Source organism: Cottoperca gobio, chromosome 12, assembly GCF_900634415.1.
Source record: "Cottoperca gobio chromosome 12, fCotGob3.1, whole genome shotgun sequence".
Lineage (NCBI taxonomy): Eukaryota > Metazoa > Chordata > Actinopteri > Perciformes > Bovichtidae > Cottoperca > Cottoperca gobio.
This window is the reverse complement of record NC_041366.1, coordinates 18,614,566-18,758,744: the sequence shown is the minus strand read 5'-3', so window position 1 is coordinate 18,758,744 and position 144,179 is coordinate 18,614,566. Positions and strand designations below refer to the sequence as shown.

The window sequence follows — 144,179 nt, the reverse complement described above, 5'->3', positions numbered from 1 at the left end:
GCGTAAGCCTGAGGGTAAGCGTGAGCATCAGCGTAAGCCTGAGGGTAAGCGTGAGCATCAGCGTAAGCCTGAGGGTAAGCGTGAGCCTGAGGGTAAGCCTGAGGGTAAGCCTGAGGGTAAGCCTGAGGGTAAGCGTAAGCCTGAGGGTAAGCGTAAGCCTGAGGGTAAGCGTAAGCCTGAGGGTAAGCCTGAGGGTAAGCCTGAGGGTAAGCCTGAGGGTAAGCCTGAGGGTAAGCGTGAGCGTAAGCGTAAGCCTGAGGGTAAGCCTGAGCGTAAGCCTGAGGGTAAGCCTGAGGGTCAGCCTGAGGGTCAGCGTGAGGGTCAGCCTGAGGGTCAGCGTGAGGGTCAGCGTGAGCGTAAGCCTGAGGGTCAGCGTGAGCGTAAGCCTGAGGGTCAGCGTGAGCGTAAGCCTGAGGGTCAGCGTGAGCGTAAGCCTGAGGGTGAGCGTGAGCGTAAGCCTGAGCCTGAGGGTCAGTGTGAGCGTAAGCCTGAGGGTCAGCGTGAGCGTAAGCCTGAGCCTGAGGGTCAGCGTGAGGGTCAGCCTGAGGGTTAACGTAAGCCTGAGGGTCAGCTTGAGCCTGAGGGTCAGCGTGAGGGTCAGCGTGAGGGTCAGCGTGAGGGTCAGCGTGAGGGTCAGCGTGAGCGTAAGCCTGAGCGTAAGCCTGAGGGTAAGCGTAAGCCTGAGGGTTAGCGTAAGCCTGAGGGTCAGCCTGAGTGTAAGCCTGAGGGTCAGCGTGAGCGTAAGCCTGAGCCTGAGGGTCAGCGTGAGCATAAGCCTGAGGGTCAGCGTGAGCGTAAGCCTGAGCCTGAGGGTCAGCGTGAGCCTGAGCCTGAGCCTGAGGGTCAGCGTGAGCCTGAGCCTGAGCCTGAGGGTCAGCGTGAGCGTGAGCCTGAGGGTCAGCGTGAGCCTGAGCCTGAGGGTCAGCGTGAGCCTGAGGGTCAGCGTGAGCGTGAGCCTGAGGGTCAGCGTGAGCGTGAGCGTAAGCCTGAGGGTCAGCGTGAGCGTAAGCCTGAGGGTCAGCCTGAGGGTCAGCCTGGGGGTCAGCCTGAGGGTCAGCCTGAGGGTCAGCCTGGGGGTCAGCCTGAGGGTCAGCCTGAGCTTGAGCGTAAGCCTGAGGGTCAGCGTGAGGGTCAGCGTAAGCGTGAGGGTAAGCGTAAGCCTGAGGGTCAGCTTGAGCTTGAGCGTAAGCCTGAGGGTCAGCATGAGCGTAAGCGTGAGCATGAGCGTAAGCGTGAGCGTAAGCGTGAGCGTAAGCGTGAGCGTAAGCGTGAACATGAGGGAAAGCGTAAGCCTGAGGGTCAGCGTGAGGGTGAGGGTCAGCGTGAGCGTGAGCCTGAGGGTAAGCGTGAGCGTGAGCCTGAGGACGATGTTGTTGCCCATCCATCCCATAGTTTGGGAGGCGCTGCTCACTGTCTCCATTACCTTCACGAGGCTGAGCCTCCTGAAGCTCAACATTATACCTGTACCCGCGAACCATTTCCTCAACAGCAGCAGCAATATCATCATCAATAGCGTGAGCGTCAGCGCAAGCCTGAGGGTCAGCGTAAGCGTGAGCATGAGGGAAAGCGTAAGCCTGAGGGTGAGCGTGAGCCTGAGGGTCAGCGTGAGCATCAGCGTGAGCCTGAGGGTCAGCGTGAGCGTGAGCCTGAGGGTAAGCGTGAGCATCAGCGTGAGCCTGAGGGTCAGCGTAAGCGTGAGCATGAGGGAAAGCGTAAGGAACAGGGTAGTAAACAGGAGAAGGAGCAGCAGGACGATGTTGTTGCCCATCCATCCCATAGTTTGGGAGGCGCTGCTCACTGTCTCCATTACCTTCACGAGGCTGAGCCTCCTCGTCCTCATAGTCAGGCAGGACGGGGTCATCGGGAGGACTCTCAGTGTCGGGTGGTTGTTGTTCAGAGGCCACAAAGATCCACCTGGGGAACAAAAAAAATATTTTAAAAGTCACATTCTGCACTTCCATTAAATAGACTTAAACAGGGGGTTAGGGAATAATCAGTCAATTTAATAACATAATTCTACACAATAATCTTGTTCTGCTTCTAAAAAAGATCTGAGAATATATAATAAGCTTTGAAAAACACTGAGATACAGACAAAAAGATTTAAGCGCACGCTTCAACGTGTTAGAAGTTAACAACATCTCTTGATACATTTTAAGCAGCAACCTCAACTGTCCCCACAGAGGAACGTGCCCTGGTCTGTTTACACCTGCACGTTCTGACGTCGCGACGTTTGCTCCTAGAACGTTCGATTATCTCCATGGTGCACAAAAATAACAATCTTTTGGGCATTTTTCAAAAAATGGCCTGGTCGCCATCTTTTTTCCTAAATTTTCGACGCCAAATTTCGACATTTGAGACCCTCAAACAAAAATAACGGTGTTTTCAAATCCCTACACCATTGTTAACACATTCCACAGCTGTCCCGCGAAAAATATTACATTCTTATCACATAATTATTGTTTTAGACCGAAGAAACGTCTCGTGTCGCCAAAATCAGTTTTTTCCTTCATTCTATTAACTTTTAATCTTAATATTCAACAATTTAACATAATTAAATGCACATTTCTTACTGAAATTCACTTTTAGGCAATTAAGGAACATTAATAAATACATTTATCATGAAATTAAAATATGTCTTACCTGCAAAGGCAAAGAACCACGGAGTGACCCGGGTCAGCAGGCGCTCCTCCGCAGGGGATCCAGCAGAAGCCCTGTTTTCAACCAGAAAGGTTTGATGTAGATGTACTCTAAAGGTTTTTCTTCAGCTCAGTTGTCCAAAAGTTGTTTTCAAGGCGATCAGATATCTAAGATTTCAACTTTCCAAGTTTCACAAGTTAACTCGAGTCAAGTCAAAGCGCAAAAGACAATTCTGCAGACCTGCAGCTTTTATATCACCTCGTGAACGTTCTGTTTCCATGACAAGTACTAATGAACGTGCGTGCGTGCGTGTGCGTAAATTGGACTTTTGTATGTGTACAGGTGTTTCTATAAATAAGAGACGTGTATGATGATCTGTGGTGATGAACACACGCAGCCAGGATCACACTTCACACCATCATGACCCAGAGCACATACCAAGTTAAACCAAGAATAAACCATGTCAACATAGTTGGTGTTGTTTTAATTAAAGATACAAAATAATGAATAGAAATGTCGGCAGACAGTAAATGTGAATCAGTCATGCAAAGACTGCCTAATTAGTTAAGCCATCATGCATTTAGTTGCTGCTAAAGTAAATTAGTAAATGTCTTTCCTGATCCTCCTGTACCCTGTGGCGCTTTTACTTTCCACTGGGATGATACAGAGGAGCCGGGTTCACTGTGTGGCAAGTGTGATTCCTTAAAGCACGTGTCGACTTTGCAGCTCAGAAATTAAATGCTTCATGCCGCTCAGATGCTTTGCATGTTTAGAAGCACACACCTGTGTGAGCAGCTTTTCTCTGTGATGAAGATGAACAAAAACCCGACACAGTGAGTCTAAGGTGATGCATCACGTGAGACTCACTGAGGGTTTCCACAGAAGCCCAAACATTAAACTGTGCAGCTAAGACCTCTGGCTCTGACACATGTGCATACTTGAGGATGTAGCTTACCTACATATGTTCCATATCTTTTTGCACTTTATCCAATATGTCTATCCTGTTCAATAAATGTGAATCATGTTCAACAATTGGAAAGTCACAGTTTTACAATGTATAGCCTATACAAGTAAAATGTCTTTCAACGATCAATTAGGATTATTTCGAGATTTGTTTCCATGTCTGTATTTTATTTGATTATTTACCTTGATTTGAAGGTGTTAAATATTCAAATGTGTCTTACCCATATCTGGCAGTGTGCTACTCTGTTTCCTGAAAGGGTTTTCTCACCCCAGAATGCAACATGGATCAATCTACGGGAGCTCAGACAGTCCCACCAAGAAGAAACTTCAGCGGATTGTCACTCAAACCTCCAACATCTTTGGCTGTGACCTTGCCTCAGTGGACTCACTGTACTCAAAGCACACCTTTAACCTGGCCACTGAAACAACAAGCGACACCTCTCACCCAGCACACTACCTTTTCCAGCTTCTCCTCTCTGGAAGGTGCTACAGGTCCATCTCAACCAATACCAAAAACAGCTTCTTTCCCACAGCAGTCAGAACACTTACCTCCCATCACCACAAGTTCTCATATACGGACACACATTGTTCTCCATGCACTCAATAATCTGTATATATCATATAATGTCACTGAACATATTTTCCTTTTTGTGTGCGTTGTTGTGATGGTTATGGTGCTTTGTATTTGTGCACTGGAACTGAACAATGTTGCATGGCAATAATAAAGTATCTACTTATCTTTATATGCTCTTTTAAGGCCTGATAACATTATCATCAACTTTATTTATTTTTTGTTTTATTTCTTTCTCTATAGGTCAACACAAAAAAATGGCTTTTAATCCAGATTTGGGGCCCTTGGTAGTAATGTACCGTCCAACACTATAGGGGGCGGTAGTGCGCCTCACCGTTTATTATCAACCCGTGTTAAAGAAACAGGAGGAAGCCGGGGAAACCTTTCGATCCGCGCGCCTGGATGTACTGTGTATAGCGCCGAGTGGGGTGACTGAGAAATAAATATTGTATAAATACCACCATTTAAATATTGTCAACGTTTTTATTAGTTTGCACAATGAGCGGGATACCCGGGACTGCAGTCGTCCAGGTCACCAACCTGTCCTCGGCCGTGAGCAGCGAGCAGATGCGCACCCTGTTCGGCTTCCTGGGGGACATCGAGGAGCTGCGGCTCTACCCGCCTGAGTAAGAGCAACCTGCCCCGGCATGGCTAGCAATGCAACACCGAGGATGTGCGGCCTTTCCGTGCTCCACATACACATTCAAAATTAAGATCTCACGGGTGTAATACACAACTAACCACGACTTCTTCCCTCTCTCTTTGTCTTTACTTTCACAGCAATGCCCCTCTGTCTTTCTCCTCCAAAGTGTGCTATATAAAGTACCGAGACCCCTCCAGTGTTGGTGTGGCGCAACATCTCACCAATACTGTTTTTATTGACAGAGCTTTGATAGTAGTGCCATGTGCAGAAGGTGAGTGCAAGGAGTTTAGTTCAAACGAGTAACGATGAAATGTACGAGTTGTGTTGAGATGACTTGAATCCAACCGTTTTGGTGTTTTGGTTGAATTCTGGGTTGTTGTTGTTTTTCTTATTCACACACCGTTGAAAATTGGCAAGTTGTGCCATTGGGTAGTTCTGATTTGGGCCACTTTTGTCACAAGTATTTGACACAGGTGACTCTTACACAATAAAACTCTAGCCAGCCAGCAAATTTCCTATAGTTCCCAGCCAAGGTTTCTTTTTTGCTGTCACAAGGTGGTGTCTAATGTTTTTACCTCACTGTAAACACTGGATTCTGTGGAACAAGTAGCGTGTGTATTTTCTGTAAGAAACTGCCATTACTGTTACTTGTTTCATGGACATGACAACATAAGTCCATGGTATCACAGCTAACTTAATCCTCTCTCTCTCTTTCTCTCTCTTTCATTTTCTTTTATATTTCCCTCCCCTTTTGGTGCCCTTGTGTTATAAATGATATCGCCTCTAACCTGATGCTTTTTGTCCACGTGACTTGGTGCTGGATGGCTACTGAGTTTATTAATTTGGTTTTGTATGTTTTTTTCTGTGTGATTATGTGTGCATATCAGATGACTAGACTGGCCCAGCTGTTACACTACACTAGCCTGAGTCAGGCATTGTTTTCCAAGCCACTATCCCCGATCGGGCCAACGCAGCCTTCAAGGGGGAATGTGACCAGGAGAATAGCCTGCTGAGCCTTCCAAGATGGACACCTTGTCTCTTTTTATTTATTTATTAATTTTTTTCTTTTGGTTTGTTTCCTTTCATACTTTCCCATGTTGTCCACTCTCTACTGTCTCTATCTAGAAACTACAGTATTGCTTATCTCTAGCTTTGTGTTTATATTTGTTATTTTGGTTTGTTGTTTTGATTATTGTCCAACCCCCCACCCCCCTCTCTCTTTCTGCTACAGCTGCAGCTTGTGTGTGATTGAATTCTGTCCAGGTTGCTACGGCATACCGGTGGGATGTGTATCACACATGGGATGCTAGGAGGATCACTAACACTTTACTCTCTTGTCACCTACTCCTGTTGACATAGTGAGGGGCTAGACATTGTGAAAGTGAGACCCAGTAGAATCTTCTAAATTCTATTTGCACTTTTCACCTGTGCTGAAATATGTAGTAAAAGGTTTCCCCTCACATTACTACATTACCGCTCTGGTATGGATGTTTAGTATTTAATAATAACACAAGTCACTCTCCATCCAACATCATTTTCTCTTTTTAACTTGGAAAGTCGTGTTACATGATTTAATACTTTGCGTCGCTATTTGTTTCACATATTTCCACCACTAGAAGAACTTTTCAAATGGTAATCATGCTCCGTGCCTCCAGCTGTAATGAACTGAATTTGTATATGTTGTTGCTTAGTGGTCTTAACGTAGCTCTCTTCTCCAGCTGTAAAAGCAGCAGACCTTAATGGAAGTGGAATCAGCAAAATTCCTAATTGGTTGTTTTTTTTTAGTCTTGGCTAACAATTTCCTACAGTTCTTAAAATTGTTGTTCTTTTCTGTATCTGATGTCCTATGTGCTATTAGTGATGCAGCCATTGGGGTTATCTTGTGTTGCACACCTTTCCAACACTGCGAAACGATCGCCCCACGGAAAAGCGCCCATGCTTGATATCGTATGGTTCATGACCAATATGTTTCCAGTACAGGTGACCCATGCATCAAAGTGTTGACTCATTCTCTGCATTGTGTTTTCTTTTTATTCTTTTTTTTGATCTATGAAAAGAGACCAAGGACAAAATCAGTGTTCTTTTGTTTTTGAAAAAAAATTAAAAAATTAAGATTTTCATTGAAAATGGTAATTCAGATTGACTTAACAAAAGCAAAGTAAGGATGCTCGGTCTCCAGTAGTAGACAGTAGAACACTTGTAGGCTGTATGGGGAAGTGGATGCTCTCTTTCTCTCTAGAATACAGTGGGCTAATTGTGCAGACATAGAGGAGACATAGAGAAGAGTCCCTCTATTGCCTTCACTAATATCTGCTTCTGTCCTGCAGGGAAAATCCCAGAAGAGGCCAAGGCCTTGTCGCTTTTGGCCCCTGCCGCCCCAGTACCTAGTCTGATTCCTGGTGGGGGACTTCTACCAATTCCTACTCCAGCTCCGCTTCAGAATGTGAGTCAGCTTCTTCTTGTGGCGTCTTGTTGTCTGTTTGTCTGTTCATGTAAGTAAAACCTGTGTGTGTGTGTGTGTGTGTGTGTGTGTGTGTGTGTGTGTGTGTGTGTGTGTGTGTGTGTGTGTGTGTGTGTGTGTGTGTGTGTGTGCATGCACCTGCAGCTGAACCTTCCTGTAGTGAGTAGGCTGACAGCGGCTCTGGAACCTGCAGCGTCAGCTTCAGCGTCAACGTCGGCTTCAGCGTCAGCGTCAGCGCTCGCCCAGCCCCCCCTCATGGGAAATGTGGATCCCTCAAAGGTCGATGAGATCCGGAGGACCGTCTATGTTGGCAACTTGAACTCACAGGTAACGAACGGAATGTCAAATCTGTGTAAACACTTACCTAGTGATCATTTACAGCAACAGTGTGGCTCAGTTGTGTGTTTTTAATAGTTTTTGGGACATCAATGGAGCTCTATGGCACAGAGGTTAAAAGATATGAGGCTGTGGTTACACACACACACGCACACACTCTCTACTTTTTAGTCTTTTTGGGTCTTGTCTACAATAAGAAAAAAGCAGAATATCAACGTTCAGGAGGGCATAATTATCCTTCTGCAGCCGCTAACACTTGCTCAGCTTGTTTGTCTGATAACTTAAGATCTTTTTTAATTTCTTCGCAATCATTTCCCTCCTTTATGTTACATTGCAAGTCTCGAGCCGTCGATACGTTTTCATGACAGAGATCTGGATCTCAGGACTAATTGTTTGTTTATAAGCTCTATAAGTTACCGATCAGGGAGCCCCAGAGAATCAGAGCTTTACGTTTTGTAGCTGCAAACCTGTTGTCCTTCAATCTAATCGTCTTTCTCTCCACAGACCACCAACGCAGACCAGCTGTTGGAGTTCTTCAAGCAGGTGGGCGACGTGAAGTTTGTGCGAATGGCTGGAGATGAGACTCAGCCGACACGCTTCGCCTTCGTGGAGTTTGTTGAGCAGGACTCAGTCAACAGAGCCCTGACCTTCAATGGAGTCATGTTCGGAGACCGACCTCTGAAGTAAGAAGGTCGTTCTTTAGAGCTGTACGATCAAGACTTTATGAATCAAGAAATGTCTTATTTATTTATAGTGGTTTGTGTCTTTCAGGGTTAATCATTCCAACAACGCCATAGTGAAACCCCCGGAGATGACGCCACAGGCTGCTGCTAAGGAGCTGGAGAGTGTGATGAAGAGGGTGAGGGAAGCCCAGTTTACCATTGCTGCTGCCATAGATCCAGGTACAACCTCTTGATTTGCTGCACTGCATCACGGTTTTTAGTGCCAGGATAAATGAAGTTGTTCTGATGCGGAGACCGCTGCTCTTCCTCTAGCGGACATTAAGGAGGCTCCTACCACTCGGTCGAGAAGGATACGTCGCTCCCGCTCGAAGTCACGCTCTCGCTCACACTCGAGAATGCACAGGAAAAGGTCCCGTTCGAAACACAGGTGCACAACTAATACTCCGAGCTTTAAGACTTCACTCGCACGATGCTTTGATCATGTGATTGTGATTGTGTGTGCAGTCGGTGACATTTCTTCCCTCCTCTCGTAGCAGACCGGCGCCAAAGTTGTGGCCGAGGAATGACTCCCACAATTCCCGAAGCGGCCACAAGAGGCGCTCTCGCTCCAGAGACAAGAAACACAGTCGCAGTCGCTCAAGGTATGTTGGGAACAAACGACACATCGTTCTCCAGATGAGCAAACACTGTTCAGTGCGGCTCATGCTGCTGCTTTAATGTAATGAATGTATTACAATCCTGGAATATTTAAATCATTCACATAGAATATTATCAAGAATACAAAATCTGACCTACTTTAGTGCCACCGTGTTGTCCCTGCTCTGGACAGTAGGGGGCTCCAGACACTTAGTGAGTCAAGTCCTGCCTGGATTTGGCTCCTGTTGTGCTGCATGTGGAAAACATTTACCTTTTCTGACCCTTAATGTGTGTGTGTGTGTGTGTGTGTGTGTGTGTGTGTGTGTGTCCATGAACTCTCATGCTGCTACCTTTCCTTAAGTTCCTCATATTAGTCTCAAAATCTATTTAATCCAGTTACTGTGGTGTTTTCAGAGGCCATAGGAGGAAGAGTAAGGATCGGTCCAGGAGCCCCCGAAGGAAAGCAAGATCCCCCTCCCCAAAAAGGTAAATCCATCGCACGTCTCTCTATGTTTGACCTTTCTGTTTTTCTCTAGGTGGATTTACTGTATACAAGATCTGTGATTTTATGTCTGCAAGATTGTGATTGGTTTCTTTTGCGTTGTCAGAAGTAAGAAAGACAAGAAGAGGGAGCGCAGCAGGGACAGAAAGGAGCGCTCCACATCCAGGAAGAGAAGCCGCAAGGACGAGGACAGGATGAAGAGCAAGGCCAAGCCAATGAAGGTAATAAAGCTTCCACTTAAAACACTTGCATAAGACTTTCTTCTGTTTCTCCAAGTAAAGCTGTCGATCTACTGATCGTTTAATGAGCCGAGCTTTGTCGCTCTAAAAGACTGTTTAGTTGTGAGGCGGGAAATGAGATCAGTCCCCCCCCCCCCCCAAGTAACCTCTTTGTTTTTTGGTGAACAGTGAGAATCAAACCACCTGAACAGCGACGAACTTACCGTGTTTATATAGGTGACCTTTTTTAACTTATCACACGCCATCTGTGCCGCTGATAACAATCAGAACATTTGTTCAACGAGCGGCAGCTGTTCTCAGAAACCGCTGCAAACCTGCAAAATGTCTGTCTGGGGGGGGGGTTCCACTGCAGTCTGTGCAGTCTTACGAAGTAATCTTAAGAGATGCACATAATAACAAACACACCCTGTAGACTTAACTTTGAGCGTCCATAGAAACACCTTCTCTCGTGTCAGTGGAACATCTGCACCCCCTCGTCTGCTGTTCAGTGTGGCTGACTCGTCGGCTGGCCGCGCTCTCTGCAGCCAGGCAGGATTCTGTATCTGAACTTTGAACTCTTGTCCGACCAGGTTTGATTGTCACTCCTTTGAATTTCAGGTGGAAAGGGACTATGACAGAGAAGAAAAGGAAGACTATGAAAGTGACAGAGAAGACTCGGTCCCACTCAGTGAGGACATGATGTCATCACCCTGCACCCAGCATAACGGCAGCTACAAGACTCACAATGAGGAGTTTGCATCTATGGGTGCGGACGGCACCAAGTGACTATTCCAACACTAAGGAAACGAATCCTTTTCCATGAAATGATCTCAGCGTCCGTCACGTGCGTATAACCTCATGAACGCCAGATAACCACTTACAACAGCATGTCTTTCACTTCATCATCTCCTGGTGTACGACCTCATTTTTACAGCTCATTCACGGAGCCTGTTATTCAGCTAATTTTCCGTATCCCACTTAAAGGGCAAATGAGCACTCGGTACAGCAGAGATACCGCCACCACCTGGTTAGTAGGGAAGCAGAAGGTTATTTAACGTTATAGTGCAACACTAAATACCACGTGCTCAGAAACCGGACATTAGAAGTGTTTGTTGCATATTGAAATGCATAATATTATGCAAGTGATATTGTGTCTCCGCCTCCTGTATGTGTTCGTCACTTGAAGAACTGAATGCTTGTTCTTTTCGCATAGATACTAAAACTGTAGTCGGCTACCACAGCAGACGATGTGCAGCTGTGGAGCAAAGACAACTCCTCGTAGTCTCAACAATATGACGCCAGATTTAAATTGTAGCTTCGTCCCTGCTCACATGGATATTACCTGGTGGATCATCTTGACTCTTTGATTCTTTAATAGTCCAAAAAGCCTTTTATGCCTCTAAGACTATCAGTATTTGTAATAATAATAATACAATCTGCGTTAGCATTTTAATAGTAACACAAATGTATTTTACATTATGCTTAATTTGTGAGATTAGAAAGTCTTTCAGTCGTAGGGAGACTGAAAGGTTTGCCTTTATGGCTACACGTCATGAAGCAAAGGTCGGGTTCCCAAGTGAGTCCGTATTAATGCTCAAGAGTAAAAAAGGAGGGAAGCTGTTTGAGGCAGTTTGTTCACACATGCAGGCTCTTAAAAGCAGAAAAGGTTTGGACTGGCAGCTAAACTGTAGATTGTAACACATTTAAACCTTGTGACACTCATTCAAGCAGCATTTAATCAAACGGTTGTAGAGAAACGACTGCTGTGAATCTGTAGTGATGCTCGCTGTGGAGTAAAGTAACAAGTTAGCAAACAAATAAAGCTACAGAAGTATAAATAAAACAAGGTTTTTACTAGTTAAGCAATAAAACCAGATACTTTTCTCTCTCTGTGACTGAGGTCTCATGGGGTGTAATGGTTTTTCTCTTCTCTGCTGCGCTGGCCTCAGTTTGGCTGCTACAACAAACAAACTTAAAACGTGTTCCTTGATCAAAGAATCGAAGTGTTTCTCACGTGTGGATAAAATAAAAACAGTAAAATGCTCATTTGCCCTTTTTGTGTGGTGTTAAAGGGAGATTTGAACAACCAGGTATTTTTTCTCCGTCATCTGGGAGCCGGGACGTCCTGCAAAATGTACTCTGTGGATTTTAAGACTTGGAAGTGTTGTAATTGTGAGAATGCAGAGAATGGTCTCTGCTAATATGTTGTTATAAAAAGATACACTTCTCATTTGGTCAACATGAAGGCATCGTTTTGTTTTATTGCTGTACATTTACTTGTATTTTTATATTTCGAGTTAGTCGCAACAATGTATCATGTTCCTTTTCCTGTTGTAATGCTGTGAGATAAAAAAAAAAAAAAAATTATTAAATTTACTGGCTTTTTTTTATAGATACAAAACAAGCCTATACTGTAAAAATGATGGTGGTGTGCAAAATGTCTTTTAGGCTCATATTGCTCAAGAAAGCGAGATGCAAACAAAGCCTAGAAATGTCACAGGTCAACTAACTGCACGCACAGAAGGGTCAAAAAGTGCCTAGACTAAGATTGTACAGAATATTCTAATACAAATATGGAGACTTATTGACAGATGCAACCTGAATTTATTGTTTAGGATGTTAAATAGCTCAACCTGAGATGTTATATTTAAGTATTGTCAGCTGTCATTTAGTAATTAATAGAGTAGATTCATTGGACTTTTGTGGATTTGTCTTTTCATTTTTACCGTTTTAGTTTTTCTGTCCTTTTTAAAGTGGGACTTTCAGTTTGCAGTATTGTGATTGTGTCAAAAATGTTTCTGCAAACTGGCCCCAGATTGAGATCAGTGCTTACGTTTCTAGGAAAGTTAGTTATATTTTAAAAGGAGATTTAAATTCCACACATGGTTTTCCCTGCTTTTTAATAATAAAAGAAACGTTCATAACATCGCAACCAATTTAATTTTTTACATCCATGTACGGTAAATACTATAGGAAGGATTCATGGCTGGGGGAGTGGACATGTGATATGTGTTTAGGACTTGATGTGAAGGTTTGGTATCACGGTTTCTGAAGAGCTTGGATGTATGTATGTGTTCCTCCAGTTTGACACTAACGATACATCTGATCTGTTTCCACAAACGCTCAATAAAGACACTTTTCATTCAGTTATTTGGTTTGAGTGTCCGTTGCGTCTTACCACCGAGTGGGATTGCTCAGTCGAGCTTTTGCTTTCTTTGTTTGGTGGTCTAAAGGGAATCTAACCTCCTTATATTACCACAAGAGCAAAAGGTCATTCACTCCACAGGGGCTTATTGCCGATGATATTTGACCTCACCCACCCCCGGTCTCCTCGATGCTTGTCTCTGATGTACAGATATTCATGAAAACTCAACCGTTGGACACATCACCAGCAGATCCTGGCAGACATCCACAACAAACCTATTCATTGACTTCATCCAGAACTCTGCAGCCCGGATTATTACACGTTCAAAGTCCACTGGACATGTCACACCTCCGCTGATTCAATCACACACCGGCTCCCTGTGTCATAACAGATTAACTTCAAAATCGTATTATTAACATTTAAAGCGCTCCCTAATCTTCCCCCTGCTTATCTCTCAGACCTGCTTCAGACACACAGTACACCCCCCCTCTTCCGCTCCATGCGATCTTCATCAGCGGGTCTACTAGCACTACCTAACATCTGCATGCTGGACTCCTTATAGAGTTCAAACTCTCTTATTTACTTCACTTATTCATCTTACAATACCGAGTTTAACTCATTTCTGAGATATAAGGACGTTCATGTCCTCAGGATAATTTGTATTAACGCCGATGATCCCCTGAATTTGCATACAGCGCCACCCTCAGCTCAAACGTTTATGCCTTCTAACAACTAAGGTGTTAAAGTAACACCTTCAAAACTAATGCCGCTCCCATCGGCCCCAGCTGTAGGCTTACTGTGTGTTTACTGCTAAAGTAAGATGGTAAACATTGCGTCTGGCCTAAGAACAGCTCGTAGACTCATGTTCACTCTCCGGCCTTGGTGTCACAAAACAGTAAAGAAGATTATTTCTACATCTCAGGCTCATTAAGTCATGTTTTCATTTGAAGATCGACGTCATTCACAGATGGAAATAAGACACTGTATGTTCAGGGTTGTATATCAAGTAATGTTCATACACAGTGTTACAGAATCGAGCATGGACAGAGGTTAAGTGATGCAGATATACAGTAGAGAGGAACTTAAACTGGACTTCTGTCTTGTTTTTCCTCAAGTAAATGGTAATTGTGACATTTGGCATAAACATAAAGCAAAATTCTGCACTTGCTGCTGATTATTTCCCCCATAGTGCACCTCTGGACCCCGAGGACTACCGCAGATAAGCAGCTTGATTCAGATATTCATGGTCTATGGTTCTCGTGGTCCTGTTCCAAACTGTTTTCTATCACAAAATCGTGGATCTCCTGGCTGTCCAAGATCTGACAGGTACTCAAATGCTCTATATAGTCCAATGATTTCATCACAGTAAAATCTGTGTCCTCTGGTTCTCTGTCTGCGTCTTGAGTAACTGATGTATTTGCCGGCACGCCCTGAAGCATCCCCCGCTGAAACATTGCCATTGTCGTATATTCACTTGGAAAGGCGAAAGGAGAACTCTGGGGGTCTGTCCTTTGGATGTCCGGGAATATTTCTGCAGTGATGTCAGATGGGATGTCTCCAGTTGCATCTTCTGTGTCTCTTTGGTTCCAGTTACAAGTTATTTCTGTTGAGCGTTCCTCGTCGTCTGAGGCGTGGAGAAGCGGGAACATTGATGGTAACATGCCAGCAGGGATCACTTCTTCTCTCTCAACTATCTGAAGGCTGTTCGTGTCCCATTCTTCCACCTTCAGACGGTTGATGGACTCTAGTAGTTGCTGAGTGAAATAATAATGTCACAGTCTGGCTGGTAGCTTCACGATGTGGTACAGTTATTAAAAGGCACACACACACACACACACACACACACACTTACCAGTTCACAGGACTCTTCTATTTTCTGCATCGCGTTGCTGTTTCCAGGGTTAGGTATGCTTGGCCACAGAATGACCTTTGCCCTATAAAGCAAGTATAGATATTCACCCATGTATAAATGTAATGACAGCTTGTTCAACACGCGTGTAAGACAGTGACTGTACCTTTTTATTGTCGGAGATCCAAATATTAGAACAATGGCAACAACGACAGAGATTGTAATGAAACCAATGAGGTTAGAAGATCCTACGGAAAGAAAATACACATTAAGTAAGGCGGATTCTTTGCAAATAGAAGACTCACAAATTACATTTTATGAATGCTTAATGGTCAAAAGGTGTTTGATTGATATAACCTTGATAGTTTGTTGTAAAGAGACTGGCTGTGCTTCGTACTCCAGCTCCTGCCTTGGTGAAGCCTGACATCTGGACTCCGTATGCTGTGGCACCTTTAAGATCCCCTAATTCATAGTTGTTCGACATTGGATCCACTGTAATATCTGCAATAAAAGGTGGACACATCTGCTTTAAAGTTGGGCTGAATTTCTGATGAACGATATGATTATTTACATCTGGCAAAACAGGTGTTTTCTCTAGGGATGGCGACATTAATCAGTGGCTTGGTCCATAACTTTGAACCAGACTGAAACAACTTGTGGGTGTATTCGTACACATTACATTACATTTAATTTAGCTGACGCTTTTGTCCAAAGCAAATTACAATAAGTGAGTACACAGACATCAATCCTCATGACTTTGGCCATCCCTTTTCTTAGTCAGCAGGTCAAAGTTTTCATTCATCTAGTTACTAACTCTTGTATTTATTCATGTAAAATGTGGTCCAAACATCCACGTCCCCCTCAGGATGAAGTATAATCACGTGGTGATCCCCTGGTTTACGACTAAATGGCTGCAAAACTACGGACATTCACATCATCCTCAGCTGAACGTTTAGTTTAGTGCTAACTAGCAAAGTTAGCATGCTAAAAAGCTAAACTAACATTGGAGAACATGTTTAACTTTATATCTGCCAAACATCAGCATGTTAGCATTGTCATTACGAGCATTTTAGCATGCTTGCATTAGCAGTTAGCTCAAAGCATTGCTGTGTATAAGTAAGTACTGCCTTGAAGAGCTGCTAGCATGATAATAATAATAATAATAATAATAATAATAATAATAATAATAATAATAATAAGCTTTATTTGTATAGCACCTTTCATACAAGAATTGCAGTACAATAATCACAATGTTGATGTAAATGTGAAATAGCATTAAAATAGCGGAATACAAAGAGTATTAAATAGCAGAATAAAAATAGTAAAATGATGTACACTTCTGGAGATGTGTTTGGCTGCAAGTAGTACATTGTTGAATTACTAAAATGTTTCAGCATTTGAATTGCAGTCTGCCAATATTGTTCATAGACCTCTAGAGACTGAGACAGTGGTAAACAAATCAGCTGATTTACAAGAATAACAGAGGCTGTGTGTAACCGCAAGTTATTTGCATATTTTTGTCTGGACTTTACAATTGAAGCTATGTTTTGTTAGCGAAAACAACAAGTATAAAAGTTCCTGAGTGAGTGGAGATGTAGTTTAAGGTAATAATACTTACTTCTCTCTGTACTTGACTCTCCGTGGTGGTACTCAGTGTAGTAGATTATGTAACCCAGTAGGAAACCTCTGACGTCGTCCTCCGGGATGGATGACCACTGCAGCACCACTGAACTCAGCGTCACATTGTTGCCGCTGATGTTTGTGGGAGCACTGACAGGAGCTTCGGGAGCACAATATCATGTTTTATTCTTGATAGGATAACGAGAAACTAGCTGTATTGGTCTGTAACATATGAATTTTATCCTTGGTGTATAGCCAATGCTAGCGGTGTAGCTCTAGGGGGGAAGGCAATATTGGTCGGTCAGTCCACCACTTTACTCCCAAATACCCCAACAACTGTTTGATGGATCGCTATGAAGATTTGCACAGAGATTCATAGTCCCCAGAGGATGAATCCTAATGACTTTGTGATATACATCTACCAAACTAATTATTACAGAAAATGTTGTCCAGACATGCATCTTCCCAAGGAGATAAAACCTAAATATTTTGGTGGTCCCTTGACTTTTCCTGTAGCGCCATCAACAGATTGATATGTGTAAAGTCTGTTGGATGGATTGTGTCACACTTCAGGACAGGGGAGGATGCCAGACAAGGTTTTAACAAAAAGAGAGCTTTATTTTATAAAAAGCTAGCAAAACACAAAGTAACAAATAAAACTGAAAACACAGATCAACCAGCAGTATACACGAGGGAGAACACCACATAACATTAATGACAACCCGACAAGGAACACTGGGACAGACAGGGATATATACGCACAGACACTAAACGAGGGAACGAGACACAGCTGGGGGAGAACGGCAAAGACACAAGGGCAGGATGAGTGGACACAGGAGGATCAAATTAGCAATCACAGGAGGAGGGAAAAAACTCAAGGACAGGAAGTAGAACAAGACAAGATACAAGGGGAAGTTTTCAAAATAAAACAGGAAACACAAAAACAGTAGTATTTATTATTATTCCAATAATATTATACAATAGTGGAAAGGTAGTATGTCTGTTACTTACTTCCTTCAATGAAATAGAACTGTGTACTCCCAAAGGTGCTCTCACTGTTGTTCACCCGCTTCATGTTGCAGGTGTCCTTGTCTGGCCGTGTGTGCAGAGTCATGTTGTATCTCCTATAAGGCTCCAAAGGCGCTGGGGATATAAAATAATTAAATAGATTATCTCAGAGGCAGGAAACTATATATATATATATATATATATATATACTTTTTTTTTTTGGTTAACCAAAATATGTGAACATGTCTGCACCTGGTAAAGGAGATAAGGTCCTATAGTTGTTTGCGTTCTGATAAAAGGACATGTACGCTGCTCTCTGACCCTTCCTCTTCCACTCCACAGAATAGCAGACATATTGTTTGATGAGGTTGTCTTTCCAGGAGATAGTGAAAGATGTATTGCTCTCAGCTGTCACGTTCAGCTTCCCAGCTCCCATATCTGTGAGGACAAATATAATAATTGTTTTAATCTTATTATTTTGAAGGCTATTTATAGACCCTAAAAAAGTTAGTTGACAACTCACTGGGCTCGTGTTCTCGCTGTGGTATTGTCGGACTCACAGCTGGGGAGGCGCTGGCGTTGTTCACAGCACTGATGTTGAGATGATATGCTGAATATGAGAGAATCAGTCTGATCTCAGGCTGAGTGGTGTACCTCCGCTCACATGGGGCTTCTCCTGATGCTTTCCCAATGCTCACAGAGTAGCCATCATACAGATCTTTGGCAGGAAACTAACAAACATTGTATTCATTATAATAATGTCAGCCATGGCTACAACAGAAGATATATTCACCACTTTATTTCTAGTGGAAATTTGAAGAGATACATTCATTTTATTAAAAATTACCTTCCAGGTTAAAAGAAGCAGCCGGCGGCCTTTTGTCCCTGCAATGTCAATATCTTCCATGTTGACAATGACAGGCTGTGTAGTCAGTTCTGAAATTAAGAAACAATATTTCAGCTTCAACTTCTTTTTCCTTTTCAAATCATACAGTGAAGTAAAAACACTTTTACAACATTTATCTCATCACAATTACCACAGTAGATAAAAAACTGCTTCTTATTAAAGTTATATTTAGAAACCAATAAGATAGAAAGCAAACTGACCTGATGGGACAGTGTAGGCTTCACTCCGTGCACACTGTGAGCATTTATCATTAGTGACACACTGTATCTGTACAGTGTAGACCAGGGAGGCGTTTACATTCTCCACTGTACATGTCTCCCCATTTTGGGATTGGACGAGTGACTGTGAACAACATAGAAAATATTGAAAGTATTACAGTTTTTTCCTGTGATATATATTTAGTTCATAACCTTAATTTAATCAGCTAACCTCTTGCAGATCAAGATCTCTTCTATAGTTACACTTAAAAGGGAACTCCACTCATTTGACACATAAAGGTCAGTGTGACACATAAAGTTCAGTTTACCACGAAGAGCACTCAGCCGGTGAAAACAGCTGTATGACGTCTTGTGTAGCTTTTTAAAGTACTTTGTGTTTAGCAAATGTTAGCATGCTAGCCCCCTTAACTAAGATGGTGAGCATTATACCTGCTGAAGACATACTTTATTAATCCCTCGAGGGGGAGTTTCGCTCTCTCACTGTTGATTTGTTTTGTGTTAACAAGGGTTTGATACTGACCTTGCTCCATGACAGGCTGCCCAGTGCTTTATATCTCACAGAGTAATACTGAATGGCTCTTATCTCCTCCTTTTGCCAGCTCACATTCACAACTATTCTTCCAGAGTGGCGGCTGAAGGACGCGTTATATGGAGGACCACATCGCACTGAAATATTTTTTTAAAAACACCAATATTCAGTCAGAGATTTATCATCAAATAGAGATATTGCTCATGAAAATACATGTTTGTGGACTTACCCAAGCTCTTGGGTGAACCTTTGAAAACTGCTTTTGTGCAATGTGTTGACTCGCTGTTTTCAAAAACCTCAGCAGTCATGTTGTAATTTTCAAATAATTTGATACTTTTCGAGACTTCAGTGATGTTGTAGTATTCTTTGCAATGTTTACTTCTAGAAGGAGGAAAGCTTTCAAAAATTAGACGTTTATAGTTTAAATTCTTTTTTTAATTTCATGTAAGAAGAAGAAATCTTACTGTTGTTGTATAATGAGTGTGTATGTCTTTGCTGATGTGCGGTTTCCAGGTTTCCACACACAGTCTTTTATTCCAGGTGATTTAAGTTTACCAAAACAATCTAAATCATGGACTCCATCTGAAAGAGAGACGCTGTACTGTAATACAACGTACTGTAATACAACGTACTGTAATACAACGTAATGTAATACAACGTACTGTAATACAACGTACTGTAATACAACGTAATTTAATACAATGTACTGTAATACAACGTACTGTAATACAACGTACTGTAATACAACGTAATGTAATACAATGTACTGTAATACAGTGTAATGTAATACAATGTACTGTAATACAACGTACTGTAATACAGCGTACTGTAATACAACGTAATGTAATACAACGTACTGTAATACAGCGTACTGTAATACAACGTAATGTAATACAATGTACTGTAATACAGTGTACTGTAATACAACGTACTGTAATACAACGTACTGTAATACAACGTAATGTAATACAACGTAATGTAATACAATGTACTGTAATACAGTGTACTGTAATACAACGTACTGTAATACAACGTACTGTAATACAACGTAATGTAATACAATGTACTGTAATACAGTGTAATGTAATACAACGTACTGTAATACAACGTAATGTAATACAATGTACTGTAATACAGTGTACTGTAATACAACGTACTGTAATACAACGTACTGTAATACAACGTAATGTAATACAACGTAATGTAATACAATGTACTGTAATACAGTGTACTGTAATACAGCGTACTGTAATACAACGTAATGTAATACAATGTACTGTAATACAGTGTACTGTAATACAACGTACTGTAATACAACGTAATGTAATACAATGTACTGTAATACAGTGTAATGTAATACAACGTACTGTAATACAACGCACTGTAATACAGTGTAACGTAATACAACGTACTGTAATACAACGTCCTGTAATACAGTGTACTGTAATACAACGTACTGTAATACAACGTACTGTAATACAACGTACTGTAATACAGTGTAATGTAATACAGTGTACTGTAATACAACGTCCTGTAATACAACGTACTGTAATACAGCGTAATGTAATACAACGTACTGTAATACAACGTACTGTAATACAGTGTAATGTAATACAGTGTACTGTAATACAACGTACTGTAATACAACGTAATGTAATACAATGTACTGTAATACAGTGTAATGTAATACAACGTACTGTAATACAGCGTACTGTAATACAACGTACTGTAATACAACGTACTGTAATACAACGTCCTGTAATACAGTGTAATGTAATACAGTGTACTGTAATACAACGTACTGTAATACAACGTAATGTAATACAGTGTAATGTAATACAGGGTACTGTAATACAACGTACTGTAATACAACGTAATGTAATACAATGTACTGTAATACAGTGTAATGTAATACAACGTACTGTAATACAACGTACTGTAATACAGCGTACTGTAATACAACGTACTGTAATACAACGCACTGTAATACAGTGTAATGTAATACAATGTACTGTAATACAGTGTAATGTAATACAGCGTACTGTAATACAGCGTACTGTAATACAACGTACTGTAATACAACGTACTGTAATTCAACATACTGTAATACAACGTACTGTAATACAGCGTACTGTAATACAACGTACTGTAATACAACGCACTGTAATACAGTGTAATGTAATGCAACGTACTGTAATACAGTGTAATGTAATACAACGTACTGTAATACAACGTACTGTAATACAACGCACTGTAATACAGTGTAATGTAATACAGCGTACTGTAATACAGCGTACTGTAATACAATTTACTTTAATACAGCGTACAGTAATCTGATTTCACAGCTGATGATTCAATGTGTGATGACTCAATGTATCTGTACCTCGGTGTATCCCACAGTTCTGATACTTGGAAGAAATGTTCTGTGATCTGCATTTCCCTGCAAGATAATTTATAAGGTGTGAAACTAGATCAGCAGGTCAGATGTTATCTTCATTTTTACAAGAATGCAACTCTAAATTCTATCTATCTCTCAATATTTATGATTCGTCTATAAGTTATCTTTTTGCAGAGAAATACGGCTAGCCATCTCAGAAAACTATTTACTAGCGATACTATGAAGAAAGGACTGATATTTGAGCGGCAGGATGATGCTGAAATATTGTGACAAAAAGTAAAATATCCTACTTGAACTTGAAGCTTGAACATGAGAGGAGAGTGTAGTGAAGAAACCCAGCATCAGACCTTGAATGTGAACAACAGCTTTAGCAAAATCTACGTTCAATATCAAATGCAATAATTTTATAATCAGTTTGGCTGATATATAAGGTATATAAGAGGGCAGTTTATAGAAAAACCCTCCCTCGAAACTGAATTTGATTATGTATTTATTTTATTAGAAATAATAATAATAATAATAATAATAATAATAAGGCCAAAGAAAAACCTAGAAAAACATTGACTTTTTTCTATAAATAGTTTTAAATAATTATTCAACAGAAAATAATGATAGCAAATGTTTAAAGTAAAAACTTTAGACCACTTACCAAGGATGAAGAAATATGAATGGCTTGCACAGGAAAACATTTTGAGTCTAAAAAAGCTAAAAGAAATCTGCGGCCAACCATGTCGCCTGGGACTGACTGAAGTACTGAAACCAAGAAACCAAGAGACTGGGTTAGAAGGAGAAGGGGCGGGGACACATTTTAACACAGTTCATTGGACTCATGGTGACAATAAACTGACATCTTTGTACTTCTTCTTTCCATAAATAGAGCTGATCTGCATGTGAGATTGTACCGTCTCTAAAAACATTTAAGAGATGCTTTACAAACCAAGAGAAGTAACTGTGAAGACCGTGAATTTCTCTTTTCTATGAGAAGTTACTGAAAACAAGCTCACTGAGCTTTGCTGTGACTCAAAGCATGAGGACACATTACTAATTTACTAATTTTGCTTTCAAAGAACTGGATGCATTTTCAAAATCACTAGTCGTGCCACACTACCTGACAGATATGTTTCCCGAAACGTTTCCTTTTGAATCAGAAGTGGACTGATTTGAGTGTTTCAGCGACGTTTAAGAGAACAGACTTCCTATCGGTTTCAATGAATGAAAAGGCTATCTTGATAGTGAGGGCACAAACTACAAATGTTTCCTGTAAATGTGAGTGGAAAACATGATTCACTGCACACACGATAGAAAATAAAGCATCAAGTAGATAGAGTATTTAAATATTGTGTACTTAATATATAATATTATGTTAAAAAAGAAGGAAAATATACAAAAAACAAACATCAAAAAGGCCTAACAACAAATAACAACCGTATACATTTAAACTCAATTTAGTACAGATTGAAAAGAATCTCAATTTTAAGAGAAGATCCAAAAAGGGCAAAGTGTAATGCATATAAAACAAATGTTTTAAATTATATTTTGGTTCCATTACCTTGTTAAAAAGATGTCCTAAAATAACATCTACCTCTTCTCCATAAATGAGTTCAACTCAACTCTCTGTGCTGATCTTAAATCAAAGTTTAACTTGTGTACGTACAAGTTCAGAAGCCAATATTAGTCCAATATGCAACAACAAACATGCAGATGTATTTTGTAAACGTGAAGCACCATTTGCACAAACACTCACAACACTCTTTTCAGGGATGACGGACACCTCGTGTGTGCAGAAGTTAAACTTTTGAAGCGAAAAGTATTTGCATATTCGTAGATTCTGGATTCTTCAATGGTGGAGAATGATGATGAGATGTACTTTTAAGAACTTAAAACTGTTTTTTTTTAATGGTTAAAACAATATAATAGACACATTATTATTTAAAGCTAATCTTTTATTGAGAGTTTGACTTTGGGTGAATTAAATCTGCATTTTTTCATCTCTCAACTGTTTCAGAAAGCTTTCGGACTTCATGGTGACGCTGTTTCCACGACTCCCTTACGCTGTTACGCTCTTGGAGAGCACACCTGTGCACGTTTAGGGAGGTCTTAGGAAAGTGACACGAAACACAGTAACAACAACAAGTATGTACATGTGCATGTATGTGTTGCCATGTGTAAGTTTTAAGTGCTTATTTACTTTTAGCTGCATGTTCCTCTTTAAGTGCTGACCTGTAAACACAGGAAGTTTTCACCTCGCTGCCTTCTCTTAGTCGGCCGAAACACCAATAATGTGTTTAACATCCTCTGGATCTTAATACTGCACTATTTATTTATTTTATTTATTTAACTCGAGCTGTACAGAGGTTAAAAAGGTGTGAAGTGAAGCATGACAAATACCTGAAATAGCAAATTAATGGAATAAAAAAAACATGCCACTTGCCACAGGAAATTCATTTCCGCTAGATGCCTTCCAACTCGTGTTTTTCTCTTACGTACATTTCCCCACTTTTACTCTTATCATCTCTAAGATCAGCGATGTGCTCATTCAACAGCGAGAGTTGAATGAGTGTGTGGGTTCCTCTCATGATGTCTCTCTTTGATCAGAAGCCTTTTGTTTTAGTTTTACTTTGAGGGGCCAACCAGAGAGCTTAGTAATCACTTCTACAGTAACCTGGTGTTCATCCTTTCTTCTGTGTTACATGATGTACATCATCGATGTTTGGAAATACTCCTGCACCATAAAATTATTCTAAAATGTTCAAAGAGAGCTATTTTGAAATATTTCAGAAATAAAGGTTCCATTAAGGTTTCATAAACAATATAATTAAAATGATCATATACATCACATGTGTACACACAATGTTTACTCTACTAAAGGAAATGCACAAATGATCAGGACTAAAATCAACTTGAAGTGTAACTTCCTGATGGTTTGAACAGTGTAAAAGTGATGCCATCATCTGCAACAATGTCTGTATAATCACATGTTATCAAGATTGAGTTAGTAAATTTAATATTTAAAACATCAGATGTAGTCTGGGAGGAAGTTTGTTCCTTATTTGGGACGACTTCCTGTTGAATCCTCACAAACTTTACATTATTTTAGCCATAAAGTCTCGTGATTCTATATCTATCACTGTGTGTAACACGACTGCATATAAAACAAAACAGTCAAATCAAAACAAAAATATTAAAATTGTAAAACAAAAGAAAGCAAAAAGAGGAAGCCTTACATGCCTCTTTAAATTAGTTTCAATATCACTAAGACGAATCCTGAGTCTTTGATAGAAAACTGCAAAGAGTCCCCTTCAGAAGAGTCCAGGATCAGGACTGTGATGAGAACAGTTCAAGGATAGCAGCCATTTTATTTTGTGTATGTCATTATTGGGCTTCTGCACACAAACACATGGTCTGCCTGTTAAAGCTGAGGAGCAAACACCCAGAACACATGATAAGTACATCATGAAGTCAGCTGCTAACCTCAGCAAACAGTACCCTCCTGTGGAGGATCTGTGTGTGAACTAACCAACATGAAACATTATGAGGAGACACACATGCTGCATGTAGGAAGGAAGCAACAGATTGTACTTTTTTATTTCAGGAAAAGCATTTAAATCCACAACGACATGCTTACAATTTAAATAAAGAAGCAAGCACACTTTCATAAATGAACAATCATTCTGAAAACCTTTTCTTGGAAACTAATTTGTGTACCTTGTTCAGCTTCATATATTTGCTCATTTAAAAAATGCAGTTTAAGCTGATGGGAATTGTCTTTTTGCAGCCATTAAATGTGTCTTCAGTTTCATCCTGTTTCTCTTTCTTATGTTTCCTTTCTATTGAGTCATTTAGGATGTGAATAAAACATTTGATTTGTCATTTAAAAGGGGATTTTTGCACGCGAGAGAAGAAAGGGCAGGGGTGAGCGGGGAGGCGAGCCTCGGGCATCACGCTTTAACTTTACACAATCCGCCTGAAGCTTGAAAGCACCGTTTTCCCTGCAAGATTTCCGTCTTGAAAGCATCACAGGGAGAGAAGTGATTCAGGCAGCTGAGACCGAGCTACGGGGAGCGGTTTAGATTATAATGACAACACACACTGCTGTCTCTCAACTGTCAGACCTGACTACAGGTGTGGTAGAGTTTTGAAAGAAAGCGTCGTTCAGCAGCTGGATGGCCTCAAACTTATTCCGAAAATATTTTCAGTGGACAGATGAGATTAAAACATTCGCTTTAAACCTGAATTCAGTGAGTCGTGTGTTTTATTTAAGCGGGTGTGGGGAGGGTCTGTGTTGATGTCAACTATAAAGATATTATGTTCACTGACAACACCTCTAACAGAAGCTAATGCCTGCTGGGACTTGCCGAGCTCAATAAGTAAAGTGACATTTGTAACATGCATGATGTTTAGCACGTGATATTTACCTTAGTCATCATCTGAGAACAGTTGAGTAGTGATTCTGACAGGATCTGTATGAATGTCATCCGTTTCTCAACTGTTGACACGTCAGCTGGTAAACATAGATCAAGAACTGGCTGGTGTGTGATGTCTCAACACCTCAGTGTTTACTCTGTAGAGCTCAGAGCGGTGGATGAGCATTACAGAGGGAGGAAGCTTCTTCAGGTTCACTGCATGTGGAGCTCAGGCAGAACAGCGAGGCTGGAGGGCAGTATGTGCTGCTGACTGTAAACATGTTCTGGACAGATATCTCTTCTCTCTTCTATCTTTCTCTCTTTTTAGGAAGTAAGTGTTTTGAGAGGTTTGTGCGTGTGCAATCTTAGATTTTAAACTCTAATGATTGCTCTTGAATGAGGGTGTAGGTCCGGTTTTCTAAATGCTGCACTACTAATGTATTAACCAACTTCATTTGTTTAGTTTACTTAAAAGAGACTTTGCATCTTTACTACAAAGAGAAGTGTCCTGTTTCAACTTGTATTGTGATTAAAGGACTATTACAGGTCATTTAGCAGACGTGCTCATCCAGAGTGACTTACAGTGAACTAACTACAGGAGTACAATGGTGGCAGCCCTGGTATTGAACACACAACCTTCTGGTCTTGGAAGGCGTACCACCAGACCAATAGGCCATCACCACCCATCTATGTAACATCTGGTCCAGGGGCCACAGATACAAAAAACCTCACATTTACAGCAATATTTAATGTGCACTGTTCATGTTAAATAAACTATTAAATAATCTTTGATTGATGTTCAATGTGTATAACCATTTTAAGATCCTAGAATCACTGCGACACAAGTTGCTTGTTTTGAAACAGAACTGCATACAACACAAAATAATTGTAAATGACTTCCAATATCACTAAAAAGAGTCCCTTTTCCGAAGAGGCCAGGATCCGGTTTTGTATTAAAAAGGGCCAAAGATACACTTTAATTTGAATATGTCATTATCGAGCATCTTATGCCGGCAGTCTTCCTTTGCACGCAGGACCACCAAACCCCACACATAATAATCATAGAGGAAATGATGCTCTTGCTTATGAACACAGATCCATCAACTGCGTGACAGGATTAATGTGGCGGGAAATCTTAGAGCAAACATTGGCAACCAAAAGGATGTTTTCTGGGTGTAGCCACTGACGTCATCCGTGGGTGAGGTACTGTATCAACAACAGTCAGTAATGATACATTCACTGGTGGCCTCGGATCATCCATGATTAAACTCTTGCACATTTGTTTCCAATTAAAGTATGAATGAATGAAGACGGCCGAAGGGATGAAAGCTACGAACAATACTTTTCTTCCTGTGTGTTGCATTTCAATGTGTTTACGACCTGTTTATGGTCAGAGGGGGAAAAGATTTATGCAGTATTCCCTTCGTGGTTGTGGTGTCTTTGCCTGTCTTTATTATAAGGCCATGACTAAATGACCGACTATGTGAACCATTAAGTCCCTGCAGATTGATATGTTTTGAAATAACTGATTCACATCATTCAAGTATAATATAATGTCCTGCTCTTATAAAACTGTGTCGACCCCCAATGAACAATGCTGAAAAGCGTCCCATGGTGGAACCTACTTGCTAAACTCTGGCATGGGATGAACATCTAAAGGTGATTAAACTTCCTCTGTTTGGTTTAAGAGCTGCTGTGATCTGATTGGCTCGCCCCTGCACGTTGTGGGCGGGGTTTATTTTGGGTCTGCAGGCTCTACTTGTGCATAGTGAAGGCAATGACAGCATGGACTCACGCTGCTCACAAAGTAATGCTTCAAAATACAAAGCAACTTTTAACTGAAGTGGAGAATCAGCCTGACGCTCACATGGATACTAAACAGGCTCGATACGTGTTTTAATATCGATATCACAGTCTCTCCGCAACGTCGTGACTTTGTTTTTACTCGGTATAACCTTTTATGGGCTCGCGACTCATAACGAAAATGAACCCACTGGACAGGTGCGTTGACAGGTTAATTAAAAGCTACGCTTTGTTGTGACGTCGCATTTAGATGCGGTTGTTATTGCTTTAAAAAATCGTTGATATTAGTTACAAAATGGAGCAGAAACATTATTTGTCGTGTGGAAGTGAGTCGTCGTCGTCCGGTTCAGACACCTTGTCCGAGGGAGAAGAAATGACGCCTGTGCTGGACATCATGGTTTCTGCAGATGGAGATGGTCACAACTTAGACTTTGAAAGTGTCCACGAAGCAGAGGACGACAAGGAGACACCGAGGGATGAAGAAAGTGAAGACGAAGACGAAAAGGTAAACACACCCCCAAACTACTACACATGTGAGGTGAAGACTCAAATGCATGGTGTGTGTGTGTGTGTGTGTGTGTGTCCTCGTGTTAAATACACACCTAGTTTACTCTGAGAGTACAGAATCAAATGGTTAAAGTGACGTGTGCTGGTAATCTCTTTTAATCCAGTTAACTCCTCTGAAGATGTAATAAACTCCATGAATTTAACTTCCTGCTGTCAAAATATTTGTAAACAACCTTCAAGCATCAGATGCCGAAGTCATGAAGTCATGAAGTCATGAAGTCAGTGCAGCACAGTCTAAGTATAATCCATGATGCTTTTTTTGACTTCATCCACTTAATCTACATTCACAAATCATCCTCATTATGTAGTTCTTTCAATACACTTTGTGAACTGATGCACTGCTCTCTGTTTGGACTGTGATGAGTCCTGACTGAGTCATTGTGGATGTTTGGCATATGGGTGCTGTTTATACATGTTTTTTTATTCCTAACCCTAACCCCAATGTGTAGCCTGTCCTACATTATGTTGCCAGGACTGAATCTGCTGCATGAAAAACAAAGATGATAGCCAGACACACCACTAGGTATCATAATTCAACAGCGCCACACACTACAACCTCTCATAGCTATACACAACCACATTCATAACAAGGGTAAGTGTTGTTTTACAAACTTCTGTGTTTTTTATATCACATATTTAGAGCTGTGTCTGGAATGTAATGGACATGAGAGGTCTAGTCACACTCTGATCTTGTAGATGAGCGTGCAGTAATTGTTATGTTTATTCAGGAAACAGATGGGGGGGGGAAAATGAGGAAGACAAAAGTAATGTCTCAGCTTTTTAATTACACTTGACAAGGATGCTTCTGCAGACTGGTTTGACGAGGTTTGATGCTTGGGAGGGTGTGTTTGAGATCAACCAGGAACTTTACCTGTATACATTTTCTAAATTATAATATCATGCAACATGGCTTCAGGCAATAGGTGTGGCGGAAACATCCAATACAAGCAATAGGGGGATACAGAAGATTTAGCAAGTTTATCCGTGTGTTTCTTCACACTTTTTTCCCCCCTCATAATTTCTCGCATGCAACGTCCCAAAGCGCTAAAGTGAACATATCAGCTACCTATGTAGCTGATATGTTCTTTCTGGCATGCGTCACGAATTAAAACAAACAGACTAATTGCTCTGTTCTGCTCTGTCATGGAAGTTGGAATTGGACAGACCTGCAGAGAAGCCCCAGATTGCATTTCCTGTGAGCATACTATAAGTATAAAACTAAAGCGACTTACCCCCGCGATGGTGTCATGTTTGCTAACACTTGTGCTTAACTGATTTGGGTTGGCTGACAGTTTGACAGTCCATTAGCTTAATAGAGCTGAGCTACCTGACGAAGGGCAAGGACTAATACTGGTTTCTTATTTCAGTCCCTCAAAGTGATTCTACTTCATTAAAACACATACTGTATATTTGTGTTTCCAGCAAAAGGAATATGATTCCTCAAGTAGTTTTACTAAAATGTAACGACATTTAATCAGGCAGCATTTATTGTATGAACCCTGTGCCCTCTTCTCCTGACCCCTTTTGATATGTCAGTTTGAAGTTCATTTAAAACCAGTGACCTCTCTGTCGCTGGCCACCGAAGAGGAGATGTAATTTGACCTGTTGCACTAAATGGACACAGCCACAAAGCAGGTAAGGCGACCTGACGGTGTAGAGCAGCCTTCCAGTGGATTTACTTCAGGAATAATCAGGGAACCCTGACCTTTGACCCTATGGCTTGCTGCTGTGGCGTTAAAGAAGGAAGGTATTCTGAGAAGTCGCGTGACGTCTCTGTTACAGCCTTAGCCTCGCGCAGTGTTTCCTGCACTGGAAGCTTCATGGGGTTTTCCACAATGTTTTATTTGGTGCCTATCTTCACAAAATCTCTTGCTTCTTTGTCCATCCCCGACTTCTAAATCAGTCCGGTGTCGTGGGCAGTGACGGAGAACATTATCTACAGGATGAGATGAGCCCACACATAATCCTTTCTTACATGCACACGATAAATAAAAAGGCAATAGATTAAAAATAAGAAGCATACAGTCCAGATTTATAAACGTATTGTGGCCCAGGAACACTGGATGTGACTGTGCAGGCAATTATGGTGGATTGCAAGTTTGAGATTAGTGGCAGGTATTTACACTATTTTCTGACTAACCCAGTTATTTTCATTATTAATGAATCTGTTACTTAAAAACTATTGATTATCAATCGTCTAATCTATAAATCATTGAAGCTCTATTTTATTTTTATTCTTTAGAATAAACGACAATTAATTTATTATCAAAAGAATAATCAGCAGATTAATTAAACTAGAAGAAAAGTAGTGAATAAAAGCGAAGTGAAGTCACTAAATCACGTGTTCTGTCGGACTCCAAAAACCAAAATATCTTTTATTTACAATAACACATGACGACAACTCGCAGCTAATCCTCATTCTGGAACCAGAGAATATTTCTCATTACAAGCTACATTTAGAGGGATTTAATCTTAAGTAGTTAAATAGGAATTTTGGTATAAAACCACTATAAGCCTCACAAAACAGCACTGTTTTGGTCCTCCCTTCGTACACATGTTGGAACATGACTTAATTCTTATTCTATGCTTTAGCTGGACGCACTATCACATGTAGTTGTAGATGTGAGATAATACAGCGAGTCTGGCACACTGCTTGCCAAAGAACACAATCTGTCAGTGTGTTAATCATTGTATAACTGCTGCTTTTATATCCCCCCCCATAATCATAAATCTTTTCCCATACTGTCTCATCTCTACCTTTTCATGTAATGATATCAAAGTACGGGACTTGCCACTTCTGTTTTGCTTTATCCCACCGTTTCCTATTTGTTCCTAAATGTCCTGCTGCAACGACAAATGCATTTCCCACAGAGGATCAGGCTTAAAGGTGAAACTTCCAGCAATGTTTGATATCACAAACCAGTATTCCCACCATGGTATGATAAGTAATAAAAGTAGTGGGCAGGTTATTTTGGCAATGGATCAGAGAACATCTCGCAACAACGGTGATTATTCCTGTTCTTCCCACATGTCAGGTTTACCCTTTCAGTCTTTTCAGAGGTTTGTGTTGTACAGTAGTTACTTTACAATCACATGGATTATCTTCAGTACACAGAGCGAGCACCAACGTAAACTGAATGGCTTCCTCAGTGGCGGGGTGAAATGGAAACAGCATTGCGTCACGCGCAGCCCATGCCACCCAAGAACACAGTTATAGTTAGTTTGTGTTTAAGCAAGAACGATTTCTTCCATCTTCTTCCCCTGTCCTTTTTTATTTCTGCGATATTTAATTTATGACACTGACTTTACAGTACTTCCATTCATCTTTCAACCCCGTGTTTGCCCATGTGTGTATCTTACACTGAATGAGTCAAATCATTTACTCATCCGGCCAGATAACCCTAAAAGTTTCATTATATAGCACATGTCAACAACACGGCAATTCAAAGTGCTTTACAGAAAATGAAAAGCATTTAGACGTGCAAAAGAGACACATTATAAAATGACATTTAAATACAAATAAAAACAAGCAATGTCAGTAAGGTTAGAGGGCTGTAAAATGGGATATCTTTCACTGTGTAGCAGTTTAATTTGAATAAACGGGCACGGTCCTCCGCAGTGAGTAATAAGTATTTTTTAAATGGGAACTAACCATGTGTGACAATTGGCACCAGAACGCTTTGTTGGAGTGGAGCTGCTCTGTTTAGTTTAGCAGGACACTCGTTTGTCTCCTGAAAGACTTGTTCATTTGGTCTGGAGAAGGCAAGCAAGGATTGTTTCTGGAGGGAGATTTATTTGTTTAAAGATTACTGTATGATGGAGATGAACACATGGTTAGAGGAAGGTATATGGTGACATTGTAAACACATTTAGTGCTCTTTCTTTCTGCATACTGTGTTTCTGTTGATACATTCACTGACTTTTGTTTTATAAATGTAGAATTTTCTGTATTTCAGCCTTTTTATATCATTAAAAGTTAAGTATTTGACTGTTAAACAAGCAATTAGAAGATGTCAGCTAATGGTAATTTGTTACGATCATTTCAGACATGCATTAGACATGTATGTAAGACCAAACGATTGATCAATAGATACAAAAAAATGAAATAACACTGAATTAATTGATAATGAATTGAATTGGTTGCAGTCCTAATGCCTCCGTCTACGTGCAGAAACATCTGCACATAGAAGAGCAGCAGCAGCTTCAGTGCCCCATTTGTGTCTATGCAGGATGCATTCAGGCACAGTATTGAGTGTAGGTCATTAGAGTTTTAGCCCAATACACAATCCCTATAGTAACTTAAGAAAGAAAATAGACTTACTTTATGCGGCGCCATCGAACGGCATGAACGATGCCATCGTCCATCGACCAATGAGCCCAACAGCGATATCATGTTTCGATGTTTCCTTGTGGACATCGTCATATTCCAGTTGGCTAGACATCGCCCAACCCTAATGGCACGAGTGAAACGCAATCTGTTACGAGGCCTGTGCAGACAGCTGGATTTATTAGGGTGTATTGGCACCTCCTGCGTAGAGACGCACTATTTTAGACTGATGTGAGTTCACCACAGATTTGTGTCCGAACATCACAAGATAGACAAACTCCAAATATCTGTTTTGGTTGAAATGAATCTGGCATATGGCTATAAAGGAAGGGACTAGAAATGGTTTCAAGGTAGCAGCTGGCCAATAGATTGTTTCTCATTTGCATGTGGCGTTGGGACTCAGGTATCTCGACCTCTGGTTCTTACAACCCCCCCCACCCCTCCTCCAATGCTGCACATTGTAAACAGTTTTAGAGTCAAACGCGGCCACTGATCTTGACTGTTTATCTTGTGCAATGGAAGCGCAGCAACACTGTAGACACTGCATTGTACATACTGTTTGGGGCTATGCCAGAGTCGAGCCTATTTACACAGAGATTGTTCTATACCGCCGTACAGAAGATCCGCCATTACTCCGGCTTTGCTTTTTTTACAACAACAAAGCAGGCGGTGTAATGCTGCCCCGGTGCGATTTTTTAGATTGCATGCTGGCATTACGGGAGCAAAAGAGGCGTGGGGTGCAACACAACAGCGGCTGCGTCTCGTGTCCCTTTTACTCAGACGTCGTTGTTTTATACTGATACGATTTGAGACAAATGGCTGACTTCGAAGTCAGGAAGTGCACATTCATCAGTTTGAAGTTTGCTCTGGTAAAATGTTTCCATGAGTTGTGTTAATGACGCTTAAAGAGCATCCAAACTTGGGACATTTCAAGTATTTTTTGGGGATGAGAATAGAATTTTTCAACAAAGATTTAAATGATCACATTTCAGTTGGTATTCTTAAACTAATTCCTAATTAGTAGAGACCAGATCATCTGTTGGTTCATCTTTATCTACCGTCTGTCTCCATAGGACATAATGCTTTTTGCCTTATTCTATGACGACCTGCAACTGCCATGCACTGCACCAGTGCTCTGTGTGTATCAATATTTGCTTCAGTTTGACAATGTTTAACTCTCTCTATGCAATGGTTCTGTTCCTGTGCTGTGCCACTAAATAAGCAGCCATTTATTTAAGCGGGCTACCAGTCAGGGTGATTAGAGGGACATCCAGTGTCAGTGCATGCTTTGTGTCAAAGAGGATTAACTCAATCTGGTTAAGACTCCTTTTCACTCCTATTGTGGACTCTTTCCAGCTTCCATCTCTGATTTTTGACCCTTCTCTGCTTGTCCTTTGTATGCGTGCACGTGCAGGTTTAATCCACAGTTTGTGACGTCTGAACATTCGATACAGGAGCTTAAGTTAGTTGGAACCTAAACAAAATGTCTCTAGGTCAGAATTTACCTGCAGGTCTGTATCCATCATCAGAGAGAAGCAAGGTAAGAGACTCCCGCTGACATTTCTGATGAATACATGCATTTCTTCTTATCTTAGTTTGTACGTAAAGGGATTTTTACACTTTTATTTTTGTTTTAATTGCTTGTGAATAATCACACTTACAAATATGTCACTTAAGGTTCTTTTATCTTTTTTAATTAGTTTTCTATAGAAAATATTTTTCATGTTTAACCCTTGAAGTTCTTCAACCCAGACTTAAGTGGTTGATAACACATATATATATATAGTTTTATAATGTAGTTTTACGCATATATAGGTGTTTATTAAAGTGTCACCTATAAGTGAAGGCCGGTGATATCAAATATTTATCCATAGGATTTAATCTGGAGAAGTTTGTCTTGCAAAATTAAGCTGCTGTTTACATTAGTTGGGCTCAAATCGCAGTAAAATAACAAAAAAACAAAAACAGTTTGTATCCTGGTTGAATCAGAGACACAACAACAAACTCTGGTTGTTCCCAGATGCACATGCTGATCAAAATGTAATGCGCTGTCCCCTGGCCTAAAGCCTTTCGGTTCTCCAGCTTTTATGGAATGCATATAATACATGACGTCCTCGGTGGAAGACATTATGCATGGTTTCATTCTGTACATGCTGAAGATTAGAAAACTTGTCCATCGTATGAAATCGGAGAAGGAAAGCTGTATTTTTCCAACTTTAGAGTCAACACAGGAAACTGAAGGAGTATTCCCCTGTGAGAGCACGCACAGTTCAAAGACTAATGAAGGGACAGTGTCTTTGTAAGGAGATTATAAAGTGTCCTTCAGGTGAAATGTGGAGGACCCTGTGAAGTGTTTTCATCTTTACAGAGTTATTTGGATTTTAGCCCGTGAGACTTTTAAGTGTGTGTTTTTCCTCATGAGTAAACACTAAGATCAGAGAGCAAGGGAAGACCGATTCGGACCAGAGTGGAATTCGGGTAGAGTTGAAGTAGACAGATGTTGGGTGACGAGGTCGGCCAGGACATAGTTTGTTCTACTGCAGCTGACCCTGAGAAAAAGAGTGATGCACATGTTCCGTATCTCAAGAGTTCATGGAGTACAGCTCTCAGAGATGTAAGCATTGCATGAAATGACCATGGCATTGTATAATCGCAGCATGTGATGTGCAACAACAACAACTATCCTCCTTTGTCTGCATTTCTTCCACCAACTGACCATTCTTTAAACCCGTCCCCCCAAAACAGTTATTGTCCAATCCTGGCTTCTCTCTGACCGTCTGAATTATCGTGTAGAATCATTAAGCATTGCGCCAAATTCACAACAGGAAGCAGTGACGCTTAATGTGTTTAAAGCGGGAATAAACAGGAGTCACAGGATCTGTTTACTGATTGGCCATTATGCGTTATCATGCAGACTTGTTATAGTTTGCTAGACTCGTAGTCGGTAATATGCAAATGTAATTTGAACACACTTGTTTGTCTGGTTGTTTGATCACATACACACAGCCATGTGGAAGTAAAATGCTTTTAAATGCAACAACATGTAATGCTACATATTTTGGTTTTAAAAGCTGTATTTGTTTATGCCTCAGCGCAGGAGGAAGTCGAGGCCGGTGATATTATGTCTTCGGGTTGTCCGTCCGTCCGTCCGTACCATTCTCGTGAACGCAATATCAGCAACACCTTGAGGGGATTTATTACAATGTGGCACAATCCTTGGACTCAAGGATGAACTAAATAGATTTAGTTGGTCAAATGTCAAGTTGACGGCACTAAACACTTTATTTTGGCCCTAACTCAATAATTCAGCCACTAATTATTCACACAAATGTGTTTATCGGAGAGGATGAAGTGATGACATTTTGGACATGCATGGCTGTAAACTACAACTTGACTGGTTGGAGGATGAAAACAACAGTGAGGGGATTCTAGTGTCAGATCTTTGTTCTTCAGCGTGGGATAGATAAGTGATGGAGGGGGGACTTCTTGAAGCCGTGTCTTTGTACTGAGTTGAGTGTGAAATAAGTGTGATTTGATTCTTACTAATCCGCGTTATTCTCAGTTGTTGGTCAGAAAAGGATATGACGGAGGAACATGGCAGGGGGAACGACGAGTGAAACAAAGGACAGCGATGACTGGAGGTGTAAAAGCCCCTTCATGTCTGGGGTCTCTTTTCCTGTTATGTGTACTCATTGTGTTAAAGCAACCAATGAAAGGCACTAATAACAATGTGTTGCCACTTGGTTCCTTTCATCCATCTCAGTGAAATGATAAATAATACTTCGCCTCTAATCCTTCTGAAGGAATTAATATCCTGTGGTGTGAATACATTTTGCTAATTCTCCCTTAGATGTCTTTTTAAATGACGAAATCATTAACTATTATAATGGACAACCTTTTATAGCATCTTGTAGCTAAAGAGACAGCTACGTCCCTCAGGAGTATTGGGCAGAATACGAATGCTAATGTTGATCTGTCACTGCTGGATGTTCAGTTTTGTGTTCACAACTTGCTTCCGCTGCCCCCAAGCTCCCCAGAAAACATCTGTCATTGCAGGTTTAATGTTTCAGTAGTTTAATATAATGCATTATTTCCATGCACGTTTGAGTGACAGGAAGGGGTTCTAGCGAAACGGTATTGTGGTTGACATGGTATCGTAAACCTCACGCCAGATTGTGCATTTTTATGTACACTCAAAGAGACAGTGTTGTCTTCTAAATATTAGTTTCTCAATAGAAAGTGTGATTGTGGAAATGCAAAACCAAAACATACCAGTATAGAAATAAAGTCTCCGTTTGTCACATTCTGTAAAGGTTTAGGTTGCCTCATCTTTCAGTTGGTAAACACAACCACATCCACCTTCTTTGTTTCTCTTGTTTGGTGTCTGTTCTTTTATTTTGACAACAAAGCGCTTGTTGGTACAGTCCACTGTGTGTGAAGCTGAGGGTGGAGGAGATGATGGAGGAAGGAGGGGCAGGTCAGGTTTGATCTTGCTCTGCGTAGCTCTCTGCTGCAGGGAAAGAGGAATGGTAGGTGAAAGGGCGCTGGCAGCTGCTACCCGCTGTGCACCTGGTGAGCTCACTGTTGTTTGCTTACTGCAGTGCTTTTCACGTAAGCAAGTTGCCATTTAGACTCTCACTTTTAAAAGCAACGCAGATGTTTTGCATCTGCATAACTCTGACTAATGTCCTCTAATAACTTACTGTCAACTGTCTTATTTCAGCTGCTTAAATTCACATGTGCATGGAACAGGACAGGGTTTACCCAGATGATCGTTCATAACTGGCTGATAATGATGGCCGAGCTCCGCCGACCGAAAATATCAGATGAAACTGTGGCCGGCTCTGGCAGCCGTCCACAGTTTACACAGGCTCATATTTCTGTTTTGCTTCAACAACCCGAGTCAGGAGGTCAGAAGGATGAAGGCAAAAGGTTCCAGGGATTCCAAGGCCTCTACAGTTTGTTTGTTGTGCGTCGGCTTTAAAATAGTCGGATTGTACTGTATGTCGCCTTACTAGTTATTTTAAGCAGGCGGCATAAATATACCTAATAGTTGCATGAATGGTAAAAGCATTTTCTGTGTCCCATACTGCTGCTCATGCAGCTCTGTTTTTCTTTTTCTTTTTTTATATTAATGAATTGATATTCCATGTTTGAATAGCAAATGTCAGACCAAAATATATTGCATGACTCTAAACTCCAGACTTTGACCCAGTGCACAGAGAGCAACATGCAATCGCTGATAATCTTACTTCCTTTTATGGGTTGTGAAGTCAACTGTGAGTGATGATATCGTCAGTTCTGCATGGAACAGAAACATGGCATTTATTCTACTGCATTTAAAATACTGCAAACACTTTCTCTCAAACAGTCTGAAGGAAAGAAGATGAAGAAAGGCAGCGAAAACTGAAATATATTAAGAAATACAGGGACTTCCATAACATGCGTCCGACTTCCTTTGTGACGTAGAAACCGTACACATGGAGACCCTGCAGTCACCTGGCAGAGCGTCTGTCCTCTGTCATCGTACATGCAGCATGCATCACTGGGGTGCATGGTGTTCAGGTGTGAAGGTCATAATGACCCGTCCTGAGAACGTCTGGCTCTGAACAATGCGTCTGGATGATGCAGGAGTTTACCACCGATTGTTTCACAGCATAACTGTAAGCTGCTTACAGAGGCACTGCTGGGTTATTATCTGTTTCCTTTAAATTACATAACCGTCTGCAATATCTTATTTTATTGTGATTCATCTGGCGACAGTTGCACAATTTGTTCCTGAATTCCAACTTTCAGTTATTGCGTAAGAGTTTTCTCTTAATGGAGATTCACACCTTACTAAATGAATATGGGTTGCACCACACAAACTATTTCCTACATGGATATAATTTGTTACTACATTTTTAATAGTCAGGTGTAACTGTTGCACAGCTAACTGAACAATCAAATCAAATTTATTTGTATAGCCCAATATCATAAATTCTACATTTGTCTCAGTGTGCTTTACAGACTGTACAGGTTACGACACCCTCTGTCCTTAGACCCTCGCATCGCACAAGGAAAAACTTCCTAAAAGAAACCCCAAAATTAAAGTGGGAAAAATAGAAGAAACCTCAGGGAGAGCAACTGAGGAGGGATCCCTCTCCCAGGACGGACAGACGTGCAATAGATGTCGTGTGTACAGGATAAACAACATAGTACAAATACAACATTTGACAGAAATTATGTTGTGTTGAAAAAGAGAAAGTTTGGATGAATCCAGGAAAATGTCAATAAGGCTTCCCGGTGTCCAGCAGGACCAGGGCAGCAGGCGCAGCCACGATTCATGATCCTGACGTAAACTTTATCAGTGGCAACCTGCCACATGAGACACAGATACCCCGGACGATGAGTTAGTAACATACATTTACATAAATGCATACAGATAGAGAGGGAGAAGAAGAGAGGGAGAAGAAGAGAGGGAGGGGAGGAGAGAGGAAGAGAAGGAGAGAAGGAGGAGAGCAGGGAGGTGTAGCATAACTAGGGGCTGATCCAGGGCAAGCCTGAGCCAGCCCTAACTATAAGCTTTATCAAAAAGGAAAGTCTTTTGCCTGCTCTTAAATGTGGAGAGTGTGTCTGCCTCCCGAACACAAACTGGAAGCTGGTTCCACTGGATCCAGTTGTTGGATAATGTTAACATGCTAATATATCACCTTTTTTAAAGATGATTTTCTTTGTGCTTTTAATGATGCATGAGATTATGAAGGTCAGATTCGAACTCCGGGCCGCTGTGGCAAGGACTCAGCCTTTGCATATGGGTCGGCCCCGCACACCAATAACACAACTATACTTTTAGTAAACTCTGTTGCAGGGACATCTTGCAATGTTGCTTAAATTCCTCTATTCAAAAAAAGCTTCTGCTGAGGAAGCAACTGGTTTCAATTTCAATAGTTCACTTCCTTCACACTTTCTTTACATCACTCGTCTGCACAGAACCTTTTCATTCAGTCTTCTTTTTTATTACCACAGCTTGAGGTTCTATAATATAACGAATGTCTTCGGTGAATACATGCAGTACATTTAAAGCACCTGGAATGTGACCATGTACTGTAATGTGCCATCTCAATATAAATAGAGTCTGTGTTTAGACATAGCTGAGAGGTGTGTGTGTGTGTGTGTGTGTGTGTGTGTGTGTGTGTGTGTGTGTGTCAGTACCACTGCTTCAGACAGATTGTAGATTTAGGCACGGTGATATTACATATGAGAGCTCTGGTATGTCAGGGTCGTAAGATCCTGATGTTAAAGTGTCTATTTGTACTCAAGCAATCGATTGCCTCATGACTATTGGCTCTAAAGTTGCCTTCGAAGTGACGTCAACTTCATTGCATCATTTAAAAACTTTCATTTGTTTGTTCTGAATCTGCACTGTGTGTCACTTTTGCTCTACATTTCGTCAGTCATTCAGAGGTCAAGCCGCCCCACAAAGAGTCTCTCTCAGTTGTCCTTAATTGTACTGGGATCATGAGTCCTCCGATAGAGGAGCAGAGGTAAGCTATTTCCTTCCACAGAATGCTCTGAGCCATGTATATCTTTGTATTCTCAGGGAGGGCCTCTTCCTCACCACCGGGCATTGTTTTGTGGTCTGAGCTTCTTGCAAGGTCATTATCTACTGAGAATACACCAGGCTGCTGCAAGCTGGTCCTGTTGTGACGTGCAACATAGTAACTCTCACTAGCATTGTGTGGAAATATGTCTCGCTACTACTCTCTAAACTCCATTTCTGTTATAATATTCTGAGTTCTGTCATTTGGGAGACTGGTGCATCGTGTTGGATTGAGAAAGTGATTTATAAACTACATGTTGTGCTTTGCTCTGAGCTGATTGTTTAGAGAATACACTCTTGGAGATCATTTGAGAAGTTGAGTCCTTAGGGTGTCCTGTGGTTTATAGATTTGCTTTACTTCTCATAGTTCTGTACATCATGTATGCATCATTTCTTCAGGTTTTAAAAAGATAGACTTTGTCTTTTTCTCAGATCAAATCTCCTCTCTGCTGCATATTGCTTTGAATGAAACAGAAGAATGTGGACTTCAACCGTATTTCCTTATTACTACTTCTTAAATGCAGTTTCTTTTAACCCACTGATTTTTGTTTTCTATTTTTTCCTCTAGTTGGACGACATCCACTACCCTTCCTCGTCATACCTCAGGAAGTCCAGTAACCCGGAGTTGACTCATGTATTGAATTCTTCTCTCAAGTTCAAGCGACATCTCAGTGATGATGGAAAGCACCTTCGAAGGAGGAGCCTCGGGGGCGGTCTCACAGGTAATGACAAGTATTTGAGTTGCTTTGGACAGCCAGACATTTCTAAAGTTACACATGCCACACACATCTGGTGCAGCTTTGAATGAATGCATCGCTCTTTACTAATCAGTCTGCATAAAAACAGGATGAATAAACAAACATTAACGTGTCTTCTTCCATTGACTTGATGGTGCAATTAAAACAAGATGAGCGAGATTGGGTTTTCTTTCTCTCGTTGATTTCAACATCGTGTTATTGTTGTAACAGTATAGCTAGTTTGTGCATGCAGCTATTACAGCAGGGCACATACTTCAGTTGTTAAGACATGCTTTCACGTAGTAAATGCTGAAAGATCAAACTTAAAACAATCAGACAAATGTATATTTCAGTCTAAGTGTTCCTAGAAATTGAATTCACTGACGTCATGTAGCAGGAAAGTGTGACACAAATGTTGTGGTTAAGACATCAAGTGCTAACCCTTTTAATCATGCAGTAGTTTATATAAGACTCGCACAGTTTGAATAAAAATAACTTCTGCTTGTAATAACAATTCTGCATAAAATGCATGTTGGCGCTTGTGTTTAAGCCCCTTGAGGAATGAGGAGTTGTCTCTGTGAGGGCATGATGGTGTGTCGAAATAAAGTTTTAATGGTTCACACTCCTGCGTTTGGTGAAAACTTCTATGTGAAATGTGCAACTGAATGAAAGCCAGCAGAGCAGTGACGCTGTGTGTGTGTACAGACTTGTGATTCATGACGGAGAGGTGTGCTTGAGACGGAGGCATCTGGAACAGAGTGGTCTGACCTTTACAAATACCTGCGTTGAATGTAAAAATAAAAAGTAAGAAACCATATCTTCTGACACCCCCTTTCTAAAAGCGTTGAAGAGAGATTTCCTTTATGCCGGGATGTGATGGGCTTTAGTGAGGAAAGCTTTTGTCAGTAAGGAAGGAAGGAGGGACCATCATTTTCCCTCCTTATCCTGTTTGCTCTCCCTTCAGCTCTCTTGATTTTACTCCAGCGATCACAGTGTAACTGTGAGGATGACTGTATCAAGTCAGGTCCAGCACTGAGGCTTAGAACTGGGTCTGCAGTGTATATACTCGTTATGATTGTTAGAAATATACAAAATAAGAAAATGGTTGAGTCACAGGCTGACTGTATTACCTAAGACGCATGTATTTGCATTAAGTGCATCTCTGAATTCACTTGCATGTCTCTAAAGCAGCGATACTGTTTGAAATCATCATTATATGTTCAAGTTTTACTATTCACAGTGACTTTATAGATCTGCCTTCAGTTTCTAAAAGCTTAACACGTTGGATAATGTGTGGCTTTGGGCCATGTGGACTTGAGATATCCCCTTTATGTTTGCAGCACCGTCTACATCTCTTCCCTTCCTTCACTGTGCCAACATTGTTAATCCTCTGTCTCCTCGAGTGTTTACTTTCACAGGAAATGGAAATATATACATGTGGATAAAGAATGACAACACTTCTACAAATCATTATTAAAACCATGGAGTGCCAGCAGGTTCAATAAGATCTGCTGATTTTAGATGTGCAGGCTGTTTATGTTCTGTTTTAATCTTTGTTTTACCTTCATGCACTGAGGTTTTGGGATTAAAGAGGGCACTTAGAAGAAGCATATAGTGCCATCTAGCTGCCAGCTCTGGGAGCTGAAAGTGGAGATTTATCTTGTGCAGAACTCCTGAAGGTGGATGCATGTACTTATCATCATCAGCAGCCTTGAGTCACAGTGGTGCGCTGCTGCTTTGATTATATAATGTTGGGATTGCCGGTGATCTCTTAATGGGCTTGTTCCCCCTCTGGCCTAATTAACCCTTTGACATCCTGCCTGGCTGCTCGGGGTCAGGGCCTTCAGCTTTGCACTCCTAACGAGAGCAGACAGCTAGGCTTATCTTATGCTACTGGTCGTTTGACCTGCTTACGCTCTGTTGTTGTGGTGCAGGTGTGTGACACCGGCACAGTGCTTCAGATCCTTTAACTGAGTAAAAGTACCAATACATGTAAAAATGCTCCATTTCTTTCTGAAGGACAATTACGCAAATGATGCCAAATATGTGAAACATTAACTGAACCTCGTCCCGTTGTTGCTCTGCAGGAAAATACCTCCTGCTGCCCCCCCCCCTGGCGTCATCTGAGATCTCTAACTTGTTTCGTATGTGTTCCCTGAACCTCGGGAAGTCAGACCCCTCCCTCACCTCCAGCCTGGTGAGTACTTCCTAAATCATTACCCCCACCACGATGTTCTGCATCCTGACCAATGATCCAGCTCCTCTTTTGAACAGTGTGCTCAGAACATTGTTTTGCACGTATGCAACATCACTAAAATACTCTTGAATGTGATGCGTGTCATATAAACTGAAAGGTTCACTTTACCCATGTTTTTGTGTATTGTGGCTGAACTCTGGTTTAATAAATCCATCCGTCTTATCCGTCACCTGCTGCAGGTCTATAAATCACTTTGCTGCATTGTTTTTGCAAATACGTTATCAATGCATTTATTTCTATGGATAAAAACCTGTTGTTCTTATTTATCAAGGATAATTAAATGCATTCAGAAACTATTTAAGATTGCTGCATGCCTGCTTAGGTTAGTGAAGTCACACACATGAAAGTAAGAGGTCCGAGTGCATCCCTGGGTTGAACCAAATGAAGTCATGAAGACAGAGGTGACCTTCAGCGCGGTCTGTTCTCTCAGATGTGATATATCGTGATCTTGTTGTCTCAGGAGTGAGATACAATCAAAAGCCGAGGCTAATCCAATGCTGTTGAGCTATGAGTCATCCCCAGTGTGCAGCGCTCGGGATCAGTCAGAAGATAATAATAATAATAAAAAGCATATGTTTGTGTGTGTGGGTGATTGACCCAGGAAAAGGCTCTGTAACCTGAACTACAACTATTTATCTCAGATGGCTCATGATATCACGGTGACCCTGTTTACACTAATAACACAAAAGAAATGCAAAAACAAACCTAATACCATTCATACAGTGTGATTATAAGATATCTAAACTAAGTCTGTACACTGGGGGGAGCTAGTGCATCTCAGTGTCGTCTAAAAGCCTCAAACGTGGCACGGCCACAACATAATTGTCCTCCAGTGGAGACGTCCTCCATGTGTTGATTCAATTAAAGTTTTATACTATGATGACCTGAAAGAGTTCAACATCTTCGACTTTGCCAGTCTTTCTTATATTAATGCTGATCCCCATATGTATGTTTCTGATACTGATGCACAGCAGCACTCTATTAGCTGTGGGGATCGAGCATCTCGCTCAAGGACACTCCGGCTGGAGAGGTAGAAGGTCCCGAGCCACATGCACAGGATGAATTAAACAAAGACATTACCTAAATCTTTCTGCACAGATTGGCATGTCACTAAGACTTTACATGTAGAAGTTACCAGGTCGTATTGAACACGTGGAGTATTTGCTGTAAGTGGTCTCAGTGTACTCTGAGCTGTGAACCAGTCAGAAGTTAATGGAGAGGAGTCTGTACTCTCCTCTCGGATGAGGCTGTAAGGTCATGGGGACCCAGGAGACACATTCTTTCATCAGACTTTGTTCAGCAAATGGGACCACAGATAGATGGATGAAAATGGGCTTTTTGCACAGCGGGGGCATTGGGGTGCAATGCACGCCCGTGGTGCATCGTGTGCTCCCTCCACAATGTGCCACGCTGCACCACTTTACCTCCCAAAAATGAGACGGATTAGCAATTTGTGCATCCACTGCAATGTGAGAACATGTACTGCACGTCTTTACTGTAGGAGAGTCCACACTGAAACACACCCCGGGCCTTTTAAATGACTTTCTCTTTGGTGAAACTCAGGATTGCCATGTTTCTTTTGTTTCTATTTGTATTCTATATATTATTTCCTGCAGTCATTTGGATGTATACAGTATGCACTCAAATGTCTCCTGTAATATGCAGCTCAAATGTTGTCTTCTCCTTATACACTCTTATTCTGAACACTGTTTGCGTGCCCCTGGTGACTCTGTGGTTGGCACCATGAGAAAATTACATACTGGTGACCGCAGCGCAGAAATTGTCTTGTGTAGACACAAGCTGAATGTCTGATGTGTTGCTACATCTTAACGGTATCTTTTGGAGTCGACTGCTCTGACACCTCAGGGGTTCATCTCCAGCCACTGTATTATCCTGCCTGCAGAACAAGCTTACAAAAGATGCTGAATGGGTCGTCCTTGGGAGAGAACAACTCAGATTCCAGCCTCTAAGTAGAAGGTGCAGATGTGTTTGTTTGTTTTCTTCTTACATTTTCAATTCTCAGTTTGAGAACTTTGGTAAATGTGACTCACCCTTTTGTCTTTTCTTGCAGGGACAAATGCATAATATAAATTCAAACATCATCTTCATTGTATTTAAAGCTAGCAAAGATGATACCCGTCGGTTATACAGGCAGGATGGCATTTTGTCATAATGATGGTTCTATGACTGGGAGGCACACCAGTGTCTGGCCTTAGTGACTATAAATGAATGGACGGCGTCCAGCATGCACACTGTCATGCTGCATCTCGTGCGCGGAGCATCGCTGTCAGTTGTAACCACAGCCAGATTTGGAAGATATATTCACGTCTGAAGAGATTTAATTGGCTGTTTGACTTTGATGATGTTCATTCAGTTTGAAAAGGGCAAATTTGAAATGTGGTTGGTTTAGGATATTGTGTTATAGCTCCGTGCTGGGGACAGCCGAGGCCGGACGCATTATGCTATCAGGCGTCCGTCCGTCCGTCCGTCCGTCCCTCCGTCCCATTCTCGTATCTCGGGCACACCTGGAGTTCATTTCCTGGAGGTAATACTGCAATTCTAGTCTTTTACTAGAAATAATAGAAAGGTGACAATATTGTTAAACTATTTGTTGCAAGGACTTCAAGGAATCATTTAGATATAAAATGACCATTTGCATATGAATTGCTCACACTGCGTTACCTTGTGTTTGTTTTTCTTGCACGGTGCATGAAGTCTTGATGAATTGATGCGAATGGGGCTGCAGCAAAACTATATCAAAACATGAGTTTACAAACTCTCACACGACTCGTGCAGCGTAACCAAAGTCATTTATCCTGTGAGATGCTCACTACTTCCTAAACACGCGCTATAAAACATTACTATTTAAAACACTTGCACAGACCTGCAACTCGTCTGTATTAGATTAAAATTATTTAACTTGAACTTAGGTTTAAGCAAAATGACATACTAAAGTATTTATTTATTAGAATGTACACCTCATGATATTGTTTAGTAGCTATTACTTTATTTACCCCCTTGTCTCCCACTTGTCGCACCTTTTTATTGGAGTGTTGTCAGCCCTTTGCCCCCCCCCCCCACCCCCCACCGTTTGCCACACAGGACTCCTGTTATTGCCTTTTCCCCTCCTTTATGCTCTCCCATCATGCCCCTGGGTGTGCATGACTCTTTGACAAGCGTGGCACATCTCTCTTGACTGTGATGCTCTTTGGCAGAAAATCAATACTTCACTTCTGGTGTGATATGGAGATAAGGTCCTGATGTTGTGCCTTTGAGGACTCTCATTCTCCCCCCATAATGGCAGTCAGTGATGTCCTTCGCTGATAGCATTGTCGTCGGAGAGAGGCTTGCTGCTGCAAACGAAGAAACTGCAGTTTATGTGTTCGAACACAAGGTGTTGTAGTGTCTTGTCAGAAAAACCATAAAGTCTTTAACGAATAGATTTTTCAGTCAACGCTGAACCTTTTTTTTTTTTACATCAGCCCACCTCTAATGAAAAAATACGATTATCCAGTAGCCACCCTGAAAACGAGCGAGTGGAGAATAAGTTCCTCCGATGCACGGTATCGATCTGTTTGTCTATGGTGTGTGTGTCTTTGTTTCGAGGCTGCATGATTTCAGCTTCTTGTTGTTCAAATTTGACCCACAATTTGCAAAACACAGACCTACAAACTAAAGGAAGTCACTTATTTCAGCAACATTAGTATAACAATAAACGTTAGTAATACTACATACAAGCATTTGGATCATTGTTCTTCTCTTGTCCGGTTATTGTCGACGGTATAGCTTTGGAAACACATCCCTCAATTACAAACTGTGCAGTGTGTTACTGTAAACATATGAGCTCGTCAATGAAACGAAGCCCTGTCATCCGCTCTGTTTGAGATGCAAACGTGACGCTGTTATGCACAGTGTGAAGAAAGCCGAGTGCACTCGAGCTGACCTCATTGTCATCTTATGAATGCTTACATTTGCATGGCTATTGCAATTTATTCAAAATGGAAAAACCAGAGTTGAATTGAGTGATTTTGTCGCTGCTGTCGGTTCTTCTTGGTCACTTTCTCTGCTCTTGTTGTTAAGGTTAAAGTCCTGCCGTCTGTTTTATCATGGCTGGATATTGTCACACCTTTGGCTTTGGTCGGATGGATTCTTTGCACTGCTTTGTATGGAAGGAATTGATTCTTTCTTTCCTTGCTGCTCTCTTCACAGGCCCATGTCCCTCCTCTGCCTGCCTTACATCTGCAGGTGGCCTCTTGGTCTGATAAGCTCAGGCAGAGCAGAGGCCGTGGGTCACTCAATCAGCACTCGCTGCATGCTTTCACTTCCTGCTCTCCCTTTTTTCTCCAAAGGCAGAGGAAACAACCTCAGTTGCCCACCTGCCAGGAGGAAATGACTCACGGACAACCCCTGGACTTTTCCCAAAGGCTATTCTGTGGCTGTGCTCCAAGGCCACCGGCACAAACTGTCTGCCTTCATGGCTGCCCTGAAGCACGACTTTGCTTCATTTGATCTGGGTTTACTTCGAAAAGCTTCTATTACTACTATTTATTTTTTATTTAATATCAGTATTTTATTTGCAATGGGACTATAAACACAAATAACTAAATTAATATCGCTATTTCTACTTTTATATTGTTTAGTCTATTAAAAACGTCAATCGCTATATTCTCATAGCTCAAGAAAACCTTTTCAAATGGCTTTGTTTGTGCAAAACCCAAAGATATTCAATATATAATGATATAAAATGGAGAAAAGCAGCAAATTGTCACATTTGCGAAGCTGGAGCCAACAAATATGTAGTGTTTTTAGCTACAGGCCTGGCTCTATGCATCACATTGTCGCCTGTCAATCACTTTGTGATCTCCTGATTTCTCCACTAGCGCCACCAGCAGGTGAAATCTTTGCTGAATCGATGAATTGTTTCAGCACTAGGATTTTGGCTGTTTTGTATGTTGATCTTGAGCTTGTTACAGCCAGAGAAATAACTTCCATCTCCATTGAGTGAGACAGATGCCCCCTCCCCTGTGTTCCTGCAGCTTCTCATCCTCCTTGTTAGTCCAATGTGGACTTTTCTTAATTGTTCCTTCAAGCAGCCACAGACTGAGCAATGACTCGAGACCTGTCTGTTGAACATTACAGGATTCTTTAATTCCCTCAGGTAATCTGGAGGGCATTGTTCACGCTGAAAAAAAGTTGACTATTGTAATCCTCGTTCTCTGAGGGTTTTAAAGGGTTTATTTAAAAAAACACAGCCTGATTACCCGAGCGCAGACCTGAGCTATGTGCTCTCGGCTTTCTTATCAGCACAGCAGCACACATGACTGCCAACACAGAAAGGTTGATGTAGTGGTCACCTGTCTGACAGTCCCGTGCACCTCCTTCACCAGCCTGTAGTCGTGGGTAGCTGTCATTCCAAGCCATGCTCTCCTAAGAGAAATCATTTGAGCTCGGCTGGAGATGAGGAGAATGGAAGGGGCCCACTTAATATTCACAGAGCAGTACCACAGTGAATGGAAATGAGTGAGAGAGGGTGAAAAAAGAGAAAGCAAGAGAGGGGGGGGGGGGGCAAGGCAAAGAAAAACACAGACTGAAACAGAATTGCAGGATAGAAATTGGCAACATGGCATCGGAAACGGCTTATTTTCCAAATCCTAATGCATCAGGAGGGTGTGGGGACATTGAGTTAGTGAGTGTGAAGATCTGTGGTCACTCGCTGACTGCCTCGAAAAACTCATCTCCGTGCAGAGCTGCAAGAGACAGAAGCAGCGCGTGAAATTGTTGGAAATTGACACAGGATATGCAGTTTTGTACACATCAGGCTGTGCAGAGAAGTGCAGTTGATTCCAGCTTGATAATGACTCAGAATTGGGGTGTTTGGATTAAGGAAGTCTTTTCTATGTGCACATTCGCCCACAGCCGTTTCTATGACATTTCCACAGCAGGTTTGAAAGGTCTTGGGGCTGCAATTCTTTTTCTTTTTTTTACTTAAACAGCATGTCAGGCTCTTATTTTCTTCATCTTCCCCACCTTCCCTTCCACACTTAATATTAGCTGTAGTCTCGGCCATCATGTTTCCTTCACCGGACTAATTGTGTAGTCTTCATGTGCAATAAGACCAGAGAGGTTAGCCTGCCTGCTGCAGACAGGATGCCAGATTCATTGTTGAGGTTGGAGCAGAACAATGCTTGGAAGGATATCCTCTCATTTTCATGATCACCTAGGGTGCTCAAAAAGCGTGGCTGCACAGAGAAATGAGTGTTGGGGCTCCCACTTGTCCCCGGTACCCCACCCACTCACCCCCACCCGTTGCTACGCTAAATTAGAACTGCCCATCTTTTCTCCCCCTCTCTCTCTCTCTCCATCTCTCTCTCCATCTCTCTCATTCACTCCTGAAGTTACGGAGGAGAGGTACAAGAGGAGGTGTCAGCTGACTGCCTCCTTCCAATCAGATAAGTTCTGATGGAAGTGTTTAGCAGCCTCTAAGATCAGATTCAGCCTGAAGAGGGAGAGAGCAGGACGCTGGAGCTAAGCTGTGCAGCATGGCTATGACCGGTAGGCAGGGATGATAAATCGGGGCTCTGTACCATGGACGAGTCTAGCATTCTGAGGAGACGTGGGTTACAGGTAGGCAATCAAATGTACCGTGCCTGTGTGTGGAGCTGCGTGAGAGCTGCAGGGTGACTTTGTACTGTACAGTACGTATGCGTGGCTTGTGAAGCTCCCGTATTGCGCTTTTAACAGAACGCAGTTAGTACTTTGAGACCTTTTTTTGTGTGTGTAGGACAGAGTGCACAACATGCTGGCTCTGCTGTTGATGTGTGCTTTTGTCCTGCATTTTTCAGTACGTGTACAAAAGAGCATAATTGGAATATTCAGACAGAAAACAGGCGGCAAATGTTTGTTTCTTTGCACTTGATAGTTTAATGTCCGAGCAGTGTCACTTCCTAAACATCCTGTCACATTTCATGTGTGTTAGCTGTCGGCAGGAGGAATGAGAGGTATACTCATGGAGCTGATTTGATTATGTTTGGGTGACGGACTTTTCTTGTGCTTTATTGACTTTTTAATGATAAGAGAGGAATCCTGATTGAGTTGTTATCTGAGTTCAGGACAACTCGTGTACTTTATCACATTACTGCTGCCACACTAACGTGAGAAAGGTGGAAAGGGAGGACAGAGTGTTCTGAAACACCACATGTTGTATCATTTTTAATCCGAGACCTTTCAGATATTAATTATTTCCTCCAGCTGAGGTGACAAACTCTGCAGTAGGTGTTACAGTAAAGCGTCAATTGGACTCTTCTTTGGGTCACTCTCAGAGTAATTGATGAAGGAAGCCTTTTTTAAATTCAGCTCAAACTACTGCATGTGTCTTGAATCACAAACTCCCTGTGATCCATTGTATGTGTCATTTGTTTGAATTAGGCTGCACGAACTGCTTTAGTTAGTTTAGTTCATTTAATACTAAACAAAGGTGAGTTTTGCTAGTTTCAGAACTCCTTTTTGTTTTATTTATTTTTTGCTGTCGAGCAAATGTTAAGATTGAAGCTGGCAATGTTTTACTTTAATGTTCACACATTTAGTGGCAATGTGTTCCTCTGTGATTAATTTATGCTCTTTGAATTTTATTTTTGGTCTTAATGGATTTCTCTGGAGAAACCAATAATATTTTGTAATTGCGTTCATCAAAAGGTTCCAAACTGTAATTTTGTGCACTGTTGCCCTAATCTCTCTATTCCTTTTGTTGGACACCACCTGTCTGTCTGTCTCTCTGTCTCTCTCTCTGTCTCTCTCTCTCTCACTCTCTGTCTCTCTCTCTCTCTCTCTGTCTCTCTCACTCTCTCTCTCTCTCTCTGTCTCTCTCACTCTCGCACTCTCTCTCTCACTCTCGCACTCTCTCTCTCTCTCTCTCTCTCTCTGTCTCTCTCTCTCTGTCTCTCTCACTCTCGCACTCTCTCTCTCTCTCTCTCTCTCTCTCTCTCTGTCTCTGTCTCTCTCTCTCTCTCTCTCTCTCTCTGTCTCTGTCTCTGTCTCTGTCTCTCTCTCTCTCTCTCTCTCTCTCTCTCTGTCTCTGTCTCTCTCTGTCTCTCTCTCTCTCTCTCTCTCTGTCTCTGTCTCTCTCTGTCTCTCTCTCTGTCTCTCTCTCTCTCTCTCTGTCTCTCTCTCTCTCTCTCTCTCTCTCTCTCTCTCCTCTCTCTCTCCTCTCTCTCTCTCTCTCTCTCTGTCTCTCTCTGTCTGTCTCTCGCTCTCTCTCTCTCTCTCTCTCTCTCTCTCTCTCTCTCTCTCTGTCTCTCTCTCTCTGTCTCTGTCTCTCGCTCTCTCTCTGTCTCTCTCTCTCTCTCTCTCTCTCTCTCTCTTTATATCTACATATATATTTAATTCAAATTCACAAAATGTAAAATAAGTGTGAGACTCAATTTCTTATTTGACGAATCCAAATAATCGTCCAAATATGTTTGTTAGTGATTTTTAAGACTAACTTCATGTCAGTATATCTAAAGCTGTTCTCTGTTCTCCACTTTTATCACATCTCCTCATAAGATGATTCCCTTTAGTTAGTTTTTTGTGGTTGTGTCTCTCGTCTCATAAGGTTTGCCGTCTGGTTTTAAGGGCGTACAGCCGCCATGTTCCCTCATTATATGACATTTGTAGATTTTAATTATGCCTATAGCATGTCCTTCATTTTAATTAGCAGCAGCCTGTCAGAAGATGCTGCATTGCGAGCTTTACTGTACTTCTGACATATATAACACTGCATCCATAATAAAAAGGTGGCGATCCAGACGAGTGCAGTCACATTGTGTTCCTCCAAAGAGCCGTTTGTGTGAAGTGGCGTGAGCCAGCTGGTTCCATGCAGCCTGGCTCACAAAACAAGATGGTGCAGCACCAGAAAGGCCATCGACTTGCACAGCTTTGACCACTTTATTAGGGCTGGACCATAAATCCTGTTCATGTTGACATAACTGTAGGTACAAATAAAAAGATTCCCAAGAGAGAGTCATTGAGATGTTTGGACAGTTGACCTTTCGCACATGTTGCACACAACAGGAGATTTTCTGTGTCAGACGTATTCTCACTTACTGGAAGTACTCTGACGAGAGGTGACGTCTACAGTGTGCAAGATGCAGGACATCTTGTTCTTGTTCTTCTTGTTCTTGTTCTTGTTCTTCTTGTTCTTCTTGTTCTTCTTGTTCTTCTTGTTCTTCTTGTTCTTCTTGTTCTTCTTGTTCTTCTTCTTCTTCTTGTTCTTCTTCTTGTTCTTCTTCTTGTTCTTCTTCTTGTTCTTCTTGTTCTTCTTGTTCTTCTTCTTGTTCTTCTTGTTCTTCTTGTTCTTCTTGTTCTTGTTCTTCTCCCTTTGTTTCAGAAATGAAAGTGGGTAGAGTACAATGCCATGATGCTTACAGCCAAACGTACATGAGTTGCCAATATAAAAAGGTGTAAGTTCTGGAGTGGATCCCTGGAGCGAGTTCGTTCTTCCAGCAGATTAAAGTTGTATAAAGTTAATCTGTGTACACATCTGCTTTTCAGTCTAACATTCTCCATTTCTGTTTCTCAGTTTAAACTCTCGCTGCTATATTCTCAAAATGGTACCGTCAATAGGGACACTGTTCTTCTTTCTGGTACATTTTTATTGTATTCCTAGTAATGGATCAATCCCAATCTGATAAATGTCGGTGAAACTTTTTATAGGTCTGATATTTTCCACCCAAACTGAAGGCTTGGTTGCATCAGGTTCTGTTAGTGTTGTTTTAGGTTTTAACAGCGTCTGTTAATCTTGTTTTTCCTTTTTAGTTTCACATTTCCTTGCTATGATACAACCTGTGGTACGCAGTTAGACCCGTCACTGGAGTTGGCGTCTGTCTGATGTCCTCACAGTACCTTCTGTTCCTACTTTAGTAGTTTCCAGTCCTGTCATCTCCAGCTGTTCGTCCCTTCTGTCGTCTGAGTTTGTTCATCACTTCTGTCATTTGCATTTGCTCCTGTCGAGCATCAACACACACCAGTGAGTGAAGACATCAGCTAGATGCTAATGTAACTATGTAAAGGACTTCATTAACAACCAGTGGCAACTATCAAACAACAAGACGATGTGCAACAGCCATGAAAAGTGCAAACTCAGAAGAACAGTAATATATAACCAAACGTGTGTGTGTTATAAAATCCAACAGTAGTAAACGACACTGTAGTAGCCTGTACCCGATGCATATTTATTATGAATGAACCAGACCTGGACCCATTATCATGACATTGACAGGAACTCCTAACAAACAACAAGTTATCATCAATTTAGCAGAGCATTATGCTTCATGCCAGCCTTGAAATTAATTGTTTCCCTATTGCAACATCGGATGAGGAAGTGGATTAAGCATTTATGACACCTAACATCTTGCTACGAGGAGAAATGTGTAGATGCCAACATATTTAATCAACAAAGCTTTCTAACAGCGTATGTGTGCTTTACTGTTGGATCTCCCCTGTTGGCTGGGAAATCAATATCCTTCAGACGGAGCCGGGCATAATGGTGGAACATATTACTTCAGACGGTAGGTTTGGATTTACTGATGTAGTTGTCATGGTTAATATAAGTCAGCTGCTTACATGTAGCTTCTATCTGATCAAGTCATTGACTGTTTTATACACAGACTGATTGTACTTAAGGACAATCTTCAATCAGTTCTTTAATGTATAGTCTGTGTACTTCCTGTGCTACATGTGTCCGGAGCAGATAAGCAGCTTTATTGATCTATTCGTCTTCTCCTAATCTCCATACCAACAGTTGAAGTCTCTGACTTTGAAGCAGCATTTAGGTTAGAAGAAGCTTAGATTTAAATATGAGTAAAGTCCTTTTTTTTATTCTCATCGTCATAATAAAGACATTTAAAGAATAAAACCACAGAACTGTGGTGAGAAGAGGATGACGAGGACAGAAACCTGCAGAGCAATTGTACAAATCAGATGCTAGTTTTAGTTTTGTGTTGTTAGTTTCAAATTTAAATGTTATTATAGATAACTTCAGTGGTCATGATACAAGTGTAGACTTAAAGAATTAACAGCATGGGGTCTCTCCCTATCCCTCGCTGCAACCTTACACAAACACTGTGTGATGACGTTGCTAATATGCAAATTAACATATGATGTCATCTGGCGATTTTTAGCTAATTCTGGAGCTAGTGCTAGTGCTAGCTGCTTTCACAGGAACAGAGTTGGCTCTGCACATTTTGTTTTCTGTGGCTTTGTAACGTAAATCAAGACATTGTACCCGGTGGAACACAGAATTGCAAAGTGAAAGCGAGGCTTATAGGGAAACTAATCCAAATGCAAATGATGTCATTATTCTATAGCCATTACATTTTGCATTGAGCTTATTAGCAAGCTGACGTTAGCATTCAAGCACCTTTGTGTCAAGGTACACACTCTAAAGAGAGTGCATCCTGCTATTGTCTCTGATAACTGGGCTCCAAATGTTCCTCAAATCAGCAGTTATTACTGGTTTCCTTAAAGATTAAACATTTGTTTTGTGTGCGTCGTCAGCTAATTGTCCATCTCATTGTCAACATTACATGTAGCCCAAAGCACTGAAGGAAGCAATTTGATACTTAATCAGTAGAGCTTCTGATTACAAGGTAATTAAGTAGATCTGGTCAGCGGTCCTCAGTGATCACTCTGGCAAGCTTGATAATTACAGATCAACTGAACTTGCATCCGGATGCAACAGGAAAGACTTTTAACAATGCTGATTTGATGGCATGTCTTCATATAAAATAGGGGTTTTCCTGTCAGTCAGCGGCAAACCAGAGTAAAACCAAGTGCACGTTTGATCTCGAGATATAGGAAAATCCAGAAATAATCAAAGGGAATAATTAATGAAGCATTACACATAGGCCTTTTTACAAGAGCAATACGGCAGCTTTGATGTGGCGTTGTGCAGATGAAATGTTGTTGCTAGAAGTCAGTAATTGACATTTAACCCGTGGAACAATAAACCGTCTCAGGTCCATCGTGTCAGAAGTGTTATCTCTCAAGCAGTGAGATTACCGGATAAACAAATGATTTAAACCTACAAGGTTTAATTTCATCAGCGGTTTGTTTTCATGACGAAGATGAAAGGTTTTCATGCAATTACTATACTATACTATACTATATTACTATATATGCAATATCTATATTTATGCTGGCCATTGCATTTTAAAGTTTGTTTGTTTGTTTGTCATTTGTGATTGGAAGTCTTGCCTTGAAGCTTTTAACTATAACCCTTAAACTAGGGATTTAATGCAAGGTTTGTATTTTATTTTAAATTGTTATTAGGTTTTGGAATCGTTTGAGAATATGCTGAACCAACCTAATTAAATTATTTGGTTGCAAAGAAAAATATGCATCACCCAAAGCTTTAACAGGAGGCGTTTTAAAAATGTGTATACTACAGCATGTATCACTACCTAAAGAGATTAAATGGTAAATTAACATTCATATAGCGCTTTTCTAGTCGTTAGCGCGTCACAACATAATCCAGTAATCACCCATTCATTCGTACACTGAGGGCTACCACACACACACACACACACACACACACACACACACACATATAAAGATAGAACAATGTAAAATTCAAAGATCTTATATGCAAGTAAAAGTAAATGTACACAATAGGAATGCAGGAAGCGTACAGCGCGTATACTTCCCATGACAAGTCTCTCATTGAATTAATTTCTCCTGCCTGGTCTCGGGGCTGTTGATATTGCAGCAGCGTGAGTCAGACGCTGTTTGACCATGACATTGGCGCACAGCTCGGGCTCCACTCGGAGCACATGGAGAGACATGTCTGTAAGGGATGATGAAGCGAGAGGCGAAGTCCACAGAATATATTTATTTCCATCATACTGCTAATGCTACCGAGGTTAGCCACGGTAGGAAATATCAGAGCCCTGAGGAACTAGCAGCAGTAGGAAATGTTCAGTTTGCATCAGCAGTAACTTAACACGGCGTTAAAGAGAGTGAACCGTAAACACTGTTGTCTGTGAATCCCACATGAGAATGGGAATGGGGGACCCCTCCAGTAAAAATGAGAGCGACTATATAGAGAGGTAATTACAAAATGTTAATACAGTGAAAATAAATGGTTTTAATGAGTTAGTGGGCTGTAATGTCGTTAACTGGAGTTACCATCATTCTATTTATGTTTTTCTCATATTGGATTATTTTCTTTAAACTCAGAGTTTCGCTCTGATTACCCAGAAAGATGTCAAAAAAAAGTGCTGAGCATCACAAGCATAAATAAGCAAGGCATGAATTGATTTCACATGAACACATTCGTTATTATTTACTTCACACAGTTGTTTGGGGTGCTGGGCTTGGTGGATATCCCGCTAGTGTAAGTCATTCCCTGCTGGTAATTAGTGTTGTTTGAGCTGCGGTCATGTCTCCCAAGGAAACACTCTGCCCTCGGTCGTCTGTCGGCAACATGGGGAGCCAGACATTAAGCTCTAATTGATAGCAAAGGGAGACTGGGGCTTAGCCCTTTTTCTGCTGACTGGAGCAACCGATGCATATCGACTCAATGTCCTCCCCGGTTGAGACAAAGGACTTCACCTTATCAGGTTATTAGATAATAAAATGTCTAATGATCAAATCAGTGGGATGTGCGGTCAGTAAACAAACCTGTTTATTTATCAGACGGGGAGACGTTTGTATTTGTGGGAAAATGTTGTGAGGCCAATAAAACAACGTGATTCTTCACAAGGAACTATTGTAACAGTTGTGTTAACTCTCGGGGGGGGGGGAACGACGATCTGCACATGTTGTGCTCGTCTGTCACTTTGGTTGATGTTGGTCTTCGCATCAACAGATGCTTCAGCAGCAGCAGCAGCAGCAGCAGCAGCAGCAGCAGCAGCAGCAGCAGCAGCAGCAGTTGTGCTTCGATGAGTTTTACTTATTCGCTCCGGCAGCTTTCTTTAGAAAAATGTGTGAAATGAAATGTGTCTCTTAATTTTCTGTGAAAGAACTGAACACAGTGTTATCCTTTAAGTATCTGAGAGAACACGTAATCCCTCCAAGTAAACAAAGTGGGCATTGTTGGTGCTTTAATGTGCGTCAGTGCACGCAGTAAACCCCGACCTCTGTGTAACTCGGCCTTCTGCAACATAATAAATACATTAAAAGAAGATGAACATACAAACAGGTTTACTTCTTCATGTTCACTCCAGCTGTTGTGGGATTTAACATTTAAAACCAGATGCTTTCTTTAAACTTCTAGCCAAGTTGTGTGGGATGAGATGTAACAGATTCACACCTGCGCTCTGATCTCTTTCCTTATAGAAGATGTTTGTGTATGTTGTGTATTAAAGTTTTTAATGTTTGTACTTATAACTCTTTTCTTTTCCTTTACAGAAAGAGCTGAGTCTTCCCAGAAGAGGCAGTTTGTAAGTACATATATCTCTTTTTAAATTACATTAATTAAACTTTAACCTCCAGTTGTCACGCGTCCTATTACATTACAGCTCAAATAATATTTTCTATAAAGGTTTTAAACATTTTATCTCCGTATTCCAAATCATTATCACGATATTAATTAGATTTTATCACATAAAATAATGAAATTGATGTTCATAGTTGTTTCTCTGGGAACACGTCCCATAAAATAAACTTAATTAATACATTTTTACATCATTTGCAGCGTAAATTCAGACCATGTTGTTGCTGAATCCAAAGTGTTGAAGCTTAAATGACGTTTCATGTTTTACTGCAGATAAAGGAAAATAACATGAAATAATGAACCCGCAGGATATTTCTCTGAAAGAATCTATTATCTGCTTTCCAATGAAATGTATTTGTGACTTTCGGAGAGTGTTTAATATTCTCTCTTATACAACGGTTCAGTGTTGTGGCACAGAATCAGTGGATGCTGGATAAAGACGTACTTTACATTTGAATTAGTAAGTTGCTCTCAGGATGCAAAACGTGGATGGATTTGCTTTTTATTCCACAATCATTTTGTAAAGCGGAGCTCATGTTTTCAGAGTGAAATACATAATTCATTACCATGTGTTATTATTATAATGGTCCGTTTTGTCATGGGAAAGGGACGATGGGTATAATGAATTAAACTGTCCTTCGGCGATTTCTCTTCATTAGGTTATTAAAAATGAAACTTTGACTATTGATTTGCCAGAGAATACATCTTTTAATCCAGGTGAAGGCGTAGTACACTTCCTGCGCATTGATTCTTTGGTCTAGTTTGATAGAAAGATGTACCCATGACACCTTGCTGATCTCGCTCGCACCTACTGTAATAGAGGTGAGCCATTACCAACAGGCAACTGCACCGGTTTATATTTAGAGCGCCGGCGCCTCTGGTGACCTTGGTAACCATAGTAATGGTGTTTGGATACGACAAAGTTGATACAACTGCTTCAAATTCATCCTAATTGCAGTTAATTTAAATAGCTCAGGGGACGTTTTAGATTCATCTGTCACGTTGAAAACACATCTTGTAAGATGGATATATCGGTATTACAGCTGTCATCTCTGACGTGTCGCTCACGTGTTTGGTTTGTATTGTGTTGGACAGAGTGGCTGGGTGAGATGTTAATGTCACAGATGAAGCGGTAGGGAGTAAGTTAGTTAAGACTCTAATCGCAACACAAACGAGTACATGGAGCAGGAAGTTTTCAAACTCTGCATCCACGTCAGTCTAACACAGGGCACTGAAATCTCACCGAGGTTCTTCTGTGCCAGAGAGCCACCTACTGAACATTTAGAGTCATTAAAATGCTGGCTGGTGACAACATGGCACTTAATCACCACGGTTCGCCATTTCCATCTTTACATCTTTGTGGTGGGGGGGGGGGCGGGGGGGTAGTGTCATTTCCTTTCCACAGTGATGCATGTATCTTTTTAAAACGTGGTGTTGTTTTCAACATGAGTCATTCTAGTTGTGCGATGACTGGAAAGTATTTATAGGCTGACCTTAATAACTGGAACTCTTTTGCTGGGTGCAATTAAGTAACTTTAAAATCAATCGTTTGTATGTGTCGGCCATTTCTGTTAGATTCCTAATTCTCCCCTTCAGCACAACAACAACAACAACAACAACAACAGTCTGTTAAAGTTGCAGCTCTGAAGGATTAAAGTTGTTGTGCTGCACAACCACAGTAGCTGCTTGGACACGCAGCAGCGAATCAAAGAGGAATTGTTTACTGTAGATTCTGTTACTTAGTCTTTTTATGGTGAGATGATGTCAGACACACTTCATGAACTTGATCCCTGCAGATAAAGTTGTAGTCAGAGGTTAGTCTGAGAGTTATGAGCGGTGATATTACAGCTGCACTCCTCCTGGAGGTGTTTTATATCCGCAGTGTTTGTGTAATTTCCCTGATTCCCTCTTTGCATTCGATAGTTCCTTGAAGCCGTCCCTCTTGCGAGAGGAGCCTCCCTACTCGCCGAACAAGTTCTCTCTCTAATAAAACGAATCATCTTTTGCCATGTCTTGCGTTGCTCTGCGGTGACCTCCCGCCTATGCCAATTAAATGCGGGTCAATGTTAATTTGTCAAGGTAATACAAAATGAATAAAAGTAAAACGTGTTCTTCATCTTCAGCTTCACAATATATTTAAATGTATCTTTTGAAAACTGGTGCACATTGTGTTTTATGCATTAAGCTCAGTAATGCTCAATTATTAACATTTTGACACCTCTGTCATCCGAAATGTTTTATAAACGTGCATAAAGTTATTAAAGCTGCACTAAGAAATATTTTTATATTAACAATGGAACAAATAAATATTAAAAAAATGTGAAATATGTGAAAAGTGCTGCTTGTAAGAGAATTATCCTTCAACTCTGCAGCTCCACTCGGCTCCAAAGAGCTTTTCAGCATTTCATTGTTTTGCTGTTTTGGTTTTCTCTCGCTGCCGAGCGGCGAAACAGTTTGACAAACATGAGTCTAATAAATAAATACTGACGCTGGTCTGTGTCTGCTACGCTATTTGCTAACTATTTTGTCATGTCTTTTTAATTTGATAAGTAAGTTGTGTTTATAGCTTGTTGCGCTGCCCCCAAGTGGCCAGAATCCAAAGCCAAACAAGGGCAGCTTTTAACTTTAAGTTTGCAGTCGGTTGCACTTGTTAAAACTCAACGCTACAACATGATTATCTTTTGAAAGTATTGATATTTAGACACTTTGTGGAGAAACAACAATATGTCAGAACTTTATAAGTGTTAACAACTGTTAAAGATAATAAATGCTGCATCTCTCCAGGCTGCTCTTGCATTAATTAAGTATTATTCGTCCATATTTTTACATTGTGGATTGCAATAGTTGCCTCGTCATCTCCAACAGTATCTACTTTCATAATGTAAATGTTTCCTCCTGATATACACCAACAGATGATTGTCTTGTGAGTGCACGCTGGTGGTGTTAAAAGAAGTTGTAGCTTTAGACGGCAGCTGTTGCATTAATTAAAAAGTGTAAATACAGGGAATATGACACTAATTGCAAACCAAGAGAGAAGTAAGAGCATGCTGTGTAGGGCTGTGCACATGAAGGGACTTCTGAACTACTTTCTGTCATCCTGCAGCTGCTGAGAGAATGTGGGTCCACTTCACTTGCATCAAGGTAGAAGTGATTTAAAAGCAATTCAAGCTGAACAATAGAAGCTCCTGCACACTGTGCTGTGAATCAGTGAATGTTTTTCACACCCCTGTGTATGGACAGTCATACATTATTATGAGGACCTTGGTGATTCATCTACCTTCACCAAAAGCCACAAATAACCAGCTGAATAAATGAATTCAGTCCAACTATAATACATTTCATACCTTGTTTTGTTTTGTAAATGCTTTACCTGGTTGTTATTCATTACCTCATTCTTGTGTAGGTATGAAGTGATATAAACCTGCACCGCACGAAGCTTAAACATCTCGTGTGCTGGTCTTAGTTATCATTTATTTAACCTTTAAAGCTGAAGCAGATGTTCTTGGATTTATAGATTTTAAAATTTTATATTTCTGCCGGACTGCCATGCAGGCTGTTTGAGAACGCACTGTTCCTCACGCACTGACTTCTTCCTCGTGAGATGAGTTCTCTGTAGTGTTTCCTGGTTCGATGGAGAGATGTTAACTTGATTTCATCAAATTCTAGTTTAATTCAGCAGTAAAACCAGCTGGAAACAGCACGACTGGCTCCGTCCAAACGTAACAGAACTTCAAGGAGGGGACTGTGCCTCGCCACAAAACTGCAATTTACCAATTTGTGGTTGATTTTAAGATGCAAAAACGGCTACATGCAACATAAGAATGTGTTTCTTTATATCTACACTATAGGTCTCTTTGTGAATCCTCTTCACTCTACTGAATTATCCCACACTTAGGGCAGAGAGCTCCAGCACCCTGAAGATGCTGGAGTTATGATTCATTGACTTTCAGAAGAGAGAAAGAAATCCATGTGCTGACAGGAAGTCATGGGTCAGAGTTTTCAGGCTCTGTTAAGTGTTATGATTCCACTTGGCTTGCTTTTGAGAATTTAGTTTTATTGTCCTGCATCAGTTTATTGAACCCACATTGCAACAGCATAATGATGTGCACTCGAAGTGTGCAGCCGACTCCTGACCTGCTTTACTTCAGATATAACTCTGCATCTTCTTACGCTCCAGTTAGTGCCTGTTCCGACTTCTAGTTCTGTGGTTAATTCAGTGTTTAGTGTCGTCTGCAGTGGCTCTTTGCTCCTCAATGCTCGTAGTAATAAAGAATTCATCGGTATACTGAATGAGTGAGAGAGTGAGGCAGCAGCTGAGTGCGCGGTCTGCTTTCTATACTTCTCACATCCTTCCAGGTGAAACAAAAGCATCATCATACAGCAATTACAGTAGCTGTGTCATTATTAGTAGTCTATATATATATATATATATATATATATATATATATATATATATATATATATATATATTATCTTACTAAGCCGCCTCTTTTGTCATACAGCAAGAATAAATGTGGATAAAATGCATCATGGGTGATTTTACTGACGATAAGCAGGAGCCTTCGGGGTGTTTTTAAATCCCTGCAGGGACACTCTGCTGCGTCATCATGCTTTATTACTTCAGTCTTTGACTTCACACTCACAGCCAACACTTGTATGCCTCTCTAAGTTAAGCACAAACACTCAATCAATGCTCCTACTTTCCTGTAAGGTTAGATGTTATAAATACAAATGTAAGTGCAGCATGCATGTTTGAGCTCTTCTCTACGTGTACGTGCATGATCAGTCCTCTAAAAATGACTTGAAGCCATGTGTGAGTGCATTCTGTCTCGCTGTACACTGACTGACGTACACTGGCAGGTAGTGGTGCATTATGTTTTTCTTTCAAAGATGACGTCATCCTCGTGCTTGTGGTGACATTGCATCTGTATGGTGTGTGTGTGTGTGTGTGTGTGAGTGTGTGCGCCTCGTGCCAAGGTGACTGCGTGTTAAGGGGTGCGGACAAAATGTAGATTTAATTTATTGCCTTTTATTTCTGCTACGTAGCAAGTCACCAGCTGGTGGAGGAGTTGTGGGGGACAGATATGTGCATGTGTTTTGTGAAGGAGCAGGGGGGGGGGGCGTGTATTAGGGGAGGAAACAAGGGGCATTGTCCTGCCTCCGTGCCCTCCGCAGGCAACTGAGGATCTTATTTGACAGCTTCAAGGTGGGAAGCGGAAAGACCAAAACAAGAACTGTAACCCCCTTTTTTTTTTTTTTGCCCCCTCCTTTTTTGTTGGGGGAGAGAAAACCAATCCGTCTCATCGCACTGTGCTGGCTGGGTTTGGCTCTTTGTCAGTGCAGGGGGGGGCGGCAGGCAGGCAGTGTGAATGCATATCATGACCACAATAGAGCAAACGAGCACAGTTCAGCCATGAAAGCCCAGCGGGAGAGGCTGAGAATTCCAGGGCTGACGCTAGAGTGAGTATTTTCCTCCGTTATCCTACCAGGGAGGCAGATCCTCTGCAGTGTGTCGCTTCATCTGTCTGTCATATTTGTTGCTTTCCTTCACTGTTACTTGTGCAGTGTTAGCATTAGCAGCAGCAGCAGCATCTGCAGCAGGAAGTCTAATGTCAAATCCTTCACATCTAAGGCAGCAGAGGCTTACATGTGGTTGTGTGTCTGTGCGTACGTGTTCACACATATATATTTTCATGCACGTGTGTGTGTGTGTGTGTGTGTGTGTGTGTGTGTGTGTGTGTGATAGACATATAGATAACGTGTTACGCAAAGGAGTGCCGCAGCTGCACAACATGCTTTCTTTACTGCCGTGACACACTTACATTTACACAGTGCACACGTAAGAAGCACACACCTCACAGCACACCCATGATGAGTGCCAGTGTTTGTTGTATGTGATCAATAAGGTGATTCGCAGTGTGTGTGTACATGGCAGGTTTCCCCTTGTATCAAAGCCAGTCATGTGTTTGACTTGATCATTTATTTTTATTTAGGTCAATAAGGTATTTGTTATGGTTCCCTCCATTTTAGGCTTTAAAACCTGCAACTGAAAGAGCACAATTGGACTGATAAGTGACCATTTTAAATGTGCCATTATATCTATGCACATTCTATATATGCAGATATATTCTATATTTTTCTTATTGTCAACAAATCCCACGAAAAGACCAAAACCAGCCATGTGTTAGTCCTTCTCTCAACACTTACTGACTTCCCAAGCTTGGATGAGAGGAGACCTGAAGAGGAGTCACTTTTAAGAAAGGCTTCCTAAAAACAAATGTTCGTAAACAGGAGGAAATGCTGCATTTAGTCTGGGACTATTTTCACCAGTGGATTAATCCACATGTGGTGTGATGCTACTACTGCAGCAGGATGGTGCATGTGGAATCGACTCAAAATAAACTACAGTGCTTTTAATAGTAAACAATAGAGCTCTATGTCCTATAAGAATACCAAACAGGCTTTAGATTCATACACTATACTTGTTACTAGGATGCCTTCATATTTGGTTTTGGTCTTTTTATGGAACTTCCTTAAAAGTAAGAGGAACACAGAAACATCACCAGGATTGAAAAGTGTATTTTGGCCACTGCAGTAAAAGTTACTCACCTCTGAATGACCTAATGCTCTGCAGTGCCAGAGCTCAATAGTAAAGTAAAAGTCTTTCTGTGTGATTGCACTCACAAGAGATGAGATATTTTTAACCATATCATGAAAAATGTACTAAAGAATGTTAATTAGGTTAATCTGTAGCACGTGTGCATGTTTGTCTTTGACTTTAGCCTGATTTGAAACACCAACGTCAAACAAACATTACATAAATGCGATGGGAACCTGCTCTTTAAACACGTGACAGGAATCATTACACTTCATGATGCTGCTGTCTTCATCTTGGCACGTGTGTGTGTGTGTGTGTGTGTGTGTGTGTGTGTGTGGGGGGCAGGGGTTCTTTCCTGTCCTGTGTGATATAATACAACTATTCACTCCATTTAACTTACAGCCTCACTCCCCGAAGCTTGAGCCCCACTCCCACTAGCCCCTGCAGTCCGTGCAGCCCGCTGCACGCTTTTCACTTTTGGAGGTAAGCGAGCGCTCTTCAGCCTGTGTTGTTTTGAGAGGTCTGTTCGTGCACGTTCGAGTCATCATGCGTCACGAGGCTCGAACTGGAGATTCATTTTGCCCTCCTAAAATCATCTGCCATTGAAATGACATTGAAAGAGGAGGACACAGTGCTTATATAATGTTGATACTGTCCCCCCCCCCCCCTTCCCCCATCTTGCCCCTCTCTGTTCTGAGGTTTATGCTCCTCTTTCATGTGCTAAGTAGGATTTGTGGCTTTTGCAATACATCAAAGTGAAGAATAGTCTCAATCTGTCTGAATCCCGGCTGGATTGATTAATTTAGAAGTAAAGAGTATTGAAAACGGTCAAATCCACTTTTAGTTTTCTCGGTTATGGTCTGCTCTCCAAGCTTACTGCTAATATCTCCACTAGTTTATGATTTAGTATTTTAAAATCTGTGCGCTGGTAGAGCTTCAGATTATTTCATGAACATCAAGACTTTTATCCTTGTGTCACTGAAAAGATTATTTCTTGGGAGGGTTGCATCAGTGATGTCTGAGATGAACTCCTCACTTCACCCGCCAACAAGCTCGGATTCTGTCTTCAGGACAATCCTCGTTGGAGATTTCACCTTGAAGATGGGTCATCAAGGTTGAAGCCATTTTGTTGCGGCTCTATGTTCCTTAACTGGTGTTTATGTAATTACTGGTTGGTCGGACAAGTGGATGGCCCAGTGCCTTTTTTGATGACATGACTGTTTGTAGTCGTGTCTGCTTCGTCGCTGTCTTCTGACACGTGTTGATTACACACACACACACACACACACACACACACACACACACACACACACACACACACACACACACACATATAGTCTGTGAGATCAAAGGAAGTACCAATCGTTCCATGTAAAGGTGGATTTCTTTACAATATTTCTGTCTACGATCAAACTTCATGGTTAGCGTCAGCCTCGTTCAGCAGCAGCTTCTCTTAAATACTTAAGCACAAGAAATATCTGCATGATACACGGTTAAAAAGAGAGTAACGGTCTTTCTGTCGAGTCTTTTTGAACCGTTTCTGATGGAGATTTTGTCAAGAGAAATGTCGAGGGATTCTTTTTTTTTTCCAGCTCATTCAAAACACTCAATATTGAATAATGTTCTGTATCAATGAATAGCATGAAACGCCCACCTATGTCACCTCTGATCCCCTCTTCTTCTGCTCAGCTTTCATGGTGAAGTGGAGCAGGAATGTAAGTGAGTCAGCTCCATACACGACTGTGGAGACGGGGTTTTTTTACTGGCTCTGTTTCTTTTTTTTTATTCTGTTGACAAGTTTTTATTCCAGCCTGTACCGATGTGGTGCCGCAGTGCTCTGTACGATCGGACATGTTCAAGTATTGATGCAGTAAAAATAAAACTCGATTCTGTCCGAGCAGGTGTTCAGATCGGGCGCACGTTGTAAACCCTGACGTTCACAGGTGACGTTGGAACTGCTGAGCGCTTCTGTTTTGATTCATCTCTTTGGTTGCAATGGCTTGTTTTCAGGTTTTGTTTACTTTTGGTACATTAAGGTTATGTATAGATTATCTTCTGCGTAAGTTCAGTAAATCATCTTACAACTAGTGTACCATTGAGGAAGTTGGATCCATGAATGTGAAGACTTATCAGATGTAAAGTTGCACGATCAGCTTCCGTCTTTCTCATCACTTATCAGAGTAGACGGGGATTTCACAAAACATCCTGACAGACTGTTTACTGATACAGTAACACATAGAAAACACTGTATGCATACTATCCTAATATCTTAACCATAACCAGAGACAAGTCACATAATGGTAAGAGGACAGTAACACATTTCTTTCTGCTTGAGATGTGTCGCCGGTGACCTCCGTGTTCATGCTGCTCTGTGCAAGTTTGACTTTGAACCATCTGAACCATCATTTCTTATGTGGAACACAGAAGCAGAGCAGAGCCATAATTAGAGTGAAGGCTGTCATACTGGCCTGTAGGGAGCCGGACTGAGCCACTCTGAGGGAATGCACACACACGCACACGCACACACACATGCAGTGGCTTTGTACTGACAAAATGGCTTCTTTATGGAACTTTATTACACGCAAGTAGAACTGGCAGTTTTGTGCCAGTCATGGTAGTGTTCCTCTTTTGTCCATTTCACTCGCCGTCTCTCTTCCTGAGCTCCTTCCAGGCGATGCACTTGGCTTTGGACTAAACTGCAGCGTCCTGATGGTCCTCAGGTCTTACTGTGCACTTCCTTTGTGAAGCTCTCAGCCAGTCCTTCTACTTCTTCTGCTCTCCGGTGCACTGTTGAGATTATAAAACATGATCATAACAACCTGCAACAGAGGTGGTGCGTGTGGCGGTCACGTGGTCTGCTTGTCTTTATCTCACAACATGTCACATGACCACCCCGAGGTAATTGTGAGGAGGTAAAGCAAACCATAATAAAATAATGAGGCTTTGCAGCTGCGTTTGGTTTAGAGCATTTCTAACTTTAACAAAACATTGTCACACTGGATGTTTTGGTATTTCTTTAAATGACTTAATCCCTTATTCGTGTATCAAAGTTGTTGCCAATGAATTTATTTATTCACTGCTCCATAAATATTAGACTTCTCCCCACCATTTATCTTTGTTTTCACTCGCTCGTATATGGTCGATTTCTATTTCTGCTGAGCTCGATAAGACGAGATGAATGTTTTGAAGCTTGTGAAAGTAACATATATACCTGACTCCATCAATCATGTGATTACAGCAACCTCAGACTCTGCACACACACTGACACAGACGCTCTTATCGCAGCTATTGAGTTCTGTTGTTGCAGCTCAAGTGTCTGTCTGCTGGGCTGAACTTTGCTCTCCTGTGGAGAACACTCATTGGATATAAGAATATAAGTAATCAATGGAGTTGGATTCTTTGTGATCGTAACAGTTCATCTTGTTTAGAAAATGATTTTTGTTCCAAACCCTGACAGCTACTTCAGAGAATGTGTCTGCATACTTTGTGCTCCCCACAGGCTGCTATGATCATCTGACTCTAAACTCTCACACATACACGCCGGACCCGAAAGTCAACTTCATCACTGAACCGACAAAACGGCAGTTTGTATGCGTGTCATGCATGTGCACGTGTCGGTGCAGCTCTTCCAACCTATTTTTCCTTTTCTGAAATGTGCGTAGTATTCCAGTTAAAGAGAAAACTATTTGTTAATCAATATATTTGACATATTTGGTGACTGTAAACAAGGATTAAGTAGTCGTTTTGTGTTTCGCTGCTTTTCTGCCGGCCAAGAAACATGAGTCAAGGATCAAAGGTGATGAAGTTAAGGTGAGGCGCTCATCCAATGAATGAGCAGGACTGTCGATGCAGGGAGCAGCTGAGGGAAGGATTTATGCAGTAGCAGAAGAAATCCATGCAAAAGCAAAGCATTTCCATTTCAAATAGGTCCTGCTTAATACACTGACCCACCAAACTTTTGGAGGGGTGCCAGTTCGTTAAAGCTGCAAGTGCACAGCAGCATCTGCTGATGATGCAGCACCCCGCTGTCTCACAACCCCCCTGCACAGGATCTGAAGTGGTAGATGCCTGTTACATGATATCAAGCATGTTGAGCAAGGGAGCAGGGTGAGTGTTTGGGATATGGAGCAGAGTCGCAGTGAAAGGGAAAACAAAAAGTCAGCTGCTGTTAGGTGTTGTATCCCTGCAACAGTGGAGGCTGTCGACACCTGACCTGGATCACACACACTGTGTGTTTTTCAGGATCCTCCTTGGATTACTTTTGTATTTGAGGACAGAGGAGGACAAGGTGTCCTCTCTGCCAGTGTGTTTATGCCGCAGCTGGCTGCAGATGTGCCTGTGCAGAGGAGGTTTGGTCCTAAGGAGAGCTGTTGTAGGAGTACTTGTCAGGACTGCTGTGGGGGTCGCATCCTGAACTCTGAAAGCCGTCGCTTCTCCTCATCAGGTCATCAAAAGCCTCCTTTGCATCTCCCTCTGTGGCATGACACGGACACAATGTCAGACTCTAGTCTGTGGACGGTACTGTCCAACTTTAACATGCCACATTTCTTCAGTGGAGCCCGTCTGCGCCGGTCCAAGAGGTAACAAGTTTGCCGTATTTTCATGATGCGTTGCTTTACAGACAGACTTCTTTGCAAATGGAAATCAAACACAGACATCCGTCAGATTCATTTCCTACCAAACAAATAACTTGGCGTGCATTTTTTTTAAAACTCTGATTGGCAGGATGGATGTAATGTTAGTCATCGGAGCCGTTTTCTGCGGCCAACATGAATAACAAGCTGGGTGTTGCCTTGCAGCCTATTGTGTATTATTTGCTTTGTGAGTCAAATGGTAATTGAATGTTTGTTGTCTCAGGACGTGTACTTTCCGATATGCTATCCTCTTTAATTAAGAGTTGGAAAGTGGAAATGCTGGTTGATTTTCTTACATCTCCGTTGCTGATTGTTGTCGGTGGCCTTACAGTCTCTGTCCACCCCCCCGAGAAATAGTTATTTGCGTCAACAAAGCTTCTGAGAAACTGTTTGACTTCTAGCATCCCTGATTTAAAAGCGTTTCATTGGTCTGTGTGATCCCGAGTGTGTAGCCACTGGTTTATCACTAAGCCACTTGATCTCAGTTTTCTGTATATGGTTTGGTGAAGCCCATTAAACTGATATTTATCTTTAATCCTCGTCCTGACCCATTTTATTTAAAAAAAACAGCTTAACAAGTATTCAAAAACCTCTGTTATATTTAGTGCATATTGAAAACAGAAGCTTCGTGCTGTAAAAGCGCAGTCTGAGATCACGGCCATGTTTTTCTGCTGTGTGTTGATGGATGACTGATAGTTTATTTCATTTAACATCTGTTTACGACTGGAAAGTTGGATTGGCTGTAACACTTTTTTAAGTGCTAAACTAGAAGTCAAAATAGAAAAGAGGACGCTGTACTTTTAACATTTTAAACATTGCATTTTAAGAACTGCAAGATGTAATAACTTTGCTGCAACTGTTGGCCATATTACCCTTAGGTATTTACCTTTAATATGTAATGCACTTTATGAGAAAGTGTAAGTATAATTAGAAAAAGCATCAAAGCTGAGTCTCTGAACAGCTACACTGCACATCCTCAGATGTAGAGAACCAGTCTTCAGTGGCTAGGAGAAGAAATCTGCCTTGCTTTTACCAAAGCAGCATGTTTTTAAACACTATTAATAGAGCCGTGTGTGTCATGTCTGACTTTGAATTTGGGTTTGTCAGCGAGCAGCAGCAATTTATGTGGCATTGCGCTTTCTCAGCTCACCTGACAGCTCTGACAAGAGAGCAAAACTCGCAGAAGTGAAAGAGATTAATCTTGGCTTTTTGTTGACATGGGTCAGGATCAGACGTTTCTGATTCAAGCGTTGTAAATCAAAGGCTTGTTTTAAATCTATTTTTGCCTCTTCCTGTAACCCAAAATAAGTTTGCACACTGAAATCTAAGAAATAGTTTTTGACAGATTCAGATTACTTTGTAATATTGGAAGAGTTCCTGTAATGTAGGTCAGTGTAGAAGTGAAGGAAATGTAAACTTTTTAAGATAAAATTGTGCACTTTTAAAAATGCTAACGAGGACGTGTGAAGTATCTCTAACTTTGCATAAACACCTCCTTTTTTTTTTGTTTGTTTTTAGTCGTGGAAACAGAGATCTGTAGCTGCGCTTGTGGAGATTTCACATGTATACAACAATGGTGGGATGAGGTTGAGGGTTTTGCATATCAGCGAGACTGGTAAACCCTTCTATGGATCCATTCCAGGAATCTCACACATCTGCAGTACAGCATACAACACTGGCCTACTTTCTCCCTATCATCTTCGCCCAGGGCTTCTTTATCCCTCCTTTAAAGCTTCACTATAGCGACACGTTCCCCCCCCCCCCCCCCCCCCCTTACTCAGCCTTTTTTGCCACAGAGGTACCACGGCTCAGCTGAGCATCACACGTGATAAAGATGGCCTGCGTGCCATCGTAACCTGTGACAGTCTTTTATAAAGTAACGCAGAAGCAGTCATTTAATGTCCCCATGAGTGGCACGGAGTTGATTGGGCAGCAGTGTGGCATTCTCTTGGCTTAATCCACAGTGAGAGGGTATAAATAGATCTCGTTAAATCTGATCCTCTTTGACTGAGCACCTGTGTACCAGATATTATTCACTCCCTCCCTATCGCGATAAATGATTCATGGCATGTGTCCACACTCTTGATTGCGAGGGTTAGCTCTTGAAACCACACGAGTAAACAAGGATGAATGGGAATCAGTCAAAATAGGGTTTCCCCTCTGATTTAGGGAGATGAATTTGGATTTTGGAGTGACAGCAGGGCAGCAACAGGACTGCAGAGAACTACAAGAAAGTATCGATAAATTGTACATGACTTTGTACCGTTATTCTCAACATAAGGCTCAGACTAAGAGACATCAAAGAAATGACTGTCAACTGTGCAACATTACATAATACATGATCACAGATTCAGTTAAATGCTTATTCATCATAATTGAGAGACTAATATCTTTCTCAATCATCTGGTCACATCACATTCAACTCTCAATTCAGAAATGACTGAGCTCAGGCTTGAAGGTCAATGCTTTCTTGAGTATCCAAATACCTGCAATGTTCTCTGCAACTTCAAGCATCATCAGCAGAATGCATCCTGTACTTTATAATCATAAGAGCACTGAGCCTTGGGAACCACTGACTGGTTAATATTTTGTTCCTGCACATTTGTTTGTCGTCTATTCATCATCCTATTAGACATTAGTATTTGGCTAATTGCTCAGCCGTTGAGCAGGAGCAAAGCTTTTCCCTCTGTCCGCTGATACGTCTGCTGTCATCGTAAAAACGAGCGGGAAATTGCCCGACGGTAATCCACACCGACGTGAGCACAGAAATCATCCACAGGCTCCTCGTGTGTCGCTCTTTAGCACTGAACTAAAGGCAACATTGTCTTCTATGCTCTAAAGCTGGCTCTGCATTAATATTAAATAATATCTAGGCCAGGTGTTTTGTGTATTTGACTTGTGAAATGTACACATAATAAAAACTAGCAAGTAAGCATGAGGAAAAACAAACATCTGATTGAGGCAAACCATCATGACTTATCATAACTTTTCGTAACTCTAGGCTTAAGTGTATTCTAAGTCTCAGGGAGTGTCGGGAGCTTTTTGCACATCATTATCAACATGTGGGAGAAGTTGCCGAGCTCTCCACTAGTGCTGAAGCGACATTGACGCTCTGATTATCTGCAGCGGCACATGGAGGAGCTGCTCTTCAGCTGTGTTAAGATATGAAGGGCGCCTGCTGCACGCGTCTGTGCATCATTGCAGAAGCACATGTGCATTTCACTGTGCGTGCGATCAATGCTGCAACACGCAGACCGGCGAGCTGCACCTGCGAAGTACTGACTTACTTACTGACACTCTTTCCCACCCAGTCATTTTACCATCTGACATCCCATCTATAGAGTGCATTGGCATTGGTAAGAATATTCCTACGACCAAACGTCAGATTTAGTTTTGCCATTGTTTGCAACTCAACATGTAGATTTGCTACTAATGTTTGAGAAGCACAAAACATAGTTGAGTCATCTGCACACTTTAACAACATCTGCATTCAAATGATTCATAAGAATGTGTAAACGCAGACGCAGAGTAGGGACTTCACCTGCGTCCCAGGTGCATGGAGAAGGGAGAAGGTCTGAAGAGGTAAAACTCCCACCACATTTGAAGTATACAGAAATACTAAGCAAGAACTTAAAGGGGAAACTTTAACATTTAAGCTTCGCAATACGAATACTATGGTCATTAAACGCTGCAGTGAAATCCAGGAGACACACACACACACACACACACACACACACACACTAGCCTCAATATTCAAAAACTGTTTTTTTTTGTATTATGCAAAGGATGGTAATTATTATTGAATAACATCTTAAAAATTCAGTTGGAAATGGTTCAGTTCTCTGAGGGGGTTATGTAACAGGATGTCATTGAGCCTCTGACCTTGAAGTGAATTCATGTTCTTGCAGGCATTGTGTTGCGTTTCCACTGACGGCCTCTAATTTGAAAACATAAATCCAAGACTAATCGGGGCATTGAACACTAAAGCTGCTTTTTTTTTTTTTTTTTTTACGGTGAAATAGTAAAACATTTCTCTCAAGGTTAAAAATGTATGAGTCACATGTTGATCACAGTGGTCCCTCGTGAGCCACAGTCCTGTATACACATGATCAACAAACATAAAAGCTTTCTGAATGCTGCACAAAGAAGCGGTTTTTAAGTGACTGAAGCAGGATGTTCTGTCTCTTGTTTTCATGGCACTGCATGTATCCAGATTAACTGTCGACACCAGGACTGTGCACACACCCTGGAGTATATTAGAGGCCATGTTTTATTATAGAGTATACAGTCAGAAATACATGTGAGTGTTTGTGATAAGTGAATGTGTACAGTTACATTTCAAAGCCATGCACAATAATGATCCCTTAGCTTTACCGTCAATATTATATATTAAATTAGGTGAGAAGATATTTATGGAGGCAATAAAAATCATAATTAATCAAATCATATTTTACTTTTTTCTACACATTAATGTCAAATCTTCATATTTCCAAAGCTTTTCAAATGTTCTTACAGCTTCACAAATCCAACCCTTGACTGGAACAAAAACAAAACAGAAAATCCAATCATAGAAAGATTTACACACAACAAGGAGAATAAATTATATTGTAGCATATTAAAAACAAACTAATTAAATATAATATGGAAATTTGAGTTGAGATTTTGCATGCTGTCAATAAGAAATATGTGGTTCTTTGTCCAGTCTAATATTTGACTTTGTGGTTTTCCAGCTGCAGAACGAGCAACAGAAAAAGCCTGATAGGAAGCGGTCAGTCGACAGGTTTACCCCGACCTCACTCCCCTCTCTCATCTCTTACAGGTAAGTGTACGGTCCTTATGCATGTACTGTTAATGAATGGGTTTAATCTGTTTCCTCTCCCCAGTGTTAGAAACATACACGTCAGTTCACAGAGACTGCATTTCTCTCTCCATAGCTTTAAACCAAATAGCAGCAGACCCTAACAGAGGCTTGTCTGGCACAGAAAACTCTGAAAAGTTATTAAACTATTCCTGTCTTTTCAGTCTAAGTTGATCTGAGGTCAGTTCTGTGGTGTCTGGCTGAGATTTCAATCGTACAGTGGCAAGTTGAAGGGCAGTGATTGTGCTGTGTGAGGAAGTGGTGGCCTGCAGAAAAGGAAATGCACAGGAGTGGAGGGAGGGCAGGCCTCATTTAACACAGGGCGTTTTATTTCCTGGCATTGGTCAGCAAAGTTGGAGCCGCAACTCAACAGTGTTTGGTCTGTACTTCAACCTGCCGAAGGGGCCCCGTCTCTAAGATGGACTCAGAAAGCCACAATGTTCTTCTTGCTAATGAATGTGTTCAGCGCTGGGACGACCTAACTCTGTGGCTCAGTCGTAATATTGGTGCCAAAGGTAAGAAAAACATCCTTTCAGTTCCATTTTCACCCACGTAAACACTGGTGACGCACAATAATTAAGAGGTTTTCTTTATAGATTGGATGTTTTTCTTCTGAGCTCTGGTCTTGCCGATCAGATCTTTTGTTCAGGATCGTGAATCCTTTTATAAACGACATTCCCTTGAACCATATTTCTTGTTATTCCTCGCAGACAAGGTTCCTAACAGTGAGTGAATAATATGTCTCTTCAGGTGCACGCTAATTCCATTGTGTGTTATTACAGCTCGTATTAAGATTAGAGTGAAATCAAATATGTGGCATTCATCCCTAACCAGATTCAGATGCTGTAATTGTCCTCCAGTATGGAAATTGTCTGATTAATGCTGGACCATAAGGTTTGTTTTTACATTCCAGCGCTGGAAACACAACGGCTAATTGGTGCCTTTTCAGAAAGTCAGGGCAGAGTGTAGATACTTCTCTCTTTATGTGCAAGTGATCCTCTTCAAACATATCATGTTTGTTACAAAAACAGCTTTCTTTCATTTACATAAAAGCCAAAATACGGTTATTTTTCATCCAGTTCAGTCTCCAAAATCCTAGTACTGTACGTGCTTTTATAACATCCAGAATCAACTACTGCAATGCGCTTTTCTCCCGGCCTCCCCATGACAGTCCTATCCAGACTATCCTCACCAGATATTGGAAGTTTGATGCAACACCTGTCCTGATTTGCACCGGCTACCAACACTTCTGCAGACTTATTGCTCTGTGTACTCAGTCACGTCCTTTATGTTCTTTTGACGATGATTATTCAAATGTTCCTAGATTCAACAGAAAGGATTCTGGGGGCAGAGCCTTTGCTTATCTTTGCTATTCTTTGGAATAAACTCTCTATGCAAATGTTGGAAGCAGATTCTGTTGAAATATTCAAAGCTTGGCTTAAAACTCACCTTCTTTTCTCTCCGCTGCTGCTCCTCCTAGTATCTCTGGCTGGGTAAACTTTCACTGATTGTTGCTAAATTAACTTTTTCTGTTGTGATATGAACATCTCCACCTGTATGTTTGAGATTCAGCCTGTATATGTGTGTGTGTGGTGTGCGCGTGTGTGTGTTATTTCTACAGATAATGTTTCTAATGTTGTATTTTAACCTGTAAAGTTTGCAGAGACTCTTTGTGATGTGCACTTTAAATAAACTGAAGTTTAAGCTGACTTGCATTTGAGCAAAACCCACTTAAAAGATCGACCTTTTGTTCTCCAGCACTCGAGTTTTTATAGCAACATCAAGGCCGTTTTGATGAGTTATGTGTCTGTCGCAACGTGTCTCAGAAGTTTAACCGTTTAAGATCAGCGAGAAGAGAGTATTAAACTCTGCTGCACGCCACAAACAAATTGGCCAAAACATACTACTTGACAATTACTGGTAAGTGGAAGGTAGGAGCAGAGGAGAGAGGATCCACGTGTTGATAAAAACGATGCTTTGTAATGAGCTGTGTTTAGTTTGCCGACTTTGTTTCTAACTAAAACTTTGCAGTGTGGCAACTGTTCTCTAAACCTACTACTTAAATATACTCCTGGTTAGTGCTCGCAGCCTTGAGGTCTTCAAGAGACCGTTTTTAGTCTCTAGTTATTGCTAGTAGTTATAGCTGGGGGCATTCAAAGTGTCATCCTATGTTAAATTAGAAATGAAAAGAATATTTCTGTCTGCTGTTTTATAATCAGTTATTCATTTGAAAAGGTTTTTTCAAGCAGAAATTCCAAACATTCCCCATTTCCAGCATCTAAATTGGGGGAATGTTCTGCTTTTCTTTGTCTTTATGTGACGGTAAACTGAATTTATTTGGATTTGGGTCTGTTGGCTGGCAACACAAGATTTGTGAGGCTGTAACTTTGGCCTTTAGGAAACTGTTTTCTGACATTTTAAAGACCAAACGATTAATAAATAATGCAGTAATTATTGTAGTCCTAGCGCTTCTAAATATGTCACTTGGATCACCTGAACTGGAATAAGAAATGTTCCTACTGAGTAAAAATGATCAAACATGCAGCGTTGACTCTGATCCGAGATGAAGCCGTCACCAGTGGTTCGTGCAGTTAATCGGTCTTTGTTTTGGATGCAAATTGAAATTGGAATCCGGTCGTATTGACTTGTTTTGCTTGCAGGTTGTTTACCTTTTTTTAAATTGCATTTGTCTTGTGTTTTTCTTGCAGGAACAAGCCCACAAGACAGTCCTAGAAATTTCTCTCCGAGTGCTTCAGCTCATTTCTCCTTTGCACGAAGGTATATATATATATATAAGCATGGATATTTACTTGATTTGCAGCTGCTCAAATCAGCCAGAGACAGATTATGTATTTAAAAAGAGAGAGAGTATGCTGTGCATCCAGTTGTAGCCTTTCAACTGGATAATAAAGTCTTAATATTCAGCTTAGCAGTATAAATATGTTTTTTATTTTCTACCTTTTTCCTCAACATGATATCATGTAATTGTTTTGTTTTGTTTTTTTATTATAACCCACAGTCATTGCTACAGAGCAGACAGGTAACTTCATGTTATAATTCATGAGTTTGTCTCGTAGTAACTGTGAAGTTTCTCATTCTGGCTTCTAGTTTCAGTTGCACGTTCAGTCATTGTTTCTCCGTGTGCTTTCCTGTGTCGTGTCCGAACAATAGCACAGAAAGGTCACCATTCATCTAGAACCATGTGGTCATCTTTTGAATTCATGATGTGTTTGTGCATGGACTCAGCGTCAGACCTTGAAGTGTTGATGAATCTGTGCTCGTCTCTGCTGCTGTGTGACAGGACTGATGGTCGCCGCTGGTCGTTGGCCTCCCTTCCCTCCTCTGGATATGGAACCAACACGCCCAGCTCCACCGTCTCTGTAAGCATCTCACACATCTCACACATCAGCTTCACAGAATGAAAGATTTTTCTTTCAAAACCCAAATTCATAATGCCAAAACGTGACTTTAATGTGGAGTTCAGCGTTTGTCACGGTGGCTCTGTTTTCTCTTTATGCGTCTGACTCTTTGTGAACAAACGCTCCGTATGAGAAGCAAAAGATTTGTTCTGGAGTCAACATGACTTTGACAAGTATGCAACAAACACACACCCACACATTTCTCTCTCTTATTGTGTCTCGTTCCTCCGTCTACATCTCTCTATTTCTCACCGTGACTGCATTCAAATGTATCCGTGTATAGGAAGCAGACAGAGCATGTGCATACAATACAGTCCATGTAAACAATGACTAACATTTACAGGAATTACAAAGTGTCATGGGGATTAAAATGGTTGTGTTTTTTGTTTTGTGCGGCGTTACATCAGCTGGTACATTTCCTGCTATTCACACAATCTGTCAAAGGAAGCATGTCACGGTTTGCTGGTGAAACATCAGTCATGAGTCAAGTCGTACTGGAAATAATACAAGTTGTTGCCATGTAGTAAGAGTCATACTTGAGTTTATTTTTTATTTTTTATAGTGTTATCTATCAGAGCTGTATCACTGCCCCATGTGTTACTATGAATCCACAGTAACACATGTCTACAGCCAGCAGCTGGCTAACCTAGCTTAGCATAAAGACTGGAAACACGGGGAAACAGCTAGCCTGCCATCGTCAGAAGGTTAATAAAATCTGCGTACCATCACCTCGTACGATCACTAACACTTTCTTCGGGCAGAGCTAGGCTAGCTGTTTCGCCCTGCTTCCAGTCTTTATGCTAAGCTAAGCTAACCATCTCCTGGCTGTAGCTTCATATCTGTTACTGATCTTCTCAACTCGCTGAAAAAACTGTATTTCCCAAAATTAATTCCTTAAAATGTGGCAGGAAGACTGAAACATATGATTTTCTGGTATCATGTTTTTTATTTATTTTTTCATTCACACAAAAAAAAATGCCGTCTTTTTCTTTCTTTTTTTTTTTTTTTGAATATAAATGTGTTTCATTTCCAGTCATCCTGTTCATCACAGGAGAAGCTGCACCAGCTACCCTTCCAGCCTACACCTGATGAGCTGCACTTCCTCTCCAAGCACTTCTGCACAGAGAGCATCTCTGGGGATGAATGCCGCAGAGCAGCGGCTCAGATGCGACCGCGCTCACGCAGTCTCAGGTATTTGTTTACCTCTACAGATATGAACATCATCCTCACGGGGTTATGCATTCTGGTTGGTCATCACTTAATCTGTATTTCTCACTGCCACTTTTACAACAAAAGTATTTCAATATAGGTTGGAAGTTTCCTTTACAAGGGGATTACCCATATTTAGAGGTCTTAATTATTGAAAGTATGTAAATAAATTAAATAAAAAACAAATTAACATAATAATAAAACTTCTAAAAAGGCAAAAAAAACACAAGCATATCAATAATAAAAATAACAACTGGTTATATAGGTTCACCTTACATAATTCCAATTTCCATCCAATATTAATATATATATATATATATAGGAGATATGAGAGAAGAGAGAAGATAGAGAGACGGATAGAGAGAGAGATAGAGAGAGAGGAGAGAGAGAGAGAGAATAGGAGAGACTGAGAAGATTAGAGGAGAAGAAGACTTAGAGAGAGGAGAGAGAAGATAGTAGAGGAGGAGAGAGAGAGAGAGAGAGAGAGAGAGGAGAGAGCGAGAGAGATATAGCGATGAAGCGAGAGAGAGAGAGAGAGAGAGAGAGAAGAAGGGAGAGAGAGAGAGACCTGAGAATAGACGGAGAGAGAGAGAGAGGAGAGAGAGAGAAGGAGATATGAGAGAGATGAGGAAGGACGGAGAGAGTAAGAGAGAGAGAGAGACGGAGAGAGAGAGTAGAAGAGAGAGAGAGACGTAGAGAGTAGAAGAGAGAGAGGACGGAGAGAGAGAGGTGAGAGAGAGGAGAGAAGAGACAGGAGAGAGAGGAGAGGAGAGAGAGGAGAGAGAGAGGAGAGAGAGAGAGAGATAGGAGATAGATATATCGAGGACTGACGTAGTAGAGAGAGAGAGCGAGTAGAGCGAATGAGAGAGAGAGAGTGAGTAGAAGAGAGAGAGAGGAAGAGAGAGAGAGATAGGCGAGAAGAGTGAGAGAGAGGAGAGAGAAGAGAGAGAGACTATCTATATATGATATAATCTAGATATATATATATATACTATAGATATAGATATATATCTATATATATATATATAAAATAACTATGTAATTTAAACTTTACCTGTTTTATTTTGTCTGACTTTAAAGAAGTCCTATTACAGTACTTCATGCGGTTCCGGTTCCTTCCTAAGTATATGATCCTTCAATTGTTATTCATCAGTGGTAATCTGTACCTCTGTAATCTTTGCATGCATGTCTTGTATAAAAACTTCTTACTGATTTTAGTCCTGTTTATTTTTCAGCCCTGGAAGATCTCCTTCATGCTACGGACCATGAGATTATCATGATGAATCAACGTCTACAAGGAGCGATTTCCTAAAGTACGGGCTCACAATATGTTTGCTTACCCCCCCCCCCGTCTGAACATTAATCATCTCATGCGTTACCAACTGACACCTTTCCTTCCTTCCTGCAGGCCACAGCTCAGATGGAGGAAAGGATTCAAGACATCATCCGCAGCAACTCTCCAGAGAGCGTCCTCCCTTTGGCAGATGGTGTGCTCGGCTTGCCCACCACCAGATAATTGAACTGGCCCGTGACTGTTTGGAGAAGAGCCGGCTAGGACTCATCACCTCCAGCTACTTCTGCGAGCTCACTGACAAGCTGGAGAGGCTCGTTCAGGAGGTGAGCGCGTCTTCAGAAATCATACAGAGGTTTTTTTCAAAGACAGTACACCATTAAATCTTGTGAAAATGTCCTTCAAACGGTGTTAAAATGTGCCGAGCCTCATTTTGTACTTTCCATTTATTGTATTATATTTGAGTCACAGAGCTGAGGGTTAGGGTTAGATTGGAAGAAATCTTTTACTATCTCCATGAAGAAAGATTCAGTCTGTTGCACGATAAGAAAGTTTTTCGAACTTGTCTCCTAATCCAGGTAGCCAGAAATGACAAGTGTCCTTGCTATTAATGTCATTTTTTTTATATTTTGTGAAAGAAAAATAAAGATTTAAGGTAAAAACAAATATAGAAGTGATCATTTTGACATATTTGGTCATAGATTAGAGAAATAGTCGCAAATTAGGATGCAGATGGTCAGAAGAGTCAGAACAGTAAGTGTTTGTAAATGTTGTGTCAAAGGTTGTGATCCACGAGAGGCACAAACTGAGATAAAGGAGAACCATGCTGTACCTGACCAGTTTACGTTAACATGGGAACAACTGTGATCTTGTATCTCGCTGTGTAGTCCACAGAGCGATCGGAGAGCGAGGAGGTGAACATCATCAAAGAGCTGGTGAAGAAGATCCTCATCATCATAGCTCGACCTGCTCGACTGCTGGAGTGTCTGGTGCGTTTCATGTCCACAGCCTCTGAGATATATACTGTAATTATTAGTGTGATTTTTGAATATAATTCCTATATTTGTATTGCCGGTTTGATAAAGTTACATTTGTTTCTGTCGTGTCTCTTTTGTGGTTGTTTGTAAACAGGAAGTAGATCCGAAATGTCCCATTTTATCATGTTTTATAATATTTCCCTGCCTTGAGCAGAGCTGCCACTTGTTAAGCATTGTTCATACACTAAAACGTGCTGCTGTGTGTCTCCAGGAGTTTGACCCGGAGGAATTTTACCACCTTTTGGAGGCCGCTGAAGGACACGCTAAAGAGGGCCAGGGCCATCAAAACGGACATCCCTCGTTACATCATCAGCCAGCTGGGACTCACACGAGATCCTCTGGAAGGTACAGGAAGTTTATTATCATCATCAGGGATAATACTACACAAACTATAATACCAGGAAATACCAGATTTAAAAAAAGAGACAGCTTTACGAATAAAGCTTTAAAGATTCAAACTACTCTGTACAGCCCTAATACAAACAAGCTTTGGTTTTTAAGGTTTATAAAGAGGAAGTATCTGTGCATTCATTGCAACTAAAAGACAAAGATACCCTTGACTAATGTCCTGTACTGAACACCATCTTTCTAATGACCCTCTGTCCCTCCTGATTCAGTAACAAACAACATTCATTATGACTAATTAGAAAGGAATGGCCTCCCCACAGACCTGACGCAGATCCACACAGGCTGGCGCATCAGCCAATCGCTCCACTCATTTCCCACGAGTGTCTCCTGTGCTCCGTTTTGCCCCGTGCCTTGTGTGCCTGAAGCAAACCTACACGGAAGGACAGATGTTAAATAGCAGTGGCAATGTGTTTACAGGCTCCCCCGGGGCAGGACAAAACACCCCCCAGTGAAATTACACACATGGACTTTGGCATGATTGCACACAAACGCAGAGAAAAAAACTGTTAAAGATGCAAGGTGGTTTATAATGAGCAGTTGTTCTGGAGTGGTGATTCTCACAATGGGGTGTCAGGCATGTGTTTGTGTTGCCCCGTCTGATTTCCGCCCCATTTATTCTCAATTCAGATTATCTTGGAGTCAGCGCCTCGAAGTTAATAGGTTGATAAAAGCTGCTGTTTTGTTTAAAGATCCTGATTTCTCAGCGTTTAAGTTACCTTTGTTCTAAAAGCTGCACTGCAGAACACGTTACGTGAAGCTACAGATTCAGAATACACTCATTTCTTTCATTTAAACTTGTCTTTATTTGCTCTGTAGAAATAGCTCAGCTGACCAGCTGCGACAGTGGGATTGCAGAAACACCAGAAACGGACGACTCTGTAAGCATTATTATTATTTTGGTATTGATTTACTCCATCCATCTTTATTGCAAGTGTATCAGCGAAGTACAGATTGTATCTTTCTGATTTGTTCTAGTATATGTCTCTCTTCTTGCCTTCAGTCTCAGAGCCTCAGCACGGCCTTGCGGTGCCGACGTAATCCCTGTGAGTTGGACTTTGAGATGACAAAACTCATCAGCAATGGTGCCTACGGGTAAGAACATCTTATTCTTATCTGAATATCTAATCCCTCATGATACATGGTGTGTGCTACAGACAGATTAGGTGATCATCTCTAAATTGGACAACTTGTTTTGTTGCTTTGAGAGTATTTCCCCGCAGCTGACTGGTAAACCGTTTGTTCCACAGCGCCGTTTATCTGGTCCGGCACAAGGAAACGAAGCTGCGCTTTGCCATGAAAAAGATCAACAAGCAGAACCTGATTTTGAGGAATCAGATCCAACAGGCCTTCGTGGAGAGAGACATCCTTACCTTTGCTGAGAACCCTTTCGTGGTGTCCATGTACTGCTCCTTCGAGACGCGGCGGCACCTGTGCATGGTCATGGAATATGTTGAAGGTCAGCAGCCTGGTTTTTTTTAAAGCACTTTCAACAATGTCTCCTGTGTGTTCTCTGGATCACATTACCGCTTTGATGTTTGCAGGTGGAGACTGTGCCACCCTTTTGAAGAACATGGGTCCCCTGCCCGTGGATATGGCCAGGATGTATTTTGCAGAGACAGTGCTGGCTCTGGAGTATCTCCACAACTATGGCATCGTCCACAGAGACCTCAAACCAGACAAGTGAGGCCTCGCAGATGTTACTGATGAACCCGTCTACGAGCGTGTAGCTGCCAAAGAGACAGATATTTACAAAGAAACCATTTTGCATTATTAGTTTCTCTTTTGGTTCTTTTAAGAACATTTTTCTTATTTATTTACTTTTGTGAATTGTTGCAGGAGTTTTACTTTTGCCATGGTTACGGAAGTAAAGGATGTCAGTATTTAATCATACAACAAATACTTTTAATGCTGCTAGAAAGACGAGTAACCATTTTTCATAATGATCGCTGTCTGGAAGCTTAAAAGCCTAAAAGTTTGCTGAATTTTTTCCCCAAATCTGTTTTCCTCACAGTTTGCTGGTTACGTCAATGGGACACATTAAGCTGACAGATTTTGGGTTGTCCAAAGTTGGGCTGATGAACATGACCACTAACCTGTATGAGGGACACATAGAGAAAGATGCCAGGGAGTTCTCTGATAAACAGGTACATTTAACTGACATTAAACTACATTTCCCACAAATCATGTTTAGAATATTTATCGTGTTGTCGCTCCGTACAGGTGTGTGGAACCCCCGAGTATATTGCGCCAGAGGTGATCCTGAGACAAGGCTACGGGAAGCCGGTGGACTGGTGGGCGATGGGCATCATCCTCTACGAGTTCCTCGTGGGCTGTGTGCCTTTTTTTGGAGACACACCAGAAGAGCTGTTCGGACAGGTCATCAGTGGTCAGTGTTGCCTCCCTGTCTTGAAGTTTCTCTTAGATGTGTGATGCTCAATGCTAACAGCTAGCCTTGGATGCAAACCTTCATTTAAGAAAGTCATCTTTTTATTTTCCTCAACACACTGATGTTTATCCAATAGACACATGTTCACATGTTTCAAAGCATCTGGCTTGTACGTTCGTTAAGCACATAAGGAGAAATTCCCAAATCTCATTCAGATTCAGATATGAATTAAACATTTTTATAGTGACCACATGGAATTAGTCGGTTTCTGAATTATTGGAGACGCAGATTTCCCCCCAGGGCCCGTAAGCCAAACAGATGGCAGTAAGTGGATTCATCTTGACTTTAGACCACAAGTGAAGTTTTAATAACTGATGCATGATGGTGTGACTTCGTGCTCGTCTTGTAGTCTCATCGCAGCACAGAGAAAATCTTAAGCTTTTATCTTGTCAGCGACGTGGCTCAGATGAATTGTGTTATTTGGAGTTGTTGGATAACAGCATCTATCTGTGGCATGGAAATGAATGGCATGCCACGACTGATTTGTTATGCTCTCAATCAAAGTGTAGCAAGCCTCTGAGAGGGACTGTTAATTAAAGGGGCCTGAACACACTGAATGCATGGCACCGTGGCCTCAGGCCGCACATACATATTCATAGCTCCCCTCCCAAATTTGATTAAAATGGGGACAAATGGTGCACAGAGCAGACAATCAGCAGGGCACAGGCGAGCTCTGCTCCCCTTTTCATTGCTTATCCATGAGGCTTTTCACTATAAGCTCCAGCACATGTAAATTGTCTTTCAACATTATGCTTACACCTCAGAACTGACTCTGTGTTGTTTGGCTGGTGAAGCTATTTTGAAATGAGCACTTCAGTATAGAGTGTCGCAAATGTCATGAAAGTATCAAATTCAATAGAAGAATAAAGAATTATCTTGCATACCTTTTTTATGCTTGTAGCGATAATCTTATTGTTCTCAAACAGGTTTCACATTTACAGCCAATAAAAGCAGAGAGGAAGAATAAAAAGATACATTTCAGCGTACAGAAATCAACAACTTGCTGCAAACCTGTAAATAAAGTAAATTTATACGTCGCACTCATCCTCGCTTTTTCACATTTTGACATATTTTGTCTCGAGCTAGCTAAAAAAATAAACTACATTTTAGATATGTGTCATTTATCAGCCTCACACTTTGCCATCAGTCTGCATCTCTATCAGCTTGTCACGCTCTGAAGCTTTCATCACCAGACTCGAAACATTCTTTTAACAAGCACAAACAAACATTGACGTGACCTTAAAACACATCTAAGCATTTCCTGATGTTTTCCAACTCGTTTAATAGCGATTGAGCTTCGTAGGCTTCTTGTACGTCGGAGTGTTTTAGGTTCAAACTGATTGGGTGCGTTGTGTGTTTCCAGACGAGATCAACTGGCCGGAGGGAGACGATGCCCCACCTCCTGACTCTCAGGAGCTCATCACCTTGCTCCTCCGACAGAACCCTCTGGAAAGGATGGGCGCAGGTACAAACACAAAGGGCAGCGACACCGTGGCACAGCCAGTCCCTCGGTTAGGATCAGACAGGCACAGCAGGCCATCGTAAATTGTCACGTGACCCCGGGAGCCACCTCAGCGCCGCTCATAATCCCAAATCATCGGGGTAGAAATTGAGGTCATCCGACAGCGGGAGCAGTTCATCCTGTGGCCCCCTCACCTCTTCCCTTTGATCAATTGCAATTGTTTTCTTGCCTGTCCATGAATCTGGTTCCATGCACTAAGAGTGTGTCGGTCTGTGGACTGTAAAAGTGGCCATGACCCGGGACAAAGGCGTTTAATCAGAGGGACGCACGTAGCATGTTAAGTTGGGGGACAGCTGGACTCCTTGTTCGTCTAGATCTCCCCCTCGCCAGGCTGCCATTCACAAAGTCTCCTGCTACTCCACGAAAAGGTCACAGGCAGGAAATTGTGTTGCATAATTTATGGTCATGATATCGGGGTTGGCCTGCAGCCACCAGAGGACAAGAAAACCTAGTGTAAGCGTTTTATTCTCACTGAGCTATTCGAGCCGGAGTTTCCTTCACAAACCATCTTTAACATCTATCCTTGAAATAGTTTTCAGACCAGTTATTGATTTGTATTCATTGCATCTGTAGGTGGAGCTGCCGAAGTGAAGCAGAATCAGTTTTTCAGCAACCTGGATTGGAACAGTCTGCTGAGGCAGAAGGCGGAGTTCATTCCTCAGCTGGAGTCTGAAGACGACACCAGCTACTTCGACAGTGAGTTTTCTAACCAAAGCATCAATTTTACTGAAGTTCTTTCTGTCCATAGCGGATAAACATCCATAGATCCGCTCAGAAATCAGAGAAGATATCATTTGAAGAAAACATTACACAGCAAGATATTCTGAAATAGCAATATATGGCATGCTAGTTACCGAGTGCAACAAAAGAACATCTGAAATCTGAACCTCCCATCCTCCCCAGCTCGCTCTGAGAGATACCATCACCTGGAGACAGAGGAAGAGGATACAAACGATGAAGACTTTAATGTGGAGCTGCGGCAGTTCTCCTCTTGTTCTCACCGATTCTCTAAGGTTTGTCCTTAATCTGCTCCCCTCAAATGTCTCAGACTAACACGTATACATCATCATTACCGCCAAAGATGTTAGTAATGTAAATGAGTCGGTGCCCTCGTCTGTCCCGCTCCTTTTCTCATGGGAAAGAGCGAGCGAGCGGTATTTCATATGGAAATGTGTGTCTAGAAAACACAACGCGCTGTCCCTTTACCCCTACAGTATTAAACGTAGATTTCGGCTTTGCATATATTTTCCGCTTGCAAATCAGATGTTTTTTTTTTCTTCTTTTTTGGTAATGTGGAACACAATACACAATACAGTCTTACAAGCTGGGAGTCATTGTTGTGCTGCATTGCAGTATGCTCCCCTCTCACATCAAAACAAAGCATTACAGTGTCTCAGAAAGCAGCGGGGCGTCTCAGAGGAAGTGTTGAGCTGCACTGAATCTTTTTTCCTCAGCTGCACCTAGAACTCCCTGCTTGTAAGACACGATGAAGTCTGCGCTGACACAGAACGCACAGGGTCTCTGCTCTCCTCCTTATTAGAAATGTTAAAAACCCTGATTTAGTCACCCATACGTATCTGCACAGAATACTACACATTTATTAATCATCTTTGTAGCTTAATCTGAACCTGACGATGTGTGCTTTTGCCTGCATGTACTGACGTGCATCATTGTTTCTGTGTGGGTGTCAGGTTTACAGCAGCCTGGATTTGTCCCGTGGGCTCCTGGAGGAGAAGGGAGAGACGGAGGGGAAGAAGAGTGAGAGCCCCCTGACTGTCGACTCGCTCAGCTGGACGCCAGACTTTGCTGAAATGTAAGTTTGACACTGGAGTTCATTAAACCTCTGCACATAAACGAAATACATCCTGTAGCAGAGATTAAAGAAGCAGTTCAGTGCATAATGCTTACATTCAAATATTATACTAAACACAAGACGGGCAGAAATGTATTCAGATCCTTTACTTAACTCATCTTAAACTTGCAGAGTAACACCAGCAAGTATAAGTCAAATACAATATATTCTATATAGATACAGCTCTATCTCTCATAGAGCAGTTATTAGACTCATGTAAAACGAGTCTTAACACTCAAACATGTGTTCTGTTCTTCCACCAGGCCCTCGCTGTCCCACTCGACAGACACAGACGGTTTGAATCCCGGCCTTCGCCCCAACTTGTTGCCAAAGTTTGCGATTTCAGCAGAGAGTGAAGGAGACGAGACGTCCGGCCTTGACCCCAGCAAGACCTCCCACTCCATAGGAGAGCTCCCGCAGGACGAGCCAGACGCCACCACTCCAGGCAGCACCCACAGTGGAGCCACGCTCTCTGGTACACAAATCTAGAATTTCATAGTGTATAACTTTCTAATACATGTGCTTGGTTTTCATTATATAATCATTTTTCATTATATTCATCTTTTGTCAAGCATTGGTTGCCCAGGAATAATATATATATATATATATATATATATATATATATATATATTTATATTTATATATAATTATATATATATTTATATTTATTTATATATAATTAATATTTATTTATATATATATATATATATATATAATTATATATATATATATATATATATATATATATATATATATAATTTTATATATATATATACTTTTATATATATATATATATCTATATATACTTTTCTATATCTCTCTATATATATATGTATATGTATATCTATATATCTATGTATATGTATATATATATGTATATGTATTTCAGTCACTTAAATTAGACGGCATGGAACCTGCAATTTGGCATTTTTACAGTTTAGTAAAGATGTTTAGAAAGAGGAATTTGTTCATTTCAGAAAGAGCTATGCTATTCATTTATAACAGACAGACGTGAGTGTGATATTAATCGGGAAAACTCTTGACAAGAAAGCGGAAAACCCTATTTCTCAAGATGCCAAACTCTTGTTTTAAGAATGTAAGAATGATATCTTTAATCACTACATTTAAAAAGTCAAACTCGCATGTTTAGGATGCTTCTGTCGCATCAACCACTGCTAAATAATGTCAGCACTTGCTCAGTATAGTTGTGTGCCTCACTCCATGCTTATCTTTTGTAATAATTAGGAAGCTTCTCAGAACATCTGGACCAGCTGACACCCAGAGGGGAGGGGGTGGAGAGCCCCGACGGCGGCAGTCATACCTCCGCAGACCCGGGGCCTCTGACCAACTCTCTGCGGCCTGAAAGCGCTGCAGAGAAGACCAGAGCTGTGGCAAAAGTCCCAAAGTCGGTCTCAACCGGTGCCCTTTCCCTCATGATCCCCGGGGGTAAGACGAAGAACACAAACAGATGTGCATGCATTGACTATGATCTATGATCTCACCCAGATTGTAGAAGGTTAAAGTATATCAGAGCAACAACGTGCACAACTTTGTACAAATAATGTGGGGGAGATGAAAGCACACTATATAGATCTGTGTGAAATTGGCCCGGCATTACACCTGCCATGAGCGGCTGCGGGCAAGAAGCCGAGTACAAGCCTTTAACAAGGAAAGTAAGCAGGCGAGGCAGGAGCAAGAGGTCTCCACTGCTGCGAGAGTGAAAATCCCATTAGTTTCGCTCACAGCAGGAGCAGCATAAACCAGGCTTTATAGGCGCACCTTTCGACTGACTCCATTGAATGAAAGAATCTGCTCAGGTGGTGGTTATCTCTTCTTTTTCCAGATATGTTCGGGCTCTCTCCTCTGGCCAGCCCCCTCTCTCCGTACTCCCTCTCCTCTGACCCTTCCTCAAGAGACTCCTCTCCAAGCCGAGACTCCTCCCACTGCACCGCCAACCCACGGCAGCCCGTCGTCATCCACAGCTCGGGGAAGAAGTTCGGCTTCACGCTGAGGGCGATCCGGGTGTATTCTTGTGACGGCGACATCTACACGGTCTACCACATGGTCTGGGTAAGGACTACATCAGCCCTTGGTACAAAGCTAGTGATCCACTATAAGTCAGTGAACTGTGGGGGGGTGGTTTCACACTCAACATGTTTGGTTTGGCGCAATAGTTCGGTTTATTTAGGCCGGCGTGAAAGCTGTCAATCGAATGAAATGGGGATGTTTGCCTGCGAGGGGTCTGGTGCAGTTTGTTTGTGGTGTGAAAGCAAAGCAGACAAATCCCAGGATGTTCTGCTCGTAGATATGTGATGTTGAATCCACCTGCTCTTTGGGAACTGTCAGAAATGTTTATAAGCGATGTACAACCGATGTTTACACAAGATTACTTTGTATGTATGGAGGTTTTTCCTCGTGCGCCCCTGAGACAAATGTGTATTTTGTGATATAGGGCTGTATGAATACATTGTGCAAAGCGACCTTAAACATCCAAAGGGCTGTAAAGAAATAGATTCTAATACTAAATGTTTCTTTTGTGTTTGCTGCTTCAGAATGTAGAGGACGGTGGGCCTGCGCACAAAGCAGGACTCAAAGCCGGAGACCTCATTACTCATGTGAACGGAGAACCGGTTCACGGCCTTGTGCACACTGAAGTGGTGGAGCTCCTGCTCAAGGTAAATGACGATATATAGTCACGTAGTGTTAGGCTTTTAGTCTTTTAGCAATGCATATAAGCCACAATAAAGTAGGTAAAAACATTATTATTCGTCCTTCCTTTTCAGAGCGGTAGCAAAGTGACCATCTCCACAACCCCCTTTGAAAATACTTCAATAAAAACGGGTCCAGCCCGGAGGAACAGCTACAGGAGCAAGATGGTGAGATGTGCCAAAAAGCCCAAGAAGGAGAAGACACCAGAAAGGTACGAATCAGATGTAAAGGTTTGTTTTCTCAAATGTAACCACATGTTTAGTTGGCCTCTAGGGGGCAGATAGACACTGAGGGAGTATTTGAATATGAGAGTGTTTAGCCTTCAGGGTCAATGTGTTATTTTGCATCTAAAAAACAATTAAAAGAAACTGTGGAAATGTGGAAATGTGCAAGATGATGTGAGGAAAGCAAATAATGTAGAAATGCAACTCTTTTTTGTGCTTTGCCGGTCTGTTTTGTTCCTGCAGCAACATTTTTACGTGCATTTTTGCAAAGTAAGTTACCAGATATCTTTTGTAAAGACCCGTAATGGAACAGTAGTAAGTAAAGTTATATTACACAATACTAACTAATGCACTTTTTAGTGATTTATCATACAGCTGTGTGTTTTATTTATTTCATAAAGGCTTTTAGAAAAAGGTGTCTGGACTGATTTTAATTTTTCTTTGTCTCACTTTGCTTTCTTCCAGGCGCCGCTCCCTCTTCAGACGTTTTGCCATGCAGCCCTCTCCTCTCCTGCACACAAGCCGGAGTTTCACTTCTCTCAACCACTCTCTGTCATCTGGTGAGAGTCTCCCTGGCTCCCCCACTCACAGTCTCTTCCCCCGTTCCCCTACCGCCACCTTCCGCCCCACACCAGACTTCACCCAGTCAGGTGGACATTTTATCTAAGAGATTGTAATGTTTGTTATATTTCATATATTATAATACTGATATCCATTTTCTTTTTTTTTTGTCATTTTAATCTCCAGGTGGGAACTCGTCCCAGAGTAGCTCTCCCAGCTCCAGCGCTCCGAACTCCCCTGCAGGCTCAGGCCACATCCGTCCCAGCACCCTCCACGGCCTCGGCCCCAAACTGCCGGGACAAAGGCTTCGTCAGGGGCGCCGCAAGTCAGCCGGCAGCATTCCCCTTTCTCCTTTGGCTCGCACGCCTTCACCGACCCCCCAGCCAACATCCCCTCAGCGCTCACCCTCTCCCCTTCTCAGTGGACATCCTGTTGCAATTTCCAAGACAAGCCAAGCCTTCCCAGCCAATATACATTCCCCACCCACAATAGTACGCCATATTGTGCGCCCCAAAAGTGCTGAGCCACCTCGCTCTCCCCTGCTAAAACGTGTCCAGTCTGAGGAGAAGCTGTCCCCCTCTTACACAGGAGATAAGAAGCACCTGTGTCCCAGAAAACACAGCCTGGAGGTGACCCAAGAGGAGGTGCCGGATGAGGACCTGAGGCCTGGGGAGCGGGATTACACCATCTTGCAGAGTGTGGAAGAAACAGCCTGCGAGCCGCTGGCAATCAACCGTGTTCGACCTGTGGAGCAGGGCTGCTTAAAAAGGTCCGTCTGTCGCAAGATGGGTCGGCAGGAGTCTGTTGAGGAGCTTGACAAGGAAAAGCTGAAGTCCAAGATGGTTGCAAAGAGACAGGATTGGTCAGAGAGGAGGGAGTCTCTACAGAAGCAAGATGCCCTGCGTGATTCTGACTCATCCCCCTTGTGTGGTGATGACAGGGAGGACAGCTTACTGGTCCGAGGCCACAACAAAATCCAGAGCAGCACAGACTCTGGCCCTCTGGAGGTCAAAGCTGCTAGCACAACCCTCAAAGACGTACTGTATAAGAAACTCACCACACGTGTCTCTGAGGGCATCGCTGACACATGTGGTGGCTGCAGTGAAAGTGACGGAGGACTCAGATCACCTCTCTGCTCTATTCACCCCGAGTGGCAGCACTCCAGACCGGGTAAAGATAACATGAAGCCAGACAGATTGGACTTCAAAGCTCCCAACATCGAGTTCACCAGGAAGAGGCTGTCGTTTGAAGAAAGAGAGGACTGCATGTGTCGGTTGTCCTCCGGCATCCATGAGAACCTGCACTTTGGCTCCACCAGGTCTAAGAGCCTCCAGCTGGACACGGCCATGTCTCATGACCACATGAAGGCGGGACTAGGAAGTGTTCACTCCAGCCCTGAGGGTCTGTCCCCTAAGCTTTTCTCCGGCAGAGGAGAGAGCGCTGTGGAAAAACTCCAGCTTATATCCTCCGCAGAGTCTCCACTTCGAAAGACGTCATCTGAATATAAACTTGAAGGGCGTCACGTCTCCTCTCTCAAACCTCTGGAGGGCACTCTGGATATCGGTCTGCTCTCTGGGCCCAGAGTCTCCAAAACAGAAAGCTGTTTATCCAAGATGGCGGAGAACACAAGCGACACTGTTTCTTTGACTCCTCCAACTTGGCTCCAGACCCCTGCTGAGAGACAAATAACCATACCCCAACTGAAAATCACAGACAAGCTGAAGAGCCCCCTGGCTTGTTCCACAAGTCCTGAAGCTGTTTCTTCTCTTAATTGCATATTTGCCTCCAAAGATCAGTTAAAGAATGCAGCCTCAGAGGTGAAAACCAGTACAAGTGGTGAGAAAACACAGGAAAGACATGAATCACTAAAGGCTCAAGCCAGCAAAGTGGAGGCCTCAAGCTTTGCTGTTAAACAAGAGAGCAGGACAGGTTTGAAGTCCACTTCTTCACTGGCTCATGATCACAGAGGCCCTCGACACAGCTCCCACTTCTCCTCCTGTGGAAAGACGCCCTCCATACGGGAAGTCAGCAATGAAGATCAGGAGGATGAAGCGGAGCAGGAGGAAGTCGCACCCCACACTACATCACAAAATACCGACCGCTCCAAGACACTAGTCTCTTTGACTTCAGCGAAGCTGGAGGTAGACATAAAAACTGTGAAGACTGCGGCTAGTGAACCTGTGTCGCAGAAGCAGAACATAAACTGTGGTTTGGATGCAGGTCAGCGTCAGAGCTGTGCGAAGAAAACAGCTACTGCACAGAGCTCACACATGACCTCTGTTTCTGAGGTGAATGTACAGAACAGCTTTGCATCTGTACGCGTCCCAGAGACCGTGCTTTCACAACGGCAGCCGCTGAACATCTGCTCTTCAAATACAGAACCGCAGGTTTCTATCACAACATCTGGTTCTGTGCGCAAAGATAAAAGCTGCAGTTTCAAATCAGAAGGTCGGGACTGCTGGGAAACATCTGCGACTAAGGACGGCGGACAATCTAACAGATCAGCTGTGAAAGTGGTCGGTGAGACGGGAAGCTCAGGCTGGAAGAAGGAAGTCAACACGTGTGTCGCAGTTGCAAAGGTGGAGCAGAAGAGAGAAGATTCTACAGTCAACACGGTCGCCTCGCTAAATAATGTACTGAGCATAAATAAGAAGGATAACACTGCGGCGGACAGTAGTGTCATGTTGCTGCAGAAAAAAGAGAATCTCATTTCACCGAAGAATAAAGGCAACGTGAAGGATTCAGAGCCGCTATCAAAAAACTATCCGGCTGAAAAAGCACAACACAAACCGTCCGATTCAGAATACTGCACCTCTAAGAGAGAAGACGGCGTGATCAGTGTGAAAGAAAACGCTGCAAAACAGAAATGTTCATCCTCAGCAACTGCAAATGAAAATGTTTTGGTTCCCAACAGTAAGTCAAGGCCTGACCCGCAGCCTGTGCCGCACACCGCTGTGAAGACGGAGACAAAAACAGTTGAAGTGAAACATCACAGCACAGCTCCTCCTGTCCCAGCAGTCAAGGGCGGTCAAAACTCAAAACAGAGAGATCTGTCTAAAGAGTCCGCGCTCTCAGCTTCAAACATTCAAGTAACCCATGACTCCAAACGGAAAGAAGCCTCGTTGACAACCAGGCGGGAAGAATCGGTGCAGCTGACACTTTCTCCCACTCACGTTGACGTGAAGCACAAAGAAACCCAGCCCAAAGGCTCCGCAGCAGCTTCAGTTCCTACAGCAAAAGAAAACACTGACTCAAAGCCCAAATCTCTCGCTCCTAAAACTGTTCCTTCATTGTTAGCTCTGAAGACTTCCGTCGCTCCAACACCGGTTATTAAACAAAGTCTTGATGCCAAACATAAAGACCCCTCACCCAAAAAACAAGCCTCGCTCTTTAGAAACCATCATGGCTCTAAACCAAAAGAAGCACCTCAACACCAGCTGCCGTCAGATGTTCCCTCCCAGCCTGATCCACCACCAGTGCTGCCGAAACCTGCAGTGAAAAAAGAAATACTGAGCAGCAGGATCTCCAGCTGTGCACCCCAGGAGACTGCAGTCAAGGTATCCAAGGAAGGCCCCAAGTCTGAAACGCTCAAACCGGACAGTCACAAGGGCCCGGATACCAGGACCAGCCCTGAGAAACCGCTGTCCTCCAGCAGGAAGGAGCAGGCTGAGAGGAAGAAAAAAGAGACAGTTCAAGAGGTCACGTCTGCACAGAAAAACTCAAAAAGAGACGCATCCCGAGCCGCTGCCTCGGACAAAGACACTGGCAGGAAGCAGCAGAAGGAGTCGCCACGTAGTTCTAGTAACAAAAAGTAAGGAGGAAATAGCAGCCGACATTCAGAGAATCCAGATGTAATAAAACGTTAGAAAAAGGTTTGTGCAAATATCATCATGCCTTCTTTTGTTTCGTTTTTCTTTTGAGGACCGGGCAAGCTGTTACACGCTGATCGAGACGTAGGTGTGTGTGTGTGTGTTTAATAAGATGACACATGACAACATGTGTAGAAGTTTCTAGGTCTGAATGTAGGTCTAATGTCTTTTGCCGTTTTTACTTTATACGTCGAGTTGAAAGTTTTTGTTCCTGCTTCGTGCAATCAGTATGTCGGGGGCGGCAGGGAAGAGCCTTACGAAGGTTGATGTACTGCAGAGTCGGTGCCATAAATGATTTTGAATTGCATTCTTACTTTTGAAATCGGAGGACCTGAAGTCTTTTAATGCAGTAGACCACAGCAAATAAGCAGTTGTATCACGATTGTTTCTGTTCAGTATAGTCTGATTCTTTTCATGTTGGGTTTGTGTGCAGTGGTACACACAGGGAACGCACTATGTCCTGTGCTTTTCACTTAAAACTAAAAAAGAAAAAAAAATACGGAATCATCTCACGGTTCTAGAAATCATTAATTAGTGAAGAAGCCTTAGAATTATGGGAAATTAAAACTTGCTGTTCTTAGCAAGGTGTGGTGTTATTTCACATTCCTCGGACATGTGTACATATATTTTTGATTTTTATGCAATATGGTGTAAATATGATAACACTGTAAAACTGGGATTCATGGGCTTACATGATTGTTGTTTGTATTATATGTATAGATTTTGCTGTGTCATTTGTTTGTATGCTCAATATTAGAGTATCTGCTTGATAACTCTGGGCTCTAAAGTAAGCTACTGTGATGTATCTCATCAAAGGCATCTTTTAACATGTTTTCACATGTTCCAAAATCAACTTGACGAGAGAGAGAGAGAGAGAGAGGAAAAGGCATGAGGGGGTAACTATTTCTAAAAAATGTAGCATTATATAACAACACTGTGAGGGCTGTCAGCTTTTCCCAAGAATGTCTTTATTGTCGATGATGTGTTTGCTGGCGGACTTAAGGTTTAAAAAGTGTAAAAATGGAATATTGTGTTTTGATTAATGACATGAACCAGATATTCTGCAGTAGGTTTCTGAAGGCACGTCTGTGCAGAGTGAAGATGAGGTTACAAGTACACAATGAGATTCACCGTCAGGGTATCAGAGGATTCTTGAATGTTCCGGTTTCGGTCTCGGTGTTGTTTAAAGTCGTGTGAGTGTTTCGATGTTTCAATGAGCAGCGGGCTCAAAGCTTCACCTGGAGAAACATTTTATATGAGGAATCCTGATTATTTGCATCGCATAGTTCATGTCCACAACATACATGTGTTGTTAAATACTTGGTACTATACATATAGGTTCTCGTATATCCGCATTCACTTTCTGCAAGTTACACACACACACACACACACACACACACACACACACGTGTTTCTATACTGTAGACGCCTTTAAATTGCAAACCCTGAATGAGAACATGGAGGTAGCCTAGGACACTAAGTGTGTTATGCATTATTTGCTGTCGTGCTGGCTCTGTAAAAACAATAATCGTGTATACTACATATACTCTTGTGTTGAAAGAGTCATGACGCAGAATATAGTTTATCCAAACGGCATACAGTATCGAAGAGTGAACCCGAAACACACACGTGCGATTGATTGCAGAGATTTTAATGTTAAAAGAATCTGATGTTTACGTGCATTAGATATTGTTAATGTATTGCTAATGTAATGTGAGAGAACAAATGCACCTTAATGTTTGCCAATATTCAGTTCAAAGGTGAGTGGAATTGGAGCTGAACATGATGAATTCCCCTCTCGTCCGGACTTCAGATTTAAATGAATCACTGAATTTTATTTGAACAAATTGGTTTTCTTTCTTTTTTGTTTTTTTCCTGTGACGACTGACATTTAAATCCTCAAAGCACATTCAATGTTTGTTTACAAAGCATCATGGATGTATATTTTGTATATTGTTGATTTGCCAAATCTATGTTCTGTGTCAGAGATAATGTTGTCTATAGTAGTGTGAGACTTTGCTCCCCTGCCACCAGGATGTTTAATAAGAACATTTGTTTGTGCTGTAATCAATGTATTTTCATGTCAGGTTCTTCTTTCCCTGCTTGTCTTTTCAGTTTCCTGTTTTGTTTTTCTTCCTCTGTGCAAAACTAGTATTAGATGAACTTGCTTACGATGGTTTGTCTTTAGAATATGTGCAATAAAAGTGTTTTGAGTTTTGTATTTTGCCCAAGGAAAGCTCTATGGATGTCATAGATGTTGTATATTAAAACAGATATTTATACTTCTAATGTTGCGTAATACTGAAAATAAAATGGAATTATAAGTTAATCTTTTCAGTCCTCTTTTGATACATGGTATGGGCTGCATAGACTAACCTCAGTCCTACAATTTTATCAAACTAAATTGTTTTATACCATTAATTTCTGAATAAAAACACTAATATTCGTGAAAATTAACTAATTATTTGTAAAATTAGAACTAAATTAATTAGGTGGTGTTCAAGTGACACACTAAATAATTGTTGTGCACAGCAAGTCAGCTGAGCATGCAGGAATAGAAAAAGTGTATATGCAATTCAACATATAAGGAAAATAAAGTTTTGAATAATGACTGAATGAACCAGAAACATCTTGCGATGCGCTCGAGCCGCGATGCCAACGTCCTACCGCGCTACTTCCGGCGCACAGTTGCGACGCTATAACGGAGACTCTGTAGTGGCTGGTAAACGTGAAACAAACTTGGATTTAAATGAAGCAGTTCTGTCGTGTAACGTCCTATTATGGTAAATTGTAAAGGGACTGCTTTAATACAGCGCTTTTCCAATCTTTACGATCACTCAATCACTTTACAACACGTCATTCACCCATTCATACAGAGTCAGAGGCTACCATACAAGGTGCACATCAGCGCGTCAGTAGTGATAACCATTCACACACACTCACACACACACACACACTCACACACCATCGGGAGCAATTTGGTGTTCAGTATCTTGCCCAAGGACACTTTGACATGCTGACTGCAGAGGCTGGGGATCGAACCGCTGACCTTCCGATATGCCTATAATAAGTACCATCATACACATTTATTTTCAGGAAACTTCCCAGAACATTATTAGGAAATGACACCTGTAAAAATAGTCAATCCCAATGTCTCCAAGCCTCAGTAGAACCAAATACTTTATTTCTCTCAGTCTGAGATTCATAGAAGACCCGTTATATGTATTATCTGCAAACAATAGATAACATATGCTCATTCATTTTGTTTGCACCTGTGGAATCAAATACAAAAGCTATCTCTACAGAGTGATTTATAACCAAACCATGGTGTGCAGTGTGACACCAACAGGGGGCAGTATCCTTCCATCTGTGCTGCAGGGGTTACTGCTCAAATAGGTCTTTGTTATGCAACATCTATTAAGTAGACACAGAGGACAAATGTGGTGTGGTGCAGTGTACGGAAATCCTCCCAAGATTAGAATGAATCCGATAAAGCTGCATATACTGTATGTTATGCAGATTACTAGTTACTACGACCATGTGTGTGTAATGCACAGAACATTAATGTGCATTACTGCAGGGTTATTTCAAAGTTAGAAAAGTTCGGACGTGATGTTATACATGTGTAGAATTTGTATTCCTTTAACAATAATACATTTGTGGTTACATGACAGGTGTTTTCTGTTGAAACAAGAATGTGTTTCATTTAATCTGCAGAGCCTGTGAGAAATACTGAGAAAACAAGAACCTGTTGATGTTCAGTAACTGTCTTTTCAAATGTGATTACAATGTTAATGATACAGATGGATCAGTGTCCACACAGACTGATTACTAAGCAAAAACATTAAATAGAGGAATGAATGGAGGGGGGGGGGGGAATCCTCTTAGGGGTTGGGATGGGGTTATCTGTTTGGGGAGGGGAGTGTTGCAGCAGCGAGAAGCAAAGAAAGAACAAATTCATTCTCATTAATTGGCCGTGTGTTCAAGTTTTGAGATGTTTTCTAGCAGGAAGTAATTTCTTCCCCGTCTTTTATTTTGTACATTGTGTTGAAATGTACAAAGTGTTCCTCTCATCTATATATCAGTATTTTAACACCTCCTTAGAGTAACATAAACAAGCATATTTTGTCAGATACAAAGTACAAACCTTCCCCCCCCCCTCATCCCTATTCCCTTTGTTGTCACCTTTCCTTAGTGTGAGTTTAATTCCACTTTATAAATAAAACAAATAGTATGTCATCGCAGAGATAATGGATTGTGAGGATAATAAAATGTATCTTCATTGTCCATCTGACTGCTTCCAGAGAGTGCAGGCTGGCTGCTTTGTAATCCATTTTAGAAAGACTGATCAATACTAACGATGTGAACAACCATGTGCGTTGTTATCAGCAGGGTGTGGCGTTAGAGGCGGGGAAAGTGCATGTGTGTACGCACAGACACACGTGTGCATTGTGGAGACAAACTGCAAGAGACAAACCAAACAAAAGAGGCCTGCAGCTAATGTTAACCGTGTTCGTCGTCTTAGCGTGTTAGCATTGTAACATTTGCTAATTTGCACTAAACACAAAGCACAGCTGAGGCTGATATGAATGTATGAGATCACTAAAGTTCATCCTGTGGGGAAGAGGAATGTCTGCACACATCATCATGACAATCTATGAAATCCTTTGAAGGCGATTGTTGAGATATTTCAGTGAGTAAGTAGAAAATGACTGCGATGAAATGTCAGGGGCTTACCAAAGTCAGAAGGATTCATCCTCTGGAAAACATGAAGGTCTGTACATAATTTCCACGACTCAAGATATTTAACTCTAAACCAAATTGTTTACGTCAGGGAATCACTAAAGTCTCTAGGAATCGTCCTCTGGGGACTTTGATTTTAAATGTGCGACAATCCATGTTGCAGATATGGAGATAAGTAATTGTATAAGTTACTATTTTGACATGCTGGTGCCACTTAAGGGAAAAGAAGTTTATCACCAAAGTAACTAACATCCATCCTCTGGGGAATATGAATATCTGTCCAATAGTTCTCAAGACATTTCACTAAAAGTAAAAATGGCAACCACACACTGGTGGTTCTGCATGTTCCTGCCTCTAGGGACCGTGCATGCTTGAGCCAAACTTCATAACAATCCACCCAACAGTTATTTAATTCTGTGATAGTGGTGGACCGACAGTGTTGACAAGATGTTCTCTAGCTGTGGTAAAAAAATCTCTTTAAACATCTTATTTTCCTTCTTTATGTGTCCTTGAAAAGTTTGTGACGACAAGAGAGGAAAGTGAATCTTATAAATAAAGAAGTAGAGACGTTGAAAGCGTTGGTGAGAAGATTGCTTGTTTCTGTAGACAAATGCAATCTGAGACACGGATAGATAACTCCACTCTGGCCTGTATTAACTCTTACTGCTGGAATTTGTTCAAGTACATTCTGTGACTTGGGGGGAAGCCAAAACTCCAGCCCAGCTCTCATATCTCATGTTGCAACTAATGGCTTCTGGCCGAGCTTTAGTCCTCAGCCACACAGCGCACACAGGGAGAGGCGAGCTTATTGTGCAGAACTACTGCTTTAGTTTTATGCTTTCTGTGTTGTTGTGTCTTCTTTTCTGCAATGTTCTGCACAAAGTTATTATTCCACACATGAGTTCCACTTTACTGGCTTTCCCTAAAGCTGCTGTAAGACGTGTAACATCACATGAATATGCAACTGAAAAGCCCAAAACAAACTCACCACGCTAAAGTTAATCTGGATCTTAAACTGTCATGTATGCTCTGGCAATTGTGTGACATTCACTTTTGTTTCACTGTGTTGACAAAGTCCTTTCTGCGAACTCATGCGAACGATGCAACATAATGTAAACACAAGTAAAAGTGTGTGTGTGTGTGTGTGTGTGTGTGTGGGTGGGTGGCGGCTGCTTGAGTGTGGGCGAGTGAATACTAAAGTACACAATATGGAGATTGTGAACAGTTTGGCACACCAATAACACAATATCATTTTGAGGATTCATGGAATTGCTCATGTTGCAACAATAAAGGAAAACAAACAGTCGATTATAACTCGAGCGGCTGTGATGAAATGCTCGTTTTGAAATAGATTCTGGGATTTGAAAAGTCACTTTAGAAACTCCTTGTGTGGCAAAAAAACAAAGAGCATGTTGATTAAAACCTTCTTCAATGTCTGTGTAGTTACAGTGAAATGAGAGGATGATGATGTATGACTTCATGATATTGTGGTTTTTGTGTAAGGCTGCTAAATAGTGGGTGTACTAACTAACTACGTATATGCAGAATGGTGCTGGGTCATCAAATGCTCCTTTTCAAAGTTACTGCATATTGGCGGTAAGTTTATATAATTTATGTGCTTTTTGAATGTGCTTGTGTCACAAGTTTAGCTGTATTATTATATAATGACTTCATCGTAGTCTATAAACAGGATGTGATGTTGCAGTTTGTTTTTTAGGTGTGGACTCAAGATGCTGCAAGAAAGTGCCAGACCTCTGCACAATTCATCTGAACACATTTACAAAGATTTTCTTACAACTAAAAGAGTTCTCCACCGTTCAGTATTGCACTCCAAATAACACAATCAGAAAAAAAAAGATCATTTAATTTCCACAAATCCAACATTTCTTTCATTTCTTTATACTTTAAGTCTTCAAACACAACCAAAGCTGCCTCGAGTGACATCACTTGAGGCAATACTATTCCACTGACCGACAGTTTGCGACAATAACATGCAAATACCCGCAGCAATGCACCGACAAGGATGCAAACATTGCACTTGCATTTAAAATATAAAACAAATGTGAAAATGTTTTATACACTCGACATGGCTGCAAGTTTTCCAGTCAGTAACAGTGGCTGTAAACTTAACTTCCCCAAAGTTTTGGGAATTTCTCTTTTAAATGGAACTCAGCTGCACTGGAGTCTTCCTGTTTAAACTTTATAAGCAATCAGTAAAGTGGAAATACAATACAGCACATGGCTCTCAGATGATCAACAGTTCTGCTCGGACTCTGCCAATCATCACTCGCATCTTCATTTCTGTTAGTCATTCATCATGATGAGATGTGAACTTTGCCTCTTGCACAATACAGTGTCAGAACATCATTGTTTGAAATGGCAAGAAAGAGAAGCACACACGGCAATCATTTTTAAACACGCTGGCTCCGCTCTGTAGACTTATTTTACTTCAAATCACACTCGAATCATCGAGACGCTGGGTAACATCAAATTACTGCAGTGAGTAATTGCAAATAAAAAGAATAAATTGCATGCTTGTCTGACCCTCAAGGACAAGCGGCTATAGTTAATGGATGGATAGATACACATTTCCCAATCTGCTTCCCAGACTTATTCCTAGCTCAGTTTACCACAGACCTCCTTTTTGTTTTTGTAAGTTTTCAGCCGGGCCAAGCATAACTTCAACCAAACTTTAAATGACCTCCTCATTGAAGCTTGACAGTGCTCCTTGTAATAAGAAGTGTTATAAATGCAATAACTCACATATTTGCAGTAAAAGTTGTACTTTTATGTCCCCAGAACTGCATGCTAGAAAGGTCATCAGGCAAATACAGACTAATATAAAGTGTACTTTAACACCAAAGTGCTTCTCAGTATATAACTCAATGATTCTCCCTCTTCTCTGGATCCTTTCCTTCTGCTGTTGTATTTACAGGTACCTGTGCAGGGCATGATTAGTGTGAAAGGTCAAAAGGTGGCAGAGGATGAGTCAGGGGTAAAAGAAGAAGATATGAAAGAGGATGAAGAGGAGGATGGGGGAGGAGAAGATCCCTCAGTCAGACACAGGGTAGGGGTCTCAGCTCAGGGGAATGACACAACCTTGTTTCGGTCCCACACCAAGCGTATTAATGAGCGTCTGAGAGGGATTTAAGCTCCAGGGCTTAACACAGATCAGGAGCTGATTCTCTGCCTCAGGAAAATGGGACTAGATTCTGAGCCACCATTGTGGTGTCACTGCCACAGGCTTAAATGAAGGCAATACCTTAAACACTGTGACTGACAGTCGGACATGTTTATTGTCTACTACACTGGAGAGGTTGAGTATTAGTAGAACCTCCCATTGGTCAGTACATTAACACAATTAAGAACAATTTTAAGGTGCGCAACTTCTATTTCATGCTTCTTTATGCTACATTTCAGAGGGAAATGTTCTACTTTTACTGCACTCCATTTATCCGACCTCTGGATTTACTAGTCGATTAAGAATGTACAATATAAAGCTGTAGAAATGAGCTCCATCTCAAATATTATAACAGTAAAATCCTGCTTAAACATTAAAGAGTAATGGCAGTATTACACCAACACTGTCCACGTCTGCCTGCAGGTGAGCTCGTTGCATCTCCCCCCAGGCCGACTTTTTTTTTAACTTTGAGCCTTCCTCTGAACTCTGAGTTTCTTTTTTTATCTGGAGCATCCAATCCACAAACGATTCTTGGAAGCTTCTTAGGATTTTCTGCTGTAGCTTCGAAAGCTGAAACCAAACACCACAACTCCGCTCTACTGCGAAACACTTAAAGCTATACGCTGAATCAGCATCCACTGAACTCGTTTGGCAAGAGGCTTGAATATAACGGACATTCATTTATATGTAGAAGTCTTTTAAACTGTTGATGTAAAGGGGAAAATCTTACAAGTGCTGTAAGTTTCTAAAAAGGATAATTCTGTCTAATGTTTTAATTATATTCTGCTGATAATACCTCTGTAATTTCACTTCGGCACGATTTTAACTTCAGGACTTGTAACTTAATATTCTGACATTGTGTTATTTTACTTTAGAATACTTCTTCTGAAAACAAACACAAAGCACAGCCTCATTCACTCTCATGCTCCTTAAACAAGAGACACTAAACAGTCTATAGTGAGCAGATGAATCCTCGTCATTCACATTATTAATTATTATTAATCAAATCATTCAATCAAAACCCAAACTCTGTCTCTGTGTAATGTAACTGGGCTGGGTTTAAAATATGTGTTAATGTTTTGACCTGTCACGCAGCGCTGCAGCCGCCCCGCTCAGATAGTAACTCAACTAGACTTTAAACTCTGCGATGAGCTGTTGACTGCATGCACATGCTCATATTGAACATCTGACACTATTACTGAACTGTTTCAATCCAAAGTTAGTGAAGGGACCGAAAAATAGTTTGTCAATAATGAATTAATCTACTTGTTTATGTCGTACAGCTTAAGGCAGTATCTGTTTCACTAGTCAGCCACAATGTACTATTTCTACATTTCGATAATAATGGAGATATATATGAAGGGCGAGATAAATAAAAACTGCATAGAGGAAAACTTCTTAATGCCTTAAAAACAGACCGTTAACAAGTAAATAAATAGAAAGAATCCTAACGTCATGCTTTCAACTTCCTATAGGACCCAGGGAAAAACGCCCAAATGAGCATTATGTAAACACATTCCCTGCACGCACAGCCAGAACAGCCACAGCTGGCTGAATTTGCGTAAGAGGCCCTGGCACAGACTCTGTGTATGCCATCCGGGTTTTCAGATCGCTGGAAATCTGCTTTGGTTCAGTCCTGTGTCACAGGCACTAACTGCATGGTACTGCAACGGATGGATTAACATAAGTGCAGGATTGAGGTTGTCCTAGATAACTAGAGAATCAAAAGAGAGTTGTTGTCCCAAATGATTCCCAAAAGCATTCATGAGACTTTTCAGGGGTTGTCCAAGGTAGTGTAGGTCCTACTGGATTGAAATATGATCCACATTAAGTTACACTTTGTTTAAAGGAGAACACAACTGTGGCTATAAAGTAGGTAGGCACAATGAAGTGAAAGGAATGGTTCAGTAGTTTTGGGAAATTATCTTAGGCTACAGGTTTTCCTACAGAGAGTGAAATAAGAAGATTGATACCACAATCGAGTGTAGGCTACGCTAAATATGAAGCTACAGCCGTTAGCTTAGCTTAGCTTAGCAAACAGACTGTAAAGAAGGGGAACAGCAAGTGTAACTCAGTCTCTAAAGGTTAAAAAGTACACTTACCAGCACTTATAAAGCTCACCACATCTTGTTTCCTTGGCTAAGAATTGTCCTCAAATATTACATGTCACCTCAACTTGTCTGTTTTTATATTTCAGTTTATGTTTCAGAGCCAGGCTAGCTGGTTTCCCCTGTCTCCAGTCTCTCTGCTAAGCTAAGCTAACCATCTGCTGGCTCTAGCTACACAGTTAGCGTAGACCTACAGACATGAGCGTGGTATCGATCTTCACATCTAACTCTTGGCAAAAAGGCAAAAGGCCTAAGTGTACGACTGTAGGCCTATAACTGTTCCTTTTATATTGCAGACAGGATTGTGTACCAACATGAAGGTGGCTGGTTGTTTCATAGCACATATAGCTATAGGCTAACTACATTTTTGTAGTTACTGTAGCTAGCTTGGCAACAATGTCCTCTAAATTTTCAAATAGAAGCTTTTATCTCAACTAAGAGTGCAGAAAAAGAAGACCAATCTGCCGGCTCTACTCAACTCGACTCATTCTTTTTTGTTTTTTCATTAGCAAAAGCTGTGGATAGCACCTTGTAGGCTACCTGGTACTTTACGTGGAACCACCACGGTCGAGGTTCCAAGCTCAGCCGATACTAGAAGGTGACGTTAAAACACTGCAGACCCCTCATTGGTCAGAGAGCATAGTCACTATAGCGTGATGTGGGACATCCTGCACAAATCAGCCATCTTTAAACAGCCAAGCTACTGTCATTAGCGGCCGCAATTTTTTTATTCCCTTGATTCAGGTTTTTAAAAATGGCAGCTCGTAAAACCTTACACTAAGAATTCACTCTGTTTGGTACCCGATGAACAGATCTAGCAAGATAATGGCGGCCAATTGAATATTGGACTTACATTCACCAGGTGGCCACAAACATGACTCTAAATGAATGATAATGTTGCTCCGTATTTACTGGACATGCAATTAAGTAACTTTTCATTCACCATATCAACGTAAAACATTATGATTTTCCCCAGTGTGTCCACAAAAATCAGTTATTGCAGGTTTAAGGATACAAACACAGTGTTTCAGTGAGAAGGAGTAAATGTATACTCCACCGAGTACCTTAAACTTATTCATGCATGTTTGTTTTACAGCAGAAAATGCTAATATGTGAGTAAATAAATAGTACTTTGCATATGAATAAGAGAATTCACTGTGATGGGGAAATAAGAGCTAGTTAACCAGAAGCACTTATGTTGGCATAATATGAGGGAAGGTCATGCACTGATTAGTGGGTAATGCACTTACTTCAGTAAGTGAAGTAAAGCGCTTCACTGTATAATTGGAATAGACTGGATTTGCTTCTCTTGGTCTGCCAGCATGGCACCGTATTAACAGTAGCAGGAACACGTAGCTTACAGCTGCTCTTTGCATCAACTCAGGATGTAGAATCAACACAACAATGAGCTACTGTTGAATAGAAACCGGTGTGAAAATACAGCTAATTAATCACCTTTCCACGTTTTATGGTCACGTTTGTCTTCAGCAGGTGTTCATGAAGTGGTTTCAAGCACTGCATGTTTAATCACTTTATAAAGATACAGTTGACATGGCTTCTTCTCAAGGTGGAGGTGGAAGAAGTATTCAGATCCTTTACTTAGATATAAGTAACCATATCACAAGTTAAACATTCTCATATTATACTGCATTTCCTGCATTCAAGATTTTACTAAACTACTTGCATGTCTGTGAAGCATTATCATACATTTTTACATCCAAGTCACTCAGAGATTATTCTGAATTAATATGGCTTTCTGTCTGTGTACCGATATTTAGCAAGACCGCATTTGAGTCCAATGAGGTCATTCTTTCAAGCGAAAGTAGACAAATCTGCTGCTGGCAGATTTCTCACACTGTGGAGACTAGTGGCGACGGACTAGTCAAGCTGCAGATGTTCACAGATTATAGGCTTGTGCAATAATCAGCTTGGTGGAGCCATGTGCACTCTCTCATTACAAGTGGCCATGTGACAGACAGAGATGCAAAGATGCTTGTCCTTATTCTTTGGAAACTGCAAGTGCAAGTTTGTTCTTTTAAGCAAATTAGAGTAATATCAGTGCAGTGTTGTAAACCCACTGATAAAAGCAAACATATGTACACATCTACCTGCTTGTAGAGTCACACAAGGCAGGCTAGACACAAGTAAGAGCCAGACAAATGGTGCTTCACAAAGAGCAACGTGATTCATTCGAAACGATCGAAGAGAACCAAGAACAAGGACACTAAAGGTCACCTGTGGTGCCACTTATTGGAGCAAGAGGCTGGTGCTTGGTTAGGGTCAATAGCTAAATCTATTTAGCTCTATTGGTTTTTGCAAAGCCAAAGGAGACAGGTGCAACACACCATGCCATTGAAAACTACCGTAACGCAACAAAAACTGAGCTGCACCAATGCTGTATTTAGTGCAGATTGATTGACGTAAAGCTTTACAATCCTGCAAGAGGACTATCACTACCGATAGATGGTGAATTAACATGTGACATTGGAATACACTATATACACTATAGAGCACAACATAAGTCAAACTAGCTGGAAGCATATCTAAATAGTTAATACAAGGTCACTTACATGAGCTATTACTGGAGTGCAGAAAAAAGCATAACATTTGTGATTTTATATGGAACGGATAGACTACAGGAGCAGAAGCCAGAGGTTTACTTTAAAATCCTTTCATTCTGATGTACAAATACATAAATATACAAGCAGGGGCACAATATCCAGTGGTGTTTTAGAAAAGAGAAAGCTAATGTATGGCAGATAGACATGTTTAGATGGTAAGAAATGTTTTGCCATACAACAATTTATTCTAAAAGCATGCATACATGTTTGCATTAAAAGCCTTGAATGAAAAGCTAACATTTGGAACGTCGCAGTCTATTTTCGACTCTCTCAGATTGCAGGAAGCACTTCTCTTTAATGGATGACTCATGCTGCTACTTGTTGACAAGAACACGGTGCAATGTTCCCAGAGACGTTTTACTGAAAAGCCTCCCACTCACATTATCCATTTTAGGGTTCAATCAAGGACCAGATAATCAAATGAGGTAAATGCCAAACTTACCCTCCAGCATACATGTTGTTTTTTCTATGCTTTTAATCCATACATAGCTGGCAAGGCATGGATACAAAGACCATATGGCCTTATCTAGGAAACAGTGCAGTATAAATATGTAAAGATTGATATGGGCTTTCAGAACGATGGTAATCGATGGCATCATTCAGATTGTATTGTAAAAGAACATTTCCTTTAATGGCTGATCAAAATACAAGAATGTAAAGGGAAAGATGCAAAGATGCGTGCATGAAGTCAGCAACAGTTAGCTGATTATAGTTATCTGCATTCCAATTAGCTGTGAAAAGAAGAAGCGGTTTGTTTCAGCGTGACAACAAAGGGTGTCTGTGGAGGTTCTACGCTGTTGATTTAGCAGTTCAGCTCCACGGTCACACTTATTTATTTATGCAACCATTTATCACAAATCATTCTCAATATAATTTACCATAGAAAGTAAAACAATATGGAAAAGTTGAGATGTTTGTACACGCAGAAATCAGGTTTGAACTAATATTGAGACAAGATGCTTCAGAGCATGAAGCGTGGAAGGCCCCAAAAATGTGTATAAGTTTCAGTGTCAGTTGTTTTGCAAATATATTTTTGGATCCAAGAGCTAAATAATCAAAGATTTCTGACGTATGCAAGTGGACAATCTTGAAAGATTTTAGATTTTTGGCCACTGCTGCAGGGCTGCCGACTGCATCTGGAAAAGAAGTGAGAGTGAACCGAAACAGCAAAGTTGTATTTTTACAGACTCAATTAGGCCTGAAACTAACTTTAACATGCACTTTTAAAAAGCTTTGCAGTTTACATTTCATTTAGCTGACACTCCGAACAGTAAGAATCTTGTACAAGTACATTAGCTTCAAATAAGCCAAACCAATGTAAGTGCTACATACAGAATTTTCTTTTATATATATATATATATATTTATTTATTGGCCAAGATGCAGCTGAAACAGATAGTGTTCAGTCTTTCTGCTGACCTGATATCAATGGGGAGCTCGTTCCACCATTTTGGAGCGAGGATACCAAACATGCGGGTTTTATTTGAGAGGGATCTGGGTCCCACTCGCAGTGAGGGAGCAGCGAGCCGATTGGTCGATGCGGAGCGAGGTGAGCGAGCTGGAGTGTATGATTGGACCATGGCCTGCCTTGGAACCAGATTGGTGCGGATCAAGAAGGTTGTTCTGGTGAAGGTAAGACGAGAGTTGTACGCTCAGTATTTTGGAAAGAAATAGAAGAAGAGAGAGGGTTCACTCTTGCCTCTTTAAGAGTGTTTGGAAAACAACCAGTCGTTAAGGAAGTGTTGATGAGATGGGTGAGAAAAGGGAGACGGTGCCATAGACTGGAGAAGGGGAGCGGTGAGAGGGTCCAGAGGGCAGGTGGTAGAGCGGGCAGAGCTAACGAGAGTTCAAAAGTGTATCGTACTGCTAAGATCAAATAACAGATGGCCCAGTTCCAAGGGAGAGAGAAGTCATAATCATGTTGAGTTGAGGAGGTCCTAATATTAGAAGGGAGTTTCTCAATGAGTTTGGCAGAGAGGGTTGAAAAGACAGGATGTCCAATTCTAAACAGGGAGTTGAACCCTCCAACAAACTCTCGCCACACTAAATCAGATAGAGTCCCAAGAGAGGATCCGATCAAAGGCGTAAACACATCCACGATTGTGTTTGTATACACTGTGACAGCCTTAGTTATTTCAGTCCTCTTTAAAGTAATCAAATTCAACCATATAAAGGAAAGGGATTAACTTCAGATATGATGGATGATCAAAAGAAAGGCTGCAAAATCCGTGCACTGCGGACACATTTAAATCTTTGTTTGTTTATTGCTGTTTAAGTGTTAAAGTCACAAACGCAAGAAAAAAAGAGACATCTGAGGTAGCTTATCTTTTAACTACACTCCCTGGCTTCTTTATTAGGAACACTTATACAATCTAATGCAATGTAATACAGCCCCGACACATATTTTGTAAGTTTATAATTAAAACTTTATGAGAGGTATTAATTCAACTGTATGTTTATTACTGAAATCGTGTTGTACTGGACTGCCAGCTGTGGAAGAAGTATTCAGATCCTTTACTTAAGTAAAAGTAGACTGGGAAAATACTCCATTGCAAGTATAAATATACTTAAAGTATCAAAAGTAATATATAATTACTTAACATTACCAGTTGTAGTTGGACGTATAGTAGTTGTAGTACAAACTGTTATTGTTAATAATGTTGTTATCTTGTTTAGTACATGAAATCTTAGTCTGCAAAGCAACTGAAGCTGTCAGATAAAGTAAAAAGTACTGAAGATACAGTTATGTTTGTAAATGGAGTGGACCAAACATTAGAAACTAAAATAAATAATAAATACCTTTCTGACACTGTCATCAAAACTAAACAATAGTATATTTATTAATAATAATAATAATAATAATAATAATAATAATAATAATAATAATAATAATAATAATAATAATAATAATAATAATAATAATAATAATAATAATAATAATAATAATAATAATAATAATAATAATAATAATAAATAATAAATAATAATAAATAATAATAAATAAATAATAATAAATAATAATAATAATAATAATAATAAAATAAATAATAATAATATATGGCTGTACCTAATAAAGTGGCTGCTAAATATAGATTCCCAGCTGGTCAAAATGATTTCTCATTATATGGGATTAAGACCATTTCTTAATCCCTGGTCTCAGAGGCCTGATATCTCCTGGGAAGATGTCACGATCACAACTGAAGAGTGAACTGCAATATTTTTAATATCAATTCCTCGAGTGAAAGAATGCCTTCAAGCAATGTTCATGAATGTCAGTCATGCCCTGGCAGAGGACTCCGCAGCTAAATGAATTAATATTATATGTCACACCATATTCAATCCAATTTTATGGGTTGGCCCCGCTCAGCCTGAGCCTCCAGTCATGCAGACGTGTCCTGGCCTGCACGCTGAAGCCAGAATGCTCATCGTGAGCTGTCTGGTATTTTATATTTACTGCTTTTGTTTTTGTGCGGTGGATGTTTAATTGATGGCATTATTAGAGAGTGCAAGTTGATCCGGAGAGAACAATGCTTCTGCAAATCAGGAGAACAAAAAGAAACTTAAGAACTACTTTTACAAGGACTTTAAACTTTCTTTAAGAGCATGTTTTAGTCTCATTGTAAGTAATGACATAATTGATCAATTATGTTTTGGGCTGCAACTGACATTTCATTTTCTCATCGATTAATCTGCAGCTTCCCAGAAACCAAGTGCACGTCTTCAAACGGAGAAAAGCAACATGTTCTCACACATTCTAGAAGCTGGAAGTAGACTGCGATGGTTTTTATTCTTGATAAACTTTATTTATTTATTAAATTAATTCGCCTGATCAGCTAAGCGATGTTTTGTTTCAGCACGAGTTAATAAGTGGCGGTACGATGTGTTGATTATTGAGCTTTAGAGGTGCTCGTTGGTGTGTTGTGTTTGAACAGAGCTGCTGCTGTTTCCAGTCTTTATGTTAAGCTAAGCGACTGTAGCTGACCGGCTTCGTGTTTAAACAACAAATATGACATCGGTCTAACTCTCAGAAAACAAACACGTCTCTTTCCCATAATGTTGAGCCATAATGTCTGTTCTGGGAATAGTTAAAGGCGCAGATCATGTTGAGGGAGTTAATTTCATGGTGTGTCTCAGGAACATCAAATAAGCACCTGTTCATATCAACAAGTCCTTGAAATGTTAACGGAAATAAAAAGCTGGTATTTTAAGGATTTCTTCTTCTTCTCAGAGAAGCTTGACAAGTATTCAACGTAGCTTGTGTTTGTCTCGTGTGACGGACGCTCTATGGGGGCCTCTCTGCTCCCGGCTTTTTTTTATGACGCCAGATGGTCGGCCTTATACACAATGCAGCGCCTTCTCCATCATCTTGTCCTGCACGCTGATACATAAGCTTGTGGTGGGAAATGGATGTGTAGTCCAGATGAAAGTAGCAGGTCATTGCTCAGATGTGCTTTAAATGGTCTCCAGAGCCCAGATCTTCTTTCAGCGCTGCATTCAAAGCGTTGCTCCTCTGTTCGGTTGTTCTGATTCGAGGTGTTTTGATTCTCTTGCCATCTGCTGTCAGAGTTGGACCAAAGAGCCCTTTTTGCCTTCTTGTGTTGTTAAAGTTAGGATTGTACAGTGAAAGAGGTTGTGTTCCTATAAACAGAGGATGTTATGGGTACTGCAGTCGATAGATTCCACCGTTATCTCCGACCTCCAACTTAAATCGCAACACTGCGCTTATTCCCACATGCAGGAATCTAACAGTACAGCTCTTTATCTTCTTATTTCTTATTTCCTGAAAGTCTGAGCTGCAAATGTTTGCTTTATTTTGTGCCACAGGAATTCTTCAGATACATTTGTATTTCGTATGAGTAGTAAAGGACCGCTTTGCAATACTGACCCTTAAACTCACCTTTAAAATGCACTCAAACTAAACAGTCAGTGATCTCATCCATGACTATGACATGTGGCGATAAACGTCACAGCTGTATGTACAAGATAATATCATCATTCTGCTATTTTCTTTTCCCACCCACAATAGCTCTGTCTTTTGCTTCCATAAATCCCATTTTTTATTATATGTAAGATATTAGACTAGCGTGCATTGATTCCATGATAGCTATATTAGAGTTTTTAGTGTTTAGTATTTACAGAACTCATTTTCTCACATAGAAAAGCTGCAGAATAAGTCAATAAGATTGGATCACTGAGTCTTTCCAACAACGTATCTCACAATCGGACTGAAAATGTAACAGCGTCCCTGCAGCGCCACTGACAGAGTAATGGATGAGTATCTACCAGGAAATTCAATTTGCAGCCAGATCTTATAGCCCCCCCTCATGTAATTCAATTTGACACTTTAAAACCCTCGCTGTGTGTTGATGACGAATTTGAAACATAGGTGAGAAATAGCTCGACGGATGTGGAGAGAAGAGCAGGATAGTGTGTGGCCTGCTGAGCGCTGCCCTGGGACTATCCATAGCAATGGTTATTAGCACTGTTGACCTTCTCAATGGAACATTACATGCAACACATGTTAACCTTTTTGCTTCATATTTTTTCTTTAATTGCTAAATGCTAAAGCAAAGCCAAAGGGTCAAACTCGCCTGACATGTTTACAGCAGTGCCGTGCTTTTTATGCTTTTACCCGAGGCTACCTAACCAACGATTGCAGAACCTAATAAAGCTTTTTTAGAGGAGCCTGCAGCCACGCTAGCAGCTCTGTGAGGCTGTACTCTGTGCTTTCAGCATTCTTGCAATGACAATGTAAACTTGCAATGCAGCAGGTAATGGTAACACCTCATCCAGTATGTATGTAACAATCCTAGAGGTTTATGTTATCGCCACCATTTGTAGTTATATCAACTTTTTGTTTCTGTGATTGTGGCATCGTGGACAGGTCTAAATACTACAATATCCATGAGCCACTGCTGCCATTGCAATGGAGAAGAAGCCAGTCAAATAAAATACACCCACAATTGATCCAGAATTTATCTGAATTGCTGCAGATTATGCTTTTCTTCGACATCGTAATCTTTATTTTCCCCCTTGATATACACCACACACATCTCACAGGCTAACACATGCGTTCAATGGGTTTCACCAACAGTACTGCACACCAGGTAAACTTGACACCCTGTGATAATTACTCACACACCCTCTGGCTCTGCCGCCGGGTTAAAGGTTTCTAGGAAACGATTAAAAATAGGTAGTATTTCACTTTCTACGCCCATGTGCCTTCTCAGCGACCTGTCAGCCTTAACAATAACAAGAAATACACCGTTACTTGTTGCTCTAGATATCGGCAAGAAAACTTTTTTTCTTTTACCTCATTGACTGAAATGAATGAAGAAAATGTGTTCCCAGCCAGGAACCAAAGCTATCCGGTCATCTGTACCAGAACTTTTATGTAAAAAAAAACATTTTCATGTCCATCCCAGCTGTACTTGTTAAGATATTTTTTGTCTGGACCAAAGAGAACCGACTGATTTCCACAGCTTGGGTAAAAATAATATCAAATAGTCTCGACCATGAGGGCTGGCCAGATAGATCCCTACGGAAGGAAAAGAATAACCGTGGAAATGGATGTTGAGGCCCAGTCGACCATATGAAATTATCATTCATAGTGGTTTTTTAACTGTATTATTAATGTCAAAAGGAAAAGCTCATACTGGTCTTTCCCACTCTCTGACTGATGGCATGACAGAGTAACACAGTGGGCTCGCTCGCCTCTGCCCTTCATTCATCCAATCTCTGTGAATTATTCCCTCCCTCACAGGGAGAGCGTCGTGGCAAACACATCAAACAAGATTACACTTTTAGAGCAAGGGTATATTTACTCTCCTTGGAGACATATTTAATTTGCCTTGTTGCCCCGGTAACATGAATCTCACAAAGAGTGGCTGTGGCGTTGCCTGTAATTACCAAACAGGCCTCTTCATCCGAGGCTTTAATCTGAAAAATGAATACACTCAGGCTGTCAGGCAGGCCCTGTGGCAACTCACACATGGCCTTGGGCACCATGACTTGGCACCCGGAGGAATAAGGACTCATTATTGCTCTTGAACCTGTGAACTTATGAGTTGAGTATGATTTTCAAAATAATTGCGAATAGGGCAATTTATGTTACTGTTTTTTTTGTAGTGTAATAAAAAAAAATAAAAAAAGTAAATGAGCAACTAAAGGGTCGCTGGGTTTTCTGGTCAAGTACCGTGTCGACGCTGTGCAGCCAGATGCATTTGTCTCATATTGGAGGGAGAATAAATAATTCAAGCCAAGAGAGGCATTCCCTGTTCAGGAACTGAAGAAAGCTACCACGAAGAAACTTCATAGAGTGAAGGAGGATTGAGACAAACCTTCTTTGTCAATCACCTCCCGAAGACGATCATTTTAAGGACATTGGGATAAACTTATAGCTTCAAAAAAGACTACAGCCGAGCTAGCGTAGCCTCGTGAGGCGGTAAATGCTAACATCCTCATAATGACAACGCTAATGTTTACCATGTTCACCATCTTAGTTAAGTGTGTTAGCATGCTAACATTTGCTAATTACTGTAGCAGGAATTTTGTCAGTTTTGGAAGTCATTAACCAAAGTATTGGACAAATTGATTGGAGTAAGTGATATGTAACAGTGAGGTTGTGCCAATCGACGCAGTATACGTTCAGATATATGTCACTGAATTAGAGCTGCTGCTGGCGCTAGAGAAAAAGTTGGGGAATCAAAGTTATTAGGATTTATCATCTGGAGACCATGAATGTCTGTGCAAAGTTTCGTGGAAATCCAGTCAGTGGTTATAATTTTAGTCCGGAGCAAAGTGGTGAACAGTCATCCCTACAGTCATGCCCCTAGCATAACTCAAAAATGTAAGAAAGGTGAAGGAAGAGACATAAACCCAGAGAAAGCAATGGAAGACACAGGGGCTGGCATTAAGGAGGAGTGTTCAGGTCCCACCCAACAAGAATCCTGTCTCGTCTCTGGGAAGCGTTTCAAGTCCAAGTGGTCCAAATGAGAGGGCCCTGGAGCAAGGTTTCAATCTCTGCTAGCAAAATCACTGGCCTGTGCTCATCAGCCATAAACATGTCACCGAACTAGGTCACTGTTCTCTGTGCGCGCACATCAAACAGGGGGCCTCCAGTGCAATGTTAGCTGGCAAGTTTTTCTCTGCTGTACCTCTACATGATCTGGCCCATTTCTTTTCCTCTCATGATTATGTGACATGTCACCGCCTCTTGCTCCTAAAAGGAAAAAGGACGTGGGGAGACGTGGACTAAAACGTGTTCCAGACAGGCAAGCGTTAACAAGCGAGGCAAAAAACAGAGAAAAGAGAAATAGAGGAAGTGCATTGTATATTGTATTGTATGTGTGTGTGTGTGTGTGTGTGTGTGTGTGTGTGTGTGTGTGTGTGTGTGTGTGTGTGTGTGAGGAAATGGCAAGAATAAAAAAGAAAAGTTAAGCGGAAGTGCAATAGGAAGTTGCAAGAGTTTAGTTAAAGAGCGAGCGACAGCTCTAAACAGAAGAATGCTGCAAAAATGTCCAAAACATTTACTTTAGATGACAGTTCAAGTTTCTCTCTGTGTCACTGATTTCCCAGAAGTCTCCACTACAGCCTGCCAACATTATTCATTAATCACCTTGCAGTGCTTTGTTCCGAGACGTCTTGTTAATGCAAGGCAGAAGTTACTGGATATTTGCAGCAGTGTTAAGCTGACATGTGGCAGTACCGACCTCCTCTTTTCTTCTTTACAGCTTTTTTTGTGAATTATTTCCATTAATATTGAATATTTAGGTGCTCTGTGTATTGAAGGAATAGTTACATGTATTGTTCCTTCTTTCCGAGGATAGGATAAGATAAGATTAATACTTTAAATTTATTTCAAATGCAAAAATAAACCATTTTATACCATTTATAGACTTTCTACGTTTGTGTTAACCTCATGCAGTCACATCATCAGTATAAAACAATCTTCCAGATTCACAAGCACATGCAGGACTAACTATTCCACAAGATGTCTGTTTGTTCTTTAAAGTATGGAGGAATTCTTTGTCCAGAAAACACTAGAACTGTGGCTAATATTGAAAATGCATGATTTACGATGTAGTCCAGAGAAGAAGGTCATTGTGTGCCGCCTCTGATGAGTAGATGGTTGAGTAGAGATGTGTTCTCTTTCATACCAGAGGAATGTTGTTACTGACAAGCACACAAGCAAGTCTGTGCCGTGTATAATAGAATCTGCAGGGAATTCTTTGAGTTGCAGGATATTGAATAAGCAACATAAAATCATCAAGTGGAGAGAAATGTTGCACTAATGAAGACTAATGCTCCACGATGTGAACGACTCTTTGTGAGTCACGATGGGGGGAAACCACGGACTGATAGAAATCAGCGTTTCTCAGTTTAAGAACATCATATCTACGACTATAAAATGCATCTTTGTCATTTAGTTGATTTAATGAAGCATTTAATATGTGAACAGCTCTTATAAATGTCTAGAATTACACATATTTAATGCACACTGATGAAAATTGACCATGATAAATCTAAAGGTAATTACTACTTATTATCTTTATTATTATTAAATTAAGTACATTTACAAGTACTGTACTAAAGTACAATTGTGTTACTTGTGCTTTACTTAACTATTTCCATTTCCTGCTACTTGAAAGCAAACAATTTACATTAATTTAATAACTTTAGTTTCTTTCTAAGATGCTGCAACATTAAAGTGATGTACACAATAATGCTTTAATTATTATAATCCGATAATATAATAAACATTATTCTGCAATGGGTGCATTTACTTTTGGTACTTTCAGTATATTTCTATGCTAACACTTTCGTACTTTTACTTATTTCAAATACAGGGCTTTTACTTGTAATAGAGTATTTTTACACAGTAGTGCTGATACTTTTACTGCAGTAAGAGACGTGAATACTTCTTCCACGGCTTATTATACATGTTTCCGCCCAATAGGTGGAAATTAGACGCTTAAATCTGCCTTTATGTTAATTCCAAGAGGGTATGGAGAATGTTTTCGTCCCATTCCTCTCGTCGGATAACGGGCACTTCAATAAAAAAAGTATAATGAAACACTAAACAAGCAAATGTGTCAATACAGCGAAAAGGTGAGTTATAGAGTATTCCTGTGGCGATGTGGAACCAAAGCATCGGGAGGAAGTGTCTTTTCTTCCCTTTTTTTTTGGTTTCGGTTAAATAAGCGTTGGTGGGTGATGCATTTCACGAGTTCATCCTATGTTAGTGAGCATTACGGGGTTACCCATGTGAGAATTCTCAGCTTGCTCACAAAAGTAAAAGAATCAGTGAATAGGGGGGTGGGGGGGATAAAATGCTGGAAGCCTGAGAGCTCTACACACTAAAGTTAGCCATTATTAAAGCCCTGAAAACACTGCATAGATTAATGGTTTAAGGGGCCCATTCCACGCAGAATGAATTCTTTAAAAAGTAGGTCTCACTGTTGTAACATGAAAGGAACTCTCTACCCTGTACCTGGTGCTTTAATCCAGAGTTTGAGAACACACAGCCCTCTACACCCCAGAGCAAAACCATTTTGACAGATTCAGATTTTCTTTTGCACTATGCTTTTTTTTTTTTACATGCTGCAAATTCTCATACATCAAAGAACGAGCAATGTTAGACTGAGAAGTACATGCTCAAAATAATCTTCAGATTTCTTTGCATGCTTATCCCTATGAAGGAATACTGCTCACGTTAAATGTCTGTGTTTCTATTCCTGTAACCCTGAGACAGTTTATCATTAACTTTAGATTTGATATTACATTTGCAATATTATTCTGCATTGTTGACGTGTTTCAGGCTGTTTTTGGAATGATGTAGCACAGTAGGTGGTCTGAGTGCACTTCACACTTTGAACATTAGCATGATAAAAGCCGAGGAGGTCTGACAGTATGGTGGACTTCAAGTTCTGTTCAATGAAACGTGTCAGCTAAAAGTGCTTATCTAGTAAATTATTCAAGTAACCTACTAAAACAGCTCAAGAATAGTTATTAACAAAGAAAATGATAAGGGTTTCTACAAGGGAAAGAAATGTAAGGCTGAAGTACGTTAGGAACGAATCTGTGTAAAATTAGAGCGTCTGTGAACTGACATTTCAGGAAATTCGCTAATTCACTTAGACTTAGATGAGAGAATCAAAACCATATGTATTATATCATTATATAACAAATTATGTATTATATAACAACTGCTAGATCAATTTAGACCAAAACACAGGCGCTAAATTTAGACTTGCACTTGTTGAAAAACACTTAATGAGTAACTTTTTGATTGAAGAATAACCAAAGTGTTGACACGACCTGCTTGTTTGTGCAATATTCTACTGAACAAAGTTTATGGGAAGTGTGCTATACCTTTGTTTTAAGTGCGTAGAGTGAGAGATCCTGCCAGAGGTGTAGTTTGGGTCTCTGCAGGGCAGCAGATGGGTCAACAGAGCCTGGGGGGGTGAGATGTGCTGCTGGCAGAGTCGGGGGGATTAAACAGTCTGGTGGTTCAAATATTAATTTCCATCATCTGCAGCAGTAATATAAATCCTTACTATAATATCCAGTGGCTATCTACTGGACACAGTTTAGTCTGGCATTTAAGAGGAAGCTAAACTAGATTTTCTGTTCCTGCAAACACGTAGAGTAGTGATATGAGGAAATGCAGTTAACTGAAACTGAGATTTCTGTGGCTAAAAAAAGTTATTGTGCCTCAAAGATGAATGTCCAAAGTGCATTTCATTTAAGTTTCCTAACAGCAGCTTGAAGTTCCTTGTTACTATTGATATCAAAACCCCCCGTTTTTTTTATACTCCTTCCTCTTTTCTCAGGGTTGATGGCCACATATTCCTATCTGACTGCAGAACACTCAGTGAGGTCTACCCTTTTACAAAGCTGCTTACAGCCTCTTTTAGCACAGCCGGGACAGTAGGGTTTATACTTGATAGGGGATTTCTGCCAGAAGCCAGCCCTCTTTCCAGACCATAATTAGGCCACCCACATTCACAGTCATGTGCCTCAGATGGTGACTATAAGATTCTGGGACCTTCCACTCTGAGAACATGTAATGATTTATTTATTTTAAAGAAGAAAAAAGGGGAAAGCTATAGGCTGAGTAAATAACCTGAAGCATGGTCAAGTGGTTTCCTGGGTGTTACAGAAAACCTTTTTTATATTTCATTTCCTGCTGTGTGCTTTTATGGATATTATCTCACACATAATGTAAAACGACAGTTATAGTTTATAGCATTGAATTAGAAAACAAAGACATGAGGAGAAGGCTATTCTACAATAGTTCTTCAGATATCCTCTGAAGTTTACACTGTAAAGTGATATCTTTACATTGACTTCAATGCTGTGAAAATATTCCATCTGCTCTCGTGTGAGAACAGATGACAATAATAAAAAAACAAAAGGATTTGGGTTTACATTGCCTGCAAAAAGTTATGTAATTTCCATAGGTGTTTCATGTTACGTGCAAGGGTACATGGACGGAGGAGTGTTCACGACTAGCGATCTGATTGGTCTGATTGACTAACGTTAATGATTGACAGAGACACGGGCCAATCAGCGGCCGTGCTTTGTCTCGCCCCTTGTTGGCCGCAGAGGCGACGTTCACCCGGAGCATTTTGTTCAGGACGGGGGAACCGTGCCGTTATGTCGACAAGCTATGGGTTGTAACAGTTTGTACTGCTCGTTAAACTGGTTTTAAACGCAAGTGGAGGATTTTTGTTTTCAACCGTCCCCGGTAAAGACTCTGTTTAGGGTTGCGTGTTGTTGATACTATCTGTGAAGTTTAACGAAGTGGAAGAGGACTCGTTGGAGTCGCTTGTGGATCCATGCAGACTCGGTATGTAGTTTCTACTGTCCATAACTTGTCAAACGTTAAAGTTTTAAAAGTGCACATTTAAGCTATGCTACTTGTTTGGTTGCTACATTAGTTAGCTTTCACTTAAGTTACTTTCTAGCTTCGCGTTAACTTTCATATCTTTTTTTTTTCTTCTTCTTCCTTTTTAAGTTATTCTGATATATTCTAAAAACTAATTAAAACGCTTGTTTCTGTTTATAAAAGATAACAAACAATGGCAATTTGTAGTAAACGTGTATCGTAAACACAGAATTAACGTTAGCCGATAAAGCTGACGTTAGCTAGTTAGCTAACTGTTAACGGCTCCTTCGACATTATGTTCAGCAACGTTGGACTCTTTTAAAACTAATATATTTTGCACACTTTGCTTTCTAAACCCACAAATGTGCTGCTAACACGCTTTTAAAGGTTGTTTTGCACAAGTTATAAAACTACTACAGCATTGTGAAGTAAAGCTGTCACGGTTAATGCTAATGTTAGCAATTATATTGTGCTGAAGTGTGCCAGAAACTGTTAAATGTAACATAACTATTAAAAAAAACACCTAATCACTAATTAAATCTGCATCAGTTAATTATTTACTACTGGGATAATCATTGTGTTCCCAGGTGAGCCTTAAACTATTACATTATAAAAAGGCTTAATTAACTAAATTAATTGACAATGTTCTTTAAAGCAAATACCACCAACTTGCCATGTAACATAGTAGAGTTGCATGAATTAATAATGCTAAAACACTAGTAAAATAATACACTTGCTGTAAATAGAGTTAAGTAGGCTTACTGTAAATATACATTATGTCAATAGAGTAAAAAATCCACAATGGCAGTCTTAAATATGTTATGTATGATCTTACTTTTTACATTTTAGTTCACATCTAAGCATTTACTGTAAGATATGCTGTGATTGTCTTATGCAATGTGTTACAAATGGCCTCCACTCTCATTTTACAGGTCTGGATTGTATTCTCAAGATCGCAGCTGCAGGCCATTTTACTGATGGGTGCATTCTGCGAGGCGACACACCAAGAGTACTACAAATCATTCAGAGGAGACAGGAGCTGTGAAATAATGAAGACAAACTAGATAGTGTTGTCTTCCAAGAACTGCAGAAGTTTTCTTGGTATTGGTATATGTAAACGCATACAACTATTTGAACTAGCAAATGTGTACCTGGACTAAACACACAATCAGAAAAACCTGATAAGTAACTTTGCTGGTCGTATCTTCAAACAAACGCCTTCATACAAAGTGATCAGTATGAGTGCCGAAGGATATCAGTACAGAGCGCTTTATGACTACAAGAAAGAGAGGGAGGAGGACATCAGTCTGCATGTGGGGGATATACTGTTGGTTAGCAAAGGAGCTCTGGTGGCTCTTGGGTACACTGATGGGCTGGAACAGAGGCCAGATGAGATTGGCTGGCTGCCAGGCTTCAATGAAACCACTCAGGAAAAAGGGGACTTCCCTGGGACATATGTCGAGTTCATCGCAAAGAAGTGGATCTCTCCTCCCACACCCAAACCAAGGCCCCTCAGACCCTTACCTGTAACTCCGGGCATCTTCAGGGAGGGGGAGTCGGACTCAGAGCAAGGTGAGTTTAACCCCACAGAACTGTATAACAAGTAGGGCAGCAACCAACATTATCTTCATCATCGATTAATGCGTCGTTGCGTTATTATATATTATATCAGCTGTTATTGATCAAGCTAGTATTTAGTCTTAGAGCCTTAAATGTGTTTCTTTATGGATATTTTTTTATTACTTGACATGTCCACTTTAACTTAAAAAATGATGCAGTGTAGTCGATAAGTTACAAATGTCCCATAAATTCCTATTGATTTGTCCCATTTCATCTCAGTTGTAAGACACAGCTGGGCCCAATGAAACATGACATTTTTAATATTTCATACAGTTAATTATTTGTTCGGGAACTTTCAGCCATATCTTGTGGCCGTGATCAGCAAAGTTTGCCCAGTTATCATGGAGATACTTAAGTATGGAATTTGGATCACATGATAACAGTGGGGGGGGGGGGGCTCTCTGGCGTCCAGTCATCCACTGACTCCCTGTTGAAGACTAATAAATGTTTTAATTGAAAACAGAAACAACTCAACGATCTGGATTCAGTATAATAAAGTGTGAGGAATATGCTGATTTTGCAGAACAGTTGCCGTCTTTGACAACAAGTGGCTCTGCCCTGAGCTGTACAGCTGCACTGGATGTGAACCAAGCTCATTCCCAGAGGACAACGTTGGCATTTATCCAGGTCTATAGTACACCAGAGCATATCAGGCCAGCCATATGTTACCAGTGGGTATCATCTGTGTTTCTCCACATAGCCACATCTTAAGCGAATAGGCTATATTTCCCTTATCAGTGTTGAGATTAGATCACTATAACTGGTCGTTACCGCGAATTGCTCTGAGAGCCTGGGGGGGACAGTTAAGCCAGCTCCATCAAAACTGAAGAAATTTTTTTTTTCACAATAATGTTACCACTTACTAAGCAACAACCCAAGGAGCAGAGGACGTTATCTGAGTCCTGACCTATTTAGGTGAGCAGTGTCACCCTGTTTTTGTGCACAGTTGAACAGACACAAAGATATAAATGAGATTTATTTTACTTGGTGTTAATGGACTACATTTATATAGCGCTTTACCAAAGTGCTCTACAGTACATGTCAGCATTCACACAGTCAGAGTCAAGGTGCCATGCTCATCAGTAGTGATAAACATTCATGTTGGCATTGAGAGCAATTTGGGGTTCACTATCTTGCCAGAGGACGCCTCAACATGTTGACCGCTGAGGCAGGGGATCGAACCGCTGACCCTCTCACTGGTAGACGACCACTGAAACTCCTCCCACTAGTGAGAGATGGCATACGAATCAAAAGTCATACACTTCCTTTAATGCAAGTGAGATGACTTGCTACGTTTGTTTCCCCACGTGGCATCCAAAACAACCAAAGTATTACCGTACTGTAGTTATAGTTGTTGCTTTTTGTTTTTAGCAAGTGAAGCTGTATTTAGCATGTTTCGTTCAAGTTCTGTGAATTTCAAGATGGTTGTGTATAAAAATGACCCTTTTGAAATCTGAATTGGTGTAACTGCTCAGGCCACAACTATGAACTGAAATTAAAACTTGCATCTTTTTAAAGACGTTGCGTCTTGCGCTTAAGGCCGTCTGCTCACCTAAAGAGCAGCTGTATCTGCCAGGTTTGTAGTTTCTGCGCTTTGTGGTACGATTGTGAAATTCTTTGCTGTGGTTTGCAGGGTGAGCGAGGAGCTGTATGAAGGGGGCATGTGTTGAATGGCTGTGTTGTGGTTGAGTGGCAGCGCTGAGCCTGCAGCGAGTGTGAATGTAGCACCGGGAGAAGAAAAGTCTCTGTGTCCTGAGCTGTGGGAGACACAGAGAGAGAGGGGGGGGAGAGAAGGGGCCCCGAGGTTGTGGGTAAGGGAGAGAGAGAGAGAGAGAGAGAGAGAGAGAGAGAGAGAGAGAGCCCCTGTGCTTGCTAAAGGGTCCGTGCAAGGGATGGTGTGCAAAAGGATCAGGACTGGAGCGGAGCTGGGGGCTTGGCAAAGGGGCTGATGCAGGCGTGGGGTGCAGGGAAGGGAGGCATTGGGAGGGGCTCTGCATGCTCAAGGGGGCTTTGAAGAGGGGCTCTGCGATGGAGGCAGGGCTCTTGCTGCTCCCAGAGTGTTTGTGATTTATTACACACCACCAAGGGATCTCACTCCCTTCCTCCTACTCCTCTACTTTTTTTCCTTCCGCCTCCCCAAACCTCCCGCACCCCCCACCCCTTTCTTTTTTTTTTTTATGTTTTGATAGTTCCTACAGTCAGCTCTGGAAGGGGAAAAGAGGTGGAGAATTGGAGGGGCCTCTCCTCTCTGAGCCACAGGGGTTTACATGAGTGCAGCAGATGTGGAGAGGGTGAGGGAGAAAGAAGAGGACCGGGCTGGGAAACTATTCCGCCTAATTCCAGCTCTTAGCTTTTTTTAAACATTAAAGTGTTGCTCCTTTTCTGGGCCTCTTAGTTGAGAGAATATACATGCGTTAAGGCCCGCCAAGAAAAAGGAACATGGAGATTGAAACCCGTAGAGCTAAGCCCCTCTAATGGCCCCATTGGCTTATTTGATTGCGTACAAAAAAAACGCAGAATTGATTTTAAAAAAGCCGACTTTTCGAGCACTTTTCACAAGTGTCGTACTGATGCAAAATAAAGGTTTTATGCTTTTGTTTCATCAAAGTAATAGACAGAAATTCAAAGAGAGAAAGTGATACTTTTCTCAATAATCTTGCATGTGTAATTGTTGATCGTCTAAGTGAACATTCTTGCAAATGTTGGAGATAAACGTGTAAATAAGTGGCCGTTCCTCTACATGCTCTCACAAGGTTCAGCATTACATGCTCAGTCTTGTTAAAGGAAATATTTGATGCCATCAGGCTTCATCTTCACTTCTTTGTCTGAAGCTTATCATCATGTTTTCAGTGTTCATATAAAAGTACATAACCAACAACTTCTCTAACCTCACCTCTCTGGTGAATATGACTGTAGTACGTGTTCATTACGAGTAAAGACAAAATGTGGATTTTATGATCATATATTTGTGCAATAGACAACTATATGGAACATTTGGGTTGACGTATTCGTTGGACGTTTTGAAAAGGTCTACCGGAAGGAAGAGGGCAGTCTATACAAAGGAGATATTTGCAGGGAGCGTACTCTGCATTGCTGGAGATTGAGATAATGTAGTTCTCCTTCGCTTGGGCCTCTTTCGTACTCGGGCTGAAAATCTGTTGTAATGAACACAGTTTCTAAGAGTGCTGTCGAATTTTTTTTTTTTTCTGCTAAGAATTGGCTTCTCTCTTAAATTCGGCATGTAGCAACTGAAGTTTTGGTTTCAGATTGGTATACATTTCCCTTTTTTCTTTTAGGAAGGACAGTGACATATCACTAAACCCATCCAAGTCACTGACGGAATGAACAAAGCAGCACAGAAGTTTTTATAATTTGCTTTTATTTACTCTGATGAGTTCCTCTGTGAGGCTAAAGGCAGCTGGGGCCAGGAATGTGTTGGCGCTTCTTTGGTGGAGGGGTGCGCACAGACTGCATGGTAGACTGATTTGTAGCTTTGTGATGAATCAGTATTGTGCTAAGTGCTGATTGCAGTAACTTGGTGCACAATGCAACCGGACAATAAATGGCCTGTACACTGAATAGGACCCCAGCGATTGCTGTTTTACACAGTCGGTTTACATGCTGCTGGCATGAGGCTAACTTTAGTATTTTAGGTTTAATTTACTTTTAAATTAGTGTATTAATACTGGGTTTAAACGTTCTGCCTGCCGTAGTAAAATATTTTCTGTCGTATTTTAGTTGCTTGATATTAGCTTGTAATATTCCCAGCGATAGTCGGGGGTGAAGAAAGCGGCAGCGGCAAATCCACGGCCTGCGAGCGCCAGACTCGAGCTGGATTTAAATATATTTTTGGCTTGTCATAGATTCCAACATTAGACTGTGACACACAGGTGTGTTCATTAAATGCCTTTCGTCAGCCCTTGTTTACATTTTAGAATATGGGCTGTTGCTAATTAGTTCTGTGGGTGTCTCTCAGTGCTAAAATGACAACACAGCCCGTCCTACTCTTTAACTAACGATTATTTTCATTGTCATTTTTTTGCTTATCAAAATGTCCCAAAAACTAGGGCTGGGCGATGGGATGTCCCAATTCGATCCACGGTAAAAACAAAACCATAAATCTCAAGTACTTCAACATACACTAGACCACTTTTGACCTGGGTTAAAATGCAACTGACCTACGCTAAGCTAGGTTGAGTATCACTTAAGGTTTCCAGAGTAAAATAGTGACACATCCTCAACTGCTGTAATTATACACATTAAAAAAAAAAGTTGCTATTCAGTGAAGTGACAAAGAAAAGATAAGTAATGTAATTTCAGGGCTCAAACAAAAGCAACGCTGTAATTTTCTCTCCAAACTGCGTTCGGGTATGAATCCAGCGAGACTTGTTTGCATGAAACCTTGTGTGCAGAGACTGAAGTCTGAATTGGCAAATCTTTACTAGAGTCGGAGCATGTCTGCTAGCAGGATTAAGGGAGAGGGAGACAGGCTGTTGGACTTTGAGGAAGTTATGCAATAAGGAAAGAGGTGCGATTTAGAGAGAAGCACAGAGTCGAGGGGACCAGAAAAGGTATTTCAAATATGTCATGTATTTGACAGTGAGGGGAGGCAAGTTTAGCTAGTGTAGCTCGGTACTGTGTGCAAGCCTTGTGCTGCAGAGGTGAGGGGTTACATCGTGCTTTCAACAAGAGAGATAGCATCAGGTGTTTTTAACCAGTGTTGGGAAGGTTACTTCTGAAATTAACTAGGTTAAAGATTACTAGTTACCCTGTTAAAAAGTAGTGTCATCAAGGTAAACTGGGCAATAACACTGAAAAGTCCTAAAAAACAGAACTAATTACAATTTGTTTTGTAATTTAACTCTGTTACATTCATTTAACGCTGGGGAGAACCATTGAAAATAAAAGCTTTTACTTTTGTGCTTCAAGTCTGCTACAAAAACATAGCAATGTAGAGAACAACCTTTCAGTGCATAACTCACATTGCACTTGCACAAACAACGATCACTCACTTCTGTCATACAAGTGCAAGATCAAGATGATACAATTTGGACATGCTCACATACAAACCAATTTTATTTCTGCAGACCAGATCGAATATTTTACAGTTATTGTCACTTAGTTTCATTTCATGAAAAATTTGAGAACCAGATACAGGCATGTGTCTCATTGTAATGTGTCATTTGCAGAAAAGGAAATAGTTTTTGGTGTTTGAGTGTTGGCATGTACCTACAAATTCAATACAATAGGAATATCAAATGTTTGTTTTTTTAATCAATCTGCATTGTGGCACTGCAGAATACACATCACTGTCTTCATTCTGAATGTGTGTGCTTATGTATCCAAGCTTACACACAATAGGTCAGGCATACCATTTGCGCTCTTCAAGTATTAATTGCTTAGTATGAGTGTTGGTATGTGGACTGATATAATACTGATTCACAGTTAATTGCACAGCAGGAAACTGGTTATTTGTGTAGGTTTTGTGATTAATTCATGCTCCTCTCTTTATAGGGTTAATTGTCAGGCTGTAGCAACAGTCTCCTCATTGGCTGTTGCTTAGCTTTTGCACTGCATCTTCCACCCTGCAGGAGGAGACATTGCCTGCCCCTTTTTTGTTACTTCCCTCAGCTCAAAGCTTGCATCATTCATTGACTTGTAGTACAAACATGTTAAGGCATGTTAGAGCTCCACTTCGAAATGTGTTCATGAAAAATCTCTGCTTTTGTGTATGTTGTTGAAAGACCCTTTTTCTTATAAATGGTACTGTACAGCCACTTTTATACTATAGTATGTAATATATTTTGTATTATAATGTGCAGCCATGTGTGTCGTGGTGTGAAGTACATCCCATAGCTTATTAGTTTTACCTGATGTGCCTCAGCTAGACTTCTTTCAGACGAGAAATGGTATAACTTGAAAATGCTGGTTACTTGAGTAGACCTTCTAAATTTATCCGAAGTGTGTGCTATCTTTAGTATGTCGGTGGTGCCCCACGCCTGTCCTGCTCACAGTCTGCAGTTTGTTCGGTTCAGACATACCGTTTCAGGCGGGGAGATTGTCTCCCCCCACACACCACAGCAGCACCAGTGGCAGCTGCATTGACTTCCTCAACCTGCGGTTGACTAACTGACTACCGACTGGCTGAGGCCTTTTGGGATATCATGAGAAGGTCTGCTAAACATGCAGGCTTGTACAGACCCGTCTAAGGGGCCCCTATCGTCTTACTCTCCTTTCCCCCAAGATAACGCAAAAACCAACTTCCATTGGAAATTAGAACATAGTCTCATGCTGTGTGTAGCCTCTCTGCTGTTCTGAACAGAGCAAGACAACGGTGGCATTGTGTTTAACTGGTAACACTGCACTAATACAAAGCGGATTATTTAGTGCGTTTGTGGCTTTATACGGAGGTATCATAATTAATCTACGTATGCATGTTTCTGAATGTTTACAGCCCTTTGAGTGAACCAGAGTTTCAGCTACACTTAAGTACTTCAAATACATCTCATGCAATATCTGTAAAAAGTTATGAAAGAGTTGGTAATCATCAGATATCCAGATTTTAACATTATCATCATTCCTTAAATGTTTCTAAACTATTTGTGTGTACATGTTTTCGCGGTTATTAGCTCTGGCCAGTAGGGGCATGTTGCACGCTTGATCTCACGCCAAGTCATCTCAAAGTCATCACCGATCGCTCGAAACATTTCTGTCATATCTCATCTGCCACTTGATACAATTCCATCGGTGCCCAAACTATCACATCGTTGACAGTACCAAGAAGCAACTCTATCTCCAGGCTGAGCCGTGTCACTTAGAGGCCAGCCACAGATTAGAGAGAGTAAATAAATAAACAAATAAAGGGGTTATCACTAAGCTACTGGAAACATGCAAGGCAGATTACTTTTGAACCTATTGTTAAACATGCTGCAATTTACTCTTTTCCCTCTTGGGATGTTGCTTGGGGCAGTTTTCTCAGATATGCACATTGGATGGGTGTGTTGGGGGTTTAAATTTAACTTCAGGTTGTGATTTGGATTTCTCAGAAAAACTTTGGCTGTAGAACGGCAGCCGTGTTAGATATCTTGTCTGGGAGAAAGGTTACACTTTCAAGGTGTGCGATGGCAGCCCTGCGTGTCTCGATCTCTATTTAGGGAAACTCTGGCGTTCCATATCAGAGTTCACTGCTTCTGAGAAAACCCCCTCCTGCTCTGCCGTTCCTATAATGTCTTCCAGATGACCAGTTGTCCTACATGGAGTTTTTTGTGTTCTGTGGTTAGAAGGACTTTGGTAATCCAGTTTCTTCACACGCAACATGCCAGTCTGTGCTGGTCAAAGAGGATGTGGATTTGGATGAAGTGGTTCATTATTTGCTTGATTGAACACTCTGTGGCGGAAGAGGGTAGTACCTTAGTAATGACTAGCATGCATGCATCAATGGGACCAGCCTGATTTAAAAAAAAATAAAAATAAAAATTAATATTTCTTAAGGTAGAAAGAAAGAAAAATATGGTTACTAGAAAGGGTCCCATTCATAGTTTCTGAACATTTTCAATCTGCAGACTCGGTGATGAACAATTGAGCCTTTCAGAAAAGTGCCCTTTCAAAAATACGCCTTTGCAAATCCAAATAAAATCCTTGCCAACCCCTTCATCCTTTCATGTCCACACCTGGGTGCAAAGTTCTGAAGGAAAAATTAGAAGCAAAAACTCAGGCCTGGCTTACCTCATATCACAGGGTATTTGCTTAGTTTCTTGGTCCACCAAACCCTAACTTGAGTGCTCAGCACCTCCTGTTCTTGAATCGGTCTGTTGTAAATACTCACCTTTTACTTTTGAAGGCAGTCCTTTGGTCTCGTACCTGCTTCCCTTTTGAAGTTCTGAGTAGTTTAAGTCGAGCACCAAATCAACCTTGGCTGACTCAGATGAATTGCGGCCCCAGCCACATTTAATGTCAAAGCACTTCTGTGCTTTCACGGTATGGAGGATATTTTTGCATGTGTAAGAAAAATCATTCTTGGGCGTGGAGACAGGAACGGTATTTCCTCTGCCGTTGCTTGCATTTCTATTCAGGTGCTAAAGTTCTTTCATCATTATTCGCAGTCCATTCATCAATGAAATGCTTTAAAATGTACATACACCCTTGTAGTGTAATCTGGTTATTGAAGTTTAAACAACTAGTTGATGGAAAGTAAACAATTTGCAATTATTTTTGATGATATTACTTGAGGAATCTTTCAAAGTAAAAATGACACAGTTCAAGCTTCTCAACTGTTAGGAAATGCATACATTCAACATATTTATCAGGTGTCAGAAAATGCATCACAAGACAAGGCATTGACACAAAGGAGAATTAGCAGAAAGCACCCTTTACCCCTTGGTTGACAATGTGTCGTTATCTCTTCCAGGCTTCTGTCTGCTGGACTTGACGGAGCAGTTTTCCCTTCCAGAGACCAGTCCACCCATGATGGCCAGACTGATGGAAGCTATTGAGATGAAAGGTGAGCTTGACCAAGTAAAGAGTCGCTTGCCTTGACACGCAACTGCACTTGGGCTTTTAATTTACTTGATAACACATTTGAATGTGCATATGTGACCTGTTACACACAGCCACATGAAGTGGTGTTAGTTTTGTCATTCATGAAATGTAATGGTTTGTGTTTCTCTGATTATTTGCAGGTCTGGATAACCCCACTTTATATCGAACATTTACTGCCGGTGGTGGACTTGAAATCAGACAGTATTTTGATTGTGGTAAGTAGCTTATCAGCCTGTGAAGCCTATATTCTGATTCTGTATGTTTCCAATAGTCTCAAATAGAAACTAAAATATGACTGACGTAAGGGGTGGTGGTAACGAACAAAGATAAATGTGTGAGGTGACCAAGAAAGATTTGTATGTGGGCATATTGAGTACATGAAAAAGAACAGAAAGTACTTTCTGAAAGTGGTTTCTGAAGGCGTCATTGCATCCCTGGTTGCGTGTCTACATATGCATGATGTAGTCTTGCAGGTTTCACTGTGCACAAAATACTTTTTAAGTTTATAAACATGTGTTGTTTTGTACTTCAGATCCTCCCTCACCTGACCTGGATCAGGTGGAACTTCCCATCCTGTGTGACGGTCTGCGCCGGTACCTGCAGGATCTTCCCCAGCCCGTCATCCCCACTGCAATATATACTCAGATGGTCAATACGGCCAAAGGTGAGAGCAGATGACCCTGGCACAGATGCAATGATCATTTCCCAACTGCACAGTAAAACTGAATCTCAGATGTAATGTACCCTCTACTACTGAACATTCAGTACTTTGAAAACTAAACAACACATCGTCAGTACCCCCGTTGGCCCTCCAAAGAAGACTTTTATAATTTTGACTTAATGGGACCCACTGTAACCCTAAAGTGTATAATTGGTGTATTTTGTAACTTTCCCTTAAATTGCTTTCTTTGTTGCAAGCACAGACACACTTCACACAGACTGTTCTGTAGCGCTGCATTCTCTTGCTGTCACATGGCCAGAAACAGGATATCTGTGGTTAATAGGAACTAAAACAAGCCTGAGAGTTTATCTCTAGCATCTCTCAGCAGCCAATCACCTGCCAGTGCACCGTACCTTACGCTCATTGTCAACCACACAATCTCTGCGGTTTCATAGCCTAACTGCACATGACGTGCTTTTTCCGTCTCTTCATTGTTTAAAGAAACCTCATTTTATGTTCCACTTCGACTCCGCAAGGATCAGTTTTTCCACATCTGTCCATCTGACCTCTCGGTGCTTCTCATCTGTTTCAACAGAGGTGGTGAATTCTGAGGAATGTGCTCAGCTGCTACGTCGCATCGCCAGCACCCCGACCCTGCCTCCCCAATACTGGCTAACCTTCCATTGTCTGCTAAGGCATTTCTCCAGAGTGTGCCAAAACAGCTCCAAGAACCTGCTGAGTGCCAGAGCCCTGGGCGAGATCTTTAGCCCTGTACTTTTCAGACAACAGGCGACCAGGTGGGTGTCAGAGATCATGACAAAGATGGATGCAGGCTAAGTCATGCAACACTTAGAAACACAGACACTCAAACATGCACACTTACAGACACTCAGGCTCACACATCAACACACTGTCAGAGCGCAGCCTGTCAGGCACTCGTGGGTTTTTATATAGGTTTCAGATATAGGTTGGAGCTTTTCTACTTACCAGCTGAGCAATTAAAGTAGCTAAGCCTGAATTTCTCTCACATTGAAACCATCGCACCGCAACCGCAGCAGCAGAGGCTGTCACCTGCGCTGTGAAACACAAACTTTATCTAACGTGCCATTTTTTTCCCCCACCCCCTGCAGTTGTGAACCCAGCTCGGATGCTCACATCAAGATCATTGAGATTCTGGTGACCAGTGAATGGAGTGAAAGTCAGGCGGCTCCAGGTAGTTAACCACTTCATTTCTTACTTCCATCAACCACAAAGTGTTAAATGCTGTTGGTCTATTGCTCATGGTAGAATATTATTCATGTTATAAAGAAGTGCGAGACTGGTTAACACTGTTTGCTATGTAGCATTTATTATTGCATGCAGAACATGGTTGTATATTCTGCAGGGACTGAAACTCTGCAGAACATGAACTGAACCCTCAGACCTGAACTATTAATAGCTTAAAGAAAGGTTTTGAGCAACTGAGGCCGTTGTTGAGAGCCAGGGGGTTCACAGAGGCGGTAAAACACTGACATCGTAGGACAAGTTAGGACGACAGTATCATGTTTTAACTGAGACACATTCTCTGATGATCTTTGTTGAACAGTTTCTAAAGCTTTAGCTGCAGAAGATGTCAGTTTGGTTACAATTTGTTTTTACAGTTCATGACGTGGTACAAGGTTTCCATAGAAATGTGTCGGATACAAGTTGGTGTTGATTTTTGCGTCTCTTTGGCTTTTGCATTTAGTAGAGAGCGCTCCCCCCCCCCCCCCCCCCCCCAAAATGGAGTGAGATGAAAGTGATTGCTGGTGAATTTCCATTTTAATATATGACCATGTACGTGTGAAAGATTTAAATTCATAAATATTGTTTGACATTCTGGTTTTCTTCTCAGCACAGATTTTGTTATTCGTTTGTAAAATGTCAAACACAGAACTGCACAAAGTCAGTTTTCATGGCTGGTGCAGCGGTGGTCTGCATGGATGAAGTCTGGTGGTGTGTGTGTGTGTGTGTGTGTGTGTGTGTGTGTGTGTGTGAGGGCTGTGCATTGCGTGGCACAGTTATGTTTTTACAGTGCTAGTTAAAAGCACGATCGTTGGCTGGTCCAGAGGCCGGGGACTGGCTGTGGCTGTTTAAACATTTTATTACCTGTTAGGTCTATTTATAATGTTCCTGTGCATAGGCCACTCTCAGCTGTCAGCAATTTGCACCTGCGGGAGCGCTATGGCACTGGGGTGGATGGATGGATTGAAGGGCGGCCAGGCAGGCGGGCAAGACTCAAACCCTAAAATGTTTTTTTTAGTTCTTTTTACACGCACGTGTATAAACACAGTACCCAGTCAAACATGCAACAAAGTTCAGGTGTGCCAAACTGGTTTTAGTCACCTGTCTCGTACAGATGGCCACAGGGTCACATGAAGAGAGAGAAAGAATAGCCTACTTTGTAAACACACATTCTGTACATGTGTTTCTGTAAATGACCCCTGTATGTGTGTGCGAGTGTCTGCGTGCCTCCTCCCAGTTACTGCGTGCCTATTTTAAGTAAGCGACAAAAGGCCCACTTAGATTTGGTTGGCTGGAAAGTCTGCCTGCTCCACAGAGCACTTCTTGTTAACTGAGGGCTGCTTCTAGTTTCTAGGGCCACTCTCCTCCCCCTTCCTTCTCCCTCCGTCCGCCTGGATCTCCACATGTCCTCCCTGCCTCTAAATGCCCAGCTCAGCAAATATTTGAAACTTTGCAAGTTAATCATAAGACTGAACTCCCCCTGCCTCCTCCTTTACAAACAGAGAGAGAGAGAGCGAGGGAGTGACCAGAGAGACACGCACACACACGCAGCTGGCACGAGTGGCTGCTTTCAGAACAGGCAGCTCTGACACCAGAGCAGCTACCCCTAATCATTAACTATCTGCCTCCATGCGAGCAGGCCTCGCAGAGCTCAGGAAGAGAGAGAGAGAGAGAGAGAGAGCGAGAGAGACTCAGCCCTTTGCCACCCTCGCAGCAGGAACTTAGTCAGTCAGCTAGACAGCCGAGTGTTGCACCTGCCTCACGGCGAGAGGATTACCTGGATTTCATTAACAAGCACATAAAGTCGTTATCTTTTTAAGAATAAAAACAAAAAGTGGCTAAACTATGAAATGGAGCTTTACTGGAGGACTTGAAAGTAACTTTGCTGGATTTAATTTACCTTTTGGGAATAAGAGCGAAGCCACAAAGACGAGATTGTTGGTTCACCACAACATGCACAACTTGCAACGTAAGTTTGATCTTCTGCATCTTTTTCCCTTTTTGTTTTATAGTCATACAAGAGTGTAGCACTCTGTGTTTCTACTGCTTTTGCCTTCAAGCGATAGTCAAAAAGAGCCTGCTTGGGGAAGAGTAAGACGCAAATACCACAGCTTAAGAAAAGACTAGAACAAGAATAATTGTTTTTTGTGTTCTTTAAGCCTCCAGTCATAGCTGCACAGTTTTGCCATTGGCTGCTGCTCATGCTGTATAGTTTCTCTCAAACTGCTTATAAAACTCTGGTTGCTCTTGAGGGAAGTTGATGAATTCAGTGACAATTTTCAATACTCAATCATTGCCAACAGGTATGTGTACATCCACATTGGAAAAGAGCAAATCAATATAAAATCAAACCCTACAGACCAACTTTCATGCACTGGGTTACCATTTTAAAGAACTTGGGGGAATTGAGGTCACACACTTTGACATTATTTATTTTTTTCAAATACACTGGTTTGTAGTTTATGTTTAATCACTTCTTAAGTTAAGCATGTAGAGACCCAACAACGGTTCCTCGGTTGAACCTAGCAGGACTGCGTTCCACTTGAATCCTTGTACCTTACTAAGAACTAGGCCTATTTTAATTTCACTTAGGAAATCAAGGGAGTTATCTCTGTCATGCTGAGTGTCACGCTGTGGGATTACAGACGTATTTTGGAGCTCTGGGTGCCGCTGACCAGGCCGAGCATTATAATTTAGCTGCGTACGTGCTGCTGCAGCAGAGCTGGCTTTGTCTGAGTGCCAGCAGTGGGTCGGACTAAACCTCCGCACGACACATGCAGAGAGGAGGGGCTGAGCAACCTGCAGGAGAGCGAGCAGCCAAGCTCGACAGAGAGGGAGAGGGTGACTGAGGAAAAGCATAGAAACAGGCTGCAGGTCCTTATTCTTTCTGCTAGCGGAGAATTGCTGCACATTTGCTTCTAAGACGGATGCATACTAGGACGCAACGCTGGATGCTGCAGAGAGAATTATGCATTTTTTCCCGTTTAGCTGCAGTGTTGTTAAGAATTGAAGTAGGGAGGTAAAAGGCTTTCAGAATGACCTCATCGCTCTCAGGAAATGAAAGATGCAGGAGTGGTTGGTGACAGACCCCCTATGTGATTGGCTGTGGTAAGTGATGTAACACGTTACTGAGCAGGTTGCCCTTAATGGCTTTTCAAATGGATGTTAAGATGGTTGTATAGAAATGTTTTTTGTGCCTCCTGTAGATATATTTGTGCAGGCAACCAGATATGCAAGCTGTCTATCTGTAGAAATGTGTCTGTGGAATTCATGCCGGGACACTTTTAAAAGGAGATTGTGCACAAATGGGTTTAAGAATTAGAAATCTAGAAAGGAAATGTGATCGGATTGGAAGGCAAACGTGCTGAGAAGTGCAGCGGAAACCATGAGCTGTGGTTGAGTTGGCAGGCTGCATTCTGCACAGATTGTAAAGCTTTGCATTTTCTGCCATGTCACAGTTGTAGCTGTCTAGCAGCTTGTAGTCTCAATGAGTCGAGTCCTGCAAGCTCCAGTGTGACAGAAAGGGTGGTAATGCAGAGGCAGTGAACAAAGGCAGTGCAGATTTGCGAGTTAAAAATAGCCCGCTACCTTAGCGCCGCTACAGCTAGCTTCATTGTGAAACTCTCAGCTTGTGAGCAGCTACTGCAGAATAAAGATGTTCTTTATCTGTTTATTTTTAAACCCACAGCAGCAGATAAAATGTTCCATCGCGTCACATGACAACCACCTTCAGACAGAATGTAAATCAGACTCTGAGCGCTGTCTTAAAACGGCAATGGGGAAAATTGGATTTAACGGTCTGCTTGTAAATACTGAGCTATGATATAATTATCTAACACAATCTGGTTATTTCCCAATAAAGCTGGATATCTTCTGGGGGGGAAACCTTAAAGGGATATATGCGGGCAGCTGGGTATTTGCATTAGGTTTCACACTTTATATTTAAAATGTGCTTAATGCATTTTTAACCTTTTCTTTTGTAGTTTTTCTGCTTTCTTGTTGAAAGATTTCCATAATCCCGGTTCATTTCTGCATACAAATATTGGCCAGATGTTGTATTTGCAGCTAGGAATATTTATTGAAATGTCCTTTTCTTGAATGAAATTCATTCTCCCTGACTCATGCTTCATTTCCCCTCCCACTCGCTGTTACCGCCTCTCTGCTGGAGAGGGGCAGAATTCTTTTCATCCCCGTTTAATCAATGGAAAAATAGATGAGCGAGCGAGTCACAGAGCTTGTGTGCGATTCCCAGCATCTGCAAAACTCTGGACTGAATTAAATGTAGTGCATCCAGTTGTGTTTTCTGCAGCTTTTACAGAAGAACAAATGAATGTTCTTAATGCAGATCAGGAGTCCAGTTAATGGCGCCGTAATGAGCCAGAAAATCAATCATTTAATTCAAGTTGAGAACCTCTTTAACGTTCCTGTTGGCACACTCAGGCTCACATTTCAGTAAATGAATTAACATTCTGTATTCTCTCCTCTTGTTCTCACAGCTCTACCTCCAAAGCCACCCAAACCCACATCTGTGACTAACAACGGTATGAACAACAACATGGCGCTACAAGACGCTGAATGGTACTGGGGAGACATCTCAAGGGAGGAGGTCAACGAGAAACTGAGGGACACTGCGGACGGTACGTTTTTGGTGCGAGACGCCTCTACGAAAATGCACGGAGACTACACTCTGACTCTGAGGTAAGCTTGAATTAATTTCCTCTTATCGTCACATCTTTGATCTATTTTTGGACGCCGTTTAACTGGTTTTGTTGCTTTCGTCTACAGGAAAGGAGGAAACAACAAACTCATCAAGATATTCCATCGGGATGGGAAGTACGGCTTCTCGGACCCACTGACCTTCAGCTCAGTCGTTGAGCTCATCAACCACTATCGCAACGAGTCACTGGCTCAGTACAACCCCAAGCTAGACGTCAAGCTTCTGTATCCCGTCTCCAAACACCAGCAGGTAAGATGCCAGCTTACGATCGACAACTAGCAACACTTAACATGCTCGTGTTCCAGCAATTTAACTGCAACTGCTTGTCTTGGGTCTTTAGGATCAGGTGGTGAAAGAAGACAACATTGAAGCTGTGGGGAGGAAGCTCTGCGAGTACCACCAGCAGTACCAGGAGAAAAACAAAGAGTACGACCGTCTGTATGAAGAATACACCAGAACATCACAAGTGAGTGCAACCCAGAGTCAAACTGCCATCACAAACTGCGATATTTGTACAACATACACTAATACTGTGCCTCCTTTTCCAGGAAATCCAAATGAAAAGGACAGCTATCGAAGCTTTTAATGAAACCATAAAGATATTTGAGGAGCAATGCCAAACGCAAGAGCGGTACAGCAAGGAGTATATTGAGAAATTCAGGAGAGAAGGCAACGATAAGGAGATCCAGAGGTAAGAATACGCCACACTGTACCATGCCGCTTGAAAAGAAGCAACGGTAGCGGGGGCATACAAGTAGAACTATGTTGTGATTAAACGTCATTGTTGCTTTCAGGATCATGGGCAACTACGAGAAGTTGAAGTCCCGGATTAGTGAGATCGTAGACAGCAAGCGCCGCCTGGAGGAGGATCTGAAGAAGCAGGCGGCCGACTACAGAGAGATCGACAAGAGGATGAACAGCATCAAGCCCGACCTCATCCAGCTCCGTAAGACCAGAGACCAGTATCTCATGTAAGTACAGCTCTCCATCAGCTGCTTCGGAAACTTTAAGCTCCCCTCTTGAGAAAATCAATTTGGATCTGCCCTGGTTTCTAATGTTTGCTCTCGTGTAGGTGGTTGACCCAGAAGGGAGTCAGACAGAAGAAGCTCAACGAGTGGCTCGGAATCAAGAACGAGAACACAGAAGAGTGAGTACCCATTTTAATTTCACCGACGGTAAAACTGCCTTTCCCCTACAACTTACTCATGTTTACCTTTTTATTTGTTTTTTTTCCAGTCAATATTCTATGGTGGACGACGACGAAGACCTTCCTCATCACGACGAGCGGTCCTGGAAACTGGGAAACATAAACCGACTACAGGCGGAGGCTCTTCTCCAGACCAAGAGAGACGGAACATTCCTGGTTCGAGACAGCAGCAAAGCGGGATGCTACGCCTGCAGCGTTGTGTATGTATCATGTCAATGTACCCTTTACAGTCTTGTTCCTGCCGTTTATACTGAACATTAACAACGCCTCAGACTAGCTTCAGGTACATGTTGCCCTACATCTTTGCACAACACAAGGATTCCCTTACATTAAAAGCGATCTCTTATTCTCCAGTATGATATAAAAACATCCTTTTCAATGTACATATTGGCGCCTGTATTTAATGGCTTATTAAGATGTTTTTAAATAGCGAGGGGTTTAGTCTATAAAGAAGACTTGTATTGCTCTGCAGACACAGAACTGACTGTGACCATTGTCCTCTCTTTGCAGTGTGGAGGGTGAGGTGAAGCACTGCGTCATCAACAAGACCCCCTCAGGTTTTGGCTTCGCCGAGCCGTACAACCTGTACAGCTCGTTGAAAGAACTCGTACTTCACTACCAGCACACGTCTTTGGTCCAGCACAATGACTCTCTGAATGTGACGCTAGCGTACCCGGTATACACCCAGCAGAGACGGTGAGGACCCGGCTGTTTCCACATGGACACAAAGAAAAGGCCTCATGGGGAGTTGGAGATACATGTCCTTGGACTCCATGATTTATACATAAAAAAAGAGGCTCTGTTTGCCGAACTCGGACTTGAAATCGGAGGGAAAAACGCAGTTAAGCCTGAAACATTTCAGTGACTTTGCCCGACCACGAGCCTAAGGCGAGTCTGAATGTAGATGTATTTCTCTTTTGCTTTTTGTGGGAGCACAGAATCAAACGGAAACTGCTGAACTCTCCTGCAGCGAAGGACATTTGAGGCCTTTTCCTAATGGTGCTTGTTCTTTTTCAAAGCTTTACCAGCCGGGAATGTCTAATCGCACCACATAAACTCTTCGAATGGAACTGTACTCACCGGCCACAACTTTGTTTTTCCACTTTTTTCTTTCTTTTCTCCTTTAACGTCATCTGTGTGTGTGTGTGTGCGTGTGCGTGCAAGAGTTTCTGTGTGTGTGTGTGTGTGTGTGTGCGTGCGTGCAAGAGTTTCTGTGTGTGTGCGAGCAAGAGTTTCTGTGTGTGTGTGTGCGTGCGTGCGCAAGTGTTTCTGTGTGTGTGTGTGAGATTGTCCATGTGACCAAAACTCATAGAATCAGGAAAATGTGTGACGTTGGGATGGGGGGGGGGGGGTGTAACACATTTGCTTGTGTTAACTGTTCAGTAGCAGAACATGGATCAGCTGATAAATGTAGCAAAATGGCACTTTTTAAACAAAGTTTAATTTTTTTTTTTTTTTAAAGACTCCTATGGACTTTTATGAGAAGAGCAGAGAGGACGAGGCGTCTGCATTATGATGCAGAAGCAAACTTGATCTTTACTGTGGGCAGGTGAAACTATGAATGGACTTACTATTTCATGTACATATGTGAAAAGTCATGAATCAAAGTGCACCATACCAAAAAGGATCAGTTCCCGTTTAGTTATATTCTGATCTGCTATGCAATTCTTTCTCCATTATTTCTTCAGAACTGTGTTTTATTCTGTTGCAACCCACAATATAAGCTTGTTTTATTGCCTGAAAAGTATCTTTTCCTGTGTAAATATCCAAGAGGATATTTTGTGTCAAAATGCCAAGATACAGTAAAAATAAAAACGGCTTATGGCTTTTAAAAGATAATAATAGCAACATACACTTTATTATAAATTACTTTAACAACTGGTATAAAGATGGAAAAGATGAGTATTTTATTTTTTTTGCTTCAAACTAATGTTCTTCTCAGGCAGAGCCTTTTGAGTATTTGAGCTGCTTCAGTCACAAATACTATTTCTTACAGAGCTATATGCGGTTCTTTGTTGAGACGGACAAAGAAAGCACTCACAACGGGATGATGGGATTGTACAACCCTTATCTAACCATCACCACAAAAACAACAGTATAGATTTATTTTGTTATAAAATATATATGTTCCCACATGAGAATATATCAAAGCAGACTGGTGTTTTCAACAGATGGATATTGTTATTAAAAGTCGATATACATTGGCCACTTAGTATTTTTCTGTATCAGAAAATCACTGTGTTTACATAGGTGGATCGGCTCATTTCAGATAGTCTTTAATTTCATATTTCAAAAAGGACGACATGTGCCAGTGGAATCCTTGACAGAAAACTTTAGCCACAGCTCAACTAGATTTTCTTTCCCTCATCTTTATTCTAGCCTTTGAAAGTCCAAGTGATTGGTACGTGTGTATGAACCCAATGGAATGGTAATAATTATGGGAAATGTTCAATTAAGCCACCAAAACTACCAATTTATCACCTAACAAATGAAATCACTCAAAAGACAAAATGTCTGCCATTAATAATAATATTATATATTTTGCGACCATAAATGAATCTGCCATAAAAAATGATTTAGATGTGCTATTTTTATTTTATTGTGTAACAAATTAGTTGATAAAGAAATAAACCTTAACCTAATGTAATTTTGATTAATTATCTCCAACTTTGGCACAACATCTCTTTTAGTGGAAAAAGGTAAAACATCAAAGCATTCACTTCCTGTCAAAGGTGGACGATAAATGATGCATTTGATGTCATTGGACATGAAGAAATTTCTCAGCACGGAAACATTGTATAATTTTTAGTTTCGTGCATATTATTATCCCCTCATGGCAGAACTGTGCAGCTTGAACAAGCTACTAAAATGTGTTTTTAGATGTATTTGACCAGATTACTCATCCAAGATTACATTTTTAGCACATTGATAGTAACTGTCATTTATTCTAGGTTGTATTGGTTCTATCAAAGCAGTTGTCATACTAGATCTATCATATGACATTTATTTTACTAGAAGATTTTATTTACCTCTCAAACAGCTGCTGGCATGAACTTTTTGTTTCTTATTGTCAAAAATATTTTCTTTTTCTCAATAGTTCTTGAACAACATGCACCATTATTTTCTTTACCCCAGTTCTGGGTTGTATGATTAATTTAGGTGTCTTTTTTTATTTGAAGCTCATCTTTTTGTGGGTGTCCGAGACATGATGATTGGATTGAGATTTACCAGTGTTCCACAAGTTTTGCTTCAAATCTGTATTGGGCTTTGTTAAAAAGGAAATAAAACACTTCTTTTTAAGAAACAAGTCTTGTCTTATAGTCTTATTATTCATACTAATGCAACTATTGGATGGATTGTAATACAATTTTGTTTTTGACATTTGTGGTCGCCAGATGATGAATGACTTTCCTGTTTTTCCCCTCTAGCGATACAATGAGATTGGCTTTTGTGGCAGCTAAAATTAGTTTTCATTTAGATTATTCTACCGAGTATTTTCTCAAGTGGTCACTTATTGATATGTTAAGGCCCTGTCACACATATCTGTATGACAGAAACGTATGCCGGCGCATACGAAATATCGGCAATATGTTGATATAAAGTAAGGGTAAGTTGTGATCGTTTGAAGGACGCAGACGATACGCCGAACACGGCAGACACACGGCCCTGTCACACAGCTCCGTATATGAAAAGTAGCTCAAACTGTGTCAGAGTCCAAATACGTCCAACTTTACCACAGCGGTGTTGTAGCTGACGCATACATAACGAATACATAACAAATTATTATACGTATGTCAAACATTGATAGCGTATCACTTACTTATTTAAAACGTATCAGAGCGTCTGGACAACGGAGCTGGAAAAGTGCCATCTGGTTCACGTCATGCTGATGCTGGAGAACGGCTAACATGCTGAACGCTAGGTGTACTGTAGAAACACGTTTAATAAGTTACTCCGTCGTCAGGCATCATCTTAACATCGGGTAGGAATAGGGTATCCACTCGTTATCAATAAACTGGCTGTAGGAGTCACCGTCAGCCAACGTAGCCTATATCTAACGTACCTCTAACATAGTCACGTAAGTATTCACGTACTGTATTTACGTAGGTAAGTATTCACGTACTGTATTTACGTAGGTAAGTATTCACGTACTGTATTTACGTAGTACTGTATTTACGTAGGTAAGTATTCACGTACTATATTTACGTAGGTAAATATTCACGTACTGTATTTACGTAGGTAAGTATTCACGTACTATATTTACGTAGGTAAGTATTCACATACTGTATTTACGTAGTACTGTATTTACGTAGGTAAGTATTCACGTACTGTATTTACGTAGGTAAGTATTCACGTACTGTATTTACGTAGGTAAATATTCACGTACGTATTCCGTATTCACGTATGTCTAACGTAACGTAAAGTCTGCATATCTTATGAAGCACACGTCGGGTACGTCCGTTAATTCTGAACATGCTCAAAACATCAGCGTTCAACAACACACCCCAGCGTAACACCGCCTGCTCTTAACGAATACTACTTATACCTTACCTTATATCAACGTACACCAGCATGTTGCCGATATTTTGTATGCGCCATATTTTTGTATATGTTATGCATTCGTTGGGTATTCGTCGGATACATTTTGTATTAGGAAGTGATGCGCTGTCTTTTTCGATCCGATGAAAAGTTGGACGTATTTGGATTCTGACAAATTTCCGTATGTGCTGGCACACGTTTCTGTCGTACGGATATGTGCGACAGGGCCTTTAGAAAATACCTGTTATAATTGTCGATAACCAAGGTTTAAAACTGAATGACTAAATGTGTTACTGTAGCTCGTTACAGCAACTCAATTCCTTTTGACAGTGACTAGTACTGTAACAAACACTTTTTTATATGTGAGCTTGTTTATTTTAATGTAGCTAATTAGATAAATAGATAGATACTTTATTCATCCCGTCTGCCGCTGAACAATTAGCAGTGTTTTCAGTTGTGATTGGGCAGTTGTCTATGTATTCTGGCACGGGACGGGACAAGTTTCTTCACGTGGACAATATTTTGGTACACTATGAAATTTAAATGACAATTACACATTTAAAGACAGTTTAATGGCATACTATATGATCACTTCTTTGATGACCTTTTTATGACACACGATACTATGACCTTTTTAGGACATACTATACTATAACATTGTATTGCATACTTTAGTATGACTTTCTTATGAGTTTTTTTTACATATATTATGATTTATTTATGGTATACGAAACAATAAAAATGTTATGACATTTGTATGGCATACTATAGCATATGTCACACTAAACTAAGGTAGTGAACATGGTAAACATCAACATGTCAGCATTATCATTGTGAGCCTGTAAACATTAGAATGGTACATTTGACCTTCTGGGTCCCTGGGTCACGATTGACATCTGATACCCTAACCCTAAAAAGATCATCAGTTCTGGTTATTACCGCCTATCCTAACCCCCTAACCTTAACCCACACTTCCCATCCACCAAGATGGAAACCAGGCGTATCACACACTACACCAAAGATATCCATCAACAGATCAGTAGGTCGTTGCATTCAAATCACCTCTAACCCCAACCCTAACCCAAACCCCCATCAGTCCTGGTTATTACCCCCTGACCCTCACCCTAGAATGGTACATTTGACCTTCTGGGTCCCTGGCTCTCGATTGACATCTGATATCCTAACCCTCATCAGTCCTGGTTACTAACCCTACCCTAATCCTCATCAGTCCTGGTTACTAACCCTACCCTAATCCTAAATCCTAACCCTGGCTCACGATTGACAACTGATATCCTAACCCAAACCCCCTAACCCACTCTTCCAATCCACTCAGATGGAAACCAGGTGTATCACACAGAGCATACATCCACTACACCAAAGACTCCCACCAGTAGGCCAGTGCTTTCAAATCATAACCCTGAACCTCTAACCCCAAACCTAACCCTCATCAGTCCTGGTTATTACCCTCTAACCCTAACTCCATCTGATATCCTAACCTTAACCCTAATCCTCATCACTCCTGGTTACTAACCCTACCCTAATCCTAAACCCTAACTCATGATTGACAACTGATATCCTAACCCTAACCCCTAACCCCTAACCCTAGAATGGTACATTTGACCTTCTGGGTCCCTGAGTCACGATTGACATCTGATACCCTAACCCCCTAACCCTCATCAGTCCTGGTTACTAACCCTGACCCTACCTAAAATGGTAATTTTCACATAATGCTCACAATTATCTATTCCCATCAAGACAGAGTGTTCACTATGGTAATGGGAAGAAAATGTGAAATTTACACCGATATCAGTATTTAGGATACGTTAGTTTCTATTCAAGACATCAAACCTCATATATTTATATTACTTTTAAGTTTAATTATCCTAAATAGCCTACAGTAAGCAACAACTATATTGTAATGCTAGAAAGCATATAGCATGAAACCACAACTTGAAAGTACTGATCTGCACGTTCAGCAATA

At 41.2% G+C, this 144,179-nt stretch overlaps 4 protein-coding genes across 10 annotated transcripts; 3 read left to right on the top strand and 1 right to left on the bottom strand.

Moving 5' to 3' along the window:
- Positions 1-4,526: 4,526 nt before the first annotated feature.
- Positions 4,527-11,023, top strand: srek1 (splicing regulatory glutamine/lysine-rich protein 1). 4 transcript variants are annotated; one of them, XM_029444435.1, is made up of 13 exons: positions 4,954-5,087; positions 5,704-5,886; positions 6,048-6,197; positions 6,675-6,796; positions 7,144-7,259; positions 7,422-7,604; positions 8,118-8,296; positions 8,385-8,515; positions 8,609-8,723; positions 8,830-8,937; positions 9,347-9,418; positions 9,541-9,655; positions 10,271-11,023. In XM_029444435.1, exons 4-13 carry the CDS (start codon positions 6,766-6,768, stop codon positions 10,436-10,438), a joined length of 1,218 nt encoding a protein of 405 aa, XP_029300295.1. In that variant the 5' UTR covers positions 4,954-5,087; positions 5,704-5,886; positions 6,048-6,197; positions 6,675-6,765; the 3' UTR covers positions 10,439-11,023. The 4 variants fall into 4 exon arrangements, with proteins under 4 accessions (XP_029300293.1, XP_029300292.1, XP_029300295.1 ...); XM_029444433.1 differs by lacking the exons at positions 5,704-5,886; positions 6,048-6,197; positions 6,675-6,796 and adding an exon at positions 4,527-4,799 and having other exon boundaries at positions 8,833-8,937; XM_029444432.1 differs by lacking the exons at positions 5,704-5,886; positions 6,048-6,197; positions 6,675-6,796 and adding an exon at positions 4,527-4,799.
- Positions 11,024-12,049: 1,026 nt separating this feature from the next.
- Positions 12,050-22,066, bottom strand: LOC115016585 (interleukin-31 receptor subunit alpha). Its single transcript, XM_029444431.1, has 16 exons — positions 21,976-22,066; positions 21,617-21,673; positions 21,312-21,368; positions 19,393-19,510; positions 19,158-19,309; positions 18,920-19,065; positions 18,382-18,523; positions 18,122-18,210; positions 17,798-18,005; positions 17,527-17,712; positions 17,278-17,409; positions 16,265-16,426; positions 15,004-15,147; positions 14,813-14,894; positions 14,650-14,731; positions 12,050-14,551 (listed from the first exon to the last, which is right to left on the bottom strand). The coding sequence occupies exons 1-16, from the start codon at positions 22,013-22,015 to the stop codon at positions 14,039-14,041; spliced, it is 2,310 nt and encodes a 769-aa protein (XP_029300291.1). The 5' UTR covers positions 22,016-22,066; the 3' UTR covers positions 12,050-14,038.
- A 5,453-nt stretch (positions 22,067-27,519) lies between these two features.
- mast4 (microtubule associated serine/threonine kinase family member 4) lies at positions 27,520-96,391 on the top strand. The gene is given in 34 exon segments (XM_029444170.1): positions 27,520-28,037; positions 40,577-40,730; positions 42,833-42,942; positions 57,388-57,419; positions 73,435-73,523; positions 76,271-76,340; positions 76,582-76,602; positions 76,864-76,942; positions 78,033-78,172; positions 79,426-79,450; positions 79,452-79,475; positions 79,477-79,503; positions 79,599-79,689; positions 79,692-79,807; positions 80,369-80,470; positions 80,730-80,795; positions 80,797-80,863; positions 81,743-81,804; positions 81,927-82,018; positions 82,174-82,382; positions 82,468-82,606; positions 82,938-83,070; positions 83,147-83,312; positions 84,736-84,837; positions 85,468-85,590; positions 85,798-85,907; positions 86,586-86,707; positions 87,010-87,221; positions 87,992-88,192; positions 88,590-88,816; positions 89,299-89,421; positions 89,530-89,666; positions 90,145-90,329; positions 90,427-96,391. Coding segments are annotated over 34 exon segments (7,395 nt in total). The 5' UTR covers positions 27,520-27,827; the 3' UTR covers positions 94,056-96,391.
- Positions 96,392-119,390: 22,999 nt separating this feature from the next.
- pik3r1 (phosphoinositide-3-kinase, regulatory subunit 1 (alpha)) lies at positions 119,391-138,803 on the top strand. 4 transcript variants are annotated; one of them, XM_029444286.1, is made up of 15 exons: positions 119,391-119,614; positions 120,586-121,225; positions 129,681-129,773; positions 129,952-130,026; positions 130,344-130,475; positions 131,068-131,269; positions 131,603-131,685; positions 136,232-136,433; positions 136,521-136,701; positions 136,793-136,918; positions 137,001-137,143; positions 137,247-137,423; positions 137,525-137,599; positions 137,689-137,859; positions 138,170-138,359. In XM_029444286.1, exons 2-15 carry the CDS (start codon positions 120,892-120,894, stop codon positions 138,357-138,359), a joined length of 2,184 nt encoding a protein of 727 aa, XP_029300146.1. In that variant the 5' UTR covers positions 119,391-119,614; positions 120,586-120,891. The 4 variants fall into 4 exon arrangements, with proteins under 4 accessions (XP_029300146.1, XP_029300147.1, XP_029300148.1 ...); XM_029444287.1 differs by lacking the exon at positions 119,391-119,614 and having other exon boundaries at positions 120,892-121,225; positions 138,170-138,803; XM_029444288.1 differs by lacking the exons at positions 119,391-119,614; positions 120,586-121,225; positions 129,681-129,773; ... (2 more) ...; positions 131,068-131,269; positions 131,603-131,685 and adding an exon at positions 133,352-133,704 and having other exon boundaries at positions 138,170-138,803.
- Positions 138,804-144,179: the final 5,376 nt, after the last annotated feature.

Excerpts from the sequence above, each read along its gene's own strand:
- srek1 (XM_029444432.1), top strand. The coding sequence starts at position 4,672 with ATGAGCGGGATACCCGGGACTGCAGTCGTCCAGGTCACCAACCTGTCC. Across the intron at positions 5,088-7,143 it reads AGTAGTGCCATGTGCAGAAG|GGAAAATCCCAGAAGAGGCC; the intron begins GTGAGTGCAAGG and ends TCTGTCCTGCAG. Across the intron at positions 9,419-9,540 it reads AGATCCCCCTCCCCAAAAAG|AAGTAAGAAAGACAAGAAGA; the intron begins GTAAATCCATCG and ends TTGCGTTGTCAG.
- LOC115016585 (XM_029444431.1), bottom strand. The coding sequence starts at position 22,015 with ATGTTTTCCTGTGCAAGCCATTCATATTTCTTCATCCTTG. Across the intron at positions 19,066-19,157 it reads AGGTTCACCCAAGAGCTTGG|TGCGATGTGGTCCTCCATAT; the intron begins GTAAGTCCACAA and ends AAAATATTTCAG. Across the intron at positions 14,732-14,812 it reads GGATCTCCGACAATAAAAAG|GGCAAAGGTCATTCTGTGGC; the intron begins GTACAGTCACTG and ends CTTGCTTTATAG.
- pik3r1 (XM_029444287.1), top strand. The coding sequence starts at position 120,892 with ATGAGTGCCGAAGGATATCAGTACAGAGCGCTTTATGACTACAAGAAA. Across the intron at positions 131,686-136,231 it reads TGAAAGTCAGGCGGCTCCAG|CTCTACCTCCAAAGCCACCC; the intron begins GTAGTTAACCAC and ends TTGTTCTCACAG. Across the intron at positions 136,919-137,000 it reads AATACACCAGAACATCACAA|GAAATCCAAATGAAAAGGAC; the intron begins GTGAGTGCAACC and ends CTCCTTTTCCAG.